The sequence below is a fragment of the Seriola dumerili genome, unplaced genomic scaffold (genome assembly GCF_002260705.1).
Source record: "Seriola dumerili isolate Sdu_G_001 unplaced genomic scaffold, Sdu_1.0 BDQW01000011.1, whole genome shotgun sequence".
NCBI lineage: Eukaryota > Metazoa > Chordata > Actinopteri > Carangiformes > Carangidae > Seriola > Seriola dumerili.
Window position 1 is genome coordinate 5,831,186 of NW_019174266.1, and position 113,710 is coordinate 5,944,895.

A 113,710-nucleotide genomic window follows, 5' to 3' on the forward strand; every position below is an offset into this window, starting at 1 on the left:
TTTCTTTTCAAGGAATATTCTTGAATCATCAAGTGCAAAAGCGAGGTTGGTTCATGGAAACATTTCCAAATTCACCTCTAGTCAAACCGATTGAGGACCTTCTAAAGCATTTTCACCGTCTGCACTCAATGGTATCATTAAAACTGCTTTGAAATGCACCTTTTCCACTTCAAGTCAGCACATAAAGACTGGCCGGTAGCTGGAAAAGCTTTAATCAGTCTAAACATACTAGATGTCAAGGTTGGATTTAAATAAGTATGTGATTGAATTCTGGTGGAACATGGCACAAGTCCATGCATATGTGCAGAGACTTATAAATGCCCTGCTTACAACCACCTCTAGTAGAGAAAGGCCACTGTGCGATTGTCCAAAATTAGCCGGTATCTTTGAGAAATGGGCCCCATCTAGGCGCAAGCCCTTGCTCCTTGTTGTTAGACACTCAAATCCAAGACAAATCAATTTAGATCACTGGAAATGTGGTACAAATGTCACTAAAATCTTTCGCAGTGAAAGATTATTTATTCTTATAATACAAAGGAACCACAAAAATGTCGACAGAAACCAGGATCCAGGGGATGTTTCCATATAGGGTCATGCAACATGGTGAAACTTTATCATCATGTTCTGTGGCGCAATTTTACAAAAATACATGCATCATGTTATCTTTTTGGATATAATTTATGTGAAGAAATATATGATTGGCTCTGTGTGATATACTCTCTATGCCAGGTTTGCAGATGGAACTATAATAGATAAGTTGGTGCTGTGTTGAGATGTTGTTAGTAACTTTCACAACGAAACAACTCTTGCTTGTTGGCAGGAATATTGAGTATGGACTCTGGGAATTCAGGCCGATGCTTTGGGCACCAAAAGTTCAAAGAATATTAAATTTCATAAGAATTTTAAATTTTGATAAGAAAGCAGTTCCTCAGTGACACACACGCACCCACACCATTCAAAACACAAGAAGTAGAAATATCAGTGGATGTTGCATGTGCTTGTTCATGCACACGCACATTGTCCATATTCCACAAAATTTCTTTTCTTATCATTTATCATTATTTACCAAACATTTTGTACTGTTTTTTTTTTAAAATGTTTTTGTTCTTGTTTTTAAAAAGACAGGTCAATCAAAATAGGTCTTAAGTCTTGCTCTTTTAATAATGAGGGAGCTATTCTTTTGATAATACAGTATTTAGATAAATCTTCAAAGTTCTCATAATCATCCCTTTATGATTCAGTATCTCACAACACTCAGTCTGACACCCCTAAATCGAACGATAGATCCAAAACTGTGCATTTTAGCAAATGCTAAAATTCAGTTAGTTTGTTTTTTTTGTTGTTGTTTTTTTTAATGTTCAGATTTTGTGTGTCGCAAGAATTACACTATTGGCCTTGATGACACACCTATCCAAGATTAGAAAAGTAGTAGGGGTCACTTCAAATGTAGGACACAGCTAAGAATAGAGGACATCTCTCATTGGGTGGTTTTAGGATGATCTGTCATCATGGGGGCTCCCATCTGAATTCTCTGTCTCCCCTTCAGAAATGGCTTGCATGGGGGCTGTGTAGAGGCGGCTTCGTGTACTATAGCGACTGCTGTTGGCTACAGGGGGGATCCGAGAACGTCCCTGACGAGATGCAGCTGACATAGGCAGGGTTTTGGGTGTGAAACTCTCAGAGTTGGCCCTGGGAAAAAGGCCTGGTATCTGGATTGGGTCCAGGCTAGAAATGGGGGGCTCTTGGAGTGTCGAGGGTAGCTCCTCAGCTTGCCTGATGGGCCCCTCCTGAAGGGACTCCCCTGGGATTTTAGGGGTGATAGGGCTCTTCAGAATCTCTGTGGCTGACATGCGGTAGCTGGAATCAGACCTGCTACCTTTCTTCAGCAGCAGGAGTTTGAATTCCTCATTGGATGTGGTGGATTTCTTGGCGCTGCGGTAGATTGGCACAGGGGCTCGTTGTGAGCCAGCAGCATTGGCTAAGGTGGCTGGGATGTTGAGAGGAGGGGCTGGCGGGATAATGACCGTGGAGACATTGCCAGCGGTCACTGCTGTAGGGCAGAGACGAGACTTCACGTTTAAGTCTCCAGAATCTTTACGGCCCAGGACCTTTCTTTTGGATCTGAATGAGGAAATCATAGTATAGTCCTAATTAATACTTAGACAGTGGATGATAAGGTACAGGGATAGACAAAATAGCAGCTGGTTTATAATCAAAACCTGACAAATAGCTATACATTGCATGCAGTACATAGACACTGAAGATAGAATCAAACAGATTGAACAGCAATGCAAAATTTACAGCACCTGTGTATCATGGCAAACAGGTCCTCAGTTGTACGGGTCTTATTGGGTGACGTGATAATAATGTCATCATCCACTTTGGTGTCATCCGTCAGAGGGGAGAGTGAGTTATCACTGGGCGTGGAATCTGCAGTACACAAAATCCCTATCACATGTCATCTGGTTGTCTGATCATTTAGTATACAGTTGGTGAAATAACCTTCCTTTAAACCTTTCTCTCCATTTATGATTAAAGGTTACTACATGATTAACCAGCTATTGTTGCAGCTATTTGCTTTTTTTTTTTTACATAAATTAATGGCATGTTATTGTGGTCTTTTCAATCATTTTTACAAAACAGTACTACTGCTAGTTGAATTGGTTTAAAAGCCTACCTTTACTGAAGTAATCCTCTGTGTCAGGAGTGGTGGAGTCATCTTTGCTCTCCTGTGGCTGCTGCTGATGGGCACTTCTGGTAGCACCTGATGTCACTTCCTCCTCATCTTCCTGCTCTACTTGTCCTCCTTTCCTTGCATCGCTGATTAGGTAAGGATGCGATGTCTCCATTGTGGTACCAGGCACTTTGACTGGACTAGCCCAGGGCCCTGAGTCTGAGTGGGATCCCCCAGCAAACTCATACGCTGGGGGTGGAGGGTGGTCCGATCTCATGCCTCCTCTGGAACATGCAGCCCTCTGCGGCTCTTTCACCTGCTCCTCCTCTTCTTCCTCGTCGTCTTCATCGTCATCATCATCCTGGGAGAACGAGCGCTCCCCCAAAACCCTAAATTCAGAGTGTGCATGAGTTGAATGTGTGAGCCCTCTGAACTCTGTGTGTGAGTGGATATGTGTGTGTAGATCCACAGGCGAAGGGTGGGGAGCACGTGGCACAGGCCGATGCAAAGGTGAGCTGTCCTCAGAGAGTTCTGATGATGGGTCCATCCGGGCTCTGAAGGCTGTCATAGCCCAGAAGGTTCCAGGTCCATAGCGGTCCTGTCTGAGCAGCAGGCTTTCATAGGATGGAGGCCCATCAGGGTGCCGGCCAGGGGGAGGTGGTTGCGAGTGTTCAGGGGATGAGGTATGGTCATGAGCTGGGGGTCTGGGAGGTGGTCTACGAGGAGGGAGAGGCCTAGTGCTAATAGGTGGTGGGGCAAGTGTAGAACTACTAGGAGGACATTTGGGTCTTGTAGCGGTCTCTAGTCCACTTGCTGTTTCCTGGTCTGTAGTGGTAGCACTATCTGTAGATTGGCTAACAGAATGGAGCTGCACTGAACGAAGAGCAGATGGAGTTATCGCCAAGAGATTGGAGCTGGGAATTATTGAAGCAGAACTTGAACTTGGTGGGGGGTTGGTACTTGTAGTCTCAGGGGCCAACAATTTTGTTCCAGTGGTTAAAACATTTGCAACTCTGTGTTTGCTGTGGTGGAGCGTGTGCATGTGGTGCGTCCGATGAGATAGCGTGTGTCTGACATAGCCACCATGAAGAACATTGAGATCAAGTTGAGATGGTGGAGGTGGGAAGTCTGGGTCTCTCTTATAGCCAGAGGAAATGGAAACTCCATCTCTGGGGAAGTGCTGCAGGGAAGAGAGAGAAGACTTCCTCTCGGGCACTTTGGGCTTTCTCTTGCCAGTTGAGGGAGACAGAGGTCCTGGGAAGAACGCTGCTGAAGATGAAGGCAAGGTTGATGTTGGAGTCTCAGATTGGCTGGAATAGCCACTTGATGGTGATGCCAGGCCGGCCAACTTCTCAGGGGACCCAAGTTTGAAGTCTCCAGGTGGGAGAGGTGGACTAGTTGCCCTGGTCTCTGAAGCCTGGGCATGGGCCTGGGTTTGGGTTTCTGTGGAGGAGGAAGAGCTGTCTGGTGACTTGATACACTCCATGACAGTAGTTCCTGTGGCTGTGCTTGAGTTGGACATAGATGTGTACTCACCATTGTTGGACTTCAGCTCAGTGTTGTGAAGCCACAGGTCTGCATAGTCAGATTGCACAGCACCTTCATCCTTAAATGAGTGTGTATCTGCTGAGCTAAAGGACATGGGCTCTACTATGTCCACGGTTTCACCCAGTCCCATTCCCCAACTTCCCAAAGGCTCTGCCACTAGACAAGATGTTTGTAATGGTTCTGGAGCACCTCCAAGTTCAAGCTCCAGTTCCAGTTTCATATCTGTGGAAGACAAGGTAAGCTCTTGTTCACTAACCGTCTTTGGTTGATCCTGATCTGCCTGTGTGTCCGTTCCAACATCAACACTACTACTGGTCTCCTTCAGTGACGAAGTCCGTTTGGGTGGTGGAGGTTTGACTTTCGGTTTCCTCAGTGGACGACAGGCCCTCCCCAGGGTCATAGTACCTGCTCGGAAGTCAGTTGAGGGCTGGGGGTAAACTCCATGGGATAGTGGTGCTGCCACAGTGTTGGATTGACTACAGTCAGGTCCTGGGTCTGCATAGTTATACATGTATCCTCTGTAACTCTGATTACACTCCCCAAAATGCACAGAAGAGGAGTAGAAACCCTCTGTATCAGATGGATAATGAGAGCCAGGCTCTTTTTCAGTGTTGCTGGTCTTATTGTCACTAAAACATGTTTGGTCTTCTAGACCTTGTTTGGAGCTGTACTCCTGGGCTAACCCATGGCTCTGGCTCAGGTTTTGGGTCTGGTCAGGGTCTTGGTCTGGATCAGTCTGGTCTTGGTCTGGAGGGTATGTCCACTCCCCCTCACTGGCCGTACTGACCCCTGCATCGTCCAGCTGGTCTGTGGCTGAGGATGTGAACGAGCTTGACCTGTGGCCCTGGCCCTGGGGTCTGAGGTCAGAGTGGTATGAGGGATCCAGGGAAAATCCCTCATCCATGGCATTGGGCACAGTGTTGAGTGACAGCTCTGAGTCGCAGTGGGATGAGCCTGTCAGTGGTGGAGAGGAGGGCGGGGGGATAGTTTCAGATGTCTGAGAGGGACAGGTGGAGCTGGAACCACTCCAGTTCCCACTCGATGACTGGTGGTCCTCCTTGTGGTCCACATGGCTGCCTAGGACTCCTGTTGTAGACACCGAGTGAATAGGGCTACTAAAAGTATCTGAACTTGATGAGATCTCACAGCTGCCCATGTCAGCTTTGCGGGGCAAGCGAGAACGGCCTCTCTCCATCCAGCTATGCTCTGGGCTCCCTCCTCCTCCACCCCCTCTGTCTCTATCCCCAGATCGCTGTAACCTTTTTAGGCTTCCAAGTTGCAGTGGTTCAGGAGCTGCCTGGTCATCTGTGCTCTCCTCTTCATCCTTCATCATCATCATCTTCATTCTTGGACTAGGGCCAGGTGGAATAAAGTCCTCTGCTTCATATGGTGACAACTCCTCATCTTCATCATCGTCATCATAATTGTCATCGTCATCCTCGTCACTGTCCATCAGACGTCCACCCTCTCGCGGGAGGCTACGAGAGCGCAAGCGTCCACCGTGGGCTGCAGCACTGGTATATGTGGAGTCTGACTGGTCACCCAGGGAAGAAATGTTGCCTGTTGAATGGGACAGAGATGCAGGGATTCCCTGATGGCCACGTTGAGCTCTGATGCGCCTTCTGGAGGGAGCAGCTGTACCTGAAGATGTAAGGACAGAAGAGAGAGAAAGACAGAAAGAGGCATTTTTTAATTCATGTGGATGTTGCCCATAGGACTATACCAAGTTACCATAAATAAATTGAATTCCTGTTTGATGGATCTCGTTTGAGGATGAAAGTATACTAGTTTGATAATATTGGCAGCTTTTAGATGGTTGTCCTGTTCAAACTTAGCAATGGTAGCTATCTGAGAAGGAGTAGATCATAACATTATTCTTCACATCATTGCAATAAACATTTGCATTGCAAACATTTTGTCATGGGAGTTAAACAAACTCCTGAAAGATGAAAAAAAGAACACCAATAAAGAACTCAGAAACATGCTACATACATGCTATAAGGAAATCATCTGTCTGGCAGCCAGAGTCCCGAGTGTGATGGAGGCGACCACTGATCGAGAGATCTTCCTGACAGAGAGAGAGTTGGTGCGGGTTGGCATGGACGATCACTGTGCGCTCTCTTGCTACGGGTGATTCATCTGAGTCTGAACGCAAAAAGACAAAGCATGTTACGTGTCATATCATATACAAACCATTTCTTCAGAGGATATAAGGGAAATATGAGGAAAAGCTACAAAATTAAGACTCATACACAAATTTTTCTGTCAATAAGCAGATGTGCTCGTTAACATACCCATGTCCTGATGTACTCTTTTGGGTATTCCTGTGATAGTCTTCCTCCTCCTCAGCTTCCTTCTCCTCTGAAGAACCGACTGAGAATGGACTAGAGAGCAACGAGCACTTGCTTCCCTGTCAAACCCAACCCCTGCAATAACAGCAGAGGCTATAAGCCATATGTGATATAGAATTTTAGTACAATAGAGGTTAACACTGCACACTATATTGTTTATTTCTAATAGTCTTATCATCTTATTGCTCATTCCCTCATAGTTTTGTGGTAATGATTCATAGTTTTTATACAAGCAGTCTGTGTTTGATTGCTGTTTGGTCAATTGTTAGCACAGTCACTTCACAGTTAGAAGATTCCTGGTTTGATCCTCACCAGGGCTAACCTAGCTCTTTTTTAATTTTCCTGTTGTTCCTCTTTTTCTTACCTGTGACGTTGATGGGGATGATACAGGAGGAGATGGCGTGAGAATCGGCAGTTGTCTTCTGATCTGATGGTGGGAGGTTTTCCTTTGACCAGTTTGTCTGTTTATCCTGGGTCGAGGAGGCATTGGGGGCTGAGGCCTTGGCTCTGTGACCTCCCAAGACCTCACCACCTTCGCCTTCCCCTGTCGAGGTAGCCTGGAAGAAGCAAGGAGCAACATTACATATGCTGGGTTCTGATGCTCCACACAGTTTTAGTATAAGTTACTTGGTTGGACAGACTAAAAGTAATTATTTACAATGCCGATGTGTAGCATGAAATAGCCACTAGGAGTGAAGCAATCAACAAGCAAATACAAAATGAACTACTGAACATTTAAGTGATTATAGGTTAAACAGAAAGTTAAAACAACACAATTGCTTGATACCTTTCTACTCCATGGGATGAAGATGCAACTTTCAATTGGGTGAAGTGAGTAAAAGCACTCAAACTATGAACATAAAATACGACAAAAAAACAAAAGAACAGATGACATGACATAAATAATCCAAAAGACTTTAAATAAAAAGATTAAAGGAAAGTCAAAAGGTGAGGGATGAATGAGACTGACAATGTAATGTTTAATTTATTCAATTTCCTCTCTCGAACAGTTAAAAAATCTCACATTGTCCTATTCTTCATCTTATAGCCTAAAACCTCATTTGTTTTTTGTTAAAATTACATGTGTGGATACTTTTTTTTCACATCTTTCCTTATTGACAATGTCTTTTTAATAACTAAATTTTAGCTTAAGGTTTAGCTGACAGTTTGCTATTCAAGCATCTTCCTTACCTTTCTTTGGATCGTTGGAATATCTGCTTCTCTCCCTGGCCTCTCCTGTGGCATCAGGAAAACACACACATACAAACAATTATTGTGTGCAACACAGTTAAGAAAACATTTTTGTATTTTTCTGACCGTGTGTCAGTGAATTTTCTTACTTTTCGCTGTATGGTCTGGATCTCTGTTTCTCTCATGGTCCTCTCCTGCAGAAGATTCAGAAAGAGAGAAATGACAGTAAAGTTAGTGTTATTTAAAAAAAAAAAGACATGTTCTGAACAGATCATACCTATAATGTATACTGATATACAGTAAAAAGTACCAATACAACCACATGATAAAAGTGAAAAAAAAAATTAAATTGGAATCTAATGTACTGTAGTCTTATGTGTCATGAAACCCCAGACACACAACAGGAACTGTACACACAAGTGGAAAAAACACACATCTTACAGCAAGCACCTACATGTTAGACATTAACAGATACACAGACGAATTTCTGTTTTACCTTCCTGGGTTGATAGTCTAACTCTCGCTCCCTCTCTGCTCTCTCTTGCTGCATGGCAACATCAGAATGAGATATTGTGTCAGTTTATTGTAACACATATTTAATAGGAATAAAAGTTGTCAAAAAGCACAAAAAATATTCAATTAAGAAAAATGAATAGGAAAAAATGTGTTTCCCTGGTGTTTTTCTGAATGTGACCTTCATGTCTTCCTCCCTGTCCCATACCTCTTTCAACATGCAAGTGTCCAGTCATTCACTTAGTTTGTGCGATTTAAAAAAAACAAAACCATTATTGGATAACTGCCCCCTGGTTGGTTGGTGAGATATATTTTCAATTGTGAACAGTGTGTTGTCCTTACAGCTCGTGCCAGGCGACTCCTCTGTTGCCGGCGAATGGTGTGTGGCGAGGGGAAGGTGGGCATTGGGGGCGCCACTGAGATAGAGATTGTCACCCTGTTTCTCTCCCGACTTGTGGACCGCTGGCGCTGTTGTTCGTCTGTGGAATCCAAACACACACATGAAAACTCACAAACTATGCAATTTGTTCTCAGTATAATGCAACTGTGCAGACGGGATCAGCCTCTCTCACCTCGGTGCAGGGCTCTGAGACTCAGTTGAGCGTTTCTGTGCAGCTCCTCTAGACATGGTGATCGGGTACAAGGATGAAACACATTGTGCTGCTGGTGCCATGGAGCTTGATAGTGAACTGACAGCTTACTCTCTATATCCAGGTTTGACACCGCTAAGAAAGAGAGAAGAGAGACGATGTTAAAGGGAATCTCTGTGATGAGTCTAGCATAAAAGAGAAAACATACTGGTCTGCACATAAACAAAGTTATTGATGAGTTGTTTTACAATTTTTTTTACAGTTTTGACCAAAATGTGTGTATGTATATCTAGACTATCTTGGGCTATGGTCTATTTTAAGACCTGTGTGGTTCTGTATAGTTGGTAACTGGCTTATGGGTGATTTTTTATGTCTGATAAGATTGATTATCTAATTTAAGGAAAAGTGTTTTCTTGTGTGTATATGAACAGTAAATCATGCTTTTCTTTAACATGGGTGTTTAACTGAGCCAGATGTTGCTGATTAAAACTTGCATCAATAGATAGAGGAGCTTGCAAAACTTCCAGACTTCAAAACCTTTGTGTGTGTTTAAGTTTTGACCTTATAGATCCATGGTCATATGACCATGTAGCAAACTTGTGGGCAAAAATGAGCAGTGGGCTAGAGCTGACCCCCATTCCTCCTGCTTTCTTTTTATCCTATACATAGTCTGTTGCCTTCAAGAACTCAAGTATAAAAAGCACACAGCATATTACACATGGCAATTTATATCTTTACCAGAGCCCATGTGTCGTACCCATGTGTTGGAACACTACCTGCCCCTATAGGTACACTGAATGTCAGCTAGTTTGATTCAACGCAAGACACGGTTACATCTTAAACAATAGAAGTGTTAAAACTACATTTTGACATAGGAGCCCTCTACAAGACAGTGACACAGTTTGAGTGTGATGAGAGCAGTGATGGAGTTTCCACCTCAAGGCCTTTTGTTGATATTGTGCTGTAGTGGTAGATTCAATTAAACTACAATTAATCAAATTACCACGAATCATTAACATACTTATAACACACACACACACACATATATATACACANATTCAATTAAACTACAATTAATCAAATTACCACGAATCATTAACATACTTATAACACACACACACACACACACACACACACACACACACACACACACACACACACACATATATATATATATATATATATATAATTTTTTTTTTGAGTATTACAGTACTTTTAGAAAATAATACGTTAACATGTTTTTGTCGCTTTAATGATATGGGTCTTAAGATAGGACATTTGTATGACGGTGCCTACTCCACCAGCATCAGAGAGAAAATAGCACTGAAAGAAAACTGCAGTGAGCTGAGATCCAGGCCAGGTTTTACAATTAACCACCAACAGTCAGAGGCCACACATTAAAGCCAGGCAACATATGAATAAAATACACAAAATAAAGATAAATAACGTTATAAGTTAATATGCACAAATCTATTTAGAAACCTTGATGTAAAGAATGTCACAATCCTCAGTCTTTCTGGGTTGTACATTAAAACACAAGACAAGGCGAGGACCTGCCAGCAGGTGGCAGCTAAACCCATCTCACTCCTGCAACTCTGCACACACCAGCAGACCACTGTAAATTTCTCACGGTCCTGCATGTTTATTGCCATCATTGCCACAATTTATTATTATCATACAACACAAAAACCCTACTATCATGAATGATGTACAACTGAGCATCTATAACTTTCATTTCCATTTATCAAAGAGAGAGAACTGTGATTATCCATCTCTCTTATCTGCTCTCAGAGCCCCTTTAGCCTTTATTATGAATCCTATTTCTCCTCTTTTAACTCCGAATTCAAAATGCAATTGTGTCCTTGAAAGCCACACTGTACATTTGTAGCCAGGCAACCTTTCATTGCTCATCAAGGCTCGTATTAGGATGCAATTAAATCAGCGAGCTCGAATCAGCAGCATTCGGCCGATTTAAACTGCAAGGTTAAAGAAGCACAGAGGGACAGCTTATTCACCCTAAATATTACACAGCTCTCTGCTCTAAATGCTGTCACACAGATTAAGTTATTTTCTTGTTTTGCTTATAAAATTTTGTGTCTTAACATCCATGAAGGTAATAATTATTGAATACAACCGAAGGACTCTGCAGCTATACAATCTCACTTGGCAGATGAAATTTGTTTGAATTGTAGTAAAATAGCGACTTGATTTTAAGACAAATTGAGATGTTTTAAGAATAATTTTTCCATAAAGGTGTTTATCACTTTCTCGAAAAGCTGGATTGATGGGATGTTAAAGTAAATTCTGGAAGAGCCTTTGTTGTAGTTGTTTTCTCATTAAACTGACAGATCTGCAAAATCTGCAAAAACAATCATGCCTTGCTACGTTATCATTCCTGGATGTGAGTAGTAATTTCCCTCAATACAGTGAAAGAAAATAAGGACGGAGAAGTGGAGTATTGGAACAAAGGTGTTTCACTGAGAACAGTCTGTAAAAGGGTGCTGACCTAGTTGTTGTGACACAGTTAAATTAGTGGATTTGTTACTGCTTTATTCCCTGCCATCCCACATATTTCCCTGATCTTTCTTCTCATCGTCCTTTCCGTCTTTTTTTTTTACTCTGTTTTTCTTGCTCTTTTGTTGCAGCCCTCTCATCATAATCATCAAATTGTGCTCTAGTTCAGACTGCACTACTCAGCTGCACGTCCCCTGCTGTTTTTATTCTCTATGTCATCAAAAAAACTCACACAAAGATGATTTCATCACTTAGAAATCCCCTCCAGATATATGATTCAATCAACTGGTTAAAAGTTCCTTAAAATCACATCTACTCCTCCCTTATTGAAAATTCAGAATATATTAATTTGCAAGAACTGTTCTTTTCAAAAATTAATCGCTGGTCACAAAACATTTCCCGCTTCACTGAAAAGTAGAAGGAGGAAAATAAAAAGGAGGTTTCATCTAAGTAAGTAAGTTGCATGTTTGACCACAACCGGCTTCCAAACTAGGTGCAAATCCTGCTCATACCTGAAATTTAAGGTGAGCACAAAGAAACTTCCTGCTTTCAGCTACTAAAATAAGAATGTCAAACTCCGCACTCAGAGAGTGTCAGTGTTTCCCTCATTCTGCACACTGCAGCAAAGTCAGATATTTGAGTTGAGTGATATATCTGTGAAGTAAAAGAATATTACTACTGCACAGCAAACAAAACATCAGCAAAGTTCCAATCAGATCTAGCTTAAAAGTCCATTATCAGGCTGCACAAACAACTTCACTGAACAAACATGTAAAAGATAAGCGTTAAACACTAGAGTGGTCTACACGGAGCGTGTCAGTGTTTCCCTCTTGAGCAGTACCGTGACAACCTTCCCTGTGGTAGCAACTCAGAGCCACAAAAAGACTGAATTCAGAGTTAACACACCAATCACTTCCAAAACTTATTCCCAGAAAGTGATAAGCATCAGGTAACAAAATCAAAATCAGAGTTTCACCTCTCTTCCCTACCTGCATTGTCCTGCATTTGATTGAAGAAGAAGTTACTCGTTGCTAACATCCAGGACCAGCTAAGACATGGCTGAGCACACATTACAAACTCACCTAATGCACACTCTTTCTGTTTTGCTCTCTTTCTGTCTTTTCCCCATCATCCCTCTCCTCCTTACTCTATTCCTCCATCTCCGTTTCCCCCTCATCCTGAAATCTGCAGGTGCAGTGTCAGCAACTTGCAGTGTCATCACCAGGACCTGCATGCCAACAGCACCAAGAGAGGAGGTACAGTAAAAATATATATATATATATATATATATATAGCAATATAAAGGAGAGTAATGCAGCAATTTAAAATGTCCAAGCAGTCTTAAAACAGTGATTCAAAGATTACACAGGAGCAACGCAAATGTTTGTTTACGGTCACATGTGCGATTAAGGGGGGGATCTGAGTGAGAAGACAACTTTACATGAGTTTTTAAATTCACATAAATAAACATAATAAACTTGTGTATCTATTTTTAGCAAAAAAAAATGTTTAAGACTTTAAAACAAAAATTGCAATGAATACGACTCTATATACATAAATAGAAAACAGTGACATCAACAGAATTATTGAATGATACAAATGGGAGGAATGATGGGAGGAAACAGAAGGATGGATGGAAAAAGAAAAGAAGGAATTTTATTATATATCAACAAGCTAGAATCTGCACTTTGTTGGAGAACCCTAGCTCTGTGAATCATCTGTGAAGTTTAAAGGCTCCAGTATGCTCCAAACCAAGTGTTTGTTGGATGTCTGACATTCATGTCCACGTGTGGATATGAAAAAGTAGGCGTTGTTTGAATTTTTCCCCTTAGTTCTCCTTTTTCATTCTTTACACATTTGTTCACATGAAAAGTGATAGAAATAGCTGAGTGCAACACTATGATTGTTTTCCATTAAAAATCCACTGTTATCTCCATATTTAAACAATTTTAGCATCGCACTCCTCTGGCTGTTTGAAACTACTATAAACACTTCCGCCTTCTGACGTTATTAGACTGCACGTGCTGCAAACTAGTTGGGGTATGAGGACAGGAAGGTTTGTTCTAAACTGTAATGGACTCCCACTACTCAGCCCACTCGGGAAAGCCTTTGCCGAGCAAAACTCCTGAAGATTATCAAGCCAAGCCAGGGACCTAAAACTAGCCCGAGTGCTGCGAACAGGAAGCTCATTATTAGCACACACCAGCGCAGGTCTACAGGTGCAAACTTGGTCCTTCAGTGCCAGAACACAACCTAATGCCGAGAGACTTAGCTGACCATCTAAAGAACAGCAACTCACTGCGCTGCTGCTTTTTTTTGCACTGGGAAAAGCTGGCGGACGTGGTTTGGGGGAGTTCTAAAGATGTTCAGGTAGGAGCACTTGGAGATTCCCCAAAAGGGCTTCTATGTAAAAGGACGTTTTGGCTGCTCTGCTTGCTCTTTACTTGAAAATAGAGGGATAGATGTACAGGTGGATTAATCAACAGAAAGATGGACTCACTGTTGGCAGTGAGTTTGAAGATTTACGATACACTTCAGACTTTATGAGCTGCTGAAATTATGTCAATCCACCTAATCTTAGATACACACGTGTAGAAAACTCACTGGTACAATGATGATGGATAAAAATTTGTGGAATTTTATGTTGAGCTGTCAGGAGAGTCATCTGAGCTGGCAACTGTCTGTCAACGCAAAGGTTTTAAATGTGTGATTTACAGAAGCAGAGTTATTGGCTAAAAGTGTTTTTTATGGCGCCGCTTCAGCCTCATCAGGCTAATGAGTCCAATTTTTATTACCTGAGTAGGGGATGAGTTTTTTTTTTTTTAAACACGTGGAAGGTTTGGCTGATGTGGGTTTTTTGGAGGAGACAGAGAATAAGAACTATAATAAATCCTGACAGTAACTAGAAGATTCCATAATTTTGTGCTTGAATCATGAGCACAAGATGAAATCACAGTATGAGAGTCAGTAGTAGATCACAGCAAGCCAGTGAACAGCTCCGGCTCTTTTGCACAGAAGAAACACTATAGTGTTAAAAAAGAGCTGTGCCAACAAAGTATATATATATAAAAAAAACAAAAAAACATCAGAGTCAGGCACAGTCATCAATGATATTTGTAATGAGAACGCTGACTATCCACATGTCACATGTCACTGCCGTAATGTTGCTCTTTCTCTCTCCGGCACAGCTATATGTCTTTGGATCCGTCTCTCTCACTTGCTCTCTCTCTCTCTCTGGTCCAGATGTGAGTGAATCTAAGTCGTTAGTAGAGAATGTATTAGGGTGTATCTGGGTCAGGCAGCACACTCCCTATGGCAGTAGCTGCAGAATCTTGTCATAGTAGACAGCTGTTATATAAGAAACACTAGCTGCCCAGTTCTGCAGAGGAAAGACAGTGCACTGTTATTGCACCTACGGTGGCTGAGCAGTCGCACCACGCACCGTCTCATCTCATCAATAGTGGTAATATTATTTTTTTATATTGATATCAGCAGTTTGTTTCAGCCAAAGTGATGCAACTTTTGCAAGAACGGCACTTTAATTTCCAAGAATAATAGTTTTAAATTAACAAATTTAATCTGCACTGGCTGATCATTCATAGTGGAATACAGCTGCTGATGAAATGCATCATAATTAAATTAAAATATTTTAAGTTAACATCTATCTTTTCCACACTTTGTGACAGAGTCATGTATATTTTGCATCATCTTGTTAACTTTTCATTCAAGCTATATGTATAATACTTAGAGGTATGCAACTAACTGCTATTTTCATGATCAGTTAATCTGATGATTACTTCCCTGATTCATTTGTCAATTGTTTTGTCATTAACATGACACAAAATAGTGGAAAAAAAAGCCCATCACAAGTTGCCAGAACAAAAGGTGACGTCTTTTCTGGCCGACCAACAGTCCAAAACCCAAATATATTCAGTTTACTATTAGGTGACTAAGAAAACCAGAAAATATTCATATTTAAAATAATTTGGTCATCAAAATCGTTCACATAGTTATGGGTTAATTGATTATAATCATTTCAGCCCTTGTTTACACTGTGAAATGAACTATTCAAACTATGAGTGAAATTTTCAACCTGAACACTTTTTTCATGAATGCACTTTTTGATCAAATGATATTCTACATACTTTTCTACAAAGTTTTCTAAAATTCAGCCGAACAGCCTGATATCTTTTCATCATACACAAAGTAAGTTATAATGAAACAACCTCATACCCACAAAAGCATAGTGTCCACATACAGTGAGATAACAGTGATTACAAGAGGCTAAAATAGCATCTTGTTGAAAATTCACTGACTGTTGTGATTAAGTCTAGAACAGTGTAATACAGACAGAATGATAAGAGCTTTTCCTTGTAGATGACAGTGAGTTGATGTTGTAACACTGTCACACTATAACCACATTCCTGTATTAATTAAAAGGAAAATAAACAATGTAAACAGGAACTAAAAAGTTATTTACTGGTTTTAAGGGAACACAGCGATATAGTTATAGACAGTACCTTTGGATCGCACAGGGACACAACCTAAACCGAGACAAGCCAAAGCCATGGTCAGCAGCTGTCTACTCTCTCTTCTTCTTTTCCTCTTTTTTGTCTTTTTCTGTCGCTGCTTCCTTTCTCTTGCAGACTCCCTGTCATCTGTCTCTCAACAACAGCACCTTATTTATTCCTGCTAAAACATTCCTGTGCAAGTCCAACATCCAGCCTAGTAACATCTGCAGATGTAGACCCTCCCCCTCCACCTCCTCACCCACCCACCTGCTGTCCCTGCTCTCTCCTCGCTTCAGCTGACCCACCACCGTCACTGAAAAATACATATTTCTTCTTTGTCCACGGGGACATGTGGACCCTTTACTTTGGCCCCGCGGAGAGCTACATGGCCCTCATGAGGGATGATGCACCTACGCCTCATCACAAACTCAAACACTTCTCTGTCCCCTCTCTGTTGTGGCTAGGATTCACCCCTGTCTGCTGGTGTCAGATGGTAGGACCCCGCCTGGGCATGGCCTGTCCCTGACCGTAATCTCTTTATGATGCAGTAATATGTGGAGGGCGGGCGGGGGGGTTCATCCACGAAGTATTAATGTATTAATCCACCACATGCTGGGAAAATGTATCACGTGCTCAATCCTTCTATTGCTGCCACCAAATAGTGATGATCTAAGAGTATGTGTGTGTGAGAGAACACCTGACTGTGCTGGTGTAAAAGCGTTCATTTTTACAGTCAAATAATTGACAAACGTTACAGCAATGAGGCAGAAATCTGAAAGTTTTCGCCATACTTTAAAATGATGAGCGCAAACAAATGTTAAATCCCTCAAAGTCCACCTCATGGAAACTTCATCTTTGTCTACACTGATTCTGAGGAGTCAACATCCCCATGCGGTTGCAAAATAAACAGCATGACACACACACATACAGAGACAGAGAGAGTATATGAGCACCCTGCCTGGTAATCTGCTGTAATCTGGTGCTCTGGCAGTTCACTGACTTTGGAGTAGAGCTGGTGGAGCTGGCTGTGTGCTCGAGTAGCTTTCAGCCTCCCACCGTGGCCGGGAACAACACACAGACACCAAAAATATCTGAACACACATACGAGAACCCACCACGTGTTTGCACACACTTCGCTGCAGTGGTCAACATCACCACAAACAGGAAGTTACAAATATTAAATGTGCAGATGTTTCTTGTGGCTTGCCTCAATTGCAATGGATCTGCTAAACAGGACTGCTGGGAGGTCTTTAATAGCTTGTCGTCCCTGGGGTTTTTTGTCAGTTGTGGCATTGAGTGATCTATGAAACATCAGGGCAGGATCAAAGACCTTTCTACTGCTTATGAACTGCATCGTAACCTGAGCTTCTTGAATAGGGCCCTAATGGCTTGTCCTGCCTGAGGAGCTTAGGCCAAATCACTTAATCAGTATCGTCTTTTAAGTCAATTAAAACACACTTTTACAGACTTGCTTTTATGTGGTGATTACGCTCAATTGCCATTTTATTCTTCAGTTTGATTTCTCTTGGTTTGGTGCTTATGAGCCTCAACAGAAGTAGTGTTGATGATAAATAGATATTTATAAAATAGGCTACCTCTTTTTCTGTTACCTTTCAGTTTCTCTCTATGTTTGTATATGTTTGTCTCGATCCTCCTTCCACACAAAATGAATAAATCATACTACCCCCATTCCCTCTTCCCATCCCTTTTCCCAGCTGCACACCTGCACTATTGTTCAGCCTCCCCACTCCTCCTCAACCCCTCTGTTCTGCCCCTCTAACCTGCACAACACTCGTGGTATAATAGGTGAGTGCACGTTTCTATAAAGGTTTGAGGCTTGTCTGTAAGGGCTAGCAGAGGTGAATCACAGTGTCTGACAATAAAGACAAAAGTTTTATTTATAGCACCCGCCACGTCACAGTGAGCCAGATGAGCCAGAGAAAATATCAACAACATAACAGCAGGTTAAATGTTCAAGGGATTATTTCCTGGCTCTGCACACACTGTTTACCCAATATTAACAGACTCCACTGAAAGTGCTCCTGTACTGCCCCTCAGTGGCACAGCATGAACACTACATAGAGTCAGAGGGTGTGTGGCGTGAAAGCAACATCAGTGAAATGCAGGGTGGATTTGCAAGTGCTGCCATACGGTTTTCATATGGTTCCTATATGTCAAGACCATAGGCTGTATGTAAAGGTTTAGATTGAAAGATTTACCAAAGAGATGATCCAACTCAAAAACAAATAAGCCATCATCGAGTGTCCATACTGCACCGTTGTACATGTACATACATCTTAATGGTGAAAATAAGGTCACTGTCCTGTGAAGCGAAACATTTTCTCAGTTAAATTCTGGGAACCACCGTGCTACAGTTGTAGAAGATTATTACTAGACGGCATTTTCTCTTTCTTTTTAAAGTTAGATGAGACAGTTGTTCCTGCCCTCTGTCAAGTGCATGTGTCAACAGCTCTAAAACTCCCTGATCAATATGTTGTTTCTCGTTCCTTTAATTTGTCATTCACAAACACTTCAGTTTGGGCTATTACTGTTTATTGGTTTGTGGTTTAACTATTTTGAGAGTTACTAGAAGGCAATTTTTTTTTTTTTAAACTTTGGTTAGAGCCGTGCTAGCTGTTATCCCTGCTTCTACTCTTTATGCTAAGCTGAGCTAATCACCTCCTGGCTCTAGCTCCATACTTAAAGGAATAGTTTGACATTTTTAAAACATGTCAGTGTTTTAATATGAAGCCACAGACAGATGGCAGTTAGCTTATCTTAGCTTATCTTAGCACAAAAACTGTAAATTTGGCCTTTGGTTGACAGTGAGCTAATTACTGAGCTTTAGATTAGCTGGTAGGGGGATGGTGTTAACTTTGAACAGAGCTAGACTATCTGTTTCCCTCTTTTTCTAGTCTTTATGCTAAGCTAAGATAAATGGCTGTTGCCTCCAGCTTCATGTTTTTTGTATAAACATGAGATAAAAAGCAATCTTCTCCTTTTCAAAAAACAATAATGCAAACTTTTTATCCTCAGAACCTAAATTTAATTTAAGAAAAAAAATGTTTGGAAAGGAGTTTTAAAAAAACATAAACATTTGCAAAACAAGTCAAAGTACCACAATACATTTCTGTGTCAGTAGACACATGGTGGCTGAGAAAGCAGCAGCAGGAGTTCAATGTTTTATTATCTCATGTTGTTGTCGGGCCTCCTCTCCTTGCTCAACCTTTCTGAGGCTTCTGTATTCCCCAATCCTCATCAATATTGCAGCATTGTTCCTAAAGAGGCAGTAATCAGGGAAGGAAAGATGGAGAAAATAATAGAGTAGTGTAAACTAGAGGAGGAAAAATGCTTATATTGTATTCTGTTTAGTCAATACTTATTCCTATATCTTTTGTCAAAATATTGTATTAGTTTGGTAACATGCAGAGAAATTAGCAGGAATTTACCCCCCCACCACTACCACCACCACCACCACCACCACACACACACACACACACACACACACACACTGTGTCACAGGGGTCACCAGGGGTCTTTGGGTTTGGATTAAATGTTATGCCTGGTAAGTGCCACACTGTACATGCGTCTGCTTGCATAAGTTACTTAGCATGGATTTTAGTGAATAACCCCGATGGATAGAATAGAACAAACAAATCCTTTGGTTCTAGCTTCCCTAACAACTGCTTAAGACCACAAATCAGATAAATGGCATCCTCTGCCTGCTCTGTGATGTTTGGGCTGACGCTTCACAGCAGCTGATTTTGTTAACACTGTCTTTTCTGGATTTTTTCAACATGGCAGCTTCCTCTGTGGGACATGCCACCTTTAACAGTTTTTTTTTGCCCCTTAGAACATCATAATATCATCATGCTGTAATACCGATCTAACACAACCTCCATGAGGCAGATCAACCAACAAAATTTTCATTTCTATTTTATTCCGGGATGAGGGGGCAAGAAACAGAAAACTATTTATCAGGAAAGAAAAAATATGACAAATGAGATATCATGACATAATTGTGTGGTAGAATATAATTTGATTTCCTGTCCCATTATGTCCTGACTGACCACCTACAGACCACCTACAGAAGATTTATTATTCTGCCACTGTTAGTGTATGTGTGTGTTTTGTATGTGTGTGTGTGTGTGTGTGTGTGTGTGTGAGAGAGAGAGTGAGAGAGAGAGAGAGAGCGAGAGAGTGTGTGTGTGTGTGTTCGTGAATACTTCAGCCATGTTGGTGGAATGGCACAAGACAAGCCATCGCCCATGTTATTTTTAACTGCGTGTCTCCATGGAAACCGGCACATATGCAGGGAGGGGGTGATCTCCTGCTGTGCATGTGTTGAGGAAGACTCCTACCGTTTGTTGGTCATAGTGTGTGAGTGTGTGTGTGTGTGTGTTTAGAGGAACGTTCGCATTTATGTGTGTGTATGTTAGTCTATTAATTGTTTTTGGGTGGACCTCATTTTTAAATCCTGCCTTTCAGATTAAAAGCATACATTTTACTTTAATATATACAAAATACAGTTTCAGGACATATATATATATATATATATACAGTTTCTAGCTCTGCGTGAGAGAGAGACAGACAGTGATATAGAGAGAGAGAGGGTTGAGGGAGGAGAAGGTAAGGGCTTCTGAGGTAAGTGAGGAAACACCAACAAGCTGTACCTGACGACAGGGGGTGGGTGGTGCTACCTCAGCCTGAAATAACCCAAGTAGGGCAGCAAGTTCACTAGATACATCACCTGCCTTTCCTCCTATATGTAGAGAGCTTTGACTTAGCTAACGTTTAATGTTGATATGCCTTTATCTACTTTCCTTAAAATCCTCCATTTAAGAACATGTGGCTGTAGTCAACACTAGATAATTCTCATTCCCTTGAGCTTCCATCATCAATACTGACTCTTCATTGTCTCTAATCAATGGATCAGTGACTCTACAGTGACTAAGACGTTTCTCTGTTGTTGGGTTGTGGGGGAGGTTTATATTGAGTGAGGGCATTCTCCTATATAGCTTCAGAAGCCATCCGACAGTTATCAACTGAGTGAATGTAGTCGTTTCTATGGAAACAACTTAAAGATTAAAGCTGTGAAGAGCGAGAGCCGTGCCAGAGTGATTCCCATAATGCCTTGTGCCTGGGGATCTCAGGGAAAGAGAGAGAGAAAAAGGAGAGACAGACAGAGTGGAACGCAGAGGAGGGAGTGTGTGAGTGTGTGTGTGTGTGTGTGTGTGTGTGTGTGTGTGAGTGTGTGTGTGTGTGTGTGTGTGTGTGTGTGTGTGTGTGTGTGTGTGGGGTGCCATGCTACAAATCCCCACTCTATTGTGGCAACTTACATGACCAAAGACACCAAACTCAGCATCTATGCACAAACACACAAATATAGCATGTGTGCGCACAGAGAAACTTCCTTTTGGTCACCTTTGGTCACAACCTTGCATTGACTTACATTCAGCTTAACCGTAACCTTAACCATAACCACAACCACACTATGCCTACCCCAACCCTTAGCCTAACATGAACCCAATCTTCACCCCTAACAAAACAAGTCTAAGGATTTCCAACAATGCTAGACTGCACTTAGCCACAGGACACCACAGTGATACTTTGAGCTAAATGCTGATGTCAGCATATTAACATACTCACAGTGAGCTGATGTTTTTGCAAGTTTACCGCGTTTACCATCTTGGTGTGGTAGCATGCTAATATTTGCTAATTAGCGCTAAACAGAAAGTCCGAATGAGGCGAATGGGAATGATATTAGTCGTAATGCAAAGATTGAAATTTTGAAGTGATGAGGGTGCAAGAGGAAAGGTGACGGGCTCGTTACTCTTACATTACTGTGATGCTACAGCACTAGATGAAAAGTTAGGGAATCACCAAAGTCATTAAGATACATCCTCTGGTAACCACGAATGTCTCTATAAGATTTATGGCAATCCATTAAATAGCTGTCGAAACATTTTGGATGAAAGTGGCGGTGGACTGTCAGACCATTGCCTAGAGCCAAGCTGCTAGCATGGCTAAAAAGTCTTAACCCTAAAATTTAAGTCTATTTTGTGGGGACCAGGTTTTGTCCCCAAATGGACGCGAGTCCTCGTAATGTGACCAGCTCTAACATGTTTTTGTCCCCAAAGTGTGTGTAATACACACTTTCATAAGCTTCGCAGTCTCTAATTGGAGCCTTTTCCTCTCTCTCACACGCTCTCTCTCATTTCTCTTTTTATCCAATCATTTATTTGCATCTTCTCCTCTTTTGGATTTAATGTATGTGCCTCCTCCCTATGCCCTCCTCTCTCTCTGCCTCTCTCTCCCCTCCCCCTCCCCCTGGGTGATGCCAGTGCTGTTGTCAGGCTGGAGCTGAAAGCAGCCAATCGTGTGGCTCTGTGCTGAGGAGCTCTGGGGTGATGTTAGGCAGTTTCATGCTCATACGATGAGCTTTGCCAAATGTAGGTCATGCTTCTCCTCTCTCTACCTCTCTCTCTCTCTCTCTCTCTCTCACACTTTTACAGACACACATACACACACATAAACCTCTTCACCCCTTCACAGACGCACACATACGCAGAAAACGGATAAGGATGTGTGTATTTTCATCACATGGGTTCACACACAAAGGTGTACTCGCACAAACACACATACAAACACACAGAATTTTCCCCTCCACACACACACACACACACACACACACACACACACACACACACATGCACATACTCAGTCTTACACAGGGTGGGGTGACACTCTGCTCGGTGGTAACACTCTCGGCTGTTTGGTAACAACTGGTGGATCTGTTCCCCACAGAATGGACGGCACTTAAGATGTTGGGATTCTTCTTCTGCAGCCAATATTTCCACCGATAATAAAAAATTGATTACAAAGTAAAATCACACAATGAAACAAAAACTCTACTCTTGCGTCCTCCTGAACTCTTGTTGAACTGTTTCTGTCTGTGCTGCAGTATAGCACAAGCAGGATTATGATGTGAACAGCAGCCATAGAAACCAGCAGATTATATATAAACGGTAAATCTGAGACCTGATTTGAGCAGAAAATAATGTAATGGATCTAAGAGAGACTTATTCTTTTCATGAAACTGGTACACTGATGAGCAGGGTAGCCAGTAGCCAGGATTTTAGAAATACTGAAGTCATGAGTCCCAATTCCCCAGAGCATTTTAAAAAAATTACACAATTTAACATTATATTGATTCATGACACTGTTCAGTTACAGTTACACACAATTACACTATATAGCTAAAAGTGCAGCTACATATATTTGTGTTCTTTTGGTCTGGGGGAATATTTCAGGTTTAGGGCTATAGGTCCCTCAGCTGCCCAGTTTGGTGTTGAAGAATTTGACTGGTCTGCAAAGAGCCTTGACCCCATCCTGCATCTTCAGAATGAATTTGATTTCTGAAATTGAGTCAGACATCATTGACAGACCTCTTTAATACTGGGCCAAAAGGGAGAAAATGCTTGAGACTGAAAGACTCTGGTTTTGGAACACCAGTAAACAGGTGTCCATATACTTTTGGCCACTAAATGTTGCCAACTACGTACCTTTTTTCCCCATTTATTTTAACAACATAAACAAAACACTTCTGTACATCACTACCTCCTTATCATGCAACAAGCCCTCCAACCAGAACAGCCATTTAGGCCATTTGTCCCTGCCCTCTGATACCACCCATAGGAGCATCTCCTGAAATACAGCAGCAGGCTTACCCACCCCTACAGCGTCCTGGACCTTCATCACCATGGTTACAATAATAGACAATAATAAACAGTAAATAGGCACCAAAACTATTTGGTTAGTTTTAGGAAAAGATCATATTTTTGGTTGGAGGAATTTGTCAGTGGTCGTGGATAATCGGTTTCATGTGGGAAACAAACTGCGGTCTCCTGTGTGAAAGTCCCGTATTTTGCCAGCCTGTCCATCCACCCCGACCTCGCTCTTTATACCAAGTCACCTGACTGTCTCCTTTGCTATAGGCTGTAATAAGATACTCGTTACATTGCTCAGATTTGACTGATTCTAATTGCTGACGAATTTGAAGATCTGGACATCTAAGAAACATCTCGTTCAAACTGAGTTTTACCATGACTGTTTGCCCACGAACCTGACAGTTAGTTTATGGTTCATAGTTACACCACAGTCTCCTCCCATATCACTCTGGTTAATGCAACCCAATGTAATGCAGAAAAAGTGAAATAAATGTAAAAAAAATAACAAGATTAAGTACAGGTATAAAGAATATTGGACAAGCAAGACTTTCAGAGCCACAGTCCAGTCATGTAGAAGCAAAACACACACTTTCTGATGAAATCAGACAAATACTGTGCTTTTTTAAAAGCTAAATTATGGCCCTTGTCTACAGCATTAACACGACTATAATTATTGTCTCTCTGTTTTTCCTTTTCCTGTTTTTTGTTTTTTGTCTTATTTTTGCTTCATTTTGCTTTGAACAATCATTGAAATAAAACCATCTGAGAAGTTTAGAGGGGAAACGTGTCAGTGATGGAACCGCTAACAACTCACAGACGTCTGAAACATATGGCTTTTTCATAAGAGGCAAATAGAGTTGAGAAAACTGGTAAAATCATCAGCTCATCATATGTTGCTTTACTTTGCACCACTGGGATTTAGTAAAAGAAAAAAAAAAACTTAAAAAATCAATACAACATGAATCCAAATTTAGTCTCACTTCAGATTATTTGCATCTTTCCAGAGTAGATTTAACATTGATCTACATGTGTATTGATATTTAGCTCTTGTTCATCGCATGTGGAGGGAACTTTTCCTCTTAAATTGCTTTGTTGTAGGAATTAGCATTACACTATGAGCTGCTGACAAATATGCAACCTCCCCTGACACACACACACACACACACACACACACACACACACACACACACACACACACAAAGCTCCTCCTCAGAGTGAGAATCATTTCTACTTCCCTGGGTTGCCACTGCTAGGTTGACCTATTTTTGTCCAGACCTCTCTCTCTCTCTCTTTCTCTCTCTCTCTCTCTCCCCTCCTCTCTCTTTCTGTCTCTCGCTCCAGCCCCATAATTCACCCTGCTTAATAATTCACTACAGCTTTATAAGCCTCTACTCTACTAAACGACAGGCTCAGGAAAACAACAACAGTTTTTACAGATGCATTTTGCGAAGCCACATAAATAGAATAAGGTGCACTTACAATATAGGATGTACTGTATGTAAGGTAGAATATATATAGTTTACAAAAGCAGGATAGACGCGCCTTATAAAAGCAGGATGAGTTAAGTTGGCAGGTAATTCACATTCACCACGTGACATTCATCATTTTTTGGAGGATAACAGAATCAGATACGAATGTAGAAAGAAACAAGAGATAATGGTGGTGGTTGTGGGGTGTTATTGTAAAACCGCAGATTATTTGCAAGTCTATGCACAGACTCGCTCTGCCTGATGTGATTGGACGGCCGGATTGGGCAGGAACCAATAAGGGCACCAGGAGTAAGAGAGCAGGCACAGAGAGTACTCTGGCTGATGCTGGGCACACCCTGTAGCCCTGTGTGTGTGTGTGTGTGTGTGTGTGTGTGTGTGTGTGTGTGTGTGTGTGTGTGTGTGTGTGTGTGTGTGTGTGTGTGTGTGTGTGTGTGCGCGCGCGCGCGCGCGTGTGTGCGCGTGTGTGCGTGCCCCAGTGCCAATAATATTAATGTCTATGCTTTGTGATTATGTATATAGTTTGTGGACATATTTGAAAGACCAGATATTTCCTTTCAACCAGAAATTCCAGCCTCCTATATTTTACATCTCCTCTGCCCCATTTTTAAATCTCCTCCCAGGAGCCGATGCAGAAAGGCAACAACTATAATATATTCTGTACCCATATTGTCATTGCATTATAAATAACACTTGCACCTCTGCAGTTTTTGCATAAGTTTGTGTACCTGTGTGAATCTTTAAATTTGATGCTTTAGTGGGAAGAGGAACGAGGCTGGCTAAATTATCTTAAAGGAGTAGTTTGACATTTTGGGAAATTCACGTATATACTGTCTTGCTGAGAGTATAATGAGAATGTCAATACCAGTCTGTCTGTTCAATATAAGGCTACAGTCTTAGCTTAGCATAAAGACTGGAAACAGTTAGCCCGGCTCTGTCCAAAGGTGACAAAATCCACCTACTACCACCTTTAAATCTCACTAAATTTAACATTGTATATTGTTTGTTTGATCTGTATAGAAATTAAAGTGTTAAGTGCAAATACATGATGATAACAAAAATAATAATAATAAATAATATTTTTATAATGCAGTATAGCTTATACTCATTTTACCTTTTTGTTTTTAAATCTTGCAGTTGAGTACCTGGAATTAGATTTTTTATTTATTTTTTGTTGGGGCTTATTTTCTCCGCTTTAAACTTAAGTATAGTTTTTCATGGATGTGCTACAACCAGCACAAGCAGTGCTCCAGCAGTTTGGTATTTTCTTGACCATGACATTCGCAGCCAGTGAGTGCACTGGCACACAGGTGAGAGGAGAAGCACAAACAGTTTGGGAGCTGAGTTTAGCTGAGGCAGTGCATTTTGCTCTGAGAATACACGCAGCTTGTACAGTAATTTGGTGATTTTGTCAACAAAAGCAAACTAAATACTTACACCACAATTACAGAAGAATCCTGAACATATAAATAGATTTAATTAAACACAGAAGAAAAAACAGTAGATGTGTTTAAAACGGCATAATACAATTAAAGTTTAATGTGATCATGGCGAGAACTCCAGTAAGGCAGTCTGTATAGATCAATAAATGAATATGGCTGTTTCTTACAGTTTCTGTTGTCCACAACTGTGTTATTCTTCTTCAGGACATTAAATCTCTGCAGCCAGCTGAAGAGCAGGACAGATATGTTGATAACTCCGCAGCCTTCGGAGAGAGCTGGCACGGCTGTTTCCCCCTGCTTCTAGTCTTCATGCGAAGCTAAGCTAACAAGCTGCTTGGCTTTAGTTTCATATTTACCGCACTGATATGAAAGTGATGTCAATCTTCTGATCTAAGTCTCAGCAAGAAAGCAAATAAACGTATTTCCCAAAATGTCAAACTCCTCTTTTAAGTAAATTCTAAAATAAACGATTAAATTAAAATCAGCCTCATGGCTTTACTTCCATGCTGTATTTTCCACAACGGCACTAATGAGAGCACAGACAGAGCCGGGGTGTTGGGTGCGTGAGTGTGTGTGATGCTGTAGTCTGATTGATGTGACAGTGAGAGTGAGTCTCCTCGAAGAACCCCGGCCTTATTGCTCTTCTGTTACACACTGCCCCCGCACACACATAACATACTCTCTCACTGTCACACATGCACACACTCTGCACTGTACAATGGTTACAGTTTCCTTCTTTTTCCTTCTATCTCCTTCTGTCATCTTCTTCCCCCCGTCGTCCTTTTATCTCTTGTTCCCTTCACCACTCCTTCTTTATTCCTTCGCCCCTTCTTCTTCCTTCTACACTTCAACCACGGCTGCATCCCGGAGGCCAACCAACTGTAATGATCGTATTGTCTCTGCTCCACCTCCTCAGCTGACCAGATACTGATGGTAATTAGCCAATCAGCATCCAAACCATCACAACCTTTACTGAAAGAATTCAAACAGGAGGAAAGATGTTGATGATGACCGTAATGCTCGTGTGATACAATATTATAAACCGCAGGTTCACTTTGTAGTTTCACCTGTCAGCAAATGGTACTGGCTCAGGTTTCATCGTCAGTCATGTGGCAACAGATAATTGCATATGGGAAAAGAGATTATTGCTGTCTCTGTTCTTAGCTCACATGATTACACCTGAACAAGTTCCTTTTGCTGAAGAAGACCATGGGATATTGTTGAAAGTATAGCTGAAGCAATTGCATGATCGGAAGATCAGTAAAGAAAGTAACCGTTGGTTGCTGTCCTTGTCAAAAACTTCAGAAAATCAAGTAAGTGTACCTCGATTTCGGAGCATTTTATCACAGATGAGTGTTCCCACCGTCAAGAGTGAATCTTCATGCTCAAACCGTGTGTTCTCTGATTCCACGCATCTATGCATGTAGGCACTCTTTTCTGAGTGGCTTTCTTCTTAAGTGTGAACACTGAAAGATCATGACCTTTTAAGTTGATATGGAAAACCTGTCAGCAAATATTTGCTTATTTACACATCCATCAGTTACAGAGCAACAGCATCATTCATTTGGAGTGGTGTTTGTGTCTGATGAATGTAGGCCTAAGTCTAGCTTTCACTTTCTCTTAGCTCTGTTTTTGGTCTCTACCAACTCCTGTCTCTGTCTCTTTAACTGATAAATTCTCAGCTGTACTAACCAGCTTGTAATGAACTGCGTTTGTATGACATTGAGAGAGATGAGAGTGAACCAAAACAGAGAAGTTGCAGCTGAACAGCTAAGCAATGAGTTACTTACTATAAAGCTCCGTAAAGCTGAGGGGAGCTACTGGTTCAGGAACTCATTACAAGTGACTCCATTCACATTGATTTCACACTGTCATTTGATACATTACTATTATAAGACTATTGATTATAGACGCTTCAAGAGATTCAGAATTGATATTAAAACCTTTGGAATGGACTAAGAAACCCAGTGTGAGGAAAACCTGCAAAGCAGCGCCAAATAGTGCCAGTGGCTTTCTTTCTGCCTTACCTTGTTTATCTTTAGTGGTATCTAGCTACACAGACAGTTTCCTCTTGATTTTTTCAAGAGATATCTTACTATTTAAAGGCGACATCTAGAATCTATCCAGAAACAGCTGTCCTTGTTACTCTAGAAGATCCACAGAACACTCTGAGCATTTACAATAGAGATTCACTTATAGAACTTGAGTTACATCCAAGTAACTTCTATTTTGTTCTCCAGTACTGTGACTCGCTTAATGTTGTATTTACTGTCCACACGCTCTACTGTCATCAGAAACATATAGGAGAAAACACAAGCAACTGAAGCTGACCAATCACAGTTCTTGCAGTCTCCACTTGGTATCTCTGTAGCCCAGTGACTCACTGGATGTAGACTGTGAGTGTAAACATGCCACATTTTCCTCCCCTTTCGCTATCTGCCTGTTGCTGGAAACAACAACAACCAAGCTAGCAACCTACACACTAAAAATTATAAATTTTAATGAAAATGAACATTGTGTTTTTTTGTTTGTTTGTTTGTTTGTGTGTTTGTTTGTTTGTTTGCATTTTCTTGGATTTTTCTTGGGTGTTTCCCTGTTTTCTTGGCATGGTAGGCGTTTTGTAACCCACAGCAACTACACATGTGGCTATGCCGTAACCTCTTAACACACACCTATAAATATATATAATATATTTATTTTCCCTGAAAACTGTAGGTTTACTTTAGCTGTTCTGAGAGCAACTACTTGTGATTATACAATTCACATTTTGTTAATCTGTCAATCAAGATTAAGGTCCAGTTAAGTGGGTAACAGAAATTTAGTGATAGGATTACCAGATGTCTTTTCCAACACTATTGCAAGCTGCAGAAGTAACTAACTTTTTAGTAAATTTAGCTGACCGGCTATTAAGCAATCAGATGTCCAAACAAGCAGAAGAAGAGGAGGAAGCACATAGAACGATAATACAGTGTTACCAAAAGCACATAATGTCTGAAAAACTGGTCATTAATGTCTTGTCCATGTCAGTCTTGTTAGATAAATTGTTTAAAGATTTAGTTTTTTCCTCTGAGTTCAGATGAAAACAAAAGTGTTGCACTTTGAATCTAGGAAGAGCTGGCAGAGGATGGCCGCATGGATAATCACTTCCTGAATCTACTGAACGATTCTGACAGCTTTGAAGGAGTTGGAGATACAAAAACACAGATTTTAAACCCCACGAGGGGATTTCACTTGCATTTAATCCTCACAGATTTCAAGTAGATTTCAGCAGAGTGAAATGTGTGTGTTTTGATAAAACAGTCTCACTAAAAGGTCCATGTAGTAGCTGTTCTGGAGCTTTCAGTCGGATCACAGCACATGAAATTGCCTTGTCACTTAATTGCAGGTGTTCAGATTCAGTTTTCTGATAATTTCTTGTCATTGTTAACTTTAATTTAAGAGTGAAAGTTCATTTTTGACTTTGGAAACAGGCTTTGACAAAACAATCTTTCTACAAGGTCCATTTAGTAGGTGGTGTGTACGATAATATCACACAACTGGACGGATGATAAGCCCCAGAACTGCTACTAAATGGACGTTGTGGTGAGATTTTTTTATCTTCAATTTCCCACATCAAGAATAAACTTTCAGTCTAAAAAAAATATTAAAGTTAATACAAATATCTGACTTGAAAATATCACTATGTGAAAGCAGTAAGTAAAAACACAGTTTCAATGTAGAATGTAATGTCAAAGACAGATGGATTGATTAAGTAAACAACAGTCCAAGAAGCATCAAGCTGAGATCAGAAAAGAGAGTTAGAAAGAGTAAGGATTTCTGGAAACTATATACTGTTTACCGCAAACATTTTGGTTGTGTATTTATTTAATATTTATTTATCAGTTAATGTCTTAATCCTATGTATTCGCTGTGAAACACACTTCCAACACACTGAAGTTCTAACCCTCTTCATCTGCTTGGAGACAAACTTGGCTCGGTACTGAACATTTGATGGCAGAGGAGCATTTTCTCACAGAAAAATGTTTCAGTCCATGAAGCTGTTGTTTACTTTCGTCTGTCTGTTCTTCTTTAATGAAGACCAGGCTCCAATCTGGACTTTTGAACAGTAATGTGATCCTCTTCCTCTATGTTGAATAAGACAATGGGAGCTGACTGGACCAATTTCTCTAACAAGCACAATCTCACATGATGACTTTTAACCACATAAGTATGCAGACTCACAAATTTATGCAGGCATTCATGCAGTCTGGCAGTGTAACAGTCTGCAAGTTGGATGGATGTATGATTTGGTAGGGCTTAAAGTAAGTACAGAAATAAAAGGAAAACACCGTTTTTGTGTAGATAATAAAGCAAACCAGTTTTCCGAAAGACAAATAGTGCCAGGAAGTTCAAGTGAATTTCAGTTGCCTAAATATACAAAGGTTTTCAAGTATTTAGGGTATTTGGCCTTTCAGGCCTGAAGAGCACAGGGCGCACTAACATGATGTGCAGGTACGGAGTGGAAATAAAGCTATTTATGCTTCATTACTCTTTAAAAATATTAACCTGTAGGCTATCTAAAGCAAAATCAAGAAGTGATATGACAGCAGTAGAAATGACAAATGACTAGGAGACAGTCCAAATTACACAAAAAGCAGCAGGTTTGGACTGGCCTTCGGGCATAATGGGACAAATCATGGTGGACCGCCACATTGGTGGGTGGGTGGACTGTCAAAAAATTCATTAAGGTTTTACCAGCCCTGTCACTCTCTCTACTGGCCATCTGTGTACCTGTCATTCAGGGTGTGCATGAGAACATGCTGTTTGTGTGTTCCATGACTGGGATCACTGGCCGGTCACAGCCAACTTTCAACCCTCGATGACCGGACCCAGGCAGGGTCATTCAGCTATATTAACGAGCTCTAAGCTCAATCCTGGGCTCAATCTTGCTTCTCCTACAAAAGGACACAACATAACGAGATCAGTGTCAGTCCTATCCTATCTATCGGTTTACTGTGGGGTTAAGCAAGGTATTTACTGTCTAAATCTGTTCAAAGGCTTTGAAACCACAGCCCTGACTACATATCACCGTGGCTTTAAGAATGTTTACTTAATATAATACCAAAATATGGAGTCTAGTCGTAAACAGCATTTTGAGGCATATATTTCGTTGGTCTAAGCATTCACAAAGAATAGATGAGCATAAACCAACATAAACTAATAAAGAAAAGCAAGTCATAATGGGGAGTCATAGCCAATAGAAATACAACAGATTATTATAATAGACATACAGTAGATCTGTCTACAGCTGTCTTAACTAACTTAACTAAGGTGTCTACAAGAGGCACAATTTGAGAATTTCAGACAGACATTCGCACCCAGAAGAGAAATCAGGATCAAGTTCTGAACAGCAGTAGGGACAGACATGCTCCAAGTTTCAATATGCTAATAGTCGAACTCTCTCTACACCTCAGCTCCAGGTTTCCAATTTAACAGCCATGTCATGACCTGCTTAAGCTTCCCAGCCACTGTACAATGTTGGCAAGGCTTCATCAACATCTTGAAGGGGCAAGGTGACAAAGTACAATGAAAATGTACTTAACTATGCTTGAGAACTGAATAATATATTCCTGGTACTGAGCAGCAGCCCCCTTTCACATAATCTACATTTTAATAATCCTAAAGTTTAAAATTCCTCTCTAATTCATCAACTTCTCTTTATCTGCATCTGTGATGGGTATAGACTTAGGATTACTGACTTTTACCTGGATTCACCTCATCAGTGCAGGCCATGGATCGAGACAGCACTCCTGACAGCATATGGACTCAACTGTAATGTGGTGTAAATAATGAGTGCACTGTTCACTGCAGTCATAAATATTAATCTGAAATTACAGGAGCCGAATACACAGGGAACAAAAAGCTCTCAAACAACTGCAATAAACCATTTGGTCATTTTGACTGAACATCATTGGCATCTGTATGAGATGGGGCAAGAAGGCAGCAACACACCCAGAAAATCACTACAGAATTACACTTGGATGAAAATGATGGGATTATGTATCCAGCCTCGTCTCATTAGAAACGACCTGTTTTTAGGCAGAAGCTCTGACTGTACTATAATGAGCAGTTGAAGAGAGGAGACAATGTATAATGCATTATCTCCCCTTTTATCCCGAGGATGAGAGGACGCCCAGTTTCTGTGGGACATCCAAGTGTTGGTCATGGATTTGCACATCTGTGTGTTTGAGTGTGTCATACGAGTGTTTGTGCATACTGTACATACATTCATGCAGAGGCTTGAGTGTGTGTGTGTGTATGTGCATGAAATCTTTTATACATCTGGCTGCAGAGAAGAAAGCATTTGATCTCCTCTTGAGTGAGATCTCACCTTGTGAAATGGGAAACTACTCTCAGTAGTGTGAATGGCACAGGCACCAAATTGCCAAAGCTACATTAACATGCATAAGCCGTTTGCCATATGTGGTAATGAGCAATGTGATCGTATGAGATCGGTTCTATCAGGGCTGTGACCACGCTACAACGATAAACATCAGATGGTGTAAATGCGCTGCACAAAGGTTCAGCTGGGGCCGTATCATCCTCAGGATCACTGCTTCTGATCCACTGCAAACCATATGGCCCCGCTTCACTTTAACACGCATGGATTAAAGGTCTGGTTTGCTTGGCCACAGACACTTGGTTTGAGTCTGTCAGTATTACTGTATGTGCAGTGCTTTATTTTGTTCTGAAATATGGCAACCGGGCTTTTAACTAGAATGTGGAACTTTGTGGTCAGTGTTGCCAGTTTTAACTAACACCAAACTGTCAATCACAGCCTCAGAACCGCCCATGATGACTTGTTTTTTTGCTTTTTTTTTTTTTTTAACCAGAGAGAGGGTTTTGTGTGTATGATATGATGTATAAATGGGGTATACAAACACACACACACACACACACACAGTTTTGTCATATGATTATAGTTAGTTATATCAATAATGGCCATTATTGTTGTAGTGTTGTTGGGACTGAGAATCTCACAATATGTTCAGTGGCTGACTACAAGTGTTTTTGGGGCCATTTTGTATTATATGATTATTAGTGTGGGTGAAGCCAAAGCCATGATTACTGTTTAAAACAAGCCCCACCAAGACTTTTGGATAATGTTACATTAAAAACAGTCTTCACATATAAGAACAGATTGAAGCTTTCTTAAAGCTGTTGTAACAGTTTTGACCTGAAACTGAATATGATTTTTTTTTTTTAAACTTTCAACCTTTTTGTAATTAACTGGAATCACTTTTGGTTTTGTCGTCAGTCCTCTGATATTGGGTGTTGAGATTGAGAGGACACTGAATTCGACCGCTCCTCTTTTTCTTAAAGTTTAGGCAGACTGGACACAGCAGTGTGAAATATAGCCTGTAACTTTTAATTGGAGGAAAGCCTCCAAATGGTACGAACAGTAGCTCAAATTATCACAGCCTCCCAAATCAAATAAAACACAGCCCAGTTGGATGGAAAACTGCCCAATCTGGCAACTCTTAGTTCCTCCGCCACAACACATTCAAGTGTTTTCTAATCTGTTGCCCCTTTTCAGCAAACACCATTTGTCAGTGCTTTCCAAAATTGTTACTTTTGCAAAAATAAAACAGATTTCTGATATTCTGTAGTTAATGATTAGTTTGTTTTAGGCACAAAATCCATCCACCCATTATTGACCCATCCAACCTCTCTGTGGTGTTTATGGCTCTATAACAACGTCACACTATTCCCTACTTTGCTGAAAGTGTTTTCTGAACTTCAGCCTACTTTATTGTATTTTTCTTATATATCTTTGTAAATGTCACAACTCTCTCTCAACATTTTCCCTGATTTTAGCAAATATAAAATAAAAACAACTATAAAATTAGTAAAATAAATCAATTGTCAAGGGTTTAGTGTCTATTAGATATTTTGCAAGTCAGTGCAATCAATGTCCTTTGATTTTTGTTTTCTGTCATAATCAGTTGCACAGTCCTCACATTTAGTTACATTATGTCCTTAACAGGTAAACAATTGTACATAAAAGATGAACCATAGACCAATTGAGTGTGATTAATTTTAGATCACGCTGAAGGTGGCGCAGAGGAGCTCTGACTGTTGAAGTTCTCAGCTGTTAGATATTAACTGATTAAGCAGTGATACAAGGGGAAATAATAGGGTTTGTGACTTTAATATGTTAGGCTATTAATCTGCTATCACATGTCATCTGTAGGGACTTGGCCTCAGTGGAGTAATCTGCTGGGTAAGGCTCAAACACACACACACACACACACACACACACACACATATGCACAATAGTGATGGGGAGTCCCCAGTAAGTCACACAATCGGTTAATTGTAATTTCTTGCTACTGTAATTATTCGACTCTGTGGTGATAATTACTATCATAGAATGGGAGCAGAATCTGTCAGGATACTGTAATTATTTTACACATGTTGTATCTGCAGTATTAGTACTGTATAATATTGGATAAACAACTCTTTGTCCCTCACCTCTGATATAATTCTCCCACTTTTTGGTCCAGACTGAAATATCTCAACAACATTAGATGGATTGTCATAAATTTTAGTACAGATATCCATAGTGCCCACAGGATGAATCCTAATGACTGATAACTCCTCAACTTTTGCTCTAGTGTCACAAGGTGGACAATGGGAATTTTGAGTAAAAATTCTTGATAGTTATTAAAGTGATTTCCATGAAATTTAGTCCAAACATTAATGTTCTCCTCAGGATGAATTGTATAATCTTTGGTGATCCCTTAACTTTTCATCTGTTGTCACCAAGCATCTGCAAATAAATACCAGCTGTCACGCTAACATGCTAAAGTAAGATGGCAAACATAGTAAATGTTAAACCTACTTAACATTAGCCTGCTAGCATTGTCACTGTCATTGTTAGCTTTTCGCTCAAAGCACCACTGTTCCTAAGTCTTCTTCCTCTTCTTCTGGCGTTCTTACCGCACAGCTCAACAATTTCTTCCAGTCTTTAGTGTTTTTTTTCCTCTTATATCCTCACCTCTCCTCTCCTCACCTCTCCTCTCCACTCCTCTCCTCTCCTCTCCTCTGTAACAGCTGTGGCTGCCTGCAGCGTTTAGTTAACGCATCTCCGGCCTGTCATCCGGAGGTACATTGGTGCACTCATCAAGCAGGACACAGAGCATACAACACGCATGCACAGCCTCCCCACAATGCATACTCACACTCTTCTGCTTATATTGTCACTTCTCACTGCACCGTTTGCGTGGCTCAGGTATGAAAATAAATTGGACTTCCTGTTATCAGAGGTTCCTAAAAAAGGGAGTGCCTGTTTGTGATGGAAACGGGTTGTAGTTGTGAGGAGTGCATGAGTGTGTGTCTGTGTCTGTACATGGTGTGTATGTGTCTGTTTGTGTTTGATGCATAAGAAAGTGGTAGGCTTTGGTAGGCTCTCTGATACAATCAATAGTGACAGATATATGGCTAATTAGTGCAGCCTCGGCTCGGCTGTCCTCACCTCTCACCAGCCCGCTGTGAAATTGGATTAATTTACCTCGCCTTAACACAGTGTATCAGCAACCAATAGGACGCTTGTTTAATGAGCACAGATTTGTTGCTGCTTTGGAAAGAGACTTGTTTAAAATTTAGTTTAATCTATAATGTGTGGTCACAATGTGTAATGTTGTTGGGAACTGTAGAGCAGTATCTCTCTCTCCCTCTCTTTCTCTCACTCAAACACACACACACACACACACACACACACGCGCGCACACACGCATATGTCTGCACAGTATGGTGAGCGTGTTTCAAGGCAGGGGTTGCTAGTAGTCCAATTAGGTTGGCTCTTCTTTACGGCGTGCTAAGGTTCTTACAAAGCCAATCTGTTTCTAAGGAACTCCTTAAGAGAAGCTCAGTCCTTAAAACAAGCAGCAGACAACCTCTCCTAAGCTTTTTCTGACTCCATCTGTTTCCATCTTACGCTGATAGTTTACTAAGTCCATCCAGAAGCTCTTCCATTGAAAATCATCTCAACTGCCCACGCTTTGCCCCTAAATCCCCAGTTGATACTCATAATCTCTGCTGTCCATATTCTGAACCCTGCTCAAGCACATGGTCACAACATTATTGATATAATTGGCTCCCTATCCTATTTTTGTCACCTGCTAATACCGGGCGACAACAACTGACAGCTCTGGTGATTCCAATGATAGGTTAGTATAGTAACAGCCAAGGAAGAAGGAACCATATCTCCAAAACCTGTAGGTGCAAGTCCCAGTAGATTTAACTAATCTCTCACAATGAAATTTAGATAATTGGTTTTAAATTCAAAGAGTGGTCAAAAATGACTTGGTTTAAAAACTCATCATCATATCTTTGTAAAATTAATGTGTCTCATGTTAAGATGAACCAAAAATGGTCCTTTTCATGCTCACTCATCATTAAGTCCAGTTTTATTTTCTTCAGTCTCTATTTTCTCTCTTTTTTTTTTATCTCTGTCTGTTGTAACATGACTGCTCTTTGCCAACAGCACCCCTGCAAAGTACAAAAACACCCCTCTGTGAGAGCCTCTGCGTGGGACTTTCTTGTGATGCTGAGAGGAAATCACTGAGTGAGTGAAAGATACAGAGAAAGAGAATGAAAGAGAATCTATCCATCTGTCTACTATACGTGTTTGTCCCTCCAAAATACTGTCAATAAGTCTGGTTCAAACATGATGTATATTTTTATACAGAGAGAAGCTTTTGAAGATAAACGAGAAAAATATGTGGAATTATGATTTATAAGCTTTCAACTGAAGTACATCATGCAGATTAACAGTATCATCTTTCTGCTCTATGGAGTTAATTTTTAGGTTAAAGCTGCAACAAACTGCCGTCATGTGAACAGACAGTTGTGTCTGTAACAGTCACGTCAAAGTGATTAGCCTTCGCTGACATTCATATTTCAAATTTCATATTAATTTTAAAAGCTTAGTCAGAAATCGTTAAAATAGTTATCTACATGACTACATCTCTTTCAACAAATAGGTTTGTAAAAACACATCCATAAATGTTATTTATTAGGAGCTAAACAGCAACTTAACACAGTTTTATGTTGAATCTTTCTGTTATGTTGCATCCTGAACCACAGCCCCATAAACATTTATAATTTTCGATTAAGTGACTCTTGCTGATGAATTTGATGAATTGCTCTCAACAATCTCAAGTTCTCACAGTCCAAGGTCTTAAAATGTGTCGTTTGTCCAATAAGATATAATGTTTACAAGACCAAGAAAACCAGAAAATATTCACATTTTAGAGGCTGAAACCAGTTATTTTTTTTGTTTAAAAAGTACTTATGATTATCAAAATAGTTTCTCGTCAGTTTTTTTTATAATCATCTAATCTTTTCAGCTCTACTGAATACTATTGTCATTCCAAAACATGGGTAAACTGTGTTCATAGTGCATGTAAAGCTGTACTTCAAAATGCTAACAGAGAAGAGGTCATGATCACAAGTGGTTTAATTCATTCATTGTTTGCACACTAGATACTGTATGTTTCCTTTCCACAATCTCCTGCTTCGAACGATTAGTGAGTCTGTAACCAACAACATCTGGGTGAAGTGACTTCAGAGTCTATTGAAGTCTGTTGTTATGTAATGGTACACAAAGAAAAAAGTTACTCATTGGTGCTTGTGGAATTGCAGCACTGTACACTGCTGTATGCTGGAGTCACTAGATTCCAGAGATGTCCACTCAGTGCACAGACACTGACAGACACACACACACACTCACACACACACGCACACACACACGCACACACACACTGACCCAGAGAGATCGCTGAGCGTGTGCATTTTTTTTTTTTTGGTCCCCAGCCATCTGTCAAAGATTTTGGGGGAATGGTGATGATGATGGGGTCTCCAGGCAGAGATGACTGCAGTTCAGGACAGTTCAGTTTAGCATGTCACAGGAGGCTGACACGCAAATGTGTACACACACACACACACACACACACACATCAGGGGGACATTTATGCATTAGAGACACAAACAGACACACACAGAGACACATTCACACCGCCTCAAGCTTTACTAGAAAACAGAACTGTAATGCAACAAGGCTGTCACTGCTTGTGACTTATATACAAGTCTGTTGTACAAGAATCTGTAGTCTGCACCTGTGTTTATAACTTTAAAGAACATTTGTCATCACTATCTCAAGATTATGTGCTGAATTTCTGTGGTAGTTAACTCAGTTTCATATCCTATCCACACACATCTGAAAGCATATGGATGTTCCTCATACAAAATACACTTGATAAAATTTAAAAATAATCCAGTGCCGCCCTATGTTTGCATAGAAGTCCAAAACACAGTTCACACAGCATCTTTTGCACTTTATACAGATAAATAACGTGATACAGAGCAAACAACGAGACAACAAACGACAGACGACAGTTGCTGCTGCAAAGCTAACAGCAGAAAGGACGAGATGGTTTCCCAAAGCCATCACACCAGCTGCAGACAGTGATACTCACAACTCTCCTGCTACCACAGCTAAAATCACACCAACAACATGTTTGGCAAATCGACCGGCCGGTGTACCGGCAAAACATCCATAAAGTTTTTAAAGTCAGTAATTTTTGTTTTACTCTCTGTCCCGGCCATCTCTCTGTCATTTGTGGTGCAGGCCAGTCGTAGCAGATTAGCCCAAATCTGAATTTCTTTCCCAGTCTGACCGTGCAGTCTCCACTGCTGGAAAACCTCAATGTACAAACATCAGCGTTAACGCGGTTCTTCCCCCTTGCCTGATCATAGCCCTTCTTTTTTTAAGATTTGTTCTTTTGGCCCTCTGCTCTTTGATGTTCCTTGGCCATCTCTCCATCTTGACAGTGCACTTCTGTTGTGTATATTCCGCCACTACCGGTAGAAATTTCTTCCATGCGCCCACCTTCAGCTCCAGTCTATGCACCAATCCCTTGTCTGCAATCCCCCAATCAATCCCATCAAAACTCCTCTCAGTAGTATTGTGTGCTCGGTGAGAATAAACTTTGTTCATTTCACATTTACAGAGCAACAGCTGCATAGGAACAGATTTTTTTCAGCACACACACAACAAACAGCTAGCGGATCATGTGGAGATATCAACTGAATTTGTTTTTAAAAAGTGTATTAGATTACAATTGCTTACTCTACCTTTTAAGTGACATAAAATCGACGATCTGTCTTAAAGAGACATGAACATATCTAAATAATACTATTATTACTCAATATTAGACATTCAAATATGAAGAAAAAAGTAATTATGATGAACTATAAACTAAGAAATAATCATAAAAATTCACCTATACCACATGAATACTTAGTCATGTTTACATGTCAGTGAAATTTAGAATACACTTTACACCTGTGAGCAACTATTTGCTTTAGTCTGTGCTTTATAGAGCCAATATTCTGTCCTTGATGCTGTGAGCCAATGAACCAGTTTGGGATAGTTTTGTTTATTTTTGGCGTAACTGCTCAGCTATAAGCAGAACTACAACAAACATAAAAAAGCCAGAGGCCAGTTTGCACAGACAAGGAATAATCTCCAGAAAGCCAGTATGCCAGCCATCCAGCCGGCCAAGTGCTGTGATGTACAGACCAAGAAGTTCTACATGCATGTTTTATTGCACGCTGCAACAGCACCAGAGACCGAGGCACTTAAAGCAGAATTTCAAATGATAACATGAGATACAGAAAGAAGAGGCTCGCAGAGTTCAGCGGGTTGTGTGTGTGAGTGTGTGTGTGTGTGTGTGTGTGTGTGTGTGTGTGTGTGTGTGTGTGTGCGCGCGCGCGCCTGTGTGCGCCTGTGTGTGTGTGTGTGTGTGTGCATTTTCATGTGCAAGCATGTACTGTATATGTGTGTGAGGCTGTTATGTGAGTATTTACCTGCTGGTATGGGAAGGCTGATCTGAAAGCGTGTCAACTGTGTGTGTATGTGTGTGTGTGTGTGCGCGTGTGTGTGTGTAAGTCAAGCAGTGCTGCAGCTGCTGCTGCTCTGTTGTCTTGTGCACATAATAATAACAAAGTGTACAACATGCAATACCATCACATCCCTCTCTTGTGACCTCCCCACATGTCATGGCCACATGTTTCCGTGGTAACATGAGTGGACATATGCTGACCATATGCTTTGATTTAGTTGTGGTAGTTTTTGTTGTGTTTATGTTTGTGTACGGCAGCGTAGGAAAGAGAGTAAGAGATACACACACACACACACACACACACACACACACACGCAGAGACACAATACACAAGAAAGAAAAACAGAGAAAGAAGGAGAGATTGCCTCAACTCTGCTCTTCACAATATAATTAAGATCATTTTAAAAATGATCTACAGATTAAGTCCTCTCTTCTCTGAGCCTTTCCACTCTTGCCTTCACTCGCTGCATTTTGATCTTCACACTAATGATGGAAATGTCAGTTTCCCCTCGAACACAAAATTATCAAAACTAATGTGCTCTGTTAATACAGTCATTTAATTGCATCAAATGAGTACATTCATTCTCACCAGATGATGTGCCATTTTCACTTGGATGCCTCCATGCATGTATTAAACATTCAATAAGGTGGACTGTTTATTTCAGTTAAAGCTGCTCCTCCAGTGCACACACAGATCAGTGTCTTTTGATGGCTCTGATTGGCTGACGGCCTAATGAAGGAAAGATACTGTATTTCACCTAATGATTCTGATAGTGAAAGCTGAAAGAGCAATTTTTGATTTATTTTATTATAATGGTTGTAGTGTTGTTTGTATATGTGAAGTGTGCATCTTCAAGTTAAAATGGGTCTTATCCACACTTGCTATTGCCATCTTTATTGATATTGCATGTTTCATATTTTTTTCTTTCTGTCTTTTCACCAGTAGCATGGGAAGAGGGGTGCCGTGGGGGCTGCAGAGTGGGAATATCATTTGACCCTTTCAAATAATTTTATTTAGTTTCTATTCAGTTGTGTGAGGATATGTTATTCTACCTCAGTAGAAGGTAGTTTTCTACCTCAGTATCCTGACTTATCTGCATGCTGTCACATCAGCTAAGAGCTCAGAGGAGCTGCTAGAACATAAGTGACCATAGCAAAATAAAAGGTGCAGAAAAAACAGAAAATAGCACATTTTAAATTCTTTAAACAGTCCAAAACCAACTAAAACAAAAGCTCTGTGGAAAAAAGTGTAGTGAGTGTGAGGCTTTATATTATCTGCACATCCACAGGTGCATCTATACAGAATTTACTTTAGTTTTTATGCTTCCTGGAGCATTTTTTCTTCTAAATCCAGTGTTGTCTTATTTTTGACACTGTGTCCTCTTGTGAACACAAAACAGCAACTAACTCGCTCTCAGCCTGTGGAGGTCAGGAGATAAAAACTAACGCTGACAGCTGCTGATTCTGAGGACAGGCAAGGTGGACATATAGAGTATCTGAAAGTATCCTATCGTTCATAACATGTTGGATAAAACAGCTCAAAGTAAGCATCAGTCAGCCCATACGTGTTTAGCCTGTACATTAGATTTTTTTCTCTCTCTCTTTTTCAGTTTTGATGAGTCAGCAGCAGCTTAGCTTGTTGCGGGGTAAATTATCCTCCATCATAGAGACCATACTGTTTATCCTGCTGTGATATTATTTCCACACAAGGTTCTGATTTAACTACAGACAATGTAATTTAAACATTAATATACTAAACGTTACTATACATCATGCATGTGCACGTATCCAGGCCACCCCTCCACACACTAAAATACATTCCTGCCCACATGCCTTCTACATCACAAGCTATGCCCTGCACAACTATGGCCTTCCTTGTCTTTCTCTGTCTCTCCCTTTAACTCTCTCTCCTCTCCTCTCCTCTCCTCTCCTCTCCTCTCTGGCTTGTAAGTGTCTGGGTGGAAATCAAAGTGCATTAAACATTAAATATGCTGTCAAGAGGCAGAAGTCTCTCCATGCTGATGATGATGGGGAAAGTAGGGCAGTGAGGGAAGAGGTATAGATGGGGGGGGGGGGGGGGGAAGAATGGACACAAATATGCAAAGATGGAGGGAAGGACAGATGGAGGCAGAGACAAAGACACTGAAGATGCTGTGAGAGAGAAACAAGAGCACATAAATCATCGCACAAATTGGATTCTGGAAACATCTGAATTGATGCTCTTAGTGTGAGTTGTGCGTGTGTGTGTGTGTGTGTGCGCGCACACGTGCATGCGTGTGTGTGTGTGTCTGAGGTGTGAGACAGACAAGATGTGCCTGGACGGAGTGTATCCTAACCTGCCTTGTGCGTTTGAAATCAGATCCCTGAACCACACACAGTACAGATTAAGCCTGTTGGCCAGTAGCACAGAATGAAGTTGGTAAATATGTCTCTATTTCTCTTTTCACTGTAGGATTTTTGTGTGTGTGTGTGTGTTTGCGAGTGAGAAACAGAAAAAAGAAACACATTTACTTCCACACCACTGAGAATCACACACTGTACTTTTTAGCTCTCTCTCTCTCTCTCACTGTGTTTCTCTCTCCCTCATTTTGTCCTTAACAAACTGTTTCAACAACATGATCTGTGGTCCAGAACTGCTGCTAGTTGTACTACAAAAGATAGTAAGTAAAAATGTACGACCAGCTAGAGAGAGAGGGAGAGGGAGAGAGAGAGAGAGAGATTGACTCAGCTAAAAGGTTAAAGCAGGCCTCCCTCTCTGTCCTGTTACTATGCAGACTAGCGAGATAGAGCAGTCCCCCGCTGCCACAGGCCATACTATCTCAAATTCAAATTCAAAGTCAAATTTGCTTTAATGGCATACCAGGAAGAAACCAGTGTTGCCAGAGCAGTGTAATATATTTGCTACAGACCAATATTTTCTCATTAAAAACCCTCCCACCGTGTGTGTGTGTGTGTGTGTGTGTGTGTGTGTGTGTGTGTGTGTGTGTTCAGTGCCTGCAGAGTGTATGCTGTGGATTGCTACCGATTCTGCTCCTGAACCCAAACGTGTCACTCTACAGTGAGTGTTTTACACTCAAGTCATTCATATTATAACAGTGAAAAACAAGCCCAAATACTAAATGAATGATTCAAAGTAAACCCTCTGTTGGTCTGACTTGGGCACGTTCATGCATTATTCCAGGTTTTTCCCGATTTCTAGCCTTGTAATCCCACCAGATATAAGCAAAGTTATGACTACAATTGTTATTTTTTTCGTTGTGTTACATATTTGTAGTGGTTCATTAACAACTGAGACCAACAACAGTGTATGGCTTGTTTTTTTTAAATAGCTGAATTGATTGTTTTTGTGTCAATATTGGATATTATTTGAATTCTTTTATTAGTTACAGTTACATTTGTAGTTCTTGACCAACAGCTCAGGCTGCAGTCTGGTGCTGAGCTGGTAGGGGACTGATGAGAGGAGTAAGACTCAACCATAGAGTCGTGTTTTGGACAGTAGAATCAAAACAGTGAGCTAAAAGCTGCAGAACTGGCTGATAATTCGCTTTGTGTTCACATAAGCTGCAAACAACCCCCTCTCACGTTACACATAGTCATTTGATTCGTTGTTTATACAAAACATATTGATCGGTGGAGCTTTAAAGACGTGACATTTTCTGCTACACCTTGAGTTTTCCTCTCAGGCTGTAGAAAAGTGCAGTGTCTCACCTCCAAGCCTAACCTTAATGTATGGAGTACTTCTTTTAGTTGTTGTGGGCATGAAAGACTGTAACTTTTTGAAGAGCAACCTTTATCATCAGCACTTACATTTCTGAGACTGATGCTTTTCACTTAAAACAAAATTCATACAACTGCTCATACATAAGATGAAAACCAAAGAGGAGAATAATAATGTACACACAGTAAGCATCAATATCACTGCACTGCACATAGCATTGACAACAAAATTTAATTAAATAAAGGCAAAAAGGAGGTAGGACAGCGGGTCACAGCACGGTTATGATATGAATAGTCTTAAGGAAAGATCAAGCTGAGACAATTAGTCGACCAGTTAACCCATCAACGGACAGGAAACTAATCTGCAACTATTTTAATAATTGATGAATTCTCATTATCTTTAAAATGTCAAATGTTCGCTGGCTTTATCCCCAAATTAAAGAAGCTAGTTGGACATGACATACAGCACTCTGGGCTCCAGAAAACTATAACAGGCAATCCTCAGTTCTCTCCCGCTGCATGATTGCTGTGTTCAGATTGTCCACTTGTTCACTCACTTACCCGCTGTATAGTGTTTGCTACGTAGAAGACTCACTAGGGTATACTGTAAGTGCAGGCAGCCGTTGATACATTTCAGACTCTATTATTTGGATGTTAAATTGCTACATAATTATGCGCTGGATATTTGTAATTATTATCTCCATCGCATAAACAAACGCCAGAGCATCTGCATCACGTGAAGCAAAGTACATGAAAATACACACTATCTTTTATACTTTAATTTGCATCTACAGAGCAGTCTTTACTGTTTCTGTCAGTATGTGTTCTGACAGGCGTTTTAATAATAATTTTTTGACAGACAGAAAAGGACACGAGCCACTGCTCGGTCAAGACGTCTGAGGAGTATCATGCTAGGCTAGGCACTCTCAACAGCTAATAAAATCACATTAGCTAGCAGCTAACGTTAGCATCTAACCTGTTAGCGAGATGACGCAATGGACGATGGTCTAGTTCGATCGATTGTTGAAATTTGAATAGCACTACAAAATGGCTAATTCAGCATATAGTGGACTATATAATGGGCAAGTGGATGTTCCCAATAGGGCCCATGTCTGCACATGAGGCGTTCAGGCACTGAATTGAGTGTAAGTCACCCACATTTTGGTAGCACTTAGAGCCCAACATGTAATTTCTCTAGTTCCACACATAAAACAGAAAAGACCTGAAGCCCAAAAATATGGTTTGGGTCACATTTACACGTAGGTAGCGCGAGTCAATCTCAAGCCGTTACGTGGAGTGGACTGTGTAGACACCTGGATTGATTAAAATAGAAGCGAATCGTTTCGTTCAGACACGTGAGATGGACAACTGAAAAACATTACCTAATACTTGTGTGTCCTGTGTAGGGAGAACCTTCTATTTTTCTTGTGTCATCCAAGACAGAAATAGTGCAATGACAGTGCAAATCAGTCAATTAAAACAACTCATCAAACAAGCTGAAAGTTGTACTATAGTTGACTTTTTGACAGTTAACACCGTGTGTAAATGGATGGCTACTATTGTTAGTGCTAACGTGTGACTACTAGTACAGACTGCTTCACCACTGATAAACGTCCCACACGACATATTGTTTCCCATGATTGCGACAGACACAGACTGTCTGAACGCCATCTGAACACTTCTTACTGCCATGTTCAGGATCAGTCCAAGTTAGCACCATATTGGCTGCCTTGAATCTTGATACGCTCCACAATCACATGAGGAAACTCTATTGTCACTGACACTGAATCTCTGTCTGTGTGTACACAGAGATATTCAGCTCCTCGGGGTTATTGCTGCCATTTGGGAGAAAGAGGGAAGATAATAGCCCTTTTGAAAACTGAATAAAAATAGCAAAACTTTGGTGGGCATCCAAGTATAAGCATTGGCCTACAGAGGACTCAAACTCTCCCCACAACCAAACTGAAGTCCCACACAGACAGTCAAAGTGTAATTTTTTCTCAGTTTATTTTGTGTTGCTTTTTCCCTCCAAAATGTGTTGAATGAAATACCTCATGACCAAAATAGAGAAGGATGAACAAAGATCCCAGATTCACAGTAAAAACAATACATAACACATCCAAACAGTGGTAACATATCTATAAAAAGGCACCTGTAGACTGTGTTCGTAAGATATCACACTGTGCAAGACGGGACTAATAAAGTCTTGGTCATAAACAGTTTATGTGATCAATTTTGAGGCATTTCATATTGTGCGATGGATATATGGTGAATTTTACTGTTACAATCTAAACCGAAAAAAAAGGCAGATGCAGGAAAAGACGTGTCATTGCATCACATCCGTCTGTTTTGCCAAGCTTTTGCTGTATAGCACTGACACTTCTATGCATCAAAAAAAATCAAAAGAGGAAGAGGCGGAGACTATAACGCCAGCTGTAACACGGCAACATCATATTCCTATTTTCGAAACAGCGTTTGTGATACGGTTTTAGCAGTAGCAATACCTTAGCTTGCCAGTGTAGTCCGCATCAATTAAAGCTGTATCCTGATTGGCGTGTTTGTAGAAGTGGGTCATACCAGCAGTCACATTGTGAGAATTTGGTTCCAAATTCTTACACTGCCCGAGTTTTGACGCAGGCTTTGGGTCAAGAAAGCTTTAAGGTGACCAGCGGTGAGGATCTAAGACCATTATTTTGATTGAAAACCAAAGATTTCACACATTTCTGTCAGAGATGTGAACGTTTGTCTGGGATAGCCCAAAATCAACAACCCAAAATGAGTTCTATTCAGAAGCCTGAAAGGGTTAAACTACAGCTTTTCACAACAGCGAAGTAAAGATCAAAGAAAATTCTGAAAAATAAACATAAATTTATGTAAGAGAATTTAGATTTCTCTAATTTCTATCTGTGAAACCCACTAGATTTATCTTGTGAACCCTTGCAGGGGTCCTGACTCCAACATTGGGAACCACAGGTCCAGAGGAACGTGTTCACTTGAAAGGAGTCTTAATTGATTACATTAGCTCACTGTGGCATTCTTGGATTGGAGATTCACAAAACTCTGACAGTGCTGCATCTTTGGAAAAGCGTGTGCTATAAGTAAAGCTTATCTTGTGTGTCTTGACTGGCTAGAGGGATATAGGTGCACAATCCACTCAACAAATCAATATTTCAGGGTTTTCTGAGCACAACAGGTTTCAGACAGGTTTCTGGTTCTGAGTTGCCGACAGGTTTGAAGTTTAGCATAGTGAGGTGTGAGGGTTGTGTTGTGTGTTTTGAGTGCTGCACTGTGCAAGGACTGTCCCTCTCTGTTAGACAACAACATGCACACGGTCTTTCTCACACAGTTTAATTCCAAAAAAGACCCCATGTATTCTTCGACATCAGAGCCCCATTCATCCGAATCCAAAGCAAACAGGAGTAAACAGAGCAATACAGTATAAGACTGTTTTGTGTTCTAAAGACATAGCCTGACACGTATGCTCTGATGTGTGTGTGTATGTTTGTGTGTGTGTGTGTTTGTGTGTGTGTGTCTGTGTTGTTGGCGGTTTGGGGGGGGGGGGTAAATCTAAAGAGGGAGTTCATGAGCCTACAGTAGCTTTAGGCCCCAACATGCTCTTCTTTGATTGTCCCAGATTATGATTACAGCAGTGATGATGCACAAAACTGGACTAAAATCCCTACAGGGATCGTCTAAAATCAAAAGCCTTATACTGAAGGGACTGCAGAGGACATAAATAATATGTAGCTGCTGTACAGAACGCGCTGTTACACTGAATTGCAGAGTCTTTCGTTGATGCCAATCAGGCTTATTTTATGTGATCCGTTCACAGCCGCATGCACTGCAATTATAGCGACACCTGAATATCTTGTCATGATCAGTTCATATTTACCCTGCAACACGGACATCGGGATTCATTATTGATGCTGTGTTGGTGCCGCTGCATGTGGAAAGGGTGGGTTTGGCGCACGGGGAGTCGCCTGTGAAAACCCCAACACACACACACACACACACACACACACACACACACACACACACACACACACACACACACACACACACACACACACACACACACCTCAAAACCCATTTAATAGATACTCGACCCCGAACTTCATATAAAATGAACGAGGCGGACCTTCGTGGCCCCGAAAAAAACACCGCCTGAACATGCTTCAGGTGTGCGCTACCCGCAGTAACGAGACTGCGATGCTGAGCCAATGCAGCGGCAACACACGCCCCTCCGCTCCGCTCCGCGCTGCCTGCCTGTGAGCACACACACCGACACCCCCCCACCCCCCCCTACCCCTCGTCGACGGACACACACACACACACACGCGCGCGCAAACACACATCCGAGTCTGGACCGCCAAATGAATGAGCAGTCAACACATCCTGCGCTGTGAAAATGCGTCTCGATGTTGCTGGATGGTCCACTGTGCAAATGCAACCGTGTGACACATTTCAATGGGGGATGAGAGCGCGGCCGCGTCTACGGCGGGCGTGCGTGCGTGCAGCTGGGTAAAAATAATTTTGAGGTGGGCGCCCTTCGAAGGTTGAAGGCACACATGTAGGGTATGAATGGATAAAATCACACATTGCTCAGGTGCATATCATAAGGTGATTTCTTTTTTGAGAGGGGGTATATAGCACTTGGGGCGGTCTACTTACGCACTGCCTCCTTTTTAGGGTCTAGGGCACTGGCAGTCTGCTGAATCTGGCCTATTTTGTTCTGGAGGACCCAGACCCGTTGGTTGGTGGTAATGATGTCGTTTTCCAGCTCCTGAAATAAGGAGCAGGCGTGCCGGGCCAGGTCGGACAGCTGTCGCAAGGTCCGGGACAGAACCACGTTACTGATGGCACACAGGTCCTCGAAAAGCAGACCTTCATCGTTAGGGATCTGGTGCCTGCACAGAAGCTGCGGCTCCACAATCCTTTTGGCGAATGGCATCTTGCACGCCAGAAATAATAGGAGTTGTAAGCCAAGTGTAAAATCCCACTGCCTAGAAGAAAAAGGGAGAAGGGGGAAACAGACAACATCCAAATATATAAATCCACGAGAAACCCGATGAGGTTCAGGCCGACCGCGCGTTATCCCCGGGCGTCAATCCAAAGTTCCCAGATTCTCCTTGAGATCCTCCATCCTGCTGCTGGTTTCAGGGGATCACTCACACTCCCGCTCACACACGCACACACATGCACACACATGCAGGACACAGCTAAGCTCAGGTCAGCGGTGTGAGGATGCGTGTTGAGTCTGCGATCATGGGTTGCCTCCGTGCTGCGTCAAACCAGCCAGAACGAAAAGGAAACACCGCTCAAATCTTTCAAAATAAGAACCTGGACCAAGTGGAACTATAAACGGTGAAGGAGGAGGGGTCTCTAAAATTGATTGTCGATGACAAAACATAAAACAACAACATACAGAATATCGCTAAGTGGCTCAGCTTTAAATACGCCAATATTTTTTCGTACCCAGTCTGCGCACCTTAATCTTTTATTTTTCAAATCTGTCTTTGCCTTTCCGATCTTATTGTGGTCATTTTTCTGGGGATTGTTGCAGCCTGTCTCTGTGGCCTGAGCAGTGTGCTGGCTGAGAGGATGAGAGAGAAGACTGAGGTAAAACCCGGAGCTGTGGACACGTGTGGACAGGGAACGGTCCTGAACATCAACTTGTACAGCTACAACTTTTGCATCATGACAGCAGGACACCCGGACAGGAGCGTTTCATAACAAGACGACAGAGTTCAGACTTTTTCTATTTGACCTTGGTGTGGGTGATAAAGTAACACTGAGGATGTTCATTTCACTTCATTTTCAATATCAAACTGTTGCACATGACACAACAACCCCTGGACTGAGAATGGAGGTTCAGTTCAGCTCCATATAGTCGATCCTTGAAGTTTCATAGGAGCTGACCTCCAAGCAGCACACCTTCATCACCTTCAACTTTGGAATTTCACACAGCTAAACCTAATATTGAAATCGTCACTGTATCACAACAAGTCTATCGGATGAAATTATCCAGTATGATCTGCAAACATAATGTTTCTGAGGCCGTTCACTAATGTAAATATTCTGTTTGGGCTCCTGGAGACCCCTGGGCTTCTTAACCAGCCTGCATACCGACTCCAAACCACAAAACTTTGTGTTGTTTAAAAATGGTCACAATCTGATCGACTCTATGATGACAGGTGCTGTTAACCATCCAACCATGATAAACATCTTCGAGTAATTAACAACTGAAGAATTACACAATAATAATAAAAAACAGATCAGTACCAAAGAGTGGGAGTAAAGAGACAATCCAGTGTTTCCAACAGCCTAGCAGCTACATGTAGTGTGCATATAATTATGTTTCAATTTTCTGGTATAAAAAGAGATTTAAGAAAAAAAGAAAATCCATGATTGTAAATTTCTGTCAAATCTGTTTCCTTCCTTTCTAGTAGAAGACTAAAAAGCAGTACAGTACAAAATAGAATTTAATGCAACACATACATACAGAATAAACCATCAGAATATGATGCAATGCACACTTCACTGTACAGTATATGTATGGTCACAAACACTGTGGCTCTAAATTGTTAAACTGTAAACTTCTCAGAGCAGCTCACCTACCGCAGGGACCTATACTGTAGCTGAACGATGTCCAGTGAACACTTTTTTTTTGTTTGTTTTTTTTTTTTTTTTGCTGAATGTCAGTTTCCAGAATGCTAAGCCTGGCTGTTGTCTCATTCATTCACGGTGATTAGCCTATAGCCTCTAGGCTGAGTCTGTATATAGACATGTCGGCAGTAAACTTGCTGTTGCAGCAAATTTGAGGCAGCGCAGATTGACAGTAACCCATCATGGACCTCACTCTGAGCTGCCAAGAACACATCATTGTAAACTGTTCCATGTATGCGTCCCAGCAAATAAATCATACAGTGATCATTTAAAACAAGCTAGGGAAAACTGATGCTAGTGGGAACGAACCATATTGTGACGGTGTGAAATTCTCCATGGCTTTACATTTTTCTATATAACTTGAAAATTGCCCTCCCTTTAAATGTGAGGCATGTTCACCAAGTGACATGTTAATATCAAAAAGATGTCAAGTGAGCTCAGCAGTACTGGGAAGTAACGAAGTAAAATTACTCAAGTACTGTAAAGTACAAATTTGAGGTACTTGTTCTTTACTTGAGTATTGATGTTACTTCATGTTTCCAAAGGCAGACCCCGGGCTTTACTTCTAACTCCACTACATTTATGTGATAGTTGCACTTATTTTGCATATAATTTCTCGTAAAAAGAATTATGATGAGCTTTTGAAATGTTAGGCATTCTTCAGTGGAAAAAAAAAAAAAACCTGATCAAGTCACTTTATTCAAAGTCACTTTATTCTATTATGAAAAGTGAAAGAAAAACACAAAAAACTGCCATCTTGGGGGAATATTTCAACCTGTTGTTCAGCATAGTGAGTACTTTTATTGTTGTAACTTTAACTACATTTTTTTTGATAATACTTTGCTACTTTTACTAAAGTAAGATTTTGATCTCTAATGAAGTATGTTTGAATTGTTTTATTACAGTGCTGTTTTTACTTAAATAAAGGATCTGAGCACTTCTTCCTCAACTGTGGGAAATCATAATTTTTCCTTCCATTATTTTAGTGAACAAAAGGCAAAAATCTGTCATTGTACTCTCTGTTCACAGCGTTTCAATCCTCTGACGTTCATCTGGTGAAATTCATCAAAATGGCTCCACGCAAATAGCATCATGTACAGTTTATACTAGCAACAAGTGGAGGCTTATTATCAGAACTTTGTAAGTGAAGTTAATTTCAACAGGGATCAACAACAAATTTTTGCCCCGGAGGCTCTAGGAGGTTAATCCGGCCACGATGTGAGGCTTCAGCAGTCTGCGTTAGACACATTAAGTGGGCATCTTTCAAAGTGGCATGTTTTTACATTTACCCTGTTTCCTTGATGAGCTGCAGTGGGATGATAATAACACAAAAAGAGAATTTCATCCTTAAAAGACAGTTAGTTTGGAAAACCTACCGTCTGTAATTGTAATTGTTCCTCCTGATAAGATCCACAGAACTCATTCTGTGGATCTTATCAACCAATAATGGCTTTAATGTACATATGGGCATGTCTTTTACAGTAATAACAGGTTTGAAAAAAAATGTGAACTTATCCTTTATGGAGATTGATTATTCCAACCGTTTCCACAGGAAGGCACTGTTGCATTCAAGTTAATGTTCAGGGAGGCAATGCAGGTGCTCTGAGTGTATTTCCAGCTCTGATAGAAACATGATCAATGAGAACGAGGATGATGGCACTAAAAGCACAAATTAACAAGCCGTGATGGAGTGGTAAACTGAGGCCCGAGTGTTGAAAGATTTCCTGAACTGATGTTATGTTGTTGCTGCTGCTGCTGCTGCTGCTGCTGCTGCTGCTGCTGTGGATACAAAAACAATTGTGTGAAAATGTTTTTATTTTATTGATATTTTAGTAGATTATTGATTTGTTTGGAGCAGACGAAGAGATTGTACTGAGTAATCTATTAGTGATGGTAATAAATCTAAATAATAATAAACCTTGCCCTCACAGCTGATTTCTTATCAGCACTGTGGTGCGTGACTTGCATTTTGTTTTGTGCTCGGAAATCGATAAGAAAGTTGGAGGCTTGTCTAATGCTATATAGTTCCTCTGTTAATTATAGTGATGATAATAACTTTATTTGTAGCGAACCTTTCAAAAATAAGGAATAAAAGCAGGAATAAAAATTAAATAAAATCTGAACATAAAAGATAAAACAAGAAACAGAACAAGGAAAACAATTACAACAAATTCCACCAGTTGAGAAAAAGCCTTCAGATAAAAATGAGTTTCAAGAGGAGATATAAAAGCTCGTGATATAATATTTTTGGTGTCTTTCATGTAAAGGTGCAGAAATTTTAGTAAAATGCCATGATAGAAATTAGTTTCCACTTGATTCATTTACAACATTCATTGTAATTTATACATTAGTCATCTTGCTTTCGTATTCATAACATCTGACTTTTCATTTTATGCCAAAAGATTTTGATTTGCATTCTCATGTTGACAGGCTGAAAGCCAACAGACACCTTGTCAGAGGAGCGTATTCACTCACTATGCACAAATGTAACTAACTGTACACCTTTGTCTATTTTGCGACTGATAATCTATCAAACTATAACATAGACTCCCACTGCCCGGTGACGTTCACTGTTCTATCTGTAAATGAAAACTCAGATACACCCACAGTTATGGCTCTGCTGTCCAAAGGCCAAGGCAGCACAGAAGGTTATTGAGACTGTATAACTGCACAGTGTTCCTCCTTCTCAGAGTTAGTTTGTGTGTGTGGATGGTGCTGAAGCAGCCAAGATGTCTGCTAGGATTCTTGTAACGTTGCTGGCTGTGTCCTGCGCTGTGTCTGCTCAGTCAGACGTGGAGCTCAAGGCGAAGGAGTTTCTGCAGAGGTTCGACGAGGAGGCCACGGCGCGTATGTACCAGTACTCTCTGGCATCATGGGCCTACAACACCAACATCACAAAGGAGAACTCAGACAAACTGGTAAGCACCGAGGGAAACGTCTGAAAGATGCCCAAAGATATTGAGCATGTGGTTAAATGAAGTAAAAAACAGACGTTGTGTAAATGACTGATTGACATAATTTGATGTGTCTGTTTTCATTCTCTGCAGTCAGAGCAGGGGCAAATTTGGGGCAATTTCTACACCCAGATGTCAGAAGAGTCCCTGAAATTCCCCGTCGACCAGATCAAGAATCCAGAAATCAAATTACAGCTCATCTCCTTGCAAGACAAAGGCTCTGGTGCTCTATCCCAGGATAAGGCTGCACATGTAAGACAGCTTCTCCATGTTAAATGTCTTTATGTCTTAAAACACATTTCTTTCATGTTTATAAAAGCTGCACCTTCTGGACTAGTTGCTACAGTAGTTTTGAGTTAGTTCCATCACTTGTATTGATCAACAAATCACATTTAACCTTGTGTTTTCTTTTCAACCTGCCTGCAGCTGAGCAAGATCATGAGCGAGATGAGTACAATCTACAGCACAGCAACAGTGTGTCTGATTGACGACCCCCTTAACTGCCAGACTTTGGAGCCAGGTAAACTCTGTTAATAAGGACCTGTTGTGGCAACGTGGGTTCCTGCTACTGACAGGCAAAGTTAGTTAGAGCAGTTTATAATTAACATGGACACTGAGAAAAGGAAAATGGATTTTTTTTTAAGTTTTTGAACAAAAGTTTTACCAAGATCCTGATCATTATAATGTTTAGTTCTTTAATTTTAAATTCGGCCAAAAACAAATTAAATACAGGATCACAGTGACGTGTTTCCAGTGGTGGAAAGCAGCAAATTTCCTTTTTATACTTCTACTCCACTACGTTTTAGAGTGAAATATCATAATGAAATATTTTCACCTGCACCTGAAATATTTTCTACTACATTTATCTGACAACTGTAGTTACTTTTTACATTAATATTCTACATGAAAAAACAGTCTGATGAGCTTATAAAATGCAATGCATTGTTAAAAGTAGTTTAATTTATAATAATGCATATTTTGTAAACGGATCATATTTATAACTAGCAACTGTAGCTGTCAGATAAATGTTGTGGAACAGAAATATCAATTAATATCATAAAATTTAAAAACTTAAGTAAAGTACAGATACCTCGTAAGTTTACTACTAAGTGAAAGTACTTAGTAACATTCCACCGCTGTTCTTTTTTCTTTTAACAGAGTTAATTAAAAAAAAGACAAACATTTATCTGAGATGAATGTTCTCCGTCACTGACTTGCGGACTTCTTCTGTTTCCAGGCCTGGAACACGTGATGTTCAACAGCCGAAACTACTCCGAGCGTCTGCATGTGTGGGAGGGCTGGAGGAGAGAGGTGGGGAAGAGAATGAGGCCTCTGTACGAAGATTACGTGGATCTGAAGAATGAAGCTGCCAAACTAAACGGTGATACATTCAAAAGAATAATATGCCACTTGGTGTGGTATTATTGTGAGGATGTGTAATATATTTTTAATGTGTGGATGACAGCGAAGCTACAGATGATCTCAGTCTTGGTGCTTTTGTTTGTCTCGATGAAAACTTAATGCAGCTTTAAAAAATAAAAAAAATACTACACTTCCATATCACCCAGTGAAAATACTTTGAACCCAGACTATGAAGGAACTATACAGATATAAAACTGTAGAATGTGGACGGGTGAAGATAATGTCTGATAGGAAAAATACACAGCTGAAAATGTTGAGTGATCGTACGTGCTGGATCCTCCCAATAACTTCATTGAACACAGTTAACAAACAGCTGATTACCCACCACAGTAGCCTAACATGGGCTTCATCACTGTCATAACTTCAAACCACACAAAAGGAAGACTTTTGTAAACTGAACTGTGTCTGTCTCACACTTTCTTTTTCTCTCTGAAACACACACAGGTTTTGAAGACTACGGTGCTTACTGGAGATATAACTATGAGACCCTTGAGGATGACATTCGGTACAAGTACACCAGAGATGAGCTGATGGATGATGTCCGTTCAGTTTACAAAGAGGTACGTCTAATATCCATCCATGCCAGTGGATTTGGCTCCTTGTTGGACGTTTGTGTGTCAGATTATTGATTTATACATTGGCAGGCTCCTTGTTCTGAGGAAAAAGGTAAAAGAAATTATAAAGGCAGAGTTGGGCATTTACATTACAGACGTTTAGAATATATGTGTTTAATGAGAACTTGCATTTCTCCATCATTGTGTATGGGACTGTCCTGTTATCAAAGGTTTTTGGAAGACAGTGGCACTTTATGTTTCTCATATTAAACTTCCTTTGCTCCTTTGTTATGCTTCCTTTGTATATTTCCTACTGTGTGTTACTTTGAGAGGAAAAACACTGTACATCTTTGTTATCTGAACCCCAAATGTGTGTGTTGGAAAAATCCACTCTTAAAGACTCCAAAAAAATTTCCAAGCTTGCGTGACACCGGTTCAAAACAGGATAAATACAATGGTTAAAAAGGAGAAGAAGAAAAAAACAATAGCTTTTTTTTTTTTTTTCGGTTTTTCACAGATCCTGCCATTGTACAAGGAGCTGCATGCCTATGTGAGGGCCAGACTTATAGAGGTCTACCCAGGACACATTGATTCGAAGGGACCTCTGCCGGCCCACCTGCTGGGTATGTTGAGGATTTTTTTCAAAACTGATCAGTCACATGCATCAAACGGAAATATTAACCCTGCTGATATCACTGACCACAAAACTTGTTTTTGTAGTGAAAATGATTTCTGTTGAGTTTGGGACAGAAATTCTTCACTTTTATTTTCATCCATAGAATACAACTAACTTGAAAGTCTAAAAGAGGGAGTAAGAAAAGCAGAACACAAACAGAACAGGAGATTGGAAAATCCCTTTGCTAAATATAGAAATAAATAGTAATACTTGTTGGGAATAGCCTCACACACATGATCCACTCCTAATTGCACAACAACAATCTGCTGTGTAGCAGTAGAGCACCGTAACTCAGGTGTGCAAAAGTAGTATAACATCATCATAAATTACATTACAAAATGATCTTACAGTGCATCGAAGAGCTGTAGTTATGAAAGATGTGTGTCACATTATAAAAAGTACAGCTTCAGAGCAGAGAGTTTCGAATGATCGTATGTGTATGAAGTATGTCTCCCTCTGTTGTCGAGGTCTCATCACTACCACTTTGTTTATGTCAGACTGAACAGAATGGAAAAATCAGAGTGACAGCTTGTGAAAGCTTGAAGTATGTATTTTAAAGCTGTAAATTGTTCATATTATGTATATATTAAGATGACCTTCAGGGAAATGTTGTTCAATAATTTGGTTGTTTAAAGGTAACGATACAGATAAACACTATTACAAAGGAAAAAAATTAATTCAACAGATAATATAATGTATATGATCTACTGTAGAAGAACCTCTCTATGTCTGCATCTACTAATAATAACCTTTTGTGCTGATTATTCAGGTGACATGTGGGGGAGATTCTGGACCAACCTGTACTCTCTGTCCGTCCCCTACCCTGACAAACCAGATATTGATGTCAGCAAAACTATGGTGGCAAAGGTAGATACAATTAAGTTGATTCTGTTATTCTGTTTGTATATTGAATAATATAAGAGACAAGAAATGCATGCAGTGTTAAAAAAATAAAAATCCTGAGTCTACCAAATGTCACCTCAAACTTCAGGGTTGGACTGAGCGTAGGCTTTTCGAAGAAGCAGAGAAGTTCTTCATGTCTGTGGGCCTGTACAAGATGTTTGACAACTTCTGGAATGACTCCATGCTGGTGAAGCCTGAGGATGGACGCAAGGTTGTCTGTCACCCCACAGCCTGGGACATGGGAAACAGAGAGGACTTTAGGTAGGATCCTTTTTTAAAAAAATAATTTTAATGACTTTATTGAATACACACACATGTACATGAAGTACTGTCTTCAGAACAAAGAATAGAAATGAAAAACAATGAAATGACAATAAATAGAAATAAAACAATAAATTTAAGACATTAAGACATTAAAAACAATATAATCATTTACAGTTTTAATAACCTTCTTAATAATCCAAGATTTAATGAGTACAGTTCACATTCTTTAATATTGGCAATTGACAGCTGTTGAGATGATTCACGTGTTTTTGTGCTGTCCTAAGAGTAATCTGATTGTAGATCAGTACAAAAGAGCCATAAATATGAACTTGCTGGAACAATGCCGTTGATTGATCTCTGAGTCATTCTTTCCTGCTGATAAAGATAAACAGAGTCTTAATGTTGTCAAATATTAATCCATATAGTTGCCCCAGCACTAACTCTTTCGGAGGTTTCAGTGTCTTTAGCAATAAAGTTTGTACAAATGCAAAATCAAACTTTTTCCAGAAGTCAGGTTTTCTGACATCAAAGTCAGTTTGGGTTAAAATTACTGAATAAAACTTATTGTCCATGAAACCATGTTACTTCACCTGTCTCCTTAGAGAAGGACATAATTCATTTTATTGAACCTTCAGTGTCATATCTGACTCATCAGATCAGATGTTATTGCAAAGGCTGTTTTATTGGTACAGTATATCTGATATGGTATCTTGCCACGTCTGTATCACACAATATAACTGCTGACAGCAACACTTCTCCCGTGATGTCTTCAGGATCAAAATGTGCACCAAGGTCAACATGGACGACTTCCTCACGGTGCACCATGAGATGGGTCACAACCAGTACCAGATGGCTTATCGCAACCTGTCCTACCTCCTGAGGGACGGAGCCAACGAGGGTTTCCACGAGGGTGTGGGAGAAATCATGTCACTCTCTGCTGCAACGCCCAAACACCTGAAGAGCCTGGATCTCCTGCCTGCTGACTTCCTCTATGATAACGGTAATGCTGATGGATGTAGATAACACTGACAGTTGTCAAACCAAAACATAGTCATAGAAATAGTTGTATTTTTTTTAAAAATAGTTAATTAATTAGCACCACCCCCATCAGTTTCCACCAGAGCTAAACAACAGAGCTAAAAAGGAAGTAAATGTTGGACTAAAATGCATCAGGTTGTCAGTCTCAACTTTATGTGTATGCTAAAGTTCCTTTTCATCTGCTTGATGTGGAATTAGGTAACTGTTTGCTGTTTGCTGTTTGCTGGCAACTGAGTTCACCAAATTGGCTCAGATAATATGTCAGCCCCCAAGTGGCCAAAACATCGGTTATTGCAGGTTTAACTTTTGAGTTGAACCCAGACTAGTTTTATAGCTTCATATATGACAAAGCTTTGTTGACATATTTAGAAATCAAGAAGTAAACTATATTAATGAACAATTGACCTGGCAGAAACCAATGGAAATCACCAAACTGGAGATACAAGGGTCTGAGATCACTTTTCCAGAATGAGAAGACCCCACTGTAGAGAATCTGAATTTGAAAAAGTAGGTATGACTGATGTGTCTTTGGGTCGCTGCCCTTGAATGGCATGCAGGATAAGATTAACCTCAGCACTGTTAGGGCTACCTGAAAAGACCACATCACACCTGTATTCACCTGTTTACTGCATAACATGACCTGCAGTAAGCTCACTTAAACGTCCCAAAACAGAATAGTATTCCTCCGTAAAAATTCATTCAACATCCTTACTACAAAGCTTAACGCCTAAATGTTGTTTCGGCTTCAGCTTCCTGATCTTTTCCCTCTCTATATCACAAACTCTTTTTGTCTATTTTTTGCCTTTCAGAAACGGAGATCAACTTCCTGCTGAAACAGGCGCTCACCATCGTGGCCACACTGCCATTCACCTACATGCTGGACGAATGGAGGTGGCAGGTGTTTGCAGGGAACATCTCCAAGGACGAATGGATGAAGCGCTGGTGGGAGATGAAGTAAGTAGAGACCTATATGAAGCCTCTGTAAATGATCCAGATAATTCATGTAGTAAATTATAGAAAACATCCGTTGACATCTAATATTACTGTAGTCAAATATGGTCATGACATGAAAAGTGGACATACTGCAGACAAATTTAAAGCCTGCACCAGTGCTGACTCTCTGTTGTCATAACAGGAGGGAGTTAGTAGGCGTGGTGGAGCCAGTGCCAAGAGATGAGACTTACTGTGACCCGCCCGCTCTGTTCCACGTATCCGGAGACTATTCTTTCATCAGGTAACGCTGCCTCTATAAAGCTAAAATTCACGGAAATAAAAACATAACACCTAAGTCCAGCCACGTTGATTCTGGATTGTCTTGAAATCTGTGTTGCTGAGAGTTTTGTTTTCAGTTCTGTCTGTACATTCTCAGAGAAATTAGGAGGAAAGAACAAGTTAACTGTAGTTTTTAGAGCAGAACCATTTCTTAACATTTCTTAAATCCTTAATATTTAAAACAGAGCATTATATACAGTATATATAGTCAGTTTCAGGTCCAAATACACTTATACACTTACACATATTCTGTTATAGAAGCAAATTCTTCATGCTTTATAGTTTTTTTTATCACAGTGGTCAGTTATATGTTTGCTAGTTGTATGCTAGTTGTATGTATGCTAGTTGTTGCACTAGAAAGCTACTTACTGTAATGAAAATTGTCCCAGTTCTGCCATGAAACATCACCCATGTGTGTGCGTTTCTCACTGGTTGTGAATACAGGTACTTCACGAGAACCATCTACCAGTTTCAGTTCCAAAAAGCGCTCTGCAAGGCGTCTGGCCACACAGACGCCTTGTCTACATGTGACATTACAGGTTCTACAGCAGCAGGAACCAAGCTGAGGTACGACCGACTTCCAGTTCCTCTTTGAAGTCTGTTCAGTTGTTTTGGTCATCCATGTGATAAACCTGTACATTTTCTGTTTGAATAGTCCATGTACCTGCATGAAATCAACAGAGATTATAACATCTCATTTCTGTTGTAGCACATTCAATTACACTGTGGTACACAGGTATAAATGCAGCAGTAATTTATCATCATCAACATCATCATTATCAATATTTTCTCCTAGGAATATGTTAGAGCTGGGACGGTCCCAGTCATGGACCAGGGCTTTGGAAACGATATCCGGTGACACTAAGATGGACGCCCGCCCCCTGTTGGACTATTTTCAAAAACTTCATGACTGGCTGAAGGTGGAGAACAAGAAACACAACAGGGTGGTAGGCTGGGAGACAGCAATAGATCCATGTGAGTACAAAAGGTTATTACCACCAAATTCACCATTAATTTTCTTAAAGTAATATCGTGTTTGTTTAATCCATACAAAAACCGAAATGTAAAAACAGCATGTGGTTTTATGGGCCTTTGTGCTAAGCTAACCCTCTTGTGGCTGGAGCTTTATATAACTTGTGGAATTGATCTTCTCATCTAAGTCTTGCTAAAAAATGAGTAAGCACATTCCCCAAAATGTTGAACTCTTCCTTTAAGCTTTTACAGCACAGCACATCTATCTGGGTTGAGTGTATTTATAATATCGTATCATCTTTATATAGTGTTTGAATCCAAACCAAACAGTCAATTGAACACCTTTTGATAGATCTGAAAAGCTGCCCCAGAAGTATATAATCTGTATCAGTGGACATACAACTCTCTCGTCATTACGTAATATCTGTGACTAAAAAACACTTGATGTTACTTCTAGCAACTGTCACTGAAGTTAAAAAAAAATTCCAGAGGACTTTTTTGAGGAAGTGGAAAAAAACACACAAACTTAAGTCATTGGTGTTTTCATGTCAAATATTTACACGCTCAAATCACATTAATTTATAAAAGCAAATAAATGATTTGATTTATTTACAGATTCAGAGTATGCCACTAAAGTGAGAGTCAGTCTGAAGGCTGCCTTGGGCGATAACGCTGTGAGTATTATTCATCACTATTAGAGGTGTTATTACTGTAGAGTTACAGTATCTGATTACACATGAAATGAAAAGAATGTTGCAGCTTTAAAGTGAACTGCAGTGTGTTTGATATCATGGCAAATAGTAATGAACTAAAATGTTTTTCAGTATGCCTGGAATACCAACGAGCTGTATCTGTTCAAGGCCAACATTGCGTACGCTCTGAGGCAGTACTACATGCAAAAGAACGAGAGCCTTCCTTTCACGTCAGTATCAACTGCGTTAACCTAAAACTATGACAATACTTTATTTTTTGTTTTCCTCTGACTTTTTTTTGTTACTCTTTTTGTTATTCTGTTTGCACCTGCAGAGCAGAGAACATCCTCACATATAAAGAGACTCCCAGAATCTCCTTCTACTTTGTGGTCACCAACCCAGCAAATCCCTCAACATATATCCCAAAGACTGATGTGCAGGCTGCCGTCAGGTGAGGCACAAGCTTCGTTCAGCACGCAAATGCATTTTGATTACATACAGTATATTCCAAACACTGCAACACACTTGTTTTGTTTTACCCTGTATATTTCACAGACCCCCTTAGCCACTGTAATAGCCTAGCTTATTATATTTATTTGGAAGGATTTTTAGTCACACACGATCTCCAGTCCACCAATTTCTCAACAGCTATTGAATGAATTGCCCTATTTTGTTAAAACTCATGGTGCCCAGAGATTGAATCCTAATGACTTCAGTGATGCCTTGACTTTGCAAACATTAATTTCCTCCTCAAGATGAATTGTAATAACTCAAGGTCCATTTCTTTCGTTTATGACTAAATACCTGAAAAACTGACATTCTCATGAGCCTCAGCTGTACTTAGAGTTTAGTGCTAACTAGCAAATGTTAGCATGTCACTATGATAAACTGAGATAGTGAACATGGTAAACATTAACAACAGCAGCATGTTAACATTGTCATTGTCTTACTGTATATATATATACACACACACACACACACACACACACACACACACACACACACACACATATATATTTTTCAAACATAAGGATTTGAGTTCAATTTCTTGCTGCTATAGTTGATGACATTTAATAAGTGTGAGCAATAATAAACCCATTTCATTGTTTTCATTATTGATCTCAGGTTATCTCGAGGCCGAATCAACGACGCCTTCCAGTTGGATGACTTGACGCTGGAATTCTTGGGTATCCCAGCAACACTGGCCCCTCCCGTGGAGCAGCCGGTGGAGGTGTGGCTCGTGGTGTTTGGAGTGGTCATGGGAATCGTGGTGCTAATGGGCATCTACCTCGTCGTGTCTGGTGTCAGAGAGCGCAAGATGTGAGTTTGGTCTCGAGACTCGTCACTACCATGTTAGACCAATTACTTGCACGACTGTGAGACATGTTGTGTTCCTCTCTGTATTTTGTAGGAAATCTGCGAAGACAGGCATGGAGAATCCCTACGATGCATCCGTTGAAGCACAAACTAACAAAGCCTTTGAGGACAGTGATGACGAACAAACTGGATTCTAATTCAGCGAAGCACAGAAGAAAGGTGTTCTCGTACAGTAGGCTCATAGTCACTGTCCAAGAATAAGAAAGCGAAAATTCTTGATCTGATAAAGCCTTTCCCTCTTCCACCGGTGCTGCATGGCCTCTCATCAAACATCAACATCTCTTATTGTGTATATGTGTAAAGGTTTTAGTTTGTCTCTCATCGTTATAGTATAGTGAATGCCCCTGTAAAAAAGTGCACTTGGTATACCTCCATGTGAATGCACTTAAAGTGCGCAACTTTGATATACTATATTTGTGGTATAATAAGAAGTACAGCTTAACATATACTTCACTACACTTAAGTTTATTTTACTATTCTAGTTTGAAATACCATTAAGTGCAATTAATCATACTTTTTTGTAGAAATAGAATAATTTTTTTTACCATGTACTTTGTGTATATTTAAATTAACTAATGTCTTTTGAACAGCTATTAATATAAATGGAATGACCTGAAAAAACACATGAAAACATTATACTTGAAATATTAATATTAATATTAAATGTCTGCATTAAGAAAAAGGGTGTATTTAAATATAATTTTTATAACTTAATGAGATCTCAAGATAGCACAGTCAACCATACTTAAAGGTGCTATATGTAAGTTTTTGCTATTGCTACATAGCCAATGTAAACATTAACAGCTGTTTACTTTAAGTGTAGAAGATGCGTTGTGAGTACAGCGTTAAACTTAATAACTTTACTAGAGCTTTACTATAGCCCTTTTAAGTGTTGTCAAGTGTATTTTAAGTTGTACTATTATATCATGAACACACTAAGTGCAAAATTAGTCAAAATAAAAGTTAAAGTACAAAAGTCATAGCATTCTTTTGAGTACAATATATTTTACTCATAACAATATAGGTCCTTTCAGACAGTACATTGTTTTTTCCATTGTTGCTTTCAAATTGTATTTTGTGATTTGCAGAACATTACGTTTGTATAATTCAAAAATATCCAACCTTATTTTTTGCTGTATTCAGTAAAAGGCTATGACAGTCAGCCATTTTTATAATACTATTTCACACTCTTAGTCTTAAATTTCAAATTAAATGTTGTAATGCACATGTGGTAGATAGGTGCATAAGAAAATGAAGTCAGGCAAAACAAAGTATTCGGTTACCACATATAGCCAGTGCATTTTCAAAGAACATGGTAATGACAGTGTGTGTGGATTCAACATGTTCAATTATTGTAACATACACAAAATACACAGTTAACCAATGGAAGCAGTTTTATTTCTTATTTATAATATGTGCATGTACAGTTTGGGTGGTAATACATCAGTAACATATCTGTACATGTTGACATTATATGATCAAAAGCGTTAAGTACAAGCTTAATATAGCGAGTCATTCAGAATTCAATTAATATTTGTGTTAATTGGATTCATGTACATAGTTTATATGACACGTAATGTTTCTCACATCTCATAATAATGTACATTAAAAAGTGTTAAATAAATAAAATTATTATCACATCAACTTTTTTTTACTCATTTTGAATATATAAAGTTACATACACAAAATATTCATGCTTGTAACAAAAGTTTCACTTTAAACAACACAACTGATTACCAAAAAAAGATCTCACATATCTAAGTCTGGACCACAAACACATACGCACAAATGTTTTGAATTAGACATAGTTGTATGATACATATCTACGCACTTCTGCAATAGCAGAATTTGACACAGTGACCTTGGTTTCCTTTACTGGACCAGATATCTCAAACCACAGAGCTCCCCTCATGTTTTTCTTAAGTTTAACATCAACTTCAAGACCCAAACAAAAATTCACAAGAGAATTTTGAACGTTAAACTGACTTGACTAATAACTGTGGATGCACCTGAAGAAAATGACTCTCCATCACTTCTGAATGATAAAGAGGAATGTGTGCTCTTCCTGCTGTCCATCCAGGGTTTGCATCCTCACCACTGAGTCTGTGTTGAGTATTTGGATGAACCATCCGCGGTGCAGCACAGACTCAAACTTTGTGCGATTTGAAGGGACGGTCTTCATGTAGAAGACGAAGGAGAGGGTGCTCTCATCAGTCTTGGAGATCTGCTTCAGCTTCTGCTTTTCACACGTCTACAATGACAAAAGTGTGGATTACTTTGCTTTCTAGTATCAGAATTCTAATAATCAACTTGTTTAACTCACGTTTAAATTGAAAACAAAACAATTTCACTTCAATAGTTTTAATGATATACTGTACTTCTTAATTTCCTGAAATAGTAGTAGGGTTCAATGGTTTCAGGGATGAGTTCCATGAACATTTAACCAAATTTAATGCTGTTTTAAAATTCTCTCCTATTTAGAATTGAGTCATCTTTCTTGCAACCTTATTTAATCTGGGTAAGTTTGTCTGCATGTGTGTATTTACAGTATTCTTCTTTTTTTATTTTATTTTATTTTATTCATATTGCACAAACTCATAAAAGGAGTTATCTCAAGACTGCACTCTTTATAAACACAAGAACAAAATGAATTTAGGTTTATCCTAAATTCATTTTGTTCTTGTAAAGCACTTTGTAATCTCTTGTTTTGATAAGTAGTAGTGGTAGCATTATTGCAATCTAATACAACTACATTACATACTGTAATGAATCCTATATGACAGTTATAATGTTGAAACTCTTTTAGAGAGCTGATTAGTTTTGAATGTTCAGATGCATTGTTCATAACCATGGCTGAGTCTTGGTGGATAGGCTTTATCTGTTTTAAATGTAAGTAATTTTTTTGACATATGGTATTCTTTATTTAGCTTATTGTCAACAAATTCCCAAAATCAAGAATGCATTAGTCTAATTTTCACTTCGAAGTTGTAAATCTTTAAAATCTTTAAAAATGGGCCATTTTCAATTACTCTGTCCCTTCATTTTTAAAAGGGACAAAGTAATTTCCTAAAAGTAGTTTTTAGCAAATGTTACTAGTTGTAACTATACATAGTGCATTTGTTGGGACTATTTTCAGAGGCGGATTAATACACATTTGGTGCGTTATGGTGAGTATTTACAGCAGCAGGACAGTGTATGTAGGACTGACTCTAAATAACCTCTTGAGGTTCAACACAACGGAGCAATTGTACAACAGTGTCATGTTTTCAACATCAGTGGTTCATCTCTCTTTCATCATACTCAACAATTCAACATAATTGTTACCTCCACTTGTAGGAACACCGTCCCTCCTTCCTTGCAGCACCTGAGGAAACAGTTGGAGTCGGTAAAGTTTAGGACCACTGGTATTCCTTTGAAAGACCTCCCCATAATGGTTGACTTGTAGTGGTAGATGGTGATTTTCTCTGGATAGACATGCACACAATATAAATAAACAAACAAACAGACAAATAAATAAATAGAAATGTAAAAAAGGAATTTCTAATCATTGCACATGATAATGAATAGAAGAAGAGAGTATCTGAAATTAAACAAATATGTGATTACTGCCATTTAAATCATTCAGGTGATTATTTCGTGCCATGTTGCTCCGTGCTGCTCTCAATGACTAACCTGGATTTGGGGAAGCATAGATGGTTTTCTGCGAGCAGAGACCTCTGAGGTATTGGTGGGTGGCCACATGTACCACTGAAACATTTTCCCGCTCGATCTTGTCCTTTTTGAAGGTGCTTCCTCTTGCAACTGATCAATAATCAAATAAAATGATTATTTGTTCATGTGATTAATTTTTCTACTTATTTAATTCTTATAATTTTCTATAGCCACTGACAGTGAATGCCTCGTGTCTCCGTCTTGAGGAGAGAAGAAAAGAGAGGAGAAGAGAAGAGAAGAGAAGAGAACTTCCTCACCAAGCGTCACTGTGCTGGATTCTGCCACCATGACGACGTCATTGTAGCTACATCCTATCCCATTACATCCCTGACAGGGACTCCCGGGGTTGCAGGCCCTCCCTTTCACCACAGAGACACTGGTTTTCTTCATGGTGACGATAAGCAGATCCGTCTTCTCTCTGTTCTCCATATTTTCTCCTTCGCAAACGTCCTCCTGCAGACTCCCATCATCCTCGTCTTCATTCTCCTCCTCCCTCCTCATCTCCATGCTGAATCTGAGAGTTGTGGATTCCATGGAGACGGGGTGTAAAGTGTCTGCATCGCTGGACGGCTGCTCATTGTGCTCCTTCATCTTGGCTGCCTTGTGCACCTTCTAAAGAGACCAGAAGGAGAGGGTCGAGAGAAACGGACGTCGGGTCAGACTGAGCATTGACAGTGTCTTTTTCTGTCTGACACTTTATGTGTTAAATTCCACCTTAAACCACAGAAGTACATTCAGAAACAGTGAAACGATTTGACTTTTTGGAGGAAAGAGGTAACTGGTGTTCTAAATACTGAGTGAGAAAGGTACAGGGAAATGAAATTTAAGTTTGAAAAAACTGATCATAATAACCTTGCTGTTACTGTTTGATTAAAGAGTAATAAGGAGATAACAGCCTCAGAACAGTCTTCTTCTTACTCTGTAATGTAAAATACAAATTGTAGTTTCACTCGTTAACAAACATTACTGCGGTGCCACCACACTCCTGGGTTTTTTTTTTGTCATGCTTATATATTTGAGTTTTTTTTTTATTGCTTATTCAACAATACGTCTTCTCAGATTAAAAGACTGAAATACAATAGAGAAAAGAATAGAGTCAAGACAGTGGAAGCCCATTAACTCACCAGCATTGGATTACCGTCAGCTAGCATCTGTGCTAACTCCTCTGGTGTGAGAAGCTGCAGGTCTACGCCGTTTATCTGCATCAGTTTGTCTCCTCTCCTGCAATGTTTGGGGTTTTGGAATGATAAATGACAAAATATTAAAATAGTTGCCAATAAATTTTTTGTTGATCAAAAAATCTATTAATCAACTAATAATTTCAGGGCGAATTAACATCATTAAAATCATTATATACTATTTATAAACACTATTATAACGTATGCCTTATTAGAAAGTGGTATGTTCTGCTGGGACTGACTGAGCTTTGAATTATGAATCAAAAGATTTTTATTGACTCACCCTCTCTTCTGCAAGGGTTTATGTTTCTTTTTAATGTTCTCTCTGATCTTGTTTTTGTTTATGTGCCATAACTGACAGCAATGAGATGATTATTTTACTGTTTTTATAAAAAAATACTTTTAGAGATCCCATATCTTTTGTTTTTGTATGTCCTTTCTATGAGAGGGGTTAAAACTATCATTGTCAGTGTCATTTTTTAAAAGCTTTTTATGTTGTTCTTATAGAATCCTGTGTCTTTTTGTGATTTTTATTTGTTAATTGATTTTTTTTTTAGTTATTTTTTGGCAGGCTTCATGCTATGAATAAAATGATTCCTATTCTTGATTTTTATTTTAGTATAACACAAGAAAATTAGTTATCCAATCTCAGAGACTCGATACGTTTTCCACAAGCATTGAAAAAAATGTATTATTCACTGAGAAAACTTGGGTTTGCAATGAAAACAAAAAGTCGGATAAACAGTGTCTGAGTCATACCTGACAAACATTTTTTCTCCAGTTGCATTTTTGTACTTCACCACATTTCCAACTTCATACTGGTGCTTTCCGTCTTGGATCTGGTGGAAAATGACCACGCCTCCCTTAACTGAATCCTTACATTTAGGAATAAAGAAACACATTTTTCTTTGAACAAGCAGCATTAGTCAATATACACAATCATATCTTTTAACATGTTTCTGAAATTTAGCAGTGTTCAGTGTTATAGACAGTTAGATTTTTTTTACCCACCCCCAGATCCATGGTGCTGGAAGTGTCCACTCCTGATAATGCCAAAGACTGAAGACAATACCAGTGGTACTGGCTGTTTTAAAGCCTTCAGTGTGTTTGTGCTTCTGCTTTAGAAAGGGAAGTAGGACTGAAGGGCCACTGACACGGTCGTGGATGGGGAACTGATGTCAGAAGAGGAAGTAAATGAAGATTAGTAAATCTTCAATAAAAAGGGGACACAGTGTGTGATTTTGTTAGAAAACAGAACTTGTAACAAATATGGAGGAACAAGAGATGTGTGAATTCAATAATATAAGCAACTTATTTTATGGCAATTTTACTACAATAACTAACAGCAGCAGAGGCCTGACTTTTTCTTTCTTTACGGGATGTTCACTTCCTTTTTTTCACTTGTATACCAATAACAAGACAGAGCACTTTTACTGTCAAACATTAGCATGAAGACACAAAATTTGATTTTGATTTTATAGTCTGTCACAGTAGACATGGGAACAACTGAAAGAAAACTACTTCCTCAGTGACAGTGGACAGTAAACATCATAAATTTATTCTATGTGTGATTCTACAATCAACCATCCACCTAGAAACTGAAGCGATAATTGTCCGTTCTTCACAAACTGTAATGGTCAGTTTATTTATTGCATTTTCACTTTGTGCCAGTGTGAAATCATTAATGGTATTTTATTAAAGAGGTTTTATTTTATCAGATTATCGTGATCTGCTTTTTATAAATGATCTTGTCCCATGTTTAAAAACATTGTATTGAACGTGACTGTGCTGTACTTCTCATTTACTGTAGTTGTGTGGCAATCACTCTATGATACGCAGAGGTTCACTCTTATGTGACTGTAATCTCTCCCTGTGCTTGTTCTTCCATATCTGTGTACACATATGTATAAAAGTAAATTAGGAAGAATTAGGATGGACAACACAGATTTCGAGCTTGAAGGCACACACTTGACTTTGGAAATAGTAAGTAGACTGTGTGGTGAGAATTTTTTGTTGGGAAATTTTAATGATTTTCTCCTCCTTTTTTTAACGTTTAAAATTGTCCATTGTTGACATCCACATTCATTTGTATCAGTCTCCGTCTTCATCTTGTTGGCAATCAGCCAAATAACTAAACATTGCTCCATTCTCCACAGCGTACCTGTTGTCATGCTGCCTCTGCCCCTTGGAAACAACAATTAGCAGGACTTGAGACTGACACAGCCAGGTGAGCGACTGGTTAGCTTAGCTTAGCATAAAGACTGTACATAGGGGGAAACAGCTAGTCTGGCTTTGTCCAGCAGTAACAAAATCTACCTACAGAACATCTAAAGCTTGCTGATTAAGATGTTACATCTTGTTTGTTTAATGTGTACAAAAAACAACAATTGGTTGTTTTATGGGTGGTTATGTGCCCGACTCTTTCTGGGCCAAGCACAGCCTCTTCCAGCTGTTGGTGGTAGCTTTATATTTACACTACACACGCAAGAGTGATATCAATCCTTTTATCTAACTCTATTTAAAGTTATCTATATTGTTTTTATAGTTATAACAGCATTTTTTAAATAATAAAAACTCCATGAGACTTTTATTCGGTTAAATAAAGGAAAAGAAAAGAAAGAAAATGTTATGTGTGCACGACTGCAAACGTAGTCCAGTGCTAGTGCAACACCTTCACTGTTTTGATACTGAGATGAGCCGTGTTACTAAATTTATACAAGCACACACTGAAGCTATTTCCAGCTTTCCCAGTCGGGCCAGTGAAGTCCAGCTAAATCTGTAGACGCTGAGGTGGATTGAGTTACATGACAGGCACGCACCACTGTTGCAAAATTTCAGGTTTCCCACCGTACACTGCAGTATGCCACAGTTGAGATACGGACCACGTTTCCACCGTCTCAGAAGCTGGCAGAAGTTGACAATCCAAATTCAACCAGGTACTGTAGCATACTGATCCTTCACATACATGAGATTCTGCACGACACGTGTATCTGAGGAAGGTCATCAGTGTAGCAGCTGAAGGTGTTGTAATGCTTTACTAACTTGAATATTGATGTGAGTGCTGTGACTAATGTAAAAACTATTCAAACTATCAGATGAAGTTCTCCAGAGTTATAGAAACAGCTCATACAAAGTTCATTCGACTCTTATGGTGCTTTCACACCTAAATTTCATCTGCTCTGGTCCGATTCAGTTGATTCCGATTCAGGAGTTTGTTAACTTGTAGCATTTTCCCCTTGGTTTGGTTTGTTTTCATACAGAGAAAAATGAACCAAAATACGTCATTACAAACCACGTGAGAACGTTCACTCCGTTTATTGGTCAGATTGTCTGGCGGGAGCAGGAAAGTCCTGTGTGGGCTCAAACTTTTGAGTTCACCTGCTAGTAGGGTCGGATCGAGCACAGACCTCTTTCACACCAAAAAAGAACCGCTCCAGAGTTCGTTTGGGACCGAGACCACCTCCTCGAAAGGGCCTCGGTGCGAGTGTTGTGGGTCGCAACCGAGTGCAATTCGTTTTTTTTTAATACCTGCACAAACGAATTGTACCAAGGTTGAAAACGAACCAGGATTCAGTTTGAACGGAATAAAATTTGTTTGCATCTGAGATTGAATTTGAAATGAAATCTGTACTAAGCCCTCGTAAAACACCATAAATCCTCATAAAATCATTTCAAATCACCCATCAGTCAGGGTAACATATTAGAGTTTAAGGGACAAACTCAAGCTTTGTTTTTAACTGTATGAGGTCTACCACTGTCCCGTATTGTCTCTCTGTGTGTTTTTGTCATTGTGTATGTTTCAGATGGTGATACTGGATGTGTTAATAATAGGGGGTGGCCCTCATGCGTTGACCCTGGCGAGCTTGCTAACCAATCCTGACCCTGACCCAAACTCAGACCCCAGACATGACCCACCCTTCTCCCCCTCCTGCTCGGACCCCCTGAGGACTCAGACAAACCCAGGAACGTCCAATAACAGATGCTACAGTGACAAGAAGAAGAAGAGGAGGGCAACAACTGGTACAATATATTTGACTTTACTTACCAAATCATAATTATGAGATACAATATATCTGAAGTCATAATTTTAACAATAACAATTGCAAATAAAGCTGAAAAAATGTGTTGATTAATCAATAATCCATTACTATCACTGATAAAAACAATCGATCATTTAAAAATATTTTGAAGCAAAAAGTCCAGACTTGCCCTAGACCCAGGCCTCTGGGAAAATGTGATGAACATTTTTATTTTGTGACATGATCTTTACTCGCCCCATATACTAATTAGCAATTTAGATAATTTTCTATAATATTATCTCATAATCTTGACTCAGTCTTGACCCAGTATTTTAAAAGTGTTTTGTCATTCCAAAGATTTTGACAGACGTGGTGCATTTAGTTTCATTCGTTCCATTTGAAACACTGAACAAATCTGAGATGTGGGTGATTGAGGAGTCTGGAGCCAGGTTACTTCAGTTTACTGATGAACGCTCCTTTTTCAATGTTACTACTCAATGTGAAGTACCATAGTAACTAAGACTTTTGCTTCCTATCTGCCCTTATAATTCAGTCCATATGTCGTTTGTCATCAGTCTATGCAGGAATGACACTGGAGGAGCAGTCAGCGAAGTCAACAATATCAGAGAAGGTTGCTTGCCCCCCGCTGAGTCTCCGAGTGGTGGATTCCTATGGAGAGTGGACCACTCTGTGGGAGAGCCAGTTCACAGCTCTGAACATCCCTCATCTGCGCTCACACACACTAGTGCACACTGACCCTCTCAATAAGGTATAAACACAAACAACTTCCGCGGAAGTAGAAACGAGGAAGGTGCTTCTACAATATGAATAAAGATAATTGTGTGTGCGTGTGTGTGTCTGTGTGTGTGTGTTTGTCTTGACAGAAAGCTCTGCAGGACTTTGTTTTAAAGTGTGACCGATCAGCGGAGCTTCACTGTCTTCCAGACCAGGTTTATATTCTGGACGAAAATGCATTTTTCAATGACATGCGACTTGGCAAGAAGGAGAAGAAACGACTGAACATCACCTCGACGCTTAAGAAGAGTTTATCCTTCAGTCTGCCGGGAACCAAACTAAGTGTGGACTTCTTTAAAGATCAGGTGGGACATACAGTATATTGTGTGTCTGTGTCTGTGTGTGTGTGTGTGTGTGTGTGTGTGTGTGTGTGTGTGTGTGTATTCTGCATGGTACATGTCGCTGTACATTTAAAGACAATGAATAACTTGTTTGCATGCATTTTCATGTTATTTAACGTCTTTGAAGCATGTACGAGAATTATTTTAGTTACAATGACTTTAAATTAATTCTGAATGCATACATTCTTATCATTATCATTATAATTGATATAATTAATGGATAAATCGTCAGGCTGCTTTCAGTGTGGGTGTCCTCTCTCTGTTGTGGTCTGCATTTTGGATCAGGTCTAATTATCCTAATTATATGGAATAATGCCAACATTATCCTTTAAGCAGCATGAGAACCACAACCTGAGCATTGCTATTTCCTGAGTTGTTTGAGTTGATGAATCTGAATATACAGGTGGAGAGACACAACTTGGGCAAAGTGCTGGTAAAGGGAACAGTGGAGCACATCGTCCCTGTTATTGATTACAAGGAAGAGACGGAAGAAGAGAGTGACTGCATGAAGGAGGCCATGAGGGTGACTGAAAGGAAGGGCGATGGGGCAAGGAAGAGAGTGAAGTATTTTCAAGTCCAACTTCAAGAAGGCAGCATCCTAAAAGCTCACCGGGTTGTTATGGCAACAGGACCAACCCGTGCTCAGATGGCAAACATCCCTTCATGGGTGAAAAGCATTGGAGAGAGCTACCCAGAGGAGCGACTGCAGCACACAGTGCACCTCATGCACCATCTGACAAATTCTAAGCAAGAACTTAGAGAAACAGATTGTCAGACACAGAAAGAGGCTTTTCCCACTCAAGGTAAGTCAGATTCCTTCTGAGGGTTATGTAACATCACAATCATACAGAAAAGCAAATGGGTAATTGGTACTGCGAAGAAAAAACATTACAAACCTTGATGCTTTGGCACATTTGCCAGAACTGTCAGAATATTGTATAATACTTTGCTTTCACCTGAGGTTTCTGTGCTTTTGAAGACGTCCGTGGCTGTTTGATTCCCCCATCCTCACTGCAGCACTTTCCTTTACAAGTACCTTATGCCTATGTGTGTCTAGAACTGTGTGTAGTGTGTGAGACAGGGCAGAGGGTAATGGTAGTTGGTGGAGGTCTGACCAGCGCTCATGTCGTCTCAATTGCCCTGCAGCAAGGTGCCAGCCATGTGACATGGGTCATGAGGAAGCACCTCCAGGTCTAGTGACAGTGTGGAACTGCATGTGGACCAAGCATAAAGACTTACTGTAGTTATACCTGCCTGCCTCCATCATGCATATCAGTCTTCACTGTTTCTTCTACAGTTGAAACAGTTTGATGTGGGCGACGTGGAGAGTCTGGTGGGTCGTTACTCCCATGTGGAGCACGGTATCAAGATGGATGGCCAAGCGTATCTACGGCAGTTCTATAATGAACGGAGTCTTCACAAACGGCTGGCTATGATTCGCCAGGCAAGGAAAGGTGGGGCTGTCACCCCAGAGGCCTACATCCACCTACAGCCATTCATTCTGAATGGACAGGTGGATGTGAAGACATACTGTCAGGTAATGGTGCATGTGCATCTCATGGGGTATAAAATAAGGGTTTAGTGAATGAGATGAGACGAGACAAGACGAGATAAAATAAGATGAGATTGTATGAGGTAAAGTGATGTGAGGTGACATGAGATAAAATGACATGAAGTCATGTAAGATGAGATGAAAGGAGAGGAGGTAATGAGAGGTCATTAAAGATGAGACAGTTGACATGAGAAGAGATAGGAGGAAATCAGATGAGATGAGGAGGCGAGATTAGGTCAAATGATCTGAAATAAAATTGATATTAGGTTAGAAGAGATGATGTGCGGTACAGATACAATAAGGTGAAGTCAGGTGAGATGAAAGTATATCCGGTGAGGTCAGTTCAAGTCAGATGAGATAATACGATATGAAGTGAGATGAGGGGTTAGGTGATGTGAGGTGAGGTGAGATGAGATTAGGTGAAATGCAATAAAGTGGGATTACTTAAAATGAAATGAGATGAGATCAGGTGACATGACAGGTAGGTTAGGTGAGATAACAAGAAGTCGGGTGAGGTCACATAATGTAATGTGAGGTGAGTTGAACCAGATGTCATCCAACTGTCCAGGTGAGTGAAGCCAGTTGGTGCTACAGGAACCAGGCCTGGAGTCTTTCCCTCAGCACTGGGGAGCACTGGACTGGAGATATGATCTGGCTCGCCACCGGCTGCAAACTTGATGCGAAGCAGGACCCGTTGCTTTCTGAGGTGATAAAGGAATTCCCAATTCAGGTGGGTTGAACAAAGAAATGTATTTTACAAATGTATAGTGTTGATGTGCTCTACTTTCATGTTGTAAGAATAGTAGATTCATAAAATGTTCCCGGCTTCTCCCTGGTGAAGGTGATAGATGGTTGGCCGTGTATATCAGAAAGCCTACAGTGGGCCGAAGGGTGTCCGCTCTATCTGATGGGGCAGTACACCGCTCTTCAGGTTGGTCTACTTTATAGTGTTTTGGTGTGAAAAAATAGGTCTCAACAACAATCTGTGCAACCATTTTACAGAGTATGTATCCCCCCAACCCTCCACCCCCGACCCGAACACACACACACACACACACACACACACAGGTTGGACCTCATGCAGTAAACCTGGCTGGTGGACAGGCTGCCAGCATGCGAATTGCCAAGGACATCATGCGCCACCGGCAACAGGACAGTGGAGGTGCTTCTGACCTGAGTGGGGAGAAATTTAAAACTGAAGAATATATTCAACAGATGCAAGGCCTTTTATGGCTTTAACTTGAGGAACTCAAAATCACGTGTGTGAGCAGTCTTCCTAAATATAATTATGTAAGATGGGACTATATGAGCTTGATTAAATGCTGTGAAACAACAATTCTGTGTCAAATAAACACATGTTCGTCCTTGAGGGCCCAATCAATATTTTTTTTACACATTAATTACAGGTATAGTCACAAAAATATAGTGACATGGATGGAAAATCTGCATGTTGTGTGCTCCTGTGATCAGTGTTTAATATGGCAGATGTAAGCAAATATTTAGTAGCATTAAAAATGTCTACAGAGTGTTTCTCTCTTTTTAAATCGAGGGTCTAAGGATAAAGGGTTCTGGATGTTATTCATATTGTAAAACCCTCTCAGATAAATCTGTAATTCTGGGCTGTAAACTTGACCTGACTGAGAGCGATACCTTCACTCCAGTGCTTGGGTAGTGGGATAGCTCGTTTTGTCACATTTGGATCATCGATCGTGTGTTTAAAATAAGTCTAATTTGGCTTTCGATTCACACTGTGGTCTACAGACAGTGATTCACACTGTGGGAGTATCTTCTTAAGACACGCCCCCTGCCTGACTTCCGCATAGTAATCACACCTGAGGAGGCGCAGTCACCACAGGACACAGGTGGGCTTTGAAGTGACACCGCAAAAAACAGTAAAAACTATCAAAACAGCGTCAGGACATGTTGTCTTTTGCTTCCAGGTGGGTGGGCGTTTGGCTGTAATCGAGAAATTCAACACTTAAGTTAGTCTCTGAGGTGTTTTTCGATGCATTTTACCGCTGGCAGTAGCTAATGTTTGAACATCCTGATAAAAGTGCTGTTCGCGTCAGGTGATTCGTAACTCTACCCTCAGGTAAAGAGTACATGACACGCCACGCTTCACAAATAAATAAATAAACATAAAATAAATGTGATTAAGTAGTCGTGCAGTTAATAAATAGGCACCGTGCAGCAGTGTCTAAGAAACACCTCGGTCAGAAACTTCCTGCTCTTATAATTCTGCAGAGGGTCCGTTTTTTCCAGCAGGTAAAATGATGAGCAGATGCTGCGATAACATTTAATGGGAAGTGACTGTAATGAATGCAGTGAAAGTTATGAGAAGCCAATCCGTCAATAGCAGCAGCAGCAGCGCTGAGATCAGCTGATGAGCAGCTGACCCGCTCAGCTGACTGATCAGCTGATCCACTCAGCAGGAGCTCGCTGATGTCAGATCAGTTGGTTTGTTTCAGTCACTGCATCATCCAGGCCGCTGAGACCCTCCTGTTCACCGAGAAGAGTATTTTGAAACTGCGGAAACCCAGCGATTGCGTGACCTTTCCGGTTATTTTGTCATATCTTTGCAGCATTTTATTTTGGTAAATTCATCTGACAGGTCTCTCCTCCTCAATCCAGTTATGGTCCTTTTTGACTTACAAGAAAGGCTACTTTGACAATAACACTTTGAATTGCAATAAAGATGATAAGATTTTGCTTTCAGACCTTTAATGTGAAGAATATATTCTTCTGTACCCTTAGAAATTAATTTGGGATGTTTCTACAACACCCTTATTAGATAATAAAGAGAAAAACGTTTTATGTCACTGGACACTGGAATATTAGAAGCTATAATTGTATGTTTTATCTATCAGGGTGTTTGTGAAAAAGAAATATATTTTCTTTTTAGAAATTAGCCATTTTATTGGCTCCATACATGGTTTTTATGTCCATTTTGATGAACATTACTGTGTATTTGATGTTTTGTAGTGACTGCTGAAATGTTTCCCAGCACAATGAACGTGAGAAAAGTGGAAAGGACAGTTCTGAGTGTGGAACAGGCAGAGGGAGTCGGTGCTCGTGTCCGCAGGAGCATTGGCAGAAAGGAGGTAAGTTATGCAGCATGTTAATGTAGCTCAACTGTAAAACACAGCTCGCTAACAGTCATTTGCAATTCGTTTAATACTGTACATTTTATTTCCAGCTGAGGAACCTGGATCCCTTCCTGATGTTGGATGAGTTTAGAGTGAGCAAGCCGTCAGGTTTTCCAGACCATCCTCACAGAGGATTTGAGACTGTAAGTGTATTTGACTATAATTTTAGGCTTTCTGAACTATTTAGAGTTCCTTACTCTCTCAAAACAATATAATAGTATTGAAATGTTACAGCTGCTTTAACCAAACAACAAAAAAAAAGGAGCATAACAACCAACAGGTATTACTGAGGGGGTGATTCCTATTTTTATCACCAGATGGCGACAACAGGACAGTGACCGCAAAGCAAGTTAACACTTTGCTTTCCATGAATGATGTTTGAGGTTTGTAGAGTTCAAAGATCATACAGAAAGCCAGCGATATCGGAGGTGTGATATAAGCTTGTACTGTATTGTTTGTATAAACTCATATTCAGCCCAGAAAGGTTTGATTTTAAAAAAAAATTTCATGACAACTCACAAAAAAATTCCCTATTTTGAAAGAGGGGAATTGCCCTTGCTTCTGATGTTTTTGTGGAACCATCCTTGGATTTTTTTTTTAGTTTTCTGTGCATTTGAAACTAATGTACTTTGTCTCCACACTTTTCTTCTTGTCGAATGTGATCACGTTACTGTACATACACATACTGTATTAAAATTGAAGCCTTTCTTCCCATAAACCAAGACAAACTCCTGTCAGATGATGAAGCTCTACTTTTGAATACTTTATAACAATGAAGTCTGCCTCAGTGTTTAATTACATATGTAAAACCTACTCAGTTAGTACAGTCCAGCTTCCTCTCTGTCTTTATTTCCCACTACGGTTGTCATGATATCAGATTTTCACTACACGATTATCATGGCCAAAATAAAGAACAATAACGATATCATTGCAATATCTATAGAAATTCATCTTTAACTTTATTTATTGTGTGTTTTGAGTATTTTGTGGCAAATGAATTATAACATAAGTGCAGGGAGGTAGAAAGAGACAAAAGCATACAAAAACAACAATTACACTGAGTGCATAGTGAAAAGGTAACCAGATGAACCGATAAAGAAAAGATCAACAAAGCCTACAATCAGCCATCATCATATTATCATATGTAGTATTAACACAATTTCAATATTTAATTTTCAAATATCACGGTTATCCTCAGTAGCGGTATATTGCAACACCCCTATTCCTCATCTTTCCTTCCTGTCATTTTGTCATTGAGTTGTCTTCAATTCATGTCTGACTCTGTAGTATTAGTATTGGACATGAGTAATTGATGTATTTACTTGACAAAGTGAACTGAGAGCTTCCAGACCCATTCACATGAATGGGTCTGTCAACACCAGGCTATTGACAAACCCACTGTATGCTGCCTCCTAGCACCAAACAGCAGACAAAGATAACAAATAGCCAGCGAGTATTAGCATTAGCAGCTATTTCCTTCTTGGTAGAGAACAAGAACAGACCTGAAAGGGGAGGGAATATTGGACTCAAATTTGTTAGATGGACAGAAACACAGCTCCTGATGAATGATAAAGTTGCTTCTTGTTTGCTCAGTGTGTTAATACATTTACATTTCCTCATTTGGCAGACGCTTTTATCCAAAGGGTGAGGGACATCATTAAAGCTTCAGTGCAGCAGGAGACCTGGGTGTAAGTACTAAGTACTACATCTATTTAATAAGTGCAAGGAAGTCAGTTCAAGTTCATAATAAGTGCTAGTCAGGCATGTTAGGGTGTTAAGAGGTGTTAGGAAAGGCGGTGCACTCAGAAGAGATGGGTGTTGAAGAGATTCTTGAAGATAGAGAGGGGTGCCCCTGCTCTGATAGCATCTGTTAGCTGTGTTCCTCCATCGGGGAACCACAGAGGAGAACAGTCTGGATGTCTAATGCAATAGCTGTAACGACTTTATAAGGTCAGTCATACGTCAGTGTTCTTTTTATAGCTTGCTCCCCTGCGCTGACGTGGCCAAGTCAGTTAATGCTGCTGTTAGTAATGGCAAATGAGCACCGTTTGGAAATTGAATAGTTACAGAATAGTTGTGTCCCTCATTTATCCAATAAGTATCATTTTATTGTAGCTTTAGAAATGGACAGCCTTTTTGGTTTTGCCTGGGCTTTACTGGTTTCTGCTGTGTGTCTGAATGAAGTGGAACAATGTGTGGTCAAATGCCTTTTCATTTCAGGCCCAAAGGAATGGAAAATATAATAATGTTCTCTTATTCTGGCTCCCACTCTGTGAGCCACTTTGTTGGAAATTTGTTTTTGAAAAAGGCATCATGAATAAATGTGTCCCCTCTAAATTTGAGCCTAATTCACAATCCCATTCGCCACAAGCCTGTTCAGTGTTTTTTAAATTGTAGTTAAATGTCACCAGGTATTCCAAAGTTATTCTTAAATTTGCCTGTATTCACTGATGAATGGAGGTAACATGGCAGATATTGTCCTTAGATTGCCAGACGCTCCTCGTAGTGTATTTGATTTGGTAGATGCAACTTAAATCTCCCAATGTGGGTGGACAGGACTAGGCCTACACTCCCAGCATGCCTTTCAGCAGGTGTGTTTGCTCACACTCACATGACTTTTGAAATCACACAGCTGTGGAGACAGATCACAGGCAGCTCACTGCAGGGGCCTGAGCTTTCCTCCCTTACAGATGTTCGCCTTTGAACCCATGACTCCAGACGCAGCACCTCTCTTCCTGTCCAGTCTAACCACTTGGGGTAGTGAGACGAGCGCACACATGCTTTTAGTGTTGACGCAGCACTTGTTTGTAAGCTCATAGCTTACAACCTGGAACATGGTATTTCACTTAATTAAAATTACTTTCATTCATTTCTAATAGAGGTGGAAAAATAATAAAAATGGATAAAATGAAATTGAAAAACCATTGCACCACTTCTTTATATTTGTTTTGAAATATAACATATAACTTCATCGGTGTGTGTGTGTGTGTGTGATGTTGTTTTTGGATGTGTCTTGTGTGTTGTGGTTGTTGTGTGTGTGTTTGTTTGTTATCAAACAGGTAACATATGTCTTGGAGGGGATCACAGCCCATGAAGACTTCTGTGGCCATTCAGGACGACTGAAACCTGGAGATCTGCAAGTACTGTTCATTTTATTTATTTTTTAAAGAAATAGTTTGACATTTTGGAAATGATACTAATATGCTTTTCTTCCAGGAGTTAAATGAAAATATTGATACCACTCTCATGATTGTACAGTAAATATGAATCTACAGATTAGCATGATGACTGGAAACAGGGGGAAGCCTGACTTTGTCCAAGGCTAACAAACTGTAGTTTGATATTTGACTCAGAGACATAAATCTCCTCATGTAAATCTCAGCATATTTCCCAATATGTCAAACTATTCCATTAACTTTGCCATTAATAAAATTGCAAAATAAAGTGGACATATGTTCTTTTTTATTCAGATATTATCTAACAGAGGGATCATTGTTATCTATGAGTCTAAGTCATTCACTTGAATAAGAAACATTCAGTTTACAAGCTGCAAGAGCAGAAGAAGACTTAAGCCTTTTGGTGCACAAATCCCCACAAACTCATTACATATGCATTATAATGTTGTGCACTCACACTAATTGGATATCATGCCCTGTGGGTTGTTTCCTGTGTTTTTAAAGTAGTAAAGTCACATTGACACACACACACACACACGCTCACAACACACACACACACACACTCACACATACACACACTCTCACACTCACACACTCTCACACTCACACATACACGGCCTGCTGACTCAGCTTCAATCTGTAGCAGAGGCTCAGTCAGTTCAGCTGAATTTGCTCTAACCCACCATGTGCACCCTCTGTAGCCTCGGACGTCAAATGGGAGCTGCAAACGCTCAAACAGACGCCTGCCCGTCCTTTAGGGAAAGCTCAAACACTGTCTCAGATTAAAGCAGGGTTTCATTAAAGGAAGTGGTGAAGACAACGTGCCAACAGACAAAACTGTCTCAGTTAATGAATGAATGAATGAACTGCACAGCTGTGTATATCCATTTGTGGGAAAATCTGTATTTTAAAATCACACTATTTTCTGTGCAGACACATAACTGAAAGGAACAATTTTAGCTCGAGTTGTAACTTAAATAGTTACTGAATTACAGTCTTCATATTTTCATACATAGTCCATCTTTATCAGGACTGCATCTACCCAAGCTAGCAGCTTATTTCCAAGTTAGACTGCATATTTATTATATAATATTAGATATTTTAGATTTTATCTGATCCACTGATTCATTTCATTTCAAGCCCTGCACAGTTCTGTGCTGCCTTCCTTCTCTGTTGCATGTTTTATTATCCAGTAGATCCTCCTCACAGTAAATACCCAGCACGCAGCAATAAAAGAAACCCAACGGCATGATGAACAGTCACAGATGAATTATCAGTGGCTAGCTGCATTAAAGCAAAGCTCGAGAGTGGAAATTTCCAGCTGGCCTAAAGCAGAAGCAGAAGCTGTTAAACTAAACTTCCTTTCATCCAGTGTTTCGACTCACTACCTGAAACACATGCTTTTTTTTTTTTTTTTTTTTTTTTAACTCCACTCCTTAAACAGCTTTTTATGCTAAATATTTCTTCTTTCTAATTTATTTGTTTGGCTTTTTGTGTTAGAATTTATTATTCAATTATATTTAGAAACCTGTCGGAAGAATGTATCTGTATTTTACTGAAACTCACTTTTGTCCCGCTTCAGTTTGACGTCCAAAATGGTGTTTTTGCATAGCAGCCCCACGAATCTCATTTTCTGCATGACACTGCTCAACATTATTCATTTATAATAACGGGATTAAGTTTGTGTACTGTGTTTATCTAATGTTTCATGCCAGTTGTTTCCATTTATTTCACTATCAGAGTTTCTGGAATTTTTTTCTTTTCTTTTTTTTTTGCAATTTCCTCAGCTACATGTTCTTGTGCAATAAATTTATCTATTTTTTTTTTTAATCCAAAAAAGACAACGCCTGTGTGACAGGTGCTTGCATTGAAAGTAGTGCTTTCCACCAGCCAACTGCAGTTATATTTAAATATTATTCATTCATTATATATTTATTTTTTCACGCTTCAGCATACACTTCCAGCACATAAGATATAAGCTACAATCTGTGACAACATTGGTCTGCCCATGCTTTTACAACCACAGACCACAATCAAGGCACAAACAGTGACTTTATAATGCACCACTATGACAGCAGCAGGTGTTTCACTGACAAAGACTGTGGGGTTGTACTCGTGCCTCTGACATACACTAATTAGTACCGCACACAAAGTGAAACTGAGGCTGGGTTAGTTTGATCACCAGAGTTATCAGAATTCATCCTGAGGGGGACAAAACTACAGAACTGTCTCCACCAGATTTCACTACGGTATATCCACTTGTTGTTGGGACATTTCAACTTGTGTCAAAATGGTAAGACAAGATGAAAGGTTATAAGGTAGTTAGGATACATTATTTAGCAACTGTGAATGTTGGGATCAAATTTTGTGCCAATCTACCTTGTCGATGTCGAGATACTGCAATTCACCGGAGAAGCATGAATTTTGTCTTGCGGGTGGCACTAGATGAAAAATCAGGGGATCGCCAGAATTACAGCAACACATCTCTTGAGGAACATTTCTGTCTTTACAAAATTTCATCACAATTCCTCCAACTTTTTTTGAATTATTTCTCCCTGGACCCAAGTGATGGAGCAGCCAACTGATTGGTCATGCTATTCCTAGTGCTACGCCGAATGCATGGCTCATAAAAATCTTCCCACTTCTAATACAACTTTTTAAAAAAAAGGGACAAGTACAATGTTATTAGAAACTATATTTCAAATATGTCTCCTTGTCCACCAGTGGATGACGGCAGGACGGGGGGTGGTCCATGCCGAAATGCCCGTATCGGAGGAGCCGGTGGTGGGCTTACAGCTGTGGGTGAACCTGCCGAGGAAAGACAAGATGGTGGAGCCAGCGTACCAGGAGCTGAAAGGCTCAGAGATCCCCAAACCCAGCCAGGGAGGAGTTAGAGTCGCTGTGATATCTGGAGAAGCTTTAGGTGCAAAGGTGTGTGTCTGCTTCTTTGTGTGTTTGTGTGTGTGTGAATGCATCTCCACAATTTGCCTATGGTGATATCATCACAACATCATTAAGTCAAGCCACAGTCAGAAGGGCACTTTGAAGCTGATCATGATGTTTACTTTCCTGGTAGCTGCTGATCTCATGGTGATTGCTCATTTGCTGGACGCTCGAGGCAAACAGGAACAAATGACAAACAATGAAATAAATGTGCATGCATTCATATATGTGTGTGTGTGTGTGTGTGTGTGTCTGTGTGGTGTTTGAGGGAGTGTCTGTTAAACAGACAATTTGACCAGTGTGAGTGTCTGTCTGAAAAGAGGAAACAGCAAATGAGAAGCAGATTGTCCCAGTGAGTTTTCCAGCGTGTCTTTGTGTGTGTTTGTATATATTTATAAGTTTATGTGGAAACTGTTTGAGGAAGTGAGAAGTGATGACAAACTTAAACCTAACATGACGTTGAGAGTGAAGGTAAATATGCATTGTTATGTATTATGGTTGTGTGTGTAATGTACAAGGTGACTGCAGGGCAGATCACAGTGACCAACATACATTTCACTGCATGTGTTGTATTTGTACAATATGATGCTCAAAGGTTTGGGTTTCTACAGATAATACCTTTACGAGGTCAGCTTGACCCAGATCACTCTTTACATGTTGCTGTCGTAAGAAGACACTCTTAACTGCAGTTTGAAGTGGTAGGGACCAGAATGAAGTACACTTGGGACAAGAATGAGTCACAATATGCATTTGATTATAAAAAATAAACAACAGAAGAAAGAGGAGAAAATCTTACTGAGCAGGCCTACCTAAAAGTAAGAAATCAATAAATGGTCAAAGAACTGAAAGTTTATGGTTCCTATATGTAGGATTTAAAAGTTACACACGTCCCAGTGGTAAAAGTCACTGTGTACGTTTTCACCAAGATTGTGTCATTATTTATATCTATTATAACTGGTCACTGTATTTAAAATCAAAAACTGAAATCTTTCATTGACATTCCTTCAGAGCGACTGTTCTTGGTCACCTCCCTGACCAAGGCCCTTCTTGCCAGGTTACTTAGTATGGCCCCCTTTTTAGGAACAGTCCTGGTATTTCCTACTTCTTCCATTTCACACTGACAGAGGTCAGTGTGTTACTGCGAACACTCAAAGCTTTAGAAGTGGTTTAATACCCTTGCTCTGATCTATGCCTCACCACAGTTTTATCCCGGCAGTCTACAGAGAGTTCCTTGGACTTCATGGCTTTTGCCCTGACGTGCGGTCTGAATTGTTGAACCTTATATACACAGATGATTTTCTAAACTGTGTCCAATTACAATTTGGATTGTCCCAGGTGGACTCATATCAACTTCTAGATGCATCTCAAGCATAATTAAAGCAAACAGGATGCTCCTTGCCACGGGAGTGTCACAGCAGAGGGTCTAAATATTTTTGTAAAGGACAGATTTCAGGGTTTGTTTGCACTTCATCATTATAGGTTGTTGAGTGTAGATTGATGAACAAAAGTGACAATTTTGAAGGGGTCTGAGTACTCTCTGAGGCCACTCACTTTTATCTCTGTCTTTGGTCTCTACTAACTCCTGAGGGAAATATCTGGCTCTTTAGCTACTAAATGCTCCACTATGTCCCTCACTTATTCGCTGACTGTGTCTGTCTGTCTGCTTGGTGCGAGGAAAAGAGGAGAAATGCAGCATCCAGTAACTCTAGCGCTGTCTTATTATACAGTATGTTGTGTGTTCTTTCCTGGCTTGGTTTGGTGGATGTGTGACCCTGACAGCTTCACAGTGAGGACGGGCCTTCTGCAGAGCTGTGTGCAGTCAGTAGTGTTCAGTTAGCTGGGCATGCAAAACATAGACTGACTGACTGTTAAACTACATTGTCTTGTTTTCTGTTTCTACATGTGTAAAAGCTTAGAGTTTGTAAAAGGCATCTTTAGTGGAGCAGGGCCACGTAACCAAAGTAACCAAACTTTACTCTTTAGTTTACGATGAGTAATATCTAATGACTAATTCATTATGTTTTCCTGGTAACTTGCCCTAAACTGCACAATTTTGCTGATACATCCGTAGTAATCTTGCACAAAATAGGAACGAAGAACTGTAAGAAAAAGCAGGTGCTTTCATTTCCTTCACTTTGCTCACTTTCTCATCCACGCTTCCTCTTTGCAAAACCTCAATTCAGAGAGTTTCTTTAAGGTCATGTGTATGTGCAGTGAGGTCATGGACCTGTATGAATGTCTCACTAACATTCATAAAATCCAAATAGAAACACATAAAAAATAACACACAAAACTGTTTGAGCTGTGGAACTACCAATGACAAATTCTGGCATTGTATCTCTGAAAAACTCTGGGATGATTAGCAGATTGTGAAGCCAAAGCAATGCCAATTGAAGTCATTGTTCACAACCCATTTAAAGGGAACAGCAGCGTAGGCGGTTCTCAAGTTGTAAACAAATGACCATGAAAGTCACTGGTGCCACTATGTCAGAGTTTGTCTGAATGAGTTTTTCTGTTATGTACAAAATATTTAATTCTTGTGGCTGTTTGTGTGTCTGGAGAACGTGCATATTTTCTGACTAACTTTCTTTTTTCCTATAGTCTAAGGTCTTCACAAGGACGCCAACCCTGTATCTGGACTTCCGGCTGGAGACAGGGGCCCTACATGTGCAGCCAGTCCCCTCAGGTAGGAGAATAGCATTTCTGAATTCAGCACAGTTTACCTATAAACGGATGGTTGATAACAATAATAAGTGCCAGAGTGGTCTGTGATGATGCTTACACAAAGACCGACCTTAGGCCGCCCGTCCTCATTTTTCTTCATTTCCTGTTATTGGAAGCATACATGTATTCTGAAGTCTCCTTGTTATGAAACGATCCTGTTCACCACAATATGTGAGAACATAACATGGAAATGAAAAGAACAGGCTCCGCTTAGAAATAGCACTTTTTCCTTCATTTAGGTGATTTTGTTTCATTAAACATTCACAAAGCAGATTTGTCCTAAAAGTTCGAAGCAGTTGGAGGAGAGAGAGAGAGAGAGAGAGAGAGAGAGAGAGAGAGAGAGAGAGAGAGAAACAACTATCCTGAAGTGTAATTTAAAGTCTTCTCCGTTTAAATCAGCATTAGACAGCGTTTCAGTCAGATCAGCTTTATTTTATTCAGTTGACTCAATATGTGACTGTTATTTCTGGCAGAAAGTCTGTGTGAATAATTGTTTTTTTGTACAGATTAAACAAACTTGAAACCAACCTCCAAGAACATTAGATCCTACATTATCCTACAATAATGCAACTGGATATTATCTTTTATTAACCATGACATTATAAAACAGTCCTCACAGGTTGAGTACTTCTTGTGCTGACTAAACTGAGCTACATGTGTAAAATTTTTGAAGTGCCTCTTTAATTTTGTAGCTTTATTGCATTTAAAGTGGCTAAAACTATACTTTTATAGTAACAATGTGTAAAATGGATGGCCCTTCAGAGAATTATCAGCTGAATTTGCAGTTCCCTTTAGTTTTGTGAAGCTTTATAGCAAGTTTCCGCTCACTGTTAAGCTCTCACCACTCTCAGAGCATCAGTTTCGGCTACAGCAGGCAGCTGTTTCCAGGAAAAAAAAAAAAAACTCTAAAAATCCACTTTACACTACCTGCCCAGACAGAACCACTTAGCAAACAGCTGGTGAACACAGTGGAACATTTATGTAGCTGTAGAGCATGATATTTCCCTCGGGAGATGATAGACACCTAAAACAGCTAACGTAGTGGTAATGTTTCTCTGGAACTGCTGGATGTGTAAATAAGCAACTGTTTTCTAACAAGCTCACCGTGTCAAATTAAAACCTGGTGATACGTCAATGTTATGTTCACACCTTCTGAATCCTCCACGTGGCAAAAAAAAACTGATATTGCAGGTTTTCCTGAGTTTTATTTGAAGTGTAGAAAAGAAAAGAAAATATATTTGTGGGTTTAAGAACTAAAAGAGCTCTAGTAACAACAGGTCGGTGAGCAGAAGAGAGGCTCTGAACCTTTCTCTCTTCTCTTCTTTTTGAAACGGTTCACCAACTTCTTTACTTCACATATATCAGTTATAAAATATCTCTGTGTCTGACAGGATGGACTACATTCATCTACACTTTATCAGGATCCATTCATGTTGGTGAGTTAACAAAGGCTCACTCCACACCCTTTTTATTTCAGCTTTAGCTTTTAGATAGTTTATCATACTGACTAACACTTCAAATTAACATAAGAAGAAGAAGAAATCACAAATAACCATGGTGTCACGAACAGTCTTAGTTGGACGTGTGCACTCTTGTCCGTGTATTTGATCACTCCCTCACTTCCCTCTCCGCTCTTCCTGCTGTCATATCTAGGTTACAAACGTGTGTGATCTCGGTCCAATCGCAACCTCCCTTCTGCATGCAGCCAAAAGGCCCATGTGTTCCACTTTAAAGCTTGATGGATTCATACTGTCACTAAACTATGATGTGTTCAGGCTTTAGACTAAACCAGTTCAATCTGAAATTTACCCAACATCACAGGAAAAAAATCATTGCACTACTGTGCATAAAATATGACCATCGTAGAGTTTGGCTTCATATCAATCACCTTACCCACATGTTGTAAGTTGCTGTTTGACCTTATACTGTAAAATACTGCATTTCCTGCTCTTTTGGACGACAACATGTGATCAGGGAATTCCCCTCGCATGAGAACAAACCCTTTCAGACAGCAAACTAATTTTCAGCGGCTTTGTTGGTTTGTTGGAAACCTGTTGTTTTCGTTCAGAATTCCCCTTACGATATTCCTTCACAAAATTTCATTGTGATTTGATTATTCTCCATCATTACACTGCAGGATCTCTCTCTGTCTCTGTGGTTGTAATCTCTGTCAGATGTCAGATGACACGAGAGGATGAAAATGGCTGCTGAGATTAAAGAAGTTATTTGAATGTTAAGTCTCCAACTCTACATGTAGTCTGGCTAAATCAGAACCAGCTGGCTTTGATGAATGGGTCGACCACAAGTGGAAGTGTCTGGCTTTCTCAGTGTTTAGTGTCAGTATGTTTTGCAGTGCGCAAACAAACTGCTAAACCAGGTCAGAATGTCTGAAACATACAGGTGCCTATATTTCTATTTTGTTATGCTACAAAGATCTGTGGTGTCCCGACATTTATGAAACAGAAGTAATTATTTTTATTGATGCACATGTCAGCTCATTAACAGCAAGTAAACTGGTCTTGGATGAATAATTAAATGGTAATACCAAACAGAGCAGGTTTATTGTGTGTATTATTCAGCATCATAGACAGAGACAGTGTTCAATATGAACGAGCATTGGCCTTTTCCTGTTCTCAAGGCCCGGATCAGGAGCAGCAGAGGGTGGAGGCCCATCACACAGTCGTGTTTGGAGATGGAGACTGTGTCAAGGTAGAAAACAAGGTGAGAAACTTGAGTTCTCTGTATCAAGACCAGTGGCTCCCAAACATTTTTCCATGAGCAATCTGCTCTACTCACCCTCACAGGTTTTGGTCTTATTGTGAGGAGTTCTTGTCCCAAGAAAACATCCAGTGTTTCATTTATAGAAAAAAAGCTTTAGACAAAAGTAAAAAAAAAAAAATCTGTGCAACAGAAATATATGATTTTCTTTATTTAATCATCATGTGAACCAAAAAGATATACTCTATTGAGACCTATTGAGGAGGTCCTGATCCCTGGGCTTGGAACCACTGATTTTGAAATTACAAACGAACTCACACACACTGACAAAGATGATAGCTCTGCCTCTTATTTCCTCCTCAGGGCTCTGAAGTTTCCCATTTTGTGCTAATTGCTGGAGAACCACTCAAAGAGCCCGTGGTACAACACGGTACGTGATTTGAGTTATTCCCTCCATGTCACTGAATGAAAGAAATCCATGGTGTGTTTCAGAAGTCACAAACAGACCTCAATCTACCACTGAAATAATTTACGTTTGTCTGCCCTTCAGGTCCATTTGTAATGACCACAGAAGAAGAGATCAGTCAGGCCATCAAGGACTACCAGAGTGGCAGAAATGGCTTTGAAAGGGCCGTAAAATGGAGATCCAAGATCAGAGATTCTGTCTAAACACTACGCTGTTGCACTCAAACATATTTATAGAGATATTTTTTTGTGATAATTAAGTACAAAACGAAGGTGGAAGTTTGATGTTTGAAAACACTAAATATATGCTGTATGTACTTTCCAGCATCTGTTTTAACTTGTTACATGTCCAAGTGCTTCATGTGGGAGTGAATGACATGCCCCATTGTTAGCACAGTAGTAATTTACCCCCTCTCCCTTGTAAAGTATAGATTTTTAGGGAAAATCTGCATCTAACTGCTCTGCACTTCCCTCGTTAAATTTTAGTTCTGTAATAACTCTGTAGCAGAGCTGTTATGAAATTCTGAAAGCTGCTTTCACACATTGTTATGAAGATAACTTAGCATACTGCGCTTCAATTAAGTATAACAGTTCAACCACTGTTTTGATGTTTGATGGCACACATTCATGTGCCGCAGATTCTGCTGAAAGCAATCAACTTTTATTTAAATCCAGCTGCTGTAAAACAAAAGGAATCAGTGTTCCAGTTACTGCATATTACATGACCTCAATAACCGAAAACCTACCACATAAATATGTTGTAAAAAAAAAAAAGTTTTTGCATGTTTCATTATTATTATAATTATTATTATTAAGTATTGGTTTTGCAGCCTACAGAACAGATGCTCAGGCTGCTGTTCCTCATTGGCATACAAATTAAAAATTCTGTTCTCATATTTAATCCATTATGTATGCTACATGCTGAGTCAAATGGGCCTGGATGGGTGAGGGGGGTGGGGTGTCGGTGGGACAGGGGTGGTGCTGGCATCCTATTTCCCCTCACACGTTACGGAGGTCTGGATCACATTTAAAACACATGTTACTGCTCTTTGGCTGTGTGCGGTTTGGCAACTCCAGAGGAGAAGACACTGATAGGGAATTTAACAGTCAGAGGACTTCATCACTTGACAGACAGATATTAAGAAAGCAACACGGGGACAGACAAGCAAAATAAAAAGGCGCGCTTCATGGCAGAGCGATCGGCAAGAGGAGGAGAGACATAAAGGCAGACACCAAGATAGACATACAGGCTTCTCAATAGCTCTGTCAGAATTAGCCCAGATCTTTGAGGAAGGGATTGTGTGGCCATTCTTGCACCTCAGGACCTTTTGTCTTTGGACACTACGATCTGGAGAACTGAGGAGTGACAGAGGGAAAAGTTTAACACACAGATATTGTTACCATTGAAATTAACAGCTAAGGGAAACCAGAGGCCAGCAGCCTTCCAGGTGGTAGGAATATAAAGAAGAAAAGAGTTTGAGCAGAGAGGACTTTGTTCAGATCATCTAGCACGAGGCCCTGTGATACCTCACAGGCCTTCAATCCGTTTGGACAGAGTTCGCTGATAAGGAGTCTTCATTGGAATCTTGACTTTCATTTTCTTTCTTTTGGTAATTTTCAACTTCTGACTTCTAGTAGTGTTGTTATTTAACTGGACACCTCAGGTTCTGCGTCAAAGTTTCAGCAGTAAAAGTTATATGTTTTAAAGGCCTCTCTCCATTTGGCTCACGGGTGTCTGGGTTGCTGTGACAGGTTACATCTGGCTAAGGCACACACACACTCTCTCCACTGTGAAGCTGGAAGAGTTTGTGTTGCACATACTTGCACTGAGAAGACTGAGTGTGTGTGTGGTCTGAGGGACTCAGCTGGTCTGGGAAACTGAGTCAGAGAGGCAGTCAGTTCTTAGTGCTGTCTGCCAGCAGTAAGAGAAGACAAGTTCATACTGCTGAGTGCTGCTCAGAGAAAGCGAGCGGAGCCAAGGGATGATGATGACAATGAAACGGACCCTGTGCAGACTCTCCTGCTTGGTGACTCTGGTGGTGGAGCTGAGCTGGATAAACGTGGGACACAGCATGCACAGAGAGGTAGGAAGTAGGGTAAGTGTGGCATGAAAGCTTTATGTCTTCACGTATGTAATAATCTCTTGCAGCTGACTGCTTTTTTTGGAGCTGATGTATAACTTTAACTTCCCCGTCTACTTGATGATTCGGGGATTGATTTCATTTGTTCTTGCGGTGTTGCGTAGCCTCTTTAGTTTTTTTCACTCACGAATCCCGACTTGAACAGCTGTTGAGAGTGCAGTACACTCACATGTGCTCACTGTGCTCTGTCCACTGAAATCAAAACTGACATCACTGCAGTCATGTGCACGCTTGCATGAGGCTAAAAGGGGAAATGCTCGTCAACATTGTATCTGCGTCAGAGGGACTATTCAACCAATTCTCCCCTCTTTTTCACTCTTACTACTTAAATCGGTTTTCTCTCTCAAGCCATCAATCATCTCCATTATGTTCCTCTCTATTTAAACCCTCCCCATCTTTACCTATAGTTTAGTTCCTGTCATCCCTCTCTGAGCCCCCCCACCCCCCACCCCCTGTTTTTCATTACTTGGTCTATCCCCTGGTAGAAATTGCAGAGGGGAAACCTCCCTATTTTCTGTTGTTTCTCTGATTTAAGTGGAAGCAGTCAGCCAGCCAACCTGCCCCACCCTCTGTTCTGCAACACACTGAACACATCAGAGGGCTCAGATCATTATGGTTGTCCAGAGTAAATAAAACAAACATTGCGCAGACAAGTGCATGACTGTCCGCTCAGATGTGCCTACGCCCCGGTGGCAGACCTACCATCGGGTATCAGGCTTTGGCTTTCCTGCCTCAAAAATGAGCTCCTAAATTTTAACTCTCCCCTCTCTCACTCAGACAGATCACACCCTTGGCTCTTCAAAGTCTATTAAAATCTCAACAAGTTGAAACAAAAACAAAGCTGTAAAAATCTTTCACATAGGACATAATTTTGGATTCAGTGCTTGACATTACATTTCATGATTAGGAAAAAAATAAAAAATTTAAGTATTGGACTCCGCATCCAATCGATTGTGCTTCCATTTCGTTCTGGTTTATGTCTCCATGGGAACTTTGCTCCTCTGTGGTAGCAGCATGACAGGTGGTTTTATTATTCTCTCCCACCCCGGAATCACATCTCTTCTCCTCTCTGTTAATACTTTAAACTGTGTGTCAGTATGTATATGTATGTGTACATACCGGACATGTGCTTTTTAAGTGGATGACACTGCTGCCTCCTCTCGAAGTCCATACTGGTGGCTTAGCTGGCTAGGGTCCATATATTTTCAAAGTCATGGGATTAAATCTTGTTTCATCTCATTCCTCATGTCCTTTGGTAGCAGGGACTTCAGAAATGAGCAGCTTTCAGAGACAGAGAGACGTGAAGACAGACTGGAGCAGACAAAGGTGCTGCTTCAGCTGTTGAAAATCACACTTTGATTAACAGGAGTGACATAAGGCCAAAGTCTCCGAGTCACTCCACACTTCAGCAAACATCATATCAACTCAGTGTAAAGCACGTTAGCAGAAAATGATGCACAATGCATAATGTAGCTCTTAGTTTTGTTAATGTTGCCCAGTTCAGCTTTTCTAACATTTTACTTGCTTATTTTTTGCTTGGATGTTTTGTTTAACAAAACTAAGAGTCTGCAGCCATGTTATCAGCTCGTAATATTTACTATAGCTGTGTCCAAAATTACTATTACTGAATAGTGCACAACATTTACCCTCCACCATTTTATCTAAGTGTGAAATTTATTCCCTATAATGCCCTCAAAATCTGAAGTGCAAATTTAATAGTGCAACTTTATACCTCTAAGTGATGAAGCAGACTAACAGACTGAGTGTCTGAAGTCTCAGTTTACTGCTCACCACTGAGTGGACTATTTTGTGTCTATCACATAGGGATGAGTGAAAGAGTGATTGTAGATGCAGACTCAACATTAAAGAGACTGTGATTCTACTCATAACTTGCTTTCAAATAAATTTACAAAGAATCGTTCAAATAAATGTGGGATTTTGAAAGCTCACAGCATTTCCATCCCAATAGAGTTAGTTTTGTTGGCTATATTTAGATTTAGTCTTAGTCCTGAGATAAAAAAGTCCATGATAGTTTAAATTTTCTTGTCAATTTTAGTCCATTAAGTCTCATGTAGTCAAAGAAAAACATAAACAGTTTAGTCTCGCTGTAGTCGACGAAAACACTTGACATTTTAGTCTAGTTTTAGTCGAAGGTTAGACAACATAGCTGACTGGGCTTCTGACTTTCAGTGAGACTAAATCCCCATCTACAAGCAATGTAGCAATCCCCCTTTTGTTGGGAGATTCTAATACATAATATTTCCGCACTGCCTTCAGTAGTTGGCTTAATACAGCTTTTGTTTCGTTACTTTACCTCACTTTCTTCTGGTGAGCCTTAATATGTCTCTTCAGGTTTGTGGTAGTCTCACCAGCTATTTTATGGCCACATTGCTTTCCCTTTGATAAAGTGATGCATTTGGTATTTTTTTCTCATCCTTAATGTGATGAAAATGGGCCAAAATATCATCTCACTTCTTTCACCCGAGCCCTGTTGTTGTCTTGTTAACTACCCGTGAGGTACTCCTCACTGTGCACCATGCTGTGCTCTTTTAGTGCTGTCAACATAACGGCTGCGTTGAAAAGAAAACAGTCACAGGTAGTGTTTAATGATGTCAGTGCCATCTCGTCATCGTCTTGTCTTAGTCATGGAAACAACAGGTATTGATGAACACATTTCGTCTTAGTTTTCGTTAACAAAATCAACACTACATCCCCAAAAGACAGGAACAGCGATATCAATTAAATGAAAGACCAAGAATGAGGGTTTTCTATGTATTTGTGTTAATGTAAGACATGAAAAGATGACTGACTGTGATCCCTGCAGGTAATGAAGCAGTGGGAAAGGAAAGTGCGGTCAGCCTCCAGCCTGGATGAGTTGCTGAGGCTCGCAGACTTTCCTGACTGGAAGTTGTGGAAGTGTCGTCTGAGACTGCAGCAGCCAGAGGCCCAGACAGAGACCCTCTCTTCTCCGCCTTCAGTAGGGTCACACCGCTCTACGCGCTACGCTGCCGAATCTTACAGCCTGGAGATACTTAAAGGTTGGGTGAAACATACAGTATGTGTTACGTGCAAGCCTGTTTATGTGTGCTGATGTGGTTGTGAACATTGCGTGTCTTGCATTCAGCCATAGATGAAGAGTGGCAGCGGACTCAGTGTATGCCAAGGGAAACATGTGTTGACGTGGCCAAGGAGCTAGGCACCGACCCCTCAATGTTCTTCAAGCCACCTTGTGTGTCCATACACAGGTTTGTTTAATATGTAGCCTGATCCACAATTTCAACAACTTTAAGCTCAAATATATGGTGTTGTCCTTGCATCCTACCTAACACTCAAAGCCACACAACTTGTCTGCAGTCATTGTGTTGACAAATGTTGAAATAATGTCCATATCTGACATCTACAAGACTGCATAGGTCCTCAAACAAGCACCTTGTGTTTCATATGACACAGTGAATCTCTTTAATATCAGTTCACAACTATTTGTGAGGCTGTTTTAATATGTTTTTTAATCATATTGTTAAAGGAAGAGTTGAACATTTTGGGAAAGGCTCTTATTTGCTTTCCTGCCAAAAGTTAGGGGAGGAAGGAGGAGGATACCACTCTCATGTCTGAAGAGTAAATATGAAGCTCCCACCAGCAGCTGTTTAGCTTAGTTTTTAGCATAAGGATTGGTAAAAGAGAGAAAACAGCTAGCCTGGCAACTGTCCAGCAATTTACTGGAGTCTTCTTGTAACCGCGAGGTTGAGATGACAAAGAGACTGGCTTTTAAAAAACCGAGCCTTAGAGGAGCTGGTAGGAGGTAGGATTTTGTTAGCCTACCTATAGGCAGATCCAGGCTAGCTGTGTCCCCGTGTTTACAGTCTTTATGGTCAGCTAAGCTCTGACACTGTGTATTTATCCTAGTAGTAATAATAGTTTTAACTTTTCATGTGAAGCACTTGGTGCACGTAATTTCTTTGTGGCTGACTTTGAGAAAAGTCATAGTGTATGTGTCCTGAATGTATGGCACTGTTTTATACTGAAGTTTGTGCCATGCACATCACTTTACCCAGATGTGAAATGATTTTCCTACTGACAGGTGCAGTGGTTGCTGCAATCAAGAGGGTGTCACCTGCAGAAACACAACTGCTGTATATGTGAATAAAACTGTGAGTGACCAAATCCCAGATGATATTTTTATTTAACCTTTTTCTGAGGGTTTGAGTACAAACACTCTTACACTATTGTGTGTGTGTGTGTGTGTGTGTGTGTGTGTGTGTGTGTGTGTGTGTGTGTGTGTGTGTGTGTGTGTGTGTTTCAGGTCCTTAGTGTCATTCCGTTCAAGTTTGTACCAGAACCTGTGCTAATAAAAGTAGTTAATCATACAGAGTGCAGGTGCATGGAGCCCGCCATAATACGACGTAATGCTCAACCTCACAGGAGCAGTGGGTGAGTCCAAAACCTTTGTCTTATTTCTCATCTGAATTTGTTGTGATATTTTCTAATCCATCTGGTCTAATCCGTCATTGGCAGGTGCTCTCCAATGGGCCAGCTGTCAGAGACAGAGGACTCCAGGAGACTTTGTGCCAGTGGGTTGATCTGGGATTGTTCCACTGACAGATGCATATCTTACCCTTCCAGTACACCAGGTGTGTGTGTGCGCGTGTGTGTGTGCGTGTGTGTGTGTGTGTGTGTGTGTGTGTGTGTGTGTGTGTGTGTGCGCGTGGGTGCGTGCGGTGTGTGTGTGTGTGTGTGTTGTGTGTGTGTGTGTGGTGTGTGTGTGTGTGTGTGCGTGCGGTGCGGGTGCGCGTGCGTGGGTGTGTGTGTGGTGGTTGTGTGTGTCGTGTATGTGTGTGTGTGTTGGATGAATTGGCACAAAACTATGAAAAGACAATTGTAGTTTCTTCATAATGTATCCTAATGATGTCTGCTGTTTTAGAAAATACATGTAAAACTAATGACATCCCCACCAACCTCAGCTGTACTTTGTGTTTAGTGCTAATTAGCAAAAATGAGTATGTTAACCCCCCCAATGAAGATGGCGAACATGGCAAACATTATATCTGCTAAAGATCAGCATGTAATCATGAGCATGTTAGCAGTTAGCTCAAAATCCAAAATCCAGGTATATCATATCTAGAGAATATGTTCTTTTTTTTCTTTTAATGACATATTAAAGTGAATTGAATATGCCGTAAATTCATTATCAAAGTATGACCAACTTGTCGATGTTCATACAGAGATTCAGCTAAAATGAAGAATATTTTATGTACTGACATTATTACCTCCTGTTTAGAGTTTCCATTCAGTTCATGGATGCCCGATTGTGAGATAGATGTGGAGCACTGTGACTGTCTTCCCAAACCTGCACCAACTCTTCAACCAAGACCGATCCATCGCTGCCAACTCAACTCTTCAATCTGCGCCCACAGGCGTCAGCGTTTTGATCAAGCCTCCTGCAGGTATGCCAGACAGAGGATTTAATATGATAATCTGTTTGTTTCCCACTGACACGTTTAATTACTCTAGTCTATACTCCAAAGTGACATCAGACACACAAAAGACATGCTCAGATACTGTCGTTATCATATAAGCAACAAGTGAAATGATAATGTTGAGGGGAAAATGTAGTGAGGAAGTTATTAAACAGGTGCTGGGAAACAGGAAAAGTGAGCAAATGAATTTTGGACATGCAAGATGAACTGAATAAAAGTGATCTGTTTCTAAAGCTCCTGAGTTCAGGTTCATCCGGGGCGAAGGCTGGCAGAGCGACAGACATTTAGAGCTCTCCGGCGTCTGAATTCATGCATATTTTATATCTCTAAATGATCCCTCTTTTATTCACAGATGCAAATGGCCCAAGTAGAAGTCCACTGGGGAAATAAATTACGACAACCTGCTCGCCAAGGATGTTTGGAGGCAGAGAGAATAGGCTCATAATTTATTTACAGTCCTATTTATGCTGATCATTTTAACTAATTAAGATGATATTAACTCACAAGACCATGTTAATTGATTATTTTAACATGTTTACGTTATGTTTCAATCAATGTGTCAAGTTTATGTTTTGTACATTTGTTCTTTGTGCACTGAATATGTAGTTTACATTAAAAGATTATTTTTATAATTTGAATCTGCTATGAATGTATGGATTATTGCTTAACTCCAGATGGACATTTCACCAATATTCCCATTAAAAAAAAAAAAAAAAAAAAAAAAAAAAGGGTGCAAAACCTGCATGCTTCATTGGCAACAAAGAAAAATATCATTTAAATTCAAAGTAAAAACAGACTTATACAATGTAATCTAAGATAATTAACATATAAATTACATATAATAAAACACAAAACACTAGTTTGCCTAAGTATTCACCATCTTTAATTTACCAAGTGGTAATAGAAGTCACATAATCAGTTCAATGGAGATCACCTGTGAGAAGTCAAAGGCTTTCAGCTGATTGGAGTATAAACACACCTGAATCTGGGGGGCTTGTGAAAGTAGAGAGTAAAATCAATACACCAACATTATAGGGGGAAAATGCTAAATGAAAATGTGATGCAGTGTGCAGGAAATCTGCACAATGAGCAATGAGCCCAAAGCATAAAGCATAAAGTGGCTACAGACTCAGAGTCCAGATCTCTATCCAGTTGAGAATATGTCTACATGTGGATTTGGGGAAAAGGCTGTTCATTCAATCCCCATGCAGCCCAACACAGATTTTACAAAGAACAATGGGGGAAAAATTCCACATGTGCAAAGCTGATAGAGACCTGTCCACACAGACTCAAGGCTACAACTGCTGCCAAATGTGCATGTAATACTGACTTGGAAGCGGTGAATACTCTGTCAAACAAGTATTGATTTAGATCATTTTGTACAGATCTGTTTTCACTTTGACAGTTTCTCTCTCATGCTGATCAAAAATAAAGCCACATTAAATCTACTTTGGTCAGTGTTGTGGCGCAATAAAACATACTTTTACATACTTTTTATAAGCGCTGTAAGAGCTGACATGAGATGAGATCCGCTGCATTGCTATCTATTCAATAGCTGCAATTTTTTTTGTTAGCCAGATGGTGGTGGAGAAGACAGAAACCTTCACCTCCATTTGTTTTGAGCTTCCAGGTGAAAATCTATCTCCTCTGATAATGTTTAAAGACCTGCAGCAGAGATGACACAGCTTTTTTTGCAGACAGAGTGGATTGTAAACACAGTTTCTCATAAACCAGGACCAGGTCATTAGTAAATGTGTTTATTTTACTGTTGTTGCTTGGTGAATATATTGATTTCCAGTCTGGTATTCCTATTGATTTCCTCAGCAGTGCTGCTGATGTGTAAAATACAAACATTAAAAGTGTATACTGTATACCTTCCTCCTTTTGTTTGCATCACAATTGATTTGGGGCCCATCATATAATGGTAAGATACCATAAATGTTTTAATGTTGTGTTTCAGAGCTCCGGAGGATACATTAATAATGATGTCTGTGACTGTGACAAGCTCTCCTGTGGGTGCTCGCAATATTAAAGAGTATCAGTGGTGCCTTTGGGAGTCATATAGGCTGTAACCAAGCGTCAGCAGACCTTGATAGGCAGACACCACAGGGAGAACCGCTGTCACATTTTTAGTTGTTGTAGAAGAATGAAAAAATGTCAAAATGAAAATATGATATAGTACATATCACATGTGATGCCTTAAATTATTATTTGAAAACAGCATATTCCAGATTTCATGATGAAGCAAAATACTACACAAGATGAAGTTACAAGGAGTTTTGTCTCCCCCTTGCTGCACTCTTTGTGTCCTCCTGTCATCTCACTGTTCTCACTTTTACTTTGGAACATGATGAGAAAATAACAGTTTCTACTGTTGCAAACTATTTTGAGAAGAATATTCAACCCATGTTTCTAATTTACCTAATACCATGGATCTAAATCCCTGTCCAATGAATTAAACTCATGTTGGTTTGGCATTTATTTAGTGCTATATTGAAATAGAGATGAATATTAGACTAAGAGATTAATCTAAATATTTAAGACCATGATCTCATTAAATCCACTGAGTACTTAATGCAAGTAGTAAGCTATTAATTTCTTAGCTGTCAAAAAAAATGACAACTGAGCATCAATTTAGAATTGTGTTTAGAAGACAAAGTAGTAAAGTAGAAGTAAACTGACCTCCCCGGAGGTGATTCCTTCAGGTGAGTCTCCCCAGAGCCAAACACCTCAACACCTTCCAGTGGGGATTGAGGAGGGTGAATCTGTGCTGAGCTTTATATTCACCCTATTTTTACCTTCACAAATGGTAGCCACACATTTACACTGTACCTCTATTTGCTATTCTCTATTTACTTCCACTTGCACATAGGCATTGCACAAAGGCCTGGCATAAAGGCTGGAAATAGGGGGAACAAAATCCAAATGTGTAAAAACAACACGTGGTTTTACAACTGCCTTTGTGTAAGACTATTTCTTGGCCAAGGCACAATGACTTCAGGCAAGCAGTCAAGACTGCCTCCAGCCAAGAAATAGTCCTGCACATAACCATGTATAAAACCATATTTAATATATTGTGACAAGGTGGGACACTGATGCTGGGTGTGAGGCCTGACTACCAGTCACTGCTCCAGTCCATCCTACTTTAAACAACATCATCATGTTGTCAAAGGACAGGGCCTTCACTAAACTGTTGCCACAAAGTTTGGAGCTCTGTATTGTCTCAATTATCATTATGTAGCTACTATAGCATTAAGAGCTGGCTTCATAGCCCAAATAGCTCCAGGCCAAAAGTTTACAAGTGTGTGTTCACATACTTTTAAAACTTGATATAGTGTAGGCTGTAAATTACATAATCAAACTGGGACTTAGTGGGGCTGCAGTATAAAAAAGGGCTGTATCTGATGCCCATATCACAAGCTTAAAGGAAAGGTGTGTGCTACATATGGCCCTCGGTGACTTCAGTCCATCTAAAAGACCTGTGGGAGATTTTCACACATTTTCACACAGACACTGAACATCATCAGGTTCTCTTTATGCCATCCACAGTGCCAAAGGAAAAATAGCCACATATCTCAATTTGTGCTGTCAGGAATATACAACTGCATATTACAGGACATGAAACTGCATGGAAAATCTGTAATTTTGGGCCCAGTGGGTGAAAAGAAAAGGACGTGTCTCATCATGGGACAGTTATCTTTTATGAAGTCAGAAAAAAAGACAAGTAGCATGAAGAATGAAAGCAAGCCTTTCACATCTTGATTCCAGCCAACAGTAACAAGTGTGTTAAGATGAGCAGATTGCTAAATTGCAGAAAAGATTTCTAAGCAGTGGGATAAAAATGTGATGAAGTGACATAATTCAAAATCCTCCAGTCAGAATGGTTATTTGGCTTGTTTTTCCCTATTACCTATAATAGCACCTGTAGGAGTGTCTCCTCAGACGTACTAGACCTTTGTTGTCATGAATACAATAATGAACATGCAGTTAAGCTTGTGATTATTGGTTTAACACCGGAAAACGAACAGCAGTCTCTTCTGTCTAAGTCCTGTGTTTTGTCGACCCATCCATCCACCGCAACCGTCTCCTGGAAACACAAAGTCAGAAAATATGAAAACAACAAATATATTTTTCAATATATCGTTCTCTAAATAAAATGAAAATGTTGTTGAGGAGTTAAAAAAAATCACTGGACATTGTACAGAAAGTGACACATGGCACAAAGACAGAGCTTCAAAGAAAACAGAAGATTAATTTTGCTCTGTTATAAGATGACTACAGATGCTGTTAGGAGGCTCCCATGTCACCAATAATAACTTCTGTCTGAAAGTCATAAATTTCCCCTGAGACAACACTGACATCAACTCCGGAATGTGATGACATTTTATTCCTCTGATGTGCTTTGATAGCTCTGGTACTTTGCATTCAGTTGCTTCCTAGGCAAACACGTAAGCCTGACAAGGGCACCAACCACATGTGGATCAATACACTGCTCAGTGAGCACATGCCCTCACACAACATTAACCTTTAGAGTGACTGTGTGAGGGGCTCAGGAGGGCTGAAAATGTTTTTGCTTTCAGTTTCTCTTCTCCTGCTGACGGTTATATCTACCTGTCTCTCTAAGATGAAATGAAATGCCTGTTATACTGTGTGATTGGACCTGACAGAGTGGTGTCACTGTAAAAACAGGAGAAAAGATACTTGGTGAAAGCAGAAAAACATGTACAACATTAATATTAGAGGGCTCTTATGATATCCATGTTTGCATACTAGTTAAAAAGCTAATTTATGGATTAAAAACGCTCATTTAAATTGGATTAAAAAGTGAGAAGTGTACATCATTTTACAATCAATTTTTTTAGTTTTGAGTGCATCATCCAGGTACTTATACTGCATGTTGCAATACTTGACAATGTGAACAAACTTACACACTCAAAATAACAAGTGTGGGTATGGAAGTACGCAATTTAAGACACAGCAAGAGTCTAATACTACTGACAGATTGTGAATTTCTTAAAGTCACTTTACTTTATTAGATTGTTTGAGCTTCACTGTGCAAAATGGTGTATGTGTAGTATTGCACAATAGAAGGTTGTTGTCAAAGTCAAAACCTGTTAGAAAATGGAACTATATCATATATTGACATGTATGTTTAGCTAATAGAAACATGTGTTTTAGTATGTCTGTTTATATGAAATAATAATTTATACAACATATATTACATAAATATATATCCATCCTAAAGCCTGTCAATATATGCTCATATTATATATGTAAACATAAAACATAGACATGTATGTTTAAATTTAATAAAAGTTTTGAATAAATTATTAATAAAATCATATACAACATAGTATAGTAAGGCATAAAAACGTCATACTAAAGTAAGTAATTAAAACATCATAGTATGGTAAGGCAAAAAAAAATTCACAATACAGTGAGTCATAAAAAGTCATGGTATAGTAAGGCATAAAAAGTCATAGATTAGTAATCATAAGAAGTCATAATATAATAAGACGTAAAAAGTCATAGGATACTGTGAGTCATAAAAAAATGCCACAGTATGGTAAGGCATAAAAAAGTCAAAGTATAGTAAGGCTTAAAAATGTAAAAAAAAACATCATAATTTATCAAGGTATGAAAATGTCAAAAAACGTCATCGTATATTAAGGCATAAAAACGTTGAAAAACGTCATAGTATATTAAGGCATAAGAATGTCAAAAAACGTCATAGTATGATGAGGCATAAAAATGTCAAAAAATGTCATGGTATAGTAAGGCATAAATACATCAAAAAAAATGTCATACAATAATAAAGCACAAAAATTAAAAAAAAAGGTCATGGTATAGTAGGGTGTAACACGTGATAGTATAATAAGGCATAAAAACATCAAAGGATAATAAGGCATAAAAATGTCAAAAAACATCATAGTGTAGTTGGGCGTAGAAATTCATAGTAAATTTAGACATAGAAATATCAAAAAGTGTCATAGTATAATGAGTCAGAAAAGGTCAAAAAACGTCATAGTAAAATAAGTCATAAATACATCAAAAAAAGATCAGACTATAATAGGGCATAAAAATGTCAAAAAGCGTCATAGTATGGTAGGGTGTAAAATATCATAGTATAATAAGGCATAAAAAGGTTAAAGAACTTCATAGTGTATTAAAGCAAAAAAATGTCAAAAAAAGGTCATAGTATAATAAGGCATAACAATGTCAAAAAACGTCATAATTTAGTAGGGTGTAAAGCGTCATAGTATAATAAGGTATGAAAACGTCAAAAAATGTCATAGTATATTAAGGCAGAAAGATGTCAAAAAATGGCTTACTATAGTAAGGCATAAAAATGTCAAAAAATGTCATAGCATAGTAGGGTGTAAAACGTCACAGTACAATAAGGCATAAAAATGGCAAAAAAACTTCATTGTATAATAAGGCATAAAAATGTCAAAAAAACGTCATAGTATAGTAAGGCATAAAAATGTAGAAAAACGCCATAGTATAGTAGGGTGTAGAAACTCACAGTAAATTAAGGCATAGAAATGTCAAAAAGTGTCACAGTATAATAAGTCAGAAAAATGTCAAAAAAAGTCATTGTATAGTAAGGCATAAATATGTCAAAAAATGTCATAGTATAGTTGGGTGTAAAACGTCAAAATATAATAAGGCATAAAAATGTACAAAAAACGTCATAGTATAATAACTCATAAAAATGTCAAAAAAACGTCATAGTATAGTAAAGCATAAAAATGTCAAAAAACGTCATAGTATAGTAAGGCATAAAAATGTCAAAAAATGTCAAAGTATAGTAAAGCATAAAAATGTCAAAAAATGTCATAGTATAGTAGGGTGTAAAACGTCATAGTATAATAAGGCATAAAAATGTCAAAAAATGTCAAAGTATAGTAAAGCATAAAAATGTCAAAAAAACGTCATAGTATAGTAAGGCATAAAAATGTCAAAAAATGTCAAAGTATAATAAAGCATAAAAATGTTAAAAAAACATCATAGTGCAGTAGGGTGTAAAACGTCATAGTATAATAAGGCATAAAAAGGTCAAAAAACGTAATAGAATAATAAGTCATAAAAATGTCAAAAAAACGTCATAGAATAATAAGTCATAAAAATGTTAAAAAAAATGTCATAGAATAATAAGTCATGAAAATGTCAAAAAACGTCATAATAAAATAAAGCATAAAAATTTAAAAAAACGTCGTAGTATAATAAGGTGTAAAACGTCATAGTATAATAAGGCATAAAAATGTCAAAAAACGTCATAATATAATAAGTCATAAAAATGTCAAAAAATGTCAAAGTTTAGTAAAGCATGAAAATGTCAAAAAACGTCATAGTATAGTATGGTGTAAAACCTCATAATATAATAAGGCATAAAAATGTCAAAAAATGTCATAGTATAATAAGTCATAAAAATGTAAAAAAAAAATTCATAGTATAGTAAGGCATAAAAATGTAAAAAAACGTCATATTATAGTAGGGTGTAAAACGTCATAGTATAATAAGGCATAAAAAGGTCAGAAAACGTCATAGTATAGTTAGTCATAAAAATGTCAAAAAAACGTCATAGTATAGTATGGCATAAAAAGGTCAAAAAACGTCAAAGTTTAGTAAAGCATAAAAATGTCAAAAAACGTCATAGTATAGTAGGGTGTAAAACGTCATAATATATTAAAGAATAAAAATGTCAAAAAACGTCATAGTATAATAAGGCATAAAAATGTCAAAAAACGTCATAATATAATAAGACATAAAAATGTCAAAAAAACGTCATAGTATACTAAGGCATAAAATTGTCAAAAGATATCAAAGTTTAGTAAAGCATAAAAGTGTCAAAAAACATCATAGTATAGTATGGTGTAAAACCTCATAATATAATAAAGCATAAAAATGTCAAAAAAACGTCATAGTATAGTAAGGCATAAAAATGTCAAAAAACGTCAAAGTATAATAAAGCATAAAAATGTCCAAAAACGTTATAGTATAGTAGGGTGTAAAACGTCATAGTATAATAAGGCATAAAAATGTCAAAAAACGTCAAAGTATAGTAAAGCATATAAATGTCAAAAAACTTCATGGTATAGTAGGGTGCAAAACGTCATAATATAATGAGGCATAAAAATGTCAAAAAAACGTCGTAGAATAATTAGTCATAAAAATGTCAAAAAAAACGTCATAGTATAGTATGGCATAAAAATGTCAAAAAACGTCAAAGTATAGTAAAGCATAAAAATGTCAAAAAACGTCATAGTATAGTAGGGTGCAAAATGTCATAATATAATAAGGCATAAAAATGTCAAAAAAAGTCATAGAATAATTAGTCATAAAAATGTCAAAAAACGTCATAGTATAGTAGGGTGTAAAACATCACAGTATAATAGGGCATAAAAATGGCAAAAAAACTTCATTGTATAATAAGGCATAAAAATGTCAAAAAAACGTCATAGTATAGTAAGGCATAAAAATGTAGAAAAACGCCATAGTATAGTAGGGTGTAGAAACCCACAGTAAATTAAGGCATAGAAATGTCAAAAACTGTCACAGTATAATAAGTCAGAAAAATGTCAAAAAATGTCAAAGTATAGTAAAGCATAAACATGTCAAAAAAACGTCATAGTATAGCAAGGCATAAAAATGTCAAAAAATGTCAAAGTATAGTAAAGCATAAAAATGTCAAAAAAACGTAATATAGGGATAAATAATAAGGGATAAAAATGAAAAAAAAGCGTCATAGAATAATTAGTCATAAAAATGTCAAAAAAAACGTCATAGTATAGTATGGCATAAAAATATCAAAAAACGTCAAAGTATAGTAAAGCATAAAAATGTCAAAAAACGTCATAGTATAGTAGGGTGTAAATGTCATAACATAATAAGGCATAAAAAGATCAAAAAACGTCATAGAATGATAAGTCAGAAAAATGTCAAAAAAACGTCATAGTATAGTAAGGCATAAAAATGTCAAAAAACGTCAAAGTATAATAGAGCATAAAAATGTCAAAAAATGTCATAGTATAGTAGGGTGTAAAACGTCATAGTATAATAAAGCATAAAAATGTCAAAAAACGTCAAAGTATAATAGAGCATAAAAATGTCAAAAAACGTCAAAGTATAATAGAGCATAAAAATGTCAAAAAACGTCAAAGTATAATAGAGCATAAAAATGTCAAAAAACGTCAAAGTATAATAGAGCATAAAAATGTCAAAAAACGTCAAAGTATAATAGAGCATAAAAATGTCAAAAAACGTCAAAGTATAATAGAGCATAAAAATGTCAAAAAACGTCAAAGTATAATAGAGCATAAAAATGTCAAAAAACGTCAAAGTATAATAGAGCATAAAAATGTCAAAAAACGTCAAAGTATAATAGAGCATAAAAATGTCAAAAAACGTCAAAGTATAATAGAGCATAAAAATGTCAAAAAACGTCAAAGTATAATAGAGCATAAAAATGTCAAAAAACGTCAAAGTATAATAGAGCATAAAAATGTCAAAAAACGTCAAAGTATAATAGAGCATAAAAATGTCAAAAAACGTCAAAGTATAATAGAGCATAAAAATGTCAAAAAACGTCAAAGTATAATAGAGCATAAAAATGTCAAAAAACGTCAAAGTATAATAGAGCATAAAAATGTCAAAAAACGTCAAAGTATAATAGAGCATAAAAATGTCAAAAAACGTCAAAGTATAATAGAGCATAAAAATGTCAAAAAATGTCAAAGTATAGTAAAGCATAAAAATGTCAAAAAAACGTCATATTATAGTAGGGTGCAAAACCTCATAATATAATAAGGCATAAAAATGTCAAAAAACGTCATAGAGTAATTAGTCATAAAAATGTCAAAAAAACATCATAGTATAGTATGGCATAAAAATGTCAAAAAACTTCAAAGTTTAGTGAAGCATAAAAATGTCAAAAAACGTTATAGTATAGTAGGGTGTAAAACGTCATATTATAATAAGGGATAAAAATGTCAAAAAACGTCATAGAATAAATAGTCATAAAAATGTCAAAAAAACGTCATAGTATAGTATGGCATAAAAATGTCAAAAAACGTCAAAGTATAATAAAGCATAAAAATGTCAAAAAATGTCATAGTATAGTAGAGTGTAAAACTTCATAGTATAGTATGGCATAAAAATGTCAAAAAACGTCAAAGTTTAGTGAAGCATAAAAATGTCAAAAAACGTCATAGTATAGTAGGGTGTAAAACGTCATAATATAATAAGGCATAAAAATGTCAAAAAACGTCAAAGTATAATAAAGCATGAAAAAGTCAAAAACGTTATAGTATAGTATGGTGTAAAACGTCATAGTATAATAAGGCATAAAAAGGTCAAAAAATGTCATAATATAATAAGTCAAAAAAATGTCAAAAAAACGTCATAGTATAGTAAGGCATAAAAATGTCAAAAAACGTCAAAGTATAGTAAAGCATAAAAATGTCAAAAAATGTCATAGTATAGTAGGGTGTAAAACGTCATAGTATAATAAGGCATAAAAAGATCAAAAAACGTCATAGAATGATAAGTCAGAAAAATGTCAAAAAAACGTCATAGTATACTAAGGCATAAAAATGTCAAAAAAGGTCAAACTATAATAAAGCATAAAAATGTCAAAAAATGTCATAGTATAGTAGGGTGTAAAACGTCATAGTATAATAAGGCATAAAAAGATCAAAAAACGTCATAGAATGATAAGTCAGAAAAATGTCAAAAAAAGGTCATAGTATAGTAAGGCATAAAAATGTTCAAAAACGTCAAAGTATAATAAAGCATAAAAATGTCAAAAAAATGTCATAGTATAGTAGGGTGTAAAACGTCATAGTATAATAAGGCATAAAAAGATCAAAAAACGTCATAGAATGATAAGTCAGAAAAATGTCAAAAAAAGGTCATAGTATAGTAAGGCATGAAAATGTTCAAAAACGTCAAAGTATAATAAAGCATAAAAATGTCAAAAAAATGTCATAGTATAGTAGGGTGTAAAACGTCATAGTATAATAAGGCATAAAAAGGTCAAAAAATGTCATAATATGATAAGTCATAAAAATGTCAAAAAAACGTCATAGTATAGTATGGCATAAAAATGTCAAATAACGTCAAAGTATAGTAAAGCATAAAAATGTCAAAAAACGTCATTGTATAGTAGGGTGCAAAACGTCATAATATAATAAGGCATAAAAATGTCAAAAAAACGTCATAGAATAATTAGTCATAAAAATGTCAAAAAAACGTCATAGTATAGTATGGCATAAAAATGTCAAAAAACGTCAAAGTATAGTAAAGCATAAAAATGTCAAAAAACGTCATAGTATAGTAGGGTGCAAAACGTCATAATATAATAAGGCATAAAAATGTCAAAAAAACGTCATAGAATAATTAGTCATAAAAATGTCAAAAAAACGTCATAGTATAGTATGGCATAAAAATGTCAAAAAACGTCAAAGTATAGTAAAGCATAAAAATGTCAAAAAACGTCATAGTATAGTAGGGTGCAAAACGTCATAATATAATAAGGCATAAAAATGTCAAAAAAACGTCATAGAATAATTAGTCATAAAAATGTCAAAAAAAAGGTCATAGTATAGTATGGCATAAAAATGTCAAAAAACGTCAAAGTATAATAAAGCATAAAAATGTCAAAAAATGTCATAGTATAGTAGGGTGTAAAACGTCATAGTATAATAAGGCATAAAAAGGTCAAAAAATGTCATAATATAATAAGTCATAAAAATGTCAAAAAAACGTCATAGTATAGTATGGCATAAAAATGTCAAATAACGTCAAAGTATAGTAAAGCATAAAAATGTCAAAAAACGTCATGGTATAGTAGGGTGCAAAACGTCATAATATAATAAGGCATAAAAATGTCAAAAAAACGTCATAGAATAATTAGTCATAAAAATGTCAAAAAAACGTCATAGTATAGTATGGCATAAAAATGTCAAAAAACGTCAAAGTATAGTAAAGCATAAAAATGTCAAAAAACGTCATGGTATAGTAGGGTGCAAAACGTCATAATATAATAAGGCATAAAAATGTCAAAAAAACGTCATAGAATAATTAGTCATAAAAATGTCAAAAAAACGTCATAGTATAGTATGGCATAAAAATGTCAAAAAACGTCAAAGTATAGTAAAGCATAAAAATGTCAAAAAACGTCATAGTATAGTAGGGTGCAAAACGTCATAATATAATAAGGCATAAAAATGTCAAAAAAACGTCATAGAATAATTAGTCATAAAAATGTCAAAAAAAACGTCATAGTATAGTATGGCATAAAAATGTCAAAAAACGTCAAAGTATAATAAAGCATAAAAATGTCAAAAAATGTCATAGTATAGTAGGGTGTAAAACGTCATAGTATAATAAGGCATAAAAAGGTCAAAAAATGTCATAATATAATAAGTCATAAAAATGTCAAAAAAACGTCATAGTATAGTATGGCATAAAAATGTCAAATAACGTCAAAGTATAGTAAAGCATAAAAATGTCAAAAAACGTCATGGTATAGTAGGGTGCAAAACGTCATAATATAATAAGGCATAAAAATGTCAAAAAAACGTCATAGAATAATTAGTCATAAAAATGTCAAAAAAAACGTCATAGTATAGTATGGCATAAAAATGTCAAAAAACGTCAAAGTATAATAAAGCATAAAAATGTCAAAAAATGTCATAGTATAGTAGGGTGTAAAACGTCATAGTATAATAAGGCATAAAAAGGTCAAAAAATGTCATAATATAATAAGTCATAAAAATGTCAAAAAAACGTCATAGTATAGTATGGCATAAAAATGTCAAATAACGTCAAAGTATAGTAAAGCATAAAAATGTCAAAAAACGTCATGGTATAGTAGGGTGCAAAACGTCATAATATAATAAGGCATAAAAATGTCAAAAAAGCGTCATAGAATAATTAGTCATAAAAATGTCAAAAAAAACGTCATAGTATAGTATGGCATAAAAATGTCAAAAAACGTCAAAGTATAATAAAGCATAAAAATGTCAAAAAATGTCATAGTATAGTAGGGTGTAAAACGTCATAGTATAATAAGGCATAAAAAGGTCAAAAAATGTCATAATATAATAAGTCATAAAAATGTCAAAAAAACGTCATAGTATAGTATGGCATAAAAATGTCAAATAACGTCAAAGTATAGTAAAGCATAAAAATGTCAAAAAACGTCATGGTATAGTAGGGTGCAAAACGTCATAATATAATAAGGCATAAAAATGTCAAAAAAACGTCATAGAATAATTAGTCATAAAAATGTCAAAAAAACGTCATAGTATAGTATGGCATAAAAATGTCAAAAAACGTCAAAGTATAATAAAGCATAAAAATGTCAAAAAATGTCATAGTATAGTAGGGTGTAAAACGTCATAGTATAATAAGGCATAAAAAGGTCAAAAAATGTCATAATATAATAAGTCATAAAAATGTCAAAAAAACGTCATAGTATAGTATGGCATAAAAATGTCAAATAACGTCAAAGTATAGTAAAGCATAAAAATGTCAAAAAACGTCATGGTATAGTAGGGTGCAAAACGTCATAATATAATAAGGCATAAAAATGTCAAAAAAACGTCATAGAATAATTAGTCATAAAAATGTCAAAAAAAAGGTCATAGTATAGTATGGCATAAAAATGTCAAAAAACGTCAAAGTATAATAAAGCATAAAAATGTCAAAAAATGTCATAGTATAGTAGGGTGTAAAACGTCATAGTATAATAAGGCATAAAAAGGTCAAAAAATGTCATAATATAATAAGTCATAAAAATGTCAAAAAAACGTCATAGTATAGTATGGCATAAAAATGTCAAATAACGTCAAAGTATAGTAAAGCATAAAAATGTCAAAAAACGTCATGGTATAGTAGGGTGCAAAACGTCATAATATAATAAGGCATAAAAATGTCAAAAAAACGTCATAGAATAATTAGTCATAAAAATGTCAAAAAAACGTCATAGTATAGTATGGCATAAAAATGTCAAATAACGTCAAAGTATAGGAAAGCATAAAAATGTCAAAAAACGTCATGGTATAGTAGGGTGCAAAACGTCATAATATAATAGTCATAAAAATGTCAAAAAAGCGTCATAGAATAATTAGTCATAAAAATGTCAAAAAAACGTCATAGTATAGTATGGCATAAAAATGTCAAAAAACGTCAAAGTATAATAAAGCATAAAAATGTCAAAAAATGTCATAGTATAGTAGGGTGTAAAACGTCATAGTATAATAAGGCATAAAAAGGTCAAAAAATGTCATAATATAATAAGTCATAAAAATGTCAAAAAAACGTCATAGTATAGTATGGCATAAAAATGTCAAATAACGTCAAAGTATAGTAAAGCATAAAAATGTCAAAAAACGTCATGGTATAGTAGGGTGCAAAACGTCATAATATAATAAGGCATAAAAATGTCAAAAAAACGTCATAGAATAATTAGTCATAAAAATGTCAAAAAAACGTCATAGTATAGTATGGCATAAAAATGTCAAATAACGTCAAAGTATAGTAAAGCATAAAAATGTCAAAAAACGTCATGGTATAGTAGGGTGCAAAACGTCATAATATAATAAGGCATAAAAATGTCAAAAAAACGTCATAGAATAATTAGTCATAAAAATGTCAAAAAAACGTCATAGTATAGTATGGCATAAAAATGTCAAAAAACGTCAAAGTATAATAAAGCATAAAAATGTCAAAAAATGTCATAGTATAGTAGGGTGTAAAACGTCATAGTATAATAAGGCATAAAAAGGTCAAAAAATGTCATAATATAATAAGTCATAAAAATGTCAAAAAAACGTCATAGTATAGTATGGCATAAAAATGTCAAATAACGTCAAAGTATAGTAAAGCATAAAAATGTCAAAAAACGTCATGGTATAGTAGGGTGCAAAACGTCATAATATAATAAGGCATAAAAATGTCAAAAAAACGTCATAGAATAATTAGTCATAAAAATGTCAAAAAAACGTCATAGTATAGTATGGCATAAAAATGTCAAATAACGTCAAAGTATAGTAAAGCATAAAAATGTCAAAAAACGTCATGGTATAGTAGGGTGCAAAACGTCATAATATAATAAGGCATAAAAATGTCAAAAAAACGTCATAGAATAATTAGTCATAAAAATGTCAAAAAAACGTCATAGTATAGTATGGCATAAAAATGTCAAAAAACGTCAAAGTATAGTAAAGCATAAAAATGTCAAAAAACGTCATAGTATAGTAGGGTGCAAAACGTCATAATATAATAAGTCATAAAAATGTCAAAAAAACGTCATAGTATAGTATGGCATAAAAATGTCAAATAACGTCAAAGTGTAGGAAAGCATAAAAATGTCAAAAAACGTCATGGTATAGTAGGGTGCAAAACGTCATAATATAATAGTCATAAAAATGTCAAAAAAGCGTCATAGAATAATTAGTCATAAAAATGTCAAAAAAACGTCATAGTATAGTATGGCATAAAAATGTCAAAAAACGTCAAAGTATAATAAAGCATAAAAATGTCAAAAAATGTCATAGTATAGTAGGGTGTAAAATGTCATAGTATAATAAGGCATAAAAAGGTCAAAAAATGTCATAATATAATAAGTCATAAAAATGTCAAAAAAACGTCATAGTATAGTATGGCATAAAAATGTCAAATAACGTCAAAGTATAGTAAAGCATAAAAATGTCAAAAAACGTCATGGTATAGTAGGGTGCAAAACGTCATAATATAATAAGGCATAAAAATGTCAAAAAAACGTCATAGAATAATTAGTCATAAAAATGTCAAAAAAAACGTCATAGTATAGTATGGCATAAAAATGTCAAAAAACGTCAAACTATAATAAAGCATAAAAATGTCAAAAAACGTCATAGTATAGTAGGGTGCAAAATGTCATAATATAATAAGGCATAAAAATGTCAAAAAAAACGTCATAGAATAATTAGTCATAAAAATGTCAAAAAAAACGTCATAGTATAGTATGGCATAAAAATGTCAAAAAACGTCAAACTATAATAAAGCATAAAAATGTCAAAAAACGTCATAGTATAGTAGGGTGTAAAACGTCATAGTATAATAAGGCATAAAAAGGTCAAAAAATGTCATAATATAATAAGTCATAAAAATGTCAAAAAAACGTCATAGTATAGTATGGCATAAAAATGTCAAATAACGTCAAAGTGTAGGAAAGCATAAAAATGTCAAAAAACGTCATGGTATAGTAGGGTGCAAAACGTCATAATATAATAGTCATAAAAATGTCAAAAAAGCGTCATAGAATAATTA

At 38.7% G+C, this 113,710-nt stretch overlaps 6 protein-coding genes across 9 annotated transcripts; 4 read left to right on the forward strand and 2 right to left on the reverse strand.

The window, feature by feature from the left end:
* Positions 1-1,490: 1,490 nt before the first annotated feature.
* LOC111224717 (Nance-Horan syndrome protein-like) lies at positions 1,491-49,168 on the reverse strand. Its single transcript, XM_022749320.1, has 13 exons — positions 48,889-49,168; positions 8,919-9,002; positions 8,620-8,693; positions 8,261-8,308; positions 7,914-7,958; positions 7,765-7,809; positions 7,361-7,423; positions 6,938-7,130; positions 6,517-6,648; positions 6,215-6,367; positions 2,678-5,863; positions 2,307-2,430; positions 1,491-2,121 (listed from the first exon to the last, which is right to left on the reverse strand). The coding sequence occupies exons 1-13, from the start codon at positions 49,166-49,168 to the stop codon at positions 1,491-1,493; spliced, it is 5,058 nt and encodes a 1,685-aa protein (XP_022605041.1).
* Positions 37,112-63,527, forward strand: ace2 (angiotensin I converting enzyme 2). 2 transcript variants are annotated; one of them, XM_022749342.1, is made up of 19 exons: positions 37,112-37,160; positions 53,670-53,801; positions 53,931-54,089; positions 54,264-54,357; positions 55,075-55,218; positions 55,704-55,819; positions 56,331-56,436; positions 57,259-57,356; positions 57,481-57,653; positions 58,430-58,656; positions 59,504-59,648; positions 59,830-59,928; positions 60,411-60,533; positions 60,763-60,941; positions 61,554-61,612; positions 61,763-61,860; positions 61,965-62,081; positions 62,756-62,950; positions 63,042-63,527. In XM_022749342.1, exons 2-19 carry the CDS (start codon positions 53,733-53,735, stop codon positions 63,142-63,144), a joined length of 2,304 nt encoding a protein of 767 aa, XP_022605063.1. In that variant the 5' UTR covers positions 37,112-37,160; positions 53,670-53,732; the 3' UTR covers positions 63,145-63,527. The 2 variants fall into 2 exon arrangements, with proteins under 2 accessions (XP_022605063.1, XP_022605054.1); XM_022749333.1 differs by lacking the exon at positions 37,112-37,160 and having other exon boundaries at positions 53,604-53,801.
* A 151-nt stretch (positions 63,528-63,678) lies between these two features.
* Positions 63,679-69,000, reverse strand: LOC111224736. The gene is made up of 7 exons (XM_022749356.1): positions 68,908-69,000; positions 68,656-68,771; positions 67,843-67,939; positions 66,976-67,330; positions 66,680-66,808; positions 66,332-66,471; positions 63,679-65,258 (listed from the first exon to the last, which is right to left on the reverse strand). Exons 1-7 carry the CDS (start codon positions 68,917-68,919, stop codon positions 65,037-65,039), a joined length of 1,071 nt encoding a protein of 356 aa, XP_022605077.1. The 5' UTR covers positions 68,920-69,000; the 3' UTR covers positions 63,679-65,036.
* A 1,803-nt stretch (positions 69,001-70,803) lies between these two features.
* Positions 70,804-75,879, forward strand: LOC111223162. The gene is given in 11 exon segments (XM_022747202.1): positions 70,804-70,832; positions 71,700-71,916; positions 72,491-72,684; positions 72,800-73,015; positions 73,455-73,554; positions 73,612-73,821; positions 74,109-74,242; positions 74,349-74,588; positions 75,172-75,333; positions 75,445-75,534; positions 75,672-75,879. Coding segments are annotated over 10 exon segments (1,734 nt in total). The 5' UTR covers positions 70,804-70,832; the 3' UTR covers positions 75,843-75,879.
* Positions 75,880-76,448: 569 nt separating this feature from the next.
* Positions 76,449-90,459, forward strand: pir (pirin). 3 transcript variants are annotated; one of them, XM_022749247.1, is made up of 10 exons: positions 76,449-76,465; positions 77,586-77,704; positions 77,800-77,892; positions 80,809-80,889; positions 83,650-83,856; positions 86,470-86,554; positions 87,984-88,028; positions 89,231-89,313; positions 89,674-89,740; positions 89,861-90,459. In XM_022749247.1, exons 2-10 carry the CDS (start codon positions 77,597-77,599, stop codon positions 89,977-89,979), a joined length of 888 nt encoding a protein of 295 aa, XP_022604968.1. In that variant the 5' UTR covers positions 76,449-76,465; positions 77,586-77,596; the 3' UTR covers positions 89,980-90,459. The 3 variants fall into 3 exon arrangements, with proteins under 3 accessions (XP_022604968.1, XP_022604960.1, XP_022604975.1); XM_022749239.1 differs by having other exon boundaries at positions 76,456-76,543; XM_022749254.1 differs by having other exon boundaries at positions 76,456-76,543; positions 89,231-89,301.
* Positions 90,460-91,303: 844 nt separating this feature from the next.
* On the forward strand, positions 91,304-97,827 carry vegfd (vascular endothelial growth factor D). Its single transcript, XM_022749503.1, has 8 exons — positions 91,304-91,871; positions 94,741-94,954; positions 95,041-95,161; positions 95,995-96,064; positions 96,217-96,344; positions 96,429-96,544; positions 97,192-97,357; positions 97,743-97,827. The coding sequence occupies exons 1-8, from the start codon at positions 91,758-91,760 to the stop codon at positions 97,759-97,761; spliced, it is 948 nt and encodes a 315-aa protein (XP_022605224.1). The 5' UTR covers positions 91,304-91,757; the 3' UTR covers positions 97,762-97,827.
* Positions 97,828-113,710: the final 15,883 nt, after the last annotated feature.

Excerpts from the sequence above, each read along its gene's own strand:
- LOC111224717 (XM_022749320.1), bottom strand. The coding sequence starts at position 49,168 with ATGCCATTCGCCAAAAGGATTGTGGAGCCGCAGCTTCTGTGCAGGCAC. Across the intron at positions 5,864-6,214 it reads AGATGATTTCCTTATAGCAT|GTACAGCTGCTCCCTCCAGA; the intron begins GTATGTAGCATG and ends TTACATCTTCAG. Across the intron at positions 2,431-2,677 it reads AGAGGATTACTTCAGTAAAG|ATTCCACGCCCAGTGATAAC; the intron begins GTAGGCTTTTAA and ends TGTGTACTGCAG.
- ace2 (XM_022749333.1), top strand. The coding sequence starts at position 53,613 with ATGTCTGCTAGGATTCTTGTAACGTTGCTGGCTGTGTCCTGCGCTGTG. Across the intron at positions 57,357-57,480 it reads GCAAAACTATGGTGGCAAAG|GGTTGGACTGAGCGTAGGCT; the intron begins GTAGATACAATT and ends CTCAAACTTCAG. Across the intron at positions 59,649-59,829 it reads AAGCGCTGGTGGGAGATGAA|GAGGGAGTTAGTAGGCGTGG; the intron begins GTAAGTAGAGAC and ends TTGTCATAACAG.
- LOC111224736 (XM_022749356.1), bottom strand. Across the intron at positions 67,940-68,655 it reads GGAGAAAAAATGTTTGTCAG|GAGAGGAGACAAACTGATGC; the intron begins GTATGACTCAGA and ends CAAACATTGCAG. Across the intron at positions 65,259-66,331 it reads CGGTGTTCCTACAAGTGGAG|ACGTGTGAAAAGCAGAAGCT; the intron begins GTAACAATTATG and ends TTGTCATTGTAG.
- pir (XM_022749247.1), top strand. The coding sequence starts at position 77,597 with ATGTTTCCCAGCACAATGAACGTGAGAAAAGTGGAAAGGACAGTTCTG. Across the intron at positions 86,555-87,983 it reads TGTGCAGCCAGTCCCCTCAG|GATGGACTACATTCATCTAC; the intron begins GTAGGAGAATAG and ends TGTGTCTGACAG. Across the intron at positions 89,314-89,673 it reads GTGTCAAGGTAGAAAACAAG|GGCTCTGAAGTTTCCCATTT; the intron begins GTGAGAAACTTG and ends TTTCCTCCTCAG.
- vegfd (XM_022749503.1), top strand. The coding sequence starts at position 91,758 with ATGATGATGACAATGAAACGGACCCTGTGCAGACTCTCCTGCTTGGTG. Across the intron at positions 91,872-94,740 it reads ACAGAGAGGTAGGAAGTAGG|GTAATGAAGCAGTGGGAAAG; the intron begins GTAAGTGTGGCA and ends TGATCCCTGCAG. Across the intron at positions 95,162-95,994 it reads CCTTGTGTGTCCATACACAG|GTGCAGTGGTTGCTGCAATC; the intron begins GTTTGTTTAATA and ends TCCTACTGACAG.